This window comes from Indicator indicator, unplaced genomic scaffold (genome assembly GCF_027791375.1).
Source record: "Indicator indicator isolate 239-I01 unplaced genomic scaffold, UM_Iind_1.1 iindUn_scaffold_62, whole genome shotgun sequence".
Classification (NCBI taxonomy): domain Eukaryota; kingdom Metazoa; phylum Chordata; class Aves; order Piciformes; family Indicatoridae; genus Indicator; species Indicator indicator.
Genome location: NW_026539193.1, coordinates 13,289 through 146,080, shown reverse-complemented (window position 1 = coordinate 146,080; position 132,792 = coordinate 13,289). Strand labels below are relative to the sequence as shown.

The following is a 132,792-nucleotide window of genomic DNA, read 5'->3' as shown; positions in this document are numbered from 1 at the left end:
GCCTGCAAGCACAGCCCAGAGCCTGCAGACACAGCCCAGAGCCTGCAAGCACAGCCCAGAGCCTGCAAGCACAGCCCAGAGCCTGCAGACACAGCTCAGAGCCTGCAAGCACAGCCCAGAGCCTGCAGCACAGCCCAGAGCCTGCAGACACAGCCCAGAGCCTGCAAGCACAGCCCAGAGCCTGCAGACACAGCCCAGAGCCTGCAAGCACAGCCCAGAGCCTGCAGACACAGCCCAGAGCCTGCAAGCACAGCCCAGAGCCTGCAAGCACAGCCCAGAGCCTGCAGAGCACAGCCCAGAGCCTGCAAGCACAGCCCAGAGCCTGCAGACACAGCCCAGAGCCTGCAGACACAGCCCAGAGCCTGCAGACACAGCCCAGAGCCTGCAGACACAGCCCAGAGCCTGCAAGCACAGCCCAGAGCCTGCAGACATAGCCCAGAGCCTGCAGACACAGCCCAGAGCCTGCAGACACAGCCCAGAGCCTGCAGACACAGCCCAGAGCCTGCAAGCACAGCCCAGAGCCTGCAGACACAGCCCAGAGCCTGCAGACACAGCCCAGAGCCTGAAGACACAGCCCAGAGCCTGCAGACACAGCCCAGAGCCTGCAGACACAGCCTAGAGACTGTAGGCATCGCTCATAACCTGCAAGGAGAGCTCAGAGCTTGGAGAAACAGCTCAGAGCCTTCAAGCACAACTCAGAGCCTGCAGACACAGCCCAGGACCTGCTGTGCTCCTCTCACACCTGGTGGTATCCATTTAGCCTCTGCCCAGCAGCAGTGAATCTCAGACTCACAGAAGGGTCTGGGCTGGAAGGGAGCTCCAAAGCTCATCCAGTCCAACCCCCTGCACCCAGCAGGGACATCCTCCACCAGCCCAGGTTGCCCACAGCCCTCTCCAGCCTCCCCTTCACTATCTCCAGGGCTGGGAACTCAACCTCCTCCCTGGGCAGTCTGCTCCCCAGCAGCATCTCCATGTTGGGAGCCAGAGCTGAGCCCAGCCTGAGGCTGTCTGCTGCCAGCAGGCACAGCCAAGGGCCTGCACTTGTGTGCCAGGAACCACAGAACCCTGAGCCCTCTGTGCATCACCCCTGGGTGCAACCCAGCAATGGAAACCTGTCAGCTGCTCACCCCCCTCTGGAGGAGCCTGTACCCCTGGAGCCTGCACCCCAGAGCCTGCACCCCAGAGCCTGCACCCCAGAGCCTGCACCCCAGAAGCTGAGCTGCCCACGAGCCCTGTGGCTGGGCAGAGCTGACCCTGAGCAGCAGGCACCATGACCACACCTGGCACCAGGCCCTTCCCCAGCTCTGCACTTGTCCAGCCAGGCTGTCTCCTTGTCCTAGGAAATGAAATGCATCCAGGACTGTTCCCAGTGCTGATGTCAGCTGGCATCACCCAGCCCCCAGCCAAGCTACCAAACCTCCTTCAACCTCCACAAGTCAGCTCAGCACCCAGGCTGCTCCTCAGCAGCATCCCTGCCCAGCCAGGCAGGGACCAAATCCACCAGCAGTGAAAAGCTCCACAGCAGAGCAGGCAGCTGGGGCAGAGTTGAGGGAGGCAGCAGAGCTTTGCCCTGGGCTGGGGCAGAGTTGAGGGAGGCAGCAGAGCTTTGCCCTGGGCTGGGCAGAGCTGCAGGGAGGCAGCAGAGCTTGCCCTGGGCTGGGCAGAGCTGCAGGGAGGCAGCAGAGCTTTGCCCTGGGCTGGGCAGAGCTGCAGGGAGGCAGCAGAGCTTTGCCCTGGGCTGGGGCAGAGCTGCAGGGAGGCAGCAGAGCTTTGCCCTGGGCTGGGGCAGAGCTGCAGGGAGGCAGCAGAGCTTTGCCCTGGGCTGGGCAGAGCTGCAGGGAGGCAGCAGAGCTTTGCCCTGGGCTGGGCAGAGCTGCAGGGAGGCAGCAGAGCTTTGCCCTGGGCTGGGCAGAGCTGCAGGGAGGCAGCAGAGCTTTGCCCTGGGCTGGGCAGAGCTGCAGGGAGGCAGCAGAGCTTTGCCCTGGGCTGGGCAGAGCTGCAGGGAGGCAGCAGAGCTTTGCCCTGGGCTGGGCAGAGCTGCAGGGAGGCAGCAGAGCTTTGCCCTGGGCTGGGCAGAGCTGCAGGGAGGCAGCAGAGCTTTGCCCTGGGCTGGGCAGAGCTGCAGGGAGGCAGCAGAGCTTTGCCCTGGGCTGGGCAGAGCTGCAGGGAGGCAGCAGAGCTTTGCCCTGGGCTGGGCAGAGCTGCAGGGAGGCAGCAGAGCTTTGCCCTGGCTGGGCAGACTGCAGGGAGGCAGCAGAGCTTCCCTGGGCTGGGCAGAGCTGCAGGGAGGCAGCAGAGCTTTGCCCTGGGCTGGGGCAGAGCTGCAGGGAGGCAGCAGAGCTTTGCCCTGGGCTGGGCAGAGCTGCAGGGAGGCAGCAGAGCTTTGCCCTGGGCTGGGCAGAGCTGCAGGAGGCAGCAGAGCTTTGCCCTCGGCTGGGCAGAGCTGCAGGGAGGCAGCAGAGCTTTGCCCTGGACTGGGGCAGAACTGCAGGGAGGCAGCAGAGCTTTGCCCTGGGCTGGGGCAGAGCTGCAGGGAGGCAGCAGAGCTTTGCCCTGGGCTGGGCAGAGCTGCAGGGAGGCAGCAGAGCTTTGCCCTGGGCTGGGCAGAGCTGCAGGGAGGCAGCAGAGCTTTGCCCTGGGCTGGGCAGAGCTGCAGGGAGGCAGCAGAGCTTCCCCCTGGGCTGGGCAGAGCTGCAGGGAGGCAGCAGAGCTTTGCCCTGGGCTGGGCAGTGCTGACCTCACCTCTGTGTCCTGCTGAGCCTCAACAATGCCTCCTGCAGCAGGGCCTGGCATGGGAGGCCAAATGTCAACAGATCTCCAGGGTTGGGAGATGGACTCAGGGTGTCAGGATCTGGATCTCCAGGGACCTGGGAGGGAGACCTCATTGCTCTCTACAGCTCTCTGAGAGAGGCTGGAGCCAGGTGGGGTTGGGCTCTGCTGCCTAGTCTCAGGTGATAGGAGGAGAGGAAATAGCCTGGAATTGCCCCAGGGCAGGTTCAGGTTGGCTCTGAGGAACAATTTGTGTCCTGCAGCAGTGGTCAGGGCCTGGCCCAGGCTGCCCAGGGAGGTGGTGGAGTTCCCATCCCTGGAGGTGCTCCAGAGCCCTGTGGCCATGGCACTGGGGCCAGGGTTTGGTGCCCATGCTGGGGTTGGGTTGGTGCTGGGCTGGATGATCCTTGAGGCCTTTTCCAACTCACACAGTTCTGTGATTCTGTGACTCTCTCTCTGTCTCTGCTTCTGGTGACTGTGCAGGAAGGTTGGGAATGAACTCCTCTGACTTAAGCACCTCAAAGCCTGCAGATCATTCCCAGGCCACAACCCAAACAGCTCAGCTCTGAACAGCATCTCCCATGGTGCTCAGGACCAAAAGGAACTCAGCTTCCTGGGGATTGCCTCAAAGGTTTGGTTTCTTCTCATGAGCCTCTAGGAGCAATTAGTGACCAACACTCAGGCCAAGTTTATCTGGGGGCAGGGAGGGAGCCTTGCTCCAGTGCAGTTTAGCAGATGAGAGGAACAGGCACCTGCTGAGGTGCAGCTGGGGAAGAACAACCCCAGGGGACTGAGTTGTTGGGGAGCCTCTCTGCTGGGGCTCCACACCTGCCTGGTGCCCTCCAGGGAGCAGCTCGGTGCCTGCAGTGCTCCTGCAGCCTGGGGGCCCTTGGTGGCCACAGCTGCAGTGGGGAGGTGGCCATGAAGAGCAAGACACAGCTGGGGAGGTTGAAGGGAAGGAGTCAGAGGGCTGAGGTCAGTGGGACAGAGCCCAGCTGGAGTCCTGTGTCCAGTGAGAGCCCTCAGGGGTCAGTACTGGGACCAGAGCTGTCCAGTATCTGGCTGAGGGCACAGAGGGCACTGCCAGCAGGTTTGCTGCTGACACTGAAGTGGGGGCAGTGGTGACAGCCCTCAGGCTGTGCTGCCATCCAGCCAGACCTGGGTAGGCTGCAGAGCTGGCTGGGGAGAAAGGGAATGAAACCCAACAAGGGCAAAGGTGGAGGCTGGCATCTGGGGAAGAACCACCCCAGGGGCCAGGACAGGTTGGGGACTGAGCTGTTGGGGAGCAGAGCAGAGAAGGGGGACCTGGGGGTCCTGAGGGTCAGAAGGATGCCCTTGAGCCAGCAATGTGCCCTGGTGGCCAAGAAGGCCAAGGGCAGCCTGGGGTGCAGCAGAAGGGCTGTGGTGAGGAGGTGCAGAGAGAGCTTCTGCTCCCCCTCTGCTCTGCCCTGCTGAGGCCACAGCTGGAATCTTGTGTCCAGTTCTGGGCCCCTCAGCTCAAGAAGGACCTCAGGGAACTGCTGGAGAGAGTCCAGCCCAGAGGCACAGAGCTGCTGCAGGCAGTGGAACATCTCCTGGGGGGCCAGGCTGAGGGAGCTGGGAGCTGGGAGCAGAGGAGCCTGAGGGCTGCCCTGAGTGCTGGGGATAAAGATGTGCAGGGCTGGAGCCAGGCTCTACCCAGGGATGGCCAAGGGCAGCACAAGGGGCACTGGGGGCAAGCTGGAGGTGCCAGGGGAACAGAAGGAGAAACTTTGTCCCTGTGAGGATGTCAGAGCCTGGAGCAGGCTGCCCAGAGAGGTTGTGGAATCTCCTGGTGTGAAGAGCTCCCAACCTGCCCTGGCTGTGTTCTGTGTGCCCTGCTCTGGGTGCCCTGCCCTGGCAGGGGGCTTGGCCTGGATGATCTCCAGAGGTCCCTCCCAACCTCTGGCATTCTGGGATTCTGTGAGAGGCTATAAATATGACAGGAAGGTGAAGACCATGGAGGGAAAAGTCCTCTTTAATCCGAAGCACAAATTGGCACAAGAATAAATAAACAGAAAATTTGCCATGAACACGAAGGCTGAAAATTAATAGGATCCTAACCACCAGAGGAGAAATGTTCTGGAACAACCTTTTGAGAAGCAAGGAACCAGGGGCTGGTTTCAGGATGGCTCTTGGACCATCTGCAGTTCATCAGAGGACAAGGACAGGAGTGGACAACAGAATTTAATGTCTTGGAAACCTGTGCATACAAACATTAGAAACAGAACAAACAAGGAGGAGCTCAAAATTCTTCCCAGCAAGCAAAATTCTGCTTTAATTGGCAGAAGAGACTTGTTGGGATCTCTTCTGTCTGGAATATTAATATTCAACTGGATGGCTCAGTTCAGGAAGGGCAACCAAGGAGGAAAAGGAGGCTCTGAGGAGCAGAGAGGCATTGACTGAGCAGGAGGCAGCAGGAGGGAACAGTCACTGGCTAAGGATTTCTCCTAGTTTTGAGCCACAAGCTGCCCAGGGCAAAAGGCCAGAGAAAAGATTTTGCCTCCTCCCAAGGAGTGAAATCAAAATGCTCCACCCTGGATTGGAGGTTTAAATGGAAATTCTGTTTACAAATGTTTAGAAACATCAGGGCTGGAAGGAACCTCAAGGCTCAGCCAGTCCCAAGCCCCCTCCTATGGGCAGGGACACCTCACACCACAGCAGGTTGCTCACAGCCACCTCCAGCCTGGCCTTGAACACCTCCAGGGGTGAGGCTTCCACCACCTCCCTGGGCAACCTCTGCCAGGCTCTCACCACCCTCATGGGGAAGAATTTCTTCCTGACATCCAATCTGAATCTCCCCACTTCCAGTTTTGCTCCATCCCCTCCAGTCCTAAATCTCTCCTCCTCTAGCTTGGATCCATCCCCACCTTGGATCCATTCCCCTCTTGGATCCATCCCCACCTTGGATCCATTCCCCTCTTGGATCCATCCCCACCTTGGACCCATCCCCCTCTTGGATCCATCCCCACCTTGGATCCATTCACCTCTTGCATCCATTCCCCCCTTGCATCCATCTCCCTCTTGGATCCATCCCACCCCAATCCTATCACTTCCCGATGCCCTGAAAAGTCCCTCCCCAGCTTTCCTGGAGCCCCCTTCAGATCCTGCAAGGCCACAAGAAGGTCTCCTGGGAGCCTTCTCCTCTCCACACTGCAAAACCCCAACTCTCTCAGGCTGTCTCCAGAGCAGAGCAGCTCCAGCCCTCTGCTCCTCCTCGTGCTCCTTCTCTGGACACCTTCCAGCACCTCCAGATCCCTCCTGGAACAGAGGCTCCAGAACTGGACACAAACTACAAAAGGTATCCAGGTCAAAGGAACACATTCACGGATTAGGCTCAGTCCCGCACCTGTGCCTACCAGGCCAGAACCTTCCAGAGCATTCCAGTGGGATTGAGGACACCATCAGCAAGGCTGCAGATGGCACCAACCTGAGTGGTGCTGCCCATGTGCCAGAGGGACAGGATGGCACCAGAGGGAGCTGGAGAGGCTGGAGAGGTGGTGCCCAGGGGAAGCTCCTGAGGGCCAAGCAGAGCAAGTGCAGGGTCCTGCAGCTGGGCCAGAACAATCCTCAGTGCCAGGGCAGGCTGGGGGAGGAGGGCAGAGAAAGCAGCCCTGAGGAGAAGGACTTGGGGGTGCTGGGGGGAGGGAGAAGCTGGCCAGGAGCAGGCAGGGTGAGCTTGCAGCACCTCAGGCCAAGGGCAGCCTGGGCTGCAGCCAAAGCAGTGTGGCCAGAGCTGGAGAGAGAGGATCCTGCCCCTCTGCTCTGCTCTGCTCTGCTGTGGGCAGACCTCACCTGCAGCACTGCAGCCAGGGCTGGAGCCCTCAGCACAGCAAGGCCATGGAGCTGCTGCAGAGGGGCCAGAGGAGGCCAGCAAAATGCTGAGGGGCTTGGAGCAGCTCTGCTCTGGCACAGGCTGAGGGAGCTGGGGGGGTTCAGCCTGCAGAGGAGAAGGCTCCAGGGAGAGCTGAGAGCAGCTTGCAGGGCTGCAAGAAGGCTGCAGAGGGACTGTGGCCAAAGGCCTGCAGGGACAGCACCAGGGGCAATGGCTTCAGAGCAGAGCAGAGCAGATTGAGATTGGAGGTGAGGAAGAAGTTGTGCAGCAGGAGGCTGCTGGAGCACTGCCACAGGTTGCCCAGGGAGGAGGTTGAGTTCCCAGCCCTGGAGATAGTGAAGGGGAGGCTGGAGAGGGCTGTGGGCAACCTGGGCTGGTGGAGGATGTCCCTGCTGGGTGCAGGGGGTTGGACTGGATGAGCTTTGGAGCTCCCTTCCAGCCCAGACCATTCTGGGATTCCATGAAAAGCCTTCACCCCCCTCAGCCTCACAGGCACAAGGCCAGGGGAAGCCTCTGCCCCACAGACCACAGAGACAGAGACAGGATCAGAGAATCACAGAAGTGTTTGGGTTGGAAAAGACCTCAAGGGTCATCCAGTCCAGCACCAACCCAGCACCACCATGGGCATCAAAGCCTGGCCCCAGTGCCATGGCCACAGGGCTCTGGAGCACCTCCAGGGATGGGAACTCCCCCACCTCCCTGGGCAGCCTGGGTCAGGCCCTGACCACTCCTGCAGGACACAAAGTGTTCCTCAGGGCCAACCTGAACCTCCCCTGGCACAGTTCCAGGCCATTTCCCCTCATTCCATCACCTGATACCAGGGAGCAGAGCCCAACCCCCCCTGGCTGCAGCCTCCTCTCAGGAGCTGCAGAGAGCAATGAGGTCTCCCTCAGCCTCCTCTTCTGCAGCCTCCCCACCCCCAGCTCCCTCAGCTGCTCCTCCCCAGCCTCTTCTCCAGACCCTTCCCCACCTCTCTTGCCCTTCTCCAGCCCCTCAATCTCTTTCTTTTTTTTTTGGGGGGGTCTCTTTTCCTCTGGCACAAGCAACCTCCCTGTGCCCAAAGCTCTGCCCCTGACTCCCCCTCCTGGTTCTCCTCCCTGTGCTGTGCTGCTCCCAGCTCTGCCTCCCCTGCCTGCTCCTCTCCTCAGCCTGCAGGGCCCTGGGGCTGCTCTCTCCCACCAGGATGACAAACTCTGTTTGTTCCTCTGTAGTTAGAGGCAGGAGGACACCTCCACACTTCACACTTCAGCTCTGCCTCTCTATTTATTGCAGCCTAGGCACCAAGCAGGACCCTCTGCTTCCATCCCTTGGCTCTTTTCTCTCTGCCTCTCTCTCTCAGATTTGTCTCTTTTGCTGTTTTGAAGGCTTAGCTATTTTGGTTGAATTTGATTTTATTTATTTTATTTTTATTTTATTGCATTGTATTTCCTTTTATTTTATTGCAGTGTATTTCTTTTTATTTCATTGTATTCTATTTCTTTTTATTTTATTGTATTTCTTTATATTGTACTGTATTGTATTTCTTTTTCTTTTACTTTATTGTATTTCTTTTTATTTTATTGTATTGTATTTCTTTTTATTTTATTGTGTTGCATTTCTTTTTATTTTATTGTGTTGTATTTCTTTTTATTTTATTGTGTTGTATTTCTTTTTATTTTATTGTGTTGTATTTCTTTTTATTTTATTGTGTTGTATTTCTTTTTATTCTATTGTATTATATTTCTTTTCATTTTATTGTATTGTATTTTTATTCTATTGTATTGTTTTTCTTTTTCTTTTATTTTATTCTATTTCTTTTTATTTTCTTGTATTGTATTTCTTTGTATTTTATTGTAACATATTTCTTTTTATTTTATTCTATTTCTTTGCATTTTGTTGCATTGCATTGTATTTTTATTATTTTTATTTTTTATTTTATTGTATTTTCATTTCATTTCCATTTTATTTTCATCTTATTTTATGGTATTTCCGTTTCATTTAATTTTTTTAATTTAATTTATTTTATTTCTATTTTATTATTATTGTATTTTCATTTTATTTTTATGGTATTTCCGTTTCATTTAATTTTTTTAATTTAATTTATTTTATTTCTATTTTATTATTATTGTATTTTCATTTTATTTTTATGGTATTTCTGTTTCATTTAATTTTTTTAATTTAATTTATTTTATTTCTATTTAATTATTATTGTATTTTCATTTTATTTTTATGGTATTTCCGTTTCATTTCATTTTTTTAATTTAATTTATTTTATTTCTATTTTATTATTATTGTATTTTCATTTTATTTTTATGGTATTTCCGTTTCATTTCATTTTTTTAATTTAATTTATTTTATTTCTATTTTATTATTATTGTATTTTCATTTTATTTTTATGGTATTTCCGTTTCATTTCATTTTTTTAATTTATTTATTTTATTTCTATTTTATTATTATTGTATTTTCATTTTATTTTTATGGTATTTCCGTTTCATTTCATTTTTTTAATTTAATTTATTTTATTTCTATTTTATTATTATTGTATTTTCATTTTATTTTCATTTCATTTTATGGTACTTTCATTTCATTTCATTTTTTATTTATTTCATTTAATTTATTTTATTTTTATTTTATTATTGTTGTATTTTCATGTCATTTTCATTTTATTTTATGGAATTTCAGTTTATTTTATTTAATTTATTTTTATTTTATTTTATTTTTATTGCATTTTCATTTCATTTGCATTTTATTTTATGACATTTCCATTTCGTTTCATTTTTATTTTATTTATTTTACTTTTCTGTATTTTAATTGTATTTTCATTTAATTTTCATTTTATTTATTTATTTTAATTTATTTTTCCTTTTATTTCTTTCATTTTTATTTTATTTATTTCATTTTTATTTTAGGTTATTTATTTTATTTTTACTTTATTTTATTATTTTTCTTTTAATTTTATTTCATTTCATTTTAGTGGAGTCTCAGAGAGGCCTCCTGCACTGCCACCATAACCTGCTGTGCTTGCAGGCTCTGGGCTGTGCCTGCAGGCTCTGGGCTGTGCTTGCAGGCTCTGGGCTGTGCTTGCAGGCTCTGGGCTGTGTCTGCAGGCTCTGGGCTGTGTCTGCAGGCTCTGAGCTGTGCCTGCAGGCTCTGGGCTGTGTCTGCAGGCTCTGAGCTGTGCCTGCAGGCTCTGGGCTGTGCCTGCAGGCTCTGGGCTGTGTCTGCAGGCTCTGGGCTGTGCTTGCAGGCTCTGGGCTGTGTCTGCAGGCTCTGGGCTGTGCTTGCAGGCTCTGGGCTGTGTCTGCAGGCTCTGGGCTGTGTCTGCAGGCTCTGAGCTGTGCCTGCAGGCTCTGGGCTGTGTCTGCAGGCTCTGAGCTGTGCCTGCAGGCTCTGGGCTGTGTCTGCAGGCTCTGAGCTGTGCCTGCAGGCTCTGGGCTGTGCCTGCAGGCTCTGGGCTGTGTCTGCAGGCTCTGGGCTGTGCTTGCAGGCTCTGGGCTGTGCCTGCAGGCTCTGGGCTGTGTCTGCAGGCTCTGGGCTGTGCCTGCAGGCTCTGGGCTGTGCTTGCAGGCTCTGGGCTGTGCCTGCAGGCTCTGGGCTGTGCTTGCAGGCTCTGGGCTGTGTCTGCAGGCTCTGGGCTGTGCCTGCAGGCTCTGGGCTGTGCTTGCAGGCTCTGGGCTGTGCCTGCAGGCTCTGGGCTGTGCTTGCAGGCTCTGGGCTGTGCTTGCAGGCTCTGGGCTGTGCCTGCAGGCTCTGGGCTGTGCTTGCAGACTCTGGGCTGTGCCTGCAGGCTCTGGGCTGTGCTTGCAGGCTCTGAGCTGTGCCTGCAGGCTCTGGGCTGTGCTTGCAGGCTCTGGGCTGTGTCTGCAGTGTCTGGGCTGTGCCTGCAGGCTCTGGGCTGTGCCTGCAGGCTCTGGGCTGTGCTTGCAGGCTCTGGGCTGTGTCTGCAGGCTCTGAGCTGTGCTTGCAGGCTCTGGGCTGTGTCTGCAGGCTCTGGGCTGTGCCTGCAGGCTCTGGGCTGTGCTTGCAGGCTCTGGGCTGTGTCTGCAGTGTCTGGGCTGTGCCTGCAGGCTCTGGGCTGTGTCTGCAGGCTCTGGGCTGTGTCTGCAGGCTCTGGGCTGTGCCTGCAGGCTCTGGGCTGTGCCTGCAGGCTCTGGGCTGTGTCTGCAGGCTCTGGGCTGTGTCTGCAGGCTCTGGGCTGTGCTTGCAGGCTCTGGGCTGTGTCTGCAGGCTCTGGGCTGTGCCTGCAGGCTCTGGGCTGTGCTTGCAGGCTCTGGGCTGTGCTTGCAGACTCTGGGCTGTGCCTGCAGGCTCTGGGCTGTGCTTGCAGACTCTGGGCTGTGTCTGCAGGCTCTGGGCTGTGCCTGCAGGCTCTGGGCTGTGCTTGCAGGCTCTGGGCTGTGCCTGCAGGCTCTGGGCTGTGCTTGCAGGCTCTGAGCTGTGCTTGCAGGCTCTGGGCTGTGCTTGCAGGCTCTGGGCTGTGTCTGCAGTGTCTGGGCTGTGCCTGCAGGCTTTGGGCTGTGCCTGCAGGCTCTGGGCTGTGCTTGCAGGCTCTGGGCTGTGTCTGCAGGCTCTGGGCTGTGCTTGCAGGCTCTGGGCTGTGTCTGCAGACTCTGGGCTGTGTCTGCAGGCTCTGGGCTGTGCTTGCAGGCTCTGGGCTGTGCTTGCAGGCTCTGGGCTGTGTCTGCAGGCTCTGGGCTGTGCCTGCAGGCTCTGGGCTGTGCCTGCAGGCTCTGGGCTGTGCTTGCAGGCTCTGGGCTGTGTCTGCAGGCTCTGGGCTGTGCTTGCAGACTCTGGGCTGTGCCTGCAGGCTCTGGGCTGTGCTTGCAGGCTCTGGGCTGTGCCTGCAGGCTCTGGGCTGTGTCTGCAGGCTCTGGGCTGTGTCTGCAGGCTCTGGGCTGTGCTTGCAGGCTCTGGGCTGTGCTTGCAGACTCTGGGCTGTGTCTGCAGTCTCTGGGCTGTGCTTGCAGACTCTGGGCTGTGCTTGCAGGCTCTGGGCTGTGCTTGCAGGCTCTGAGCTGTGCTTGCAGGCTCTGGGCTGTGCCTGCAGGCTCTGGGCTGTGCCTGCAGGCTCTGGGCTGTGTCTGCAGGCTCTGGGCTGTGTCTGCAGTCTCTGGGCTGTGCTTGCAGACTCTGGGCTGTGTCTGCAGGCTCTGGGCTGTGCTTGCAGACTCTGGGCTGTGTCTGCAGTCTCTGGGCTGTGCTTGCAGACTCTGGGCTGTGCTTGCAGGCTCTGGGATGTGCTTGCAGGCTCTGGGCTGTGCTTGCAGTGTCTGGGCTGTGCCTGCAGGCTCTGGGCTGTGCTTGCAGGCTCTGGGCTGTGCTTGCAGGCTCTGGGCTGTGCCTGCAGGCTCTGGGCTGTGCCTGCAGGCTCTGGGCTGTGTCTGCAGGCTCTGGGCTGTGTCTGCAGGCTCTGGGCTGTGCTTGCAGGCTCTGGGCTGTGTCTGCAGGCTCTGGGCTGTGTCTGCAGGCTCTGGGCTGTGCCTGCAGGCTCTGGGCTGTGCTTGCAGGCTCTGGGCTGTGCTTGCAGGCTCTGGGCTGTGTCTGCAGGCTCTGGGCTGTGCTTGCAGGCTCTGGGCTGTGCTTGCAGGCTCTGGGCTGTGCTTGCAGGCTCTGGGATCACTTTGGTAATTTAGACTTCAAGATCCTCAGCTTTATTCTGTGTCTTTCCACCCTGCCACTCAGCACAGCATTTTCCTCACTGCCTTTCTGCCCACCCCAAACCCTTCCCTGTCAGCCCAGTTCACACCCAGCCCAGACTAGGACTCCACTCAGCTCAGCAGCTGCTTCCATTTTCTTCTCCACTAATCCACTGCATTGCCCCTCCAGGATAGAAGAGGAAAAGGTCCTGCAGCCATCACTCCCCATACCAATGCTGGGAGCACCAAGCCAAAGCAGGAGCAGCTGTGCTGTGTCACACCAGAAGCCTTCTGACTGCCAAGGCTGCCTCCAGCTCTGCTCAGAGGCAAATTATAGAATGGGCTGGAAGGGAGCTCAAAGCTCAGCCAGCTCCAAGCCCCTGCCCTGCCCAGGGACACCTGCACCAGCCCAGGCTGCTCAAGGCCTCATCCAGCCTGGTCCTGAACATCTCCAGGGAGGGGGCAGCCACAGCCTCCCTGGGCAACCTGTGCCAGGCTCTCCCCAGCCTCACTCTCAACAATTTCCACTCTCAATCTCCTCTCTCCCAGCTCCAATCCATCACTCCTTGTCCCATCACTCCCAGCCCTTGTCCCAAGTCCCTCCCCAGCTCTCCTGGAGCCTCTTCAGCTCCTGCAAGGCTGCTCTGGGCTCTCCCTGGAGCCTTCTCCTCTCCAGCCTGAACAGCCCCAACCCTCCCAGCCTGGCCCCACAGGGGAGGTTCTGCAGCCTCTGCTCCTCTTGGTGACCTCCTCCGGACCTGCTCCAACAGTTCTCCTCCTTGTGCTGGGCCCCCAGCATGCACAGGAGCAGTGCCATAAGGCAGGTGAAGATTTCCCAGCACCCTCCCAGCACCTCCAGCCAGATGTTTCCTGTGTCTGCATCCCTCAGCTCCCTGCTCCTGCAGTAACCTCTCCAAGCCACTCCTCCCCACCATGGGCACTGCAGGTCTCCAGCCCTCAGGACTCTTTCTTTACTCCCACCTTTATTTCCAACCTTCCCAACCAATTCTTTGCCCTTTCCAGCACCTTTTTTTTGTTCTTCTCCTTGTGGCTGCTCAGTTCCCTCACGGCCTGTGCTGAAGGCCATGGTCCAAAGCATTTGGGGAATGCCAAGAGACTCTATGAAATAATCTGCTCTTGCCTGCCCTGGCAGAGAACTCTGCTGCCTCTCCCCCCCCAGGCAGCCCTTGGTCTGCAAAAATCCTTCCTGTGGTGTGCTGGGGTGAGAGCAAACCACTGAGAGTCAGCCACAGAATGGTCTGGCCTGGGAGGGACCCCAAAGGTCATCCAGTCCAAACCCCCTGCAGCCAGCAGGGACATCCTCTGCCCCCAAAGGCTGAATAAGTGCAGAGTGAAGAAATGAAGGGAAAAGAGGAATTTTGATTTGTCAGAAAGGACTCCAAAGGAAGAAGGCAGAACTGAGGAAATGGAAAGGCTTTGGCTCAGCAGTTCTGGGCACATCCCAGGAAGGGCTTCAGAAGAAAAGGAGAAGCCAAAGAGCACAAGAGAGGAACTGCAAGAGAAAAGAGAGGAACCAACACTGCAACAGCCAAAAACCTCCAAGACAGCCACTCCAAAAGGGGCACCATGCCAGGGGCACCATGCCAGGGGGGCCTGCAATGCCATGCAGGAAGTGGGCAGCTGCTGGCTGCAGAGCACTGCAAGTGGAACCCTCCAGAGGTAGGAGAGGAAGGGCAGAAGAGTCCCCAGCTGAAGCTCTTCCTTCAGTCCTCACAGCTGAGGAAGTAAAAGAAACCTCCTGAGTGGCAGAAAGCAGAAAGGAATTGAGAGAGAGAATCTGAGCAGAGTCCTGGAGTGGGTTGGGTTGGAAGGGAGCTCCAAAGCTCATCCAGTCCAACCCCCTGCACTCAGCAGGGACATCCTCCACCAGCCCAGGTTGCCCACAGCCCTCTCCAGCCTCCCCTTCACTATCTCCAGGGCTGGGAACTCAACCTCCTCCCTGGGCAACCTGTGGCAGTGCTCCAGCAGCCTCCTGCTGCACAACTTCTTCCTCACCTCCAATCTCAATCTGCTCTGCTCTGCTTTGAAGCCATTGCCCCTGGTGCTGTCCCTGCAGGCCTTTGGCCACAGTCCCTCTGCAGCCTTCTTGCAGCCCTGCAGCTCCTGCAAGCTGCTCTCAGCTCTCCCTGGAGCCTTCTCCTCTGCAGGCTGAACCCCCCCAGCTCCCTCAGCCTGTGCCAGAGCAGAGCTGCTCCAAGCCCCTCAGCATTTTGCTGGCCTCCTCTGGCCCCTCTGCAGCAGCTCCATGGCCTTGCTGTGCTGAGGGCTCCAGCCCTGGCTGCAGTGCTGCAGGTGAGGTCTGCCCAGAGCATTTTGGAGACCTCCTCTCTCCAACCTGGCCAGCAGGATGCTGTGGGGACAGTGTCCAGACAGAGGACACCCAGAGGTCCTCCCCTGTGCACAAGCCCCAGGGGTGGCAGCCAGATGCCTGCTGGAGCACCCCAGCAGCACCCCCAGCTCAGCAGCCTCCTTGCTGGGTTTCTGCTGAGCTCTGAGGCCTGAGAGCCACACTGGAGGCTGTGGCACTGTGTCACCAGCTGGGTCCAGCTCTGCTCCAGGCTCTTCAGTTTCAAACATCTCCTCTGAGTCCCCACAGAGGTTAATTCCCACCTGGGCCCCTTCCTGTTCCCTGCTACCATCAGCAGTCCTGCAGACAATGGCTTCAGCTCCTCAGCTCTGGGCTTCTCCTTCCACACTCTGCTCATGTTCTGGCTCTGTCAGCTCCTTGGCACACTTCTGCTTTCTGATGGATGGGAGGAAAATTGACTCCTCCTTTAGCTGTCCCTCAGGCTCCTTCAGCTGCTGCTTGGGCCAGGAGATCAGGGATGCACACCAGGAGCAGCATCACCAGGGGCCTGCCCAGGTCCAGCTCTGATGTCCACAAGGTTCCTCTGCCTGCTGCTGGGATGGGCTTCCAGGATTCACAGCACCCCGGGAGACATTCCCAGCACCCCAGACTGGGTTGGGTTGGAAGAAACCTCAGAGATCATCCAGCTCCAAGCCCCTGCCATGCCCAGGGACACCTCCACCAGCCCAGGCTGCTCAAGGCCTCATCCAGCCTGGTCCTCAACACCTTCAGGGAGAGGGCAGCCACACTCCCTGGGCAGCCTGTTCAGGGTCTCTCCATCACTTGGCTTATGTTGCCCCAGGGATTGTCCTCCTTGCCCTGGTCTCCAGTGACCCTGCTGTGTCCATGGCTTCATGTAGGACCTGCCAATCCCCTCCCCTCTTCCCAAAGGCTTTGGAGATCCAGGATGTGCCTGAATGTTCCTCCCCTGCAGGACTTTCTCCCAGGCTGTGTGGCTGCAAGCTGTGCAGCAGAGGAGCTCCACTGCCCTGCAGCAGCTCTGGCAGGCAGCATTCATCTCTCACATCCTTTCCCCAGCCAAGTTTCTCATCTGGCCAGCAGGCAGCACTCAGGTTTGCAGGGCAGGACTTGCTTTCCACCCAGCAGAAGTGGCAGGCACCAACCATGGCAGCAATCTCTAATCTGTGCCAATCTGCTGCTAGCAGAGCTCCAGCATCTGCCTTGGGCAGGAGGCAACCTTAGGGCAACAGTTCAGAGCCCAGGGCAGAGCTCTGGGCAGGGCTCAGAGGCTGAGTCTCTGCAGGACCCTCTGGCAAGGCAGCAGCCTGGACACCAGCACCACCAGGACTGGGGCAGCAAGAGAGTCACAGCAGGAAGGGTTGGGAGGGACTTCTGGAGGTCATCCAGGCCAAGCCCCCTGCCAGAGCAGGGCACCCAGAGCAGGGCACCCAGGGCAGGGCACCCAGAGCACATCCAGGGGGGCTGGAAGCTCTCCAGAGAAGGAAACTCCACAACCTCTCTGGGCAGCCTGCTCCAGGACTCTGCCACCCTCACACCAAAGAAGTTTCTCCTGTTCAGGAACCCCTCCTGGGTCCCAGTTTGTCTCCACTGCCCCTTGGGCTGTCCCTGGGCAGCACTGGACAGAGCCTGGCCCCAGCCTCCTGCCCCTCACCCTTCAGTTAATTGCAGACATTGCTCAGATCCCCTCTGGGGCTGCTCCTCTCCAGGGCTCTCAGCCTCTCCTCCTCACAGAGCTGTTCCAGCCCCTCCTGCATCCTTGTGGCCCTCACTGGCCTCTCTCCAGCAGTTCCCTGTCCCTCCTGAACTGGGAAGCTCAGCACTGGGTGCAAGGCTTCAGCTGTGGTCTCCCCAGGGGAGAGCAGGGGGAGAGGAGAACCTCACACAGGGACACATCCAGGTGGGTTGGAAAGTCCCCAGAGGAGACTCCACAACCTCTCTGGGCAGCCTGCTCCAGGGCTCTGCCTCCCTCACAGTCCAGAAGTTCCTCCTCATGGAACTCCTCAGGTTCCACTTGCTGCCCAGCACCTCCTGCCCTGTCACTGGGCACCAGCTGAGCAGATCCTGGCCCCATCCTGCTGCCCCCTCCCCCTGGGCTCTTTGTGAGCTCCTTTAGCCCAATCTAAGTGGAGGAGCCTGAGAGGCTTTGTCCCTGCCCAGCCTTCAGCTCCCCTTCAGATACTGAACTGCAGCTCTGAGGTCTCCCTGGAGCCTTCTTCTCCCCAGGCTGAACCCCCCCAGTTCCCTCAGCCTGTCCCACAGCAGAGGTTCTGCAGCCTCTGCTCATCTTGGTGGCCTCCTCTGGCCCCCCTCCAACAGCTCCAGGTCCTTCTTGTGCTGGGAGTCCCAGAGGAGGGCACAGCACTGCAGGTGAGGTGCCAGCAGAGCCCAGAGAACATGAGACAGGGCTGGGGACCCTGCAGTGTTTGGGGCTGATCAAGGAAGGTACCACTGTGGCCAGCCCTGCCCAGCCCTGTCCTGCCCTGCCTGGTCCTGTCCTGCCCAGCCCTGCCCTGCCCAGCCCTGCCTGGTCCTGCCCTGCCCTGCCCTGCCCTGCCTGGTCCTGCCCAGCCCTGCCCTGCCCTGCCCTGCCCTGCCCTGCCTGGTCCTGCCCAGACCTGCCCTGCCCTGCCCTGTCCTGTCCTGCCCTGCCCTGCCTGGTCCTGCCCAGCCCTGCCCTGCCCTGCCCTGCCCTGTCCTGCCCAGCCCAGCCCTGCCCTGCCTGGTCCTGCCCAGCCCTGCCCTGTCCTGCCCAGCCCTGCCCTGTCCTGTCCTGCCCTGCCCTGTCCTGCCCAGCCCTGCCCTGCCTGGTCCTGCCCAGCCCTGCCCTGTCCTGCCCAGCCCTGCCCTGTCCTGTCCTGCCCTGTCCTGTCCTGCCCAGCCCTGCCCTGCCTGGTCCTGCCCTGCCCCAGTTCCCAACCATTGCCCTCAGCCCTCCCCCCCAGCCCTCCCCAGCCTCCCTGAGGGTCCCCTCCAGTTACTGACCTGCAGCTCTGAGCTCTCCCTGGAGCCTTCTCCTCTCCAGGCTGGACAGCTCCAACTCTCCCAGTCTGGCCCCACAGCAGAGGGGCCCCAGAGGCTCATCTTGGTGGCCCTGCCCTTGACCAGCCCCAGCCCTGCTGCTGGTCCTTCACCCATAGCAGCAAACCCTTCTGGCTGACTCAGCACTGGAAGGGGAGGGAAGTCTCCATCCTGGGCTGTGATTCCTGCTGTGGATTCCTCCAAGCCCTTTGGATCCTTGCTGCCCTCAGCCCTTGGCACCCTGGGGAGGTGGATCCAGAGCAGGATGGGACTGGACCCCAGCCAGCCAGAGAGCCACAGCAGGAGAGGGCAAAACCTCTGCTCTGCCTCCCACAGCCACAGACCACAGGGACACAGAGGGACACACAGGGTCACAGAGGATCACACAGGGTCACACAGGCTCCCAGGATGTCAGGGGCTGGAAGGGACCTCTGGAGATCCTCAAGCCCAAGCCCCCTGGCAGAGCAGGAGCACAGAATCCAGCACAGGTCCCACAGGAACACATCCAGAGGGGGCTGGGAAGGCTCCAGGGCAGGAGACTCCACAACCTCTCTGGGCAGCCTGCTCCAGGGCTCTGGGAGCCTCCCAGGGCAGAAGTTCCTCCTCCTGCTGAGCTGGAACCTCCTGGGCTGCAGTTTCCATCCAGTGCCCCTTGGCCTGTGCCAGGGCACAGCTGAGCAGAGCCTGGCCCTGGCCCCTCCCTGCTGACCCCCAGCCCTCAGCTATTGATTAGGCATTGATCAGATCCCTCTCAGCCTTCTCCTCTCCACACTAAAAAGCCAAAGCTCTCTGCTCCACTCCCTCCAACCCTCCCCAGCCCCAGCTGGGAGCTGCTCTTGAAGCTCTCCTTTGCTGAGGATGCAGCTCTGCCCTCCCTGCCAGGACTCCTGAACCTTCCCTCCCAGCTCCCCTGCCAGCTGCCACTGGCACCCTGGGTACCCTGCACACTCCCCTCTTTCTCTCTGGGCTCTGGATTTGGCTTCTCCCAGATAAGAGCTGAATGCAATCTGCCATTTCATGCAGGAGCATCATGGGACCCTCTTCAGCTTCTTGCATTCAGCCCCAGATTTGGCTCTCCTGAATCATTTCTGTTTGGTGGTTTGTTTTTTTTCCTCCCTTGCAGCTTTGCCAGCTCCCTGTTCAGAGTCTCCTCTGCATCCTCTCTGCTTGGAAAGGGCCTTGGGTCTGCTCTGGGCAGCTCCTCACCCAGGCCCTGACCCTTCACCCCCAGAGAAAGTAATTTCCTTGCAGGCCACCTGTGCAGGAACTCACCCAGATCCCCCCATGTGCAGGAGCTCTCACTGCCCCCACCCTGCCCTCCAGCTCCCTCACACCTGCAGACAGCTCAGACATGACACAGAGTTTTGACTCTCTCCTCCCCAGTATGGAATCATGGAATGGTTTGGGTTGGAAGGGAGCTCAAAGCTCAGCCAGCTCCAAGCCCCTGCCCTGCCCAGGGACACCTCCCTCTGGCCCAGGTTGCTCAAGGCCTCATCCAGCCTGGTCCTGAACCCCTCCAGGGAGGGGGCAGCCACAGCCTCCCTGGGCAACCTGTGCCAGGCTCTCCCCAGCCTCACTCTCAACAATTTCTTCCTCCTCTCCACTCTCAATCTCCTCTCTCCCAGCTCCAATCCATCACTCCTTGTCCCATCACTCCCAGCCCTTGTCCCAAGTCCCTCCCCAGCTCTCCTGGAGCCCTTCAGCTCCTGCAAGGCTGCTCTGAGCTCTCCCTGGAGCCTTCTCCTCTGCAGCCTGAACAGCCCCAACCCTCCCAGCCTGGCCCCACAGGGGAGGTTCTGCAGCCTCTGCTCCTCTTGGTGACCTCCTCTGGCCCCTCTCCAGCAGCTCCAGGTCCTGCTTGTGCTGGGGGCCCCAGGAGTGGCTGCAGTGCTGCAGGTGAGGGCTGAGCAGGGCAGAGCAGAGGATTTTGTTCCAGCACCTGAGAGAATTTTTCTCCATTCTTGCTGCTGCTCACCCAAGGCTGTTTGACCACCAGCCATGGCTGCTGGAGGCCTGGGGCAGGCTGCCCAGAGAGGTTGTGGAGTCCAACAGTCCTCCAGAGAGGCTCTGGAGCCTTTCCAGCCCCACCTGGCTGTGTTCCTGGGTGCCCTGCCCTGGGTGCCCTGCCCTGGCAGGGGGCTTGGCCTGGATGCTCTCCAGAGGTCCCTTCCAACCCCTCCCTGCTGTCACCCTGGGGCAGGCTGTGGCAGCCTCTTCCCCCCCGTTCCTGCTGCTTTCCTTGGAGCAGAGAGTTGCTCCCTGGGTGGCTGTGAGCCTGCTGCATCCCTCCCTGCTGGCTCCCACCCAGTCCCTGCTCCTCCATCCCCTCCACCTCCCCTGCCTGCCTGCAGGCAATCTTCCACCCCACCACTCTGTGATGCTGAGTTTCCTGGGAGCCAGCAGGAGGATCTGCAGCAGAGCTTTGGATTCCTTGTGTGTCCTCCTCCCTGCTCCTGATGTGCCCAGCCCAGAACAGAGCTCCCTGGAGGTCCTACTGGGCACTGCCCTTGTCAAAGGCCTCTCAGGAAATAGCAGGCAGGATGCAAAGGAGTCCAAGCTGTGTCCTGAGACAGGGCAAGCCCAGAGCAGAGTCCCTGCAGGGTCCATTTGTCCTCCAGCCTCAGCTCAAGCAACTTCCAGTGGTTCCTCAGAGCCTCAAAGTCCCTCAGGCAGCTCTGCAAATGCTTTACTGCTTTTAGGGCTGTTTGGTGTGAAAAGGAGGAAGCTAAAGGGAGACCTCATTGCTCAACTGAGGGAGCTGGGGATGGCTGGTTTGGAGAAGAGGAGGCTGAGGGAGACCTCATTGCTGTCTGCAGCTCCCTGAGAGGAGGCTGTGGAGAGCTTGGTGCTGGTCTCTTCTCACAGGTCATTAGTGATGGAAGAAGAGGGAACAGCCTCAAGCTGCAAGGGGAGGCTTGGACTGGGCAGTAGGAAGGATTTTCCGTGGCAGGAGTGGTCAGACTCTGGAATGTGCTGCCCAGGGAGGTGGTGGAGTCCCCAAGGCTGGAGGTGTCTCAAGGTGGTTTGGATGTGGTGCTTGGGGATGTGGTTTAGGGCTGAGCCTTGTAGAGAAGGGTCCTGGGCTGGACTTGGTGACCCTGAGGCTCTGCTCCAGCCTGAGTGTTTCTGTGTCTGTGACTCCCACCCAGCCCCCCAGGCCCTCAGGACCCCCTGGACCCCCAGCATGCAGCTTCCCTCTGCTCCTGCAGCCCCAGCAGCTGCTGCAGGCATCCCCCTCCCCCTGAGCCCCACTCAGAGTCTGCAGCTCCTCTGTGACAGCAGAGGCCAAGGAGCTCCAGACCTGCACAGGGCAGCTGCAGAGCTCCTGCAGGGCAGAGCCAAGGCTCTCCCTCCTGCTGCTGCCCTCTCCTTTTCCTGACACTGAATTCCTCTTTTTAGGGAATTTTTAGCTCATTTAAAGAAGATTTTTGGGGGTGGTTGTTGTTTGTTTTCCAAATTCCTGCTGCTGCAGCCCAGCTTTTGGCTCTTTCCCTCTCCAAGGATGTTGGATTTGAGCTCATTGCAGCCAGTGTGGGAAAAGAGCATCCCTGGGGGGCTGAGCCTGGTTCTGGGCATTCCTGAAGCATGGAATTCCTGAGGCTGGAGGTCGAGCCCTGAGGTCACCCAGCCCAGGGCTCCACATCAGGCAGGCCTTGGCTCTGAGTCCAATCCCAGCAGTCCTGAACACCTCCAGGGATGGAGACTCCCTGGGCAGTGCATCCCAGGCTCTGATTGCCCTTTCCAGGAGGAATTGTTTCCTGACATCCAAACCTGAGGAATTGCTTCCTAACCTCCAAACCTGAGGAATTGCTTCCTGACATCCAACCTATCCCTGAGGAATTGCTTCCTGACATCCAAACCTGAGGAATTGCTTCCTAACCTCCAAACCTGAGGAATTGCTTCCTGACATCCAACCTATCCCTGAGGAATTGTTTCCTGACATCCAAACCTGAGGAATTGCTTTCTAACCTCCAAACCTGAGGAATTGCTTCCTGACATCCAACCTATCCCTGAGGAATTGGTTCCCAACATCCAAACCTGAGGAATTGCTTCCTGACATCCAACCTATCCCTGAGGAATTGCTTCCCAACATCCAAACCTGAGGAATTGCTTCCCAACATCCAACCTAAATCTGAAAAATTGCTTCCCAACATCCAAACCTGAGGAATTGCTTCCTGACATCCAACCCAAACATAAGGAATTGCTTCCTGACATCCAGCCCAGCCCTCCCCTGGCACAATTCCAGGCCTTGCCCTCTCCTCCTGTCCCCAGGTGCCAGGAGGCAGAGCCTGACCCCCACCTGGCTCTGATTCCCTTCAGGTCTGCCCTGGCTCTGTGCCCTCCCAGCTGTGCCCAGCCCCAGCTCTCTCAGCCTCTCCTCCTCAGGCTTCCAAATCCAGAGCAGGATCATCCAGAGCAGGATCACCCAGAGCAGGGCACCCAGAGCAGGATCACTCAGAGCAGGATCACCCAGAGCAGGATCACCCAGAGCAGGATCACCCAGAGCAGGATCACCCAGAGCAGGGCACCCAGAGCAGGATCACCCAGAGCAGGGCATCCAGAGCAGGGCACCCAGAGCAGGATCACCCAGAGCAGGATCATCCAGAGCAGGATCACCCAGAGCAGGATCACCCAGAGCAGGATCACTCAGAGCAGGATCACCCAGAGCAGGATCACCCAGAGCAGGATCACCCAGAGCAGGGCACCCAGAGCAGGATCACCCAGAGCAGGATCACCCAGAGCAGGATCACCCAGAGCAGGATCACTCAGAGCAGGGCACCCAGAGCAGGGCACCCAGAGCAGGATCACCCAGAGCAGGATCACCCAGAGCAGGGCACCCAGAGCAGGATCACCCAGAGCAGGATCACCCAGAGCAGGATCACCCAGAGCAGGATCATCCAGAGCAGGATCACCCAGAGCAGGATCACCCAGAGCAGGGCACCCAGAGCAGGATCACCCAGAGCAGGATCACCCAGAGCAGGATCACCCAGAGCAGGGCACCCAGAGCAGGATCACCCAGAGCAGGCACCAGAGCAGGATCATCCAGAGCAGGATCACCCAGAGCAGGATCACCCAGAGCAGGGCACCCAGAGCAGGATCACCCAGAGCAGGATCACCCAGAGCAGGATCACCCAGAGCAGGATCACTCAGAGCAGGGCACCCAGAGCAGGGCACCCAGAGCAGGATCACCCAGAGCAGGATCACCCAGAGCAGGGCACCCAGAGCAGGGCACCCAGAGCAGGATCACCCAGAGCAGGATCACCCAGAGCAGGGCATCCAGAGCAGGATCACCCAGAGCAGGGCACCCAGAGCAGGATCACCCAGAGCAGGATCACCCAGAGCAGGGCACCCAGAGCAGGATCACCCAGAGCAGGATCACCCAGAGCAGGATCACCCAGAGAAGGATCACCCAGAGCAGGATCACCCAGAGCAGGGCACCCAGAGCAGGATCACCCAGAGCAGGATCACCCAGAGCAGGACACCCAGAGCAGGATCACCCAGAGCAGGATCATCCAGAGCAGGGCACCCAGAGCAGGATCACCCAGAGCAGGGCACCCAGAGCAGGATCACCCAGAGCAGGGCACCCAGAGCAGGGTCACCCAGAGCAGGATCACCCAGAGCAGGATCACCCAGAGCAGGATCACCCAGAGCAGGATCACCCAGAGCAGGGTCACCCAGAGCAGGGTCATTCAGAGCAGGATCACCCAGAGCAGGATCACCCAGAGCAGGGACACCCAGAGCAGGATCACCCAGAGCAGGATCACCCAGAGCAGGATCACCCAGAGCAGGATCACCCAGAGCAGGGCACCCAGAGCAGGATCATCCAGAGCAGGATCACCCAGAGCAGGATCACCCAGAGCAGGATTACCCAGAGCAGGATCACCCAGAGCAGGATCACCCAGAGCAGGATCACCCAGAGCAGGATCATCCAGAGCAGGGCACCCAGAGCAGGATCACCCAGAGCAGGATCACCCAGAGCAGGATCACCCAGAGCAGGATCACCCAGAGCAGGATCATCCAGAGCAGGGCACCCAGAGCAGGATCACCCAGAGCAGGGCACCCAGAGCAGGATCACCCAGAGCAGGGCACCCAGAGCAGGATCACTCAGAGCAGGATCACCCAGAGCAGGATCACCCAGAGCAGGATCACCCAGAGCAGGATCACTCAGAGCAGGGCACCCAGAGCAGGATCACCCAGAGCAGGATCACCCAGAGCAGGATCACCCAGAGCAGGGCACCCAGAGCAGGATCACCCAGAGCAGGATCACCCAGAGCAGGGCACCCAGAGCAGGATCACCCAGAGCAGGATCATCCAGAGCAGGGCACCCAGAGCAGGATCACCCAGAGCAGGAACACCCAGAGCAGGATCACCCAGAGCAGGATCACCCAGAGCAGGATCACCCAGAGCAGGGCACCCAGAGCAGGGCACCCAGAGCAGGATCACCCAGAGCAGGATCACCCAGAGCAGGGCACCCAGAGCAGGATCACCCAGAGCAGGATCACCCAGAGCAGGATCACCCAGAGCAGGGCACCCAGAGCAGGATCACCCAGAGCAGGATCACCCAGAGCAGGATCATCCAGAGCAGGATCACCCAGAGCAGGGCACCCAGAGCAGGGCACCCAGAGCAGGATCACCCAGAGCAGGATCACCCAGAGCAGGATCACCCAGAGCAGGGCATCCAGAGCATGGCACCCAGAGCAGGATCATCCAGAGCAGGATCACCCAGAGCAGGATCACTCAGAGCAGGGCACCCAGAGCAGGGCACCCAGAGCAGGTCACACAGGAACACATCCAGGAGGGTCTTGAATATCTTCAGAGAAGGAGACTCCACAGCCCCCCTGGGCAGCCTGCTCCAGGGCTCTGTCACCCTCACAGTGACAAAATTCTTCCTCCAGTTTCCATGGCACTTCCTCAGCTTCCACCCCTGCCCCTTGAGCTGGCATTGGGCATCCCCCAGCAGAGCCTGGCTCCAGCCTCTGGCACTCCCCCTGCACATCTTGATCCCCAGCAATGAGGTCACACTGAGGCTCCTCCTCTCCAAGCTGCAGACCCTCAGCTCCCTCAGGCTCTCCTCGTGAGGAAGATGTTCCAAAGCCTCATGGATGAAACCATCTTAGCCAAGGAACTGATTCCCATGGCTCCATGCTCAGGGCACTATTTGGTGTTGGGTTCCCTGGCAGCATCCATGGGGAAGGGAAGAGCAGCTGATGGCATCTCCCTGGGCATGTGCCAAGCCTTTGACACCATCCCAGAGGGCATCCTGGTGACCAAACAGGGAAAGCAAGGACTAGAGGGGTGGCCACTGGGTGGGTAAGGAACTGGCAGGGTGGGCAAGGAACTGGCAGGGTGGGTAAGGAATTGGCAGGGTGGGCAAGGAACTGGCAGGGTGGGTAAGGAACTGGCAGGGTGGGCAAGGAACTGGCAGGGTGGGTAAGGAACTGGCAGGGTGGGTAAGGAACTGGCAGGGTGGGTAAGGAACTGGCAGGGTGGGCAAGGAACTGGCTGGGTGGGCAAGGAACTGGCAGGGTGGGCAAGGAACTGGCAGGGTGGGTAAGGAATTGGCAGGGTCGGTAAGGAACTGGCAGGGTGGGCAAGGAACTGGCAGGGTGGGTAAGGAACTGGCAGGGTGGGCAAGGAACTGGCAGGGTGGGCAAGGAATTGGCAGGGTGGGCAAGGAACTGGCAGGGTGGGCAAGGAACTGGCAGGGTGGGTAAGGAACTGGCAGGGTGGGTAAGGAACTGGCAGGGTGGGTAAGGAACTGGCAGGGTGGGCAAGGAACTGGCTGGGTGGGCAAGGAACTGGCAGGGTGGGTAAGGAACTGGCAGGGTGGGCAAGGAACTGGCAGGGTGGGTAAGGAACTGGCAGGGTGGGCAAGGAACTGGCAGGGTGGGCAAGGAACTGGCTGGGTGGGTAAGGAACTGGCAGGGTGGGCAAGGAACTGGCAGGGTGGGTAAGGAACTGGCAGGGTGGGTAAGGAACTGGCAGGGTGGGCAAGGAACTGGCAGGGTGGGTAAGGAACTGGCAGGGTGGGCAAGGAACTGGCAGGGTGGGCAAGGAACTGGCTGGGTGGGTAAGGAACTGGCAGGGTGGGCAAGGAACTGGCAGGGTGGGTAAGGAACTGGCAGGGTGGGTAAGGAACTGGCAGGGTGGGTAAGGAACTGGCAGGGTGGGCAAGGAACTGGCAGGGTGGGCAAGGAACTGGCATTGTGGGTAAGGAACTGGCAGGGTGGGCAAGGAACTGGCAGGGTGGGTAAGGAACTGGCTGGGTGGGTAAGGAATTGGCAGGGTGGGTAAGGAACTGGCTGGGTGGGCAAGGAACTGGCAGGGTGGGTAAGGAACTGGCAGGGTGGGTAAGGAACTGGCAGGGTGGGCAAGGAACTGGCAGGGTGGGTAAGGAACTGGCAGGGTGGGCAAGGAACTGGCAGGGTGGGTAAGGAACTGGCAGGGTGGGTAAGGAACTGGCAGGGTGGGCAAGGAACTGGCAGGGTGGGTAAGGAACTGGCAGGGTGGGCAAGGAACTGGCAGGGTGGGTAAGGAACTGGCTGGGTGGCTGCACTCAGGGAGCTGTGGTCAGGAGCTCAGGGCCCAAATGCAGACCAGGGTCAATGGCAGCCCCTGGGGAATGAGGGTACTTGGACCAGAGCTGTTTGGCATCTGTGGCAGTGCCTGGACAGTGGCGTCCAGGCACCCTCAGCAGGTCTGGGGTGACACCAAGCTGTGTGCAGTGGTTGGCAGTGCTTGAGGTCAGGGATCCACCCAGAGGGGCTTGGACAGCTGCAGAGGTTTTGCCCCAAGCCAACCTCCTGAGGTTCAAACAAGGCCAAGTGCAAGGTCCTGCAGCTGGGGCAGGGCAATCCCCAGCACAGAGCCAGGCTGGAGATGGATGGAGAGCAGCCTGGAGGAGAAGGGTTTGGGAGTGGTGGTTGGTGACAAACTCTCCATGGGGCAGCACCAGGAGCCAGCAGTCCAGAGCCAGCCCTGAGCTGGGCTGCAGCCAGAGCAGGGAGAGCAGGGAGGGGATTCTGCCCTCTGCTCTGCCCTGCTCAGCCCTCACCTGCAGCACTGCAGCCACTCCTGGGGCCCCCAGCACAAGCAGGACCTGGAGCTGCTGGAGAGGGCCAGAGGAGGTCACCAAGAGGAGCAGAGGATGGAGAACCTCCCCTGTGGGGCCAGGCTGGGAGGGTTGGGGCTGTTCAGGCTGGAGAGGAGAAGGCTGCAGGGAGAGCTCAGAGCTGCATTTCAATGTCTGCAGGAGAGCTGGGGAGGGACTGCTCAGCAGGGCTGGGGGTGATGGCTGAGGGGCAGTGGTTTGGAGCTGGAGCAGAGTTAGGTTGGACATCAGCAGAAGTTCTGCACCATGAGGATGAGGAGACACTGGAACAGGCTGCCCAGGGAGGTGGTAGAGGCTCCATCCCTGGAGACATCCAGGATCAGCCCTGGGCAGGCTGCAGAAGAGAAGCTCCAGGGAGAGCTCAGAGCAGCCTTGCAGCAGCTGAAGGGCTCCAGGAGAGCTGGGGAGGGACTTGGGACAAGGGCTGGAGTGATGGGACAAGGAGTGATGGATTGGAGCTGGGAGAGAGGAGATTGAGAGTGGAGAGGAGGAAGAAATTGTTGAGAGTGAGGCTGGGGAGAGCCTGGCACAGGTTGCCCAGGGAGGCTGTGGCTGCTCCCTCCCTGGAGGGGTTCAGGACCAGGCTGGATGAGGCCTTGAGCAGGCTGGGCTGGGGGAGGTGTCCCTGGGCATGGCAGGGGCTTGGAGCTGGCTGAGCTTTGAGCTCCCTTCCAGCCCAACCGCTTTTGGGATTCTCTGATTTTGACTTCTGCTCTTGAAGTTTGAGAGTTTCCAAGGGGAAGGTTCTGCTGCATTTGTCTTGGGTTTTTTCTGTTATTTTTTCTGGAGGATCCTCCTCCTGCCTGGCAGTTTGTGTTGGTTTGTTGGCAGCTCTGTAGCTGCAATGCTCTGACCTCAGCTGCATTGTTGCTCAATACTTCATCAACTTTGGGACAAGTTTCATTGCTTTGCAAACAGAAATTCCTCCAGAATAAATAAATTCCTGCCCCTATCTGCAAAATTTTTCTAGCCCAAAAGCCACTCAGAGGCACTCTTCAAACCCGCAGGGAGACCACAGCAGGGGGCTGGGTGAGGACCCCCAGCCCTGCTCTATCTGCTTGGATAAGCACAGCCCAGAGAGCAAATTGGCAGCAGTTGGAGGCAGCTCAGAGTTGTGCTGCAAGCCAGCAGCTAACAAATGTCACTGAGCCTGCACAGAGTAGGTCAGGAAGGGCTCTCTGGCTGCAGGCCATCAGCCACCACCTCTGCTTCCTGCTGTGTGGGCACCCAGTGTGGGAAAAGCCCCTCTGGAATTTTACCATTGCCCCCCGTGGGTTAATCTGCCTCAGGAGGTCACTCCAGCACTCAAATCCCAGAAACCCTCTGATACCTTCCAGCTCCTGGATCCATGCTCTGGTGACTGCTGTCATGAATCCCAGAATGGTCTGGGCTGGAAGGCAGCTCCAAAGCTCATCCAGTCCAACCCCCTGCACCCAGCAGGGACATCCTCCACCAGCCCAGGTTGCCCACAGCCCTCTCCAGCCTCCCCTTCACTATCTCCAGGGCTGGGAACTCAACCTCCTCCCTGGGCAACCTGTGGCAGTGCTCCAGCAGCCTCCTGCTGCACAACTTCTTCCTCACCTCCAATCTCAATCTGCTCTGCTCTGCTCTGAAGCCATTGCCCCTGGTGCTGTCCCTGCAGGCCTTTGGCCACAGTCCCTCTGCAGCCTTCTTGCAGCCCTGCAGCTCCTGCAAGCTGCTCTCAGCTCTCCCTGGAGCCTTCTCCTCTGCAGGCTGAACCCCCCCAGCTCCCTCAGCCTGTGCCAGAGCAGAGCTGCTCCAAGCCCCTCAGCATTTTGCTGGCCTCCTCTGGCCCCTCTGCAGCAGCTCCATGGCCTTGCTGTGCTGAGGGCTCCAGCCCTGGCTGCAGTGCTGCAGGTGAGGTCTGCCCACAGCAGAGCAGAGCAGAGCAGAGGGGCAGGATCCTCTCTCTCCAGCTCTGGCCACACTGCTTTGGCTGCAGCCCAGGCTGCCCTTGGCCTGAGGTGCTGCAAGCTCACCCTGCCTGCTCCTGGCCAGCTTCTCCCTCCCCCCAGCACCCCCAAGTCCTTCTCCTCAGGGCTGCTTTCTCTGCCCTCCTCCCCCAGCCTGCCCTGGCACTGAGGATTGTTCTGGCCCAGCTGCAGGACCCTGCACTGTGCCCCAGGCTGCAGCCCTGTGAGCAGGGCAGGACTCCTTGCTGAGACAATTAGGTGCCATGGCTAAGCCAGCCCTTAATGCTCTTAGGAACTCAACAGTTAAAGCAGATAAAGGTTATCTGATACTTCAGTGACCTCCAAGTCTTCTCTGGTCACTGTGTCTCAGAGCAGCACCATTCATCACTTGCTCCTCAGCAGCTCCTGCTCCTTTCAAGCCTCCTTAAAGCATCTCTTTAGCTTCAGCTTAGAAAGCCCCCAGCCCTGCCCTCCCCTGCTCCATCACCCCCACAGCACAGCAGAGACCTTGCTGCTCTTCTCTGCTGGCTTAGGGGCAATTTACAAAGGATGCTGAGATGCTCAGATGTGTCCAGAGAAGGGCAGCAAGGCTGGGGAGGGTCTGGAGCACAGGGCTGGGGAGGAGCACAGGGCTGGGGAGGGGTCTGGAGCACAGGGCTGGGGAGGGGTCTGGAGCACAAGGCTGGGGAGGGGTCTGGAGCACAAGGCTGGGGAGGGTCTGGAGCACAAGGCTGGAGAGGGGTCTGGAGCACAGGGCTCGGGGGGGTCTGGAGTACAAGGCTGGGGGGGGGGCCTGGAGCACAAGGCTGGGGAGGGGTCTGGAGTACAAGGCTGGGGAGGGGTCTGGAGCACAAGGCTGGGGAGGGGTCTGGAGCACAAACCCTGTGAGGAGAGGCTGAGGGAGCTGGGGGTGTTCAGCCTGGAGAAGAGGAGGCTCAGAGGAGACCTCATTGCTGTCTACAACTACCTGAAGGGAGGCTGTAGCCAGGTGGGGGTTGGTTTCTGCTCCCAGCACCCAGTGACAGACCAAGGGGACAGAGTCTCAAGCTGTGCCAGGGGAGGTTTGGGCTGGATGTGAGGAATCGTAGAAATATAGAATGGTCTGGGCTGGAAGGGAGCTCCAAAGCTCATCCAGTCCAACCCCCTGCACCCAGCAGGGACATCCTCCACCAGCCCAGGTTGCCCACAGCCCTCTCCAGCCTCCCCTTCACTATCTCCAGGGCTGGGAACTCAACCTCCTCCCTGGGCAACCTGTGGCAGTGCTCCAGCAGCCTCCTGCTGCACAACTTCTTCCTCACCTCCAATCTCAATCTGCTCTGCTCTGCTCTGAAGCCATTGCCCCTGGTGCTGTCCCTGCAGGCCTTTGGCCACAGTCCCTCTGCAGCCTTCTTGCAGCCCTGCAGCTCCTGCAAGCTGCTCTCAGCTCTCCCTGGAGCCTTCTCCTCTGCAGGCTGAACCCCCCCAGCTCCCTCAGCCTGTGCCTCTTGATCATTCTCATGGCCTGCTCTGGACCCTCTCCATCAGGAGAGTGATTTGCCATGGGAATGAGCTACCCAGGGAGGTGGTGGAGTCACCATCCCTGGAATTGTTTAAAAACAGACTGAATGAGGCTCCTGGTGCCTTGGATTAGTTGATTAGAAGGTGTTGGGTGCTAGGTTGGACTTGATGATCTCAAAGGTCTTTTCCAACCTGATTGATTCTGCAGCCAGACCACCACTCACTTGCTCCAAGCCCTCACCAAAGCCCCCCAGAGGAACTGCCCTGCTGCCAATTTTGTCATCCCAAGGTCAAGAGTATTTACCACATCCTGGCAGCCTCCTGCAGAACCTTGCAGGTGCCCAACCCAAAGGATTAACTCAGAGAACCACAGAATTGCTTCAGCTGGCAAAGATCTGCAAGGTCATCGAGGCCAAGAGTGGAATTCCTGAGGCTCTGCACAGGCTGAGAGGTGCAGAAGCTGAGACAAAAGTCAGTACTGGAAAAGCTGAGAGCTGGACAAAGGAGGTCCCAGAGCGCCAGGCTGGAAGGGCCCCCAGGGATCATCTGCTCCAACCTTTCTAGGTGCAGCTGGACTGAGCTGGCTCAGCAGCCTGGCAAGCTGCCTCCTCCAGCTGCCCAGTGCAGGGCACTCCACCACTTCCCTTGGGAGGATTCCAGTGCCCAGCTGTGCTCATGCGGGAACATTTCCTTCTGCAGCCCAGCAGGAACTTGTCCCCCATCACCTCTGCTCTTCTCTAGGGTTTTCCATATCCAAAGGGAATCTCCATCCTCCTGGTAGCCACCCCTGGTGTCCTGGTCCGTGGTGATGAGGTCTGCCCTAAGTCTTCTCTGCTCCAGGCTGTGCAACCCCAGCTCTCAGCCTCTCCTCATCTGGCATCTTGAGGCCTTGCTGCAAGACCACATGAGCTGCTGAGGGCTTGCTGCAGCAGAATACTCTGCAGCTGGTGGAAGTCAGGGTGAAGTCACCATGCAAGCCTGCCCCATGTGGGGTTTGGATTCACTGCCCCCCCTCTGTCTCTGCTGCTCTGGGCTCACTGCAGTCAGCAGGGAATAAATCCCACCCAGATGGAGAGGGCTCAAGAGGGAGAGCTCTGGACATCAGGAGAGGTTCTGCACTGGAACAGGTTTGCTCAGGGATGTGGCTGAGGCTCCATCCCTGGAGACACTCAAGGTCAGCCTTGCTGTGGCCCTGGGCAGCCTGCCCTGGTTGGAGGTGCAGGGGGAGGGGGGTTGGACAAGATGAGCCTGGAGGGTCCATGCCAACCCTCTGCAATCTGTGAGCAATCTGTAAATGGACAACACTGCAGCTCTGGGAGGAAACACCAAGCAAGGCCATGAGGTTCTGCTTCCTGACTCACAGAAATGTGACTCAAGAGCCACTGCCAAAGCCTTACCATAAGCAAATCAAGGACAAGATCTTTCCTGCACTCAATTATTTCTGTGAAAGCAGCTGGGCTGCAGCTCCATCAGCTCAAGAGAAGCCTGCAGTGCTCTGGAGCAAGCATCACAAACCCCCTGGCCCCATGCAGATGTGGCTGAGCTGCCCACACCTTGATCTGGGTATGGAAGGAGCTGAGGAAGCCAAAGAGACACCAAAAAAAATCTGTCTGCAAGCTCTGCAGGACAGCTCCAGCGAGCTGCACAGGGGAGCCCAGGTGCAACCAGAGCCCCAACAGCCTCTCCCTGCCCCCCCCAGGCGCTGCGGAGATGTGGCAGCCTCAGAGCTTTGATGAGGGAGATCAAAAGGGCAAGAGAGGCTCCAGCAAGGCTCGGCGGCGACAGACGGCAGGGAGGGACCTGAGCCACCCACGGGCAGACACAGAAGGGGGTGGGAGCCGGTGGAGAGGCAGAGCACCACCACAACCACACAGGCTCTGTGCCAGAGCTCACCTGGAGCCCCCAGAGGAGCAGGCAGCAGTGGGGAGGCCACTCTGGGCTGAGTTTTGCAGCCTGGAAGGCAACCACCTCCTGAGCTGCATCAAAGGCAGGGAGAGCAGCAGGACAGGAGGGGATTCTGTCCCTCTGCTCTGTGAGACCCCCACCTGCAGCACTGCAGCCACTTCTGGTGACCCCAGCACAAGAAGGACCTGGAGCTGCCGGAGAGGGGCCAGAGGAGGCCACAGAGATGATCAGAGGGATGGAGAACCTCTCCTGTGGAGCCAGGCTGGGAGGGTTGGGGCTGTTCAGCCTGGAGAGGAGAAGGCTCCAGGGAGAGCTCAGAGCAGCCTTGCAGGAACTGAAGAGGCTCCAGGAGAGCTGGGGAGGGACTTGGGACAAGGGCTGGGAGTGATGGGACAAGGAGTGATGGATTGGAGCTGGGAGAGAGGAGATTGAGAGTGGAGAGGAGGAAGAAATTGTTGAGAGTGAGGCTGAGGAGAGCCTGGCACAGGTTGCCTGGAGGTGTTGAGGACCAGGCTGGATGAGGCCTTGAGCAGCCTGGGCTGGTGGAGGTGTCCCTGGGCATGGCAGGGGCTTGGAGCTGGCTGAGCTTTGAGCTCCCTTCCAACCCAACCCATTCTGGGATGCTGTGATTCAAGTCAGACACGGAGTGAACTCATCAGGCAGTGGTGGCTGAGTCCCTGTGCAGCCTCAGAGCTCCTGGGTTGGACATTGCACAGGGCAGCCAGGACCAAAGGGGCCTGAGTAGTACAAAACTGGGAGCCAGAAGTAGAAAACAGCATGAGGCAAATGGAGCAAAGCCTAAAGGGGGCTTGGAAAGCAAATCAGTGAAGGGATAAAAACAAACCACAGGGCTGAGCATGTCAGAAACCCCCCAGGAAGATGTGGGGCTGGCAGACTGTCAGAGGGCAAAGGAAAATGGCAATGAGTGGGTGCCAGATGCTGAGTGACTTCTCCTTCCCTCCTCCACACCTTCCCTGGAGACTCCTCTGCCTCTGTAGAGCCTCCAGGGAGGTCCTCTCCATGGCTGGGGCAGCAGCAAACCCAGGCTGGGAATCATGGCTGCTGAAAGGGGAGCATAGAGGCTGCTTGGTGCTTTAGAGGCTTCATTCTCACCCCCTCCTCCAACCCCACTCCCAGAGAGAATATCCCCTGGTGGGACTCCAGATGGAAGGCAAAAGCTTCTGGTCCAGGAAAAGGCCAAATTCAGGTAACCAGAGGAGAAAATTCTTTCCAGAGGTGTGATAAGGGAGTAGGCAAAGAGCTTGGATGCTCCACATCTGGAGAGAGGAGAGAAATTGCAGCAGGCATTGCTAAGGTGTTTTGGAGAGCAATCTTAGCTCCGCATTCCAGCTGGGCCAGGCTGAAAAAATCCCAGGGTGGATTTTTTTCTTCTTCATAGGAGTTGCAGGCAGGACATGGGGCTGGAAGGTTTTCACAGATGAGCAGGGCAGGTGGTTCTTAAACTGATGTCAGAGGGAGGTGAGTGAGGTCTGGTTGCTTCTTCTGCTCAAGGGTGGCCCTGCCTAAGTGAAGTAGCTGAAGAAAAGTCCTGCACCCACAGCCCCTGTGCCTGTTCCAAGCACAGCTCTTCACACCTGGCTGAAGGATGCTGCCAGACCAATGCTGCAGGTGGGGATCAGGGAGCTGGCTGCAGGCAAACCTCTGAGGTTCAATCAGGACAAGGTCAGGGTCCTGCAGCTGGGGAGGAGTCACAGCAGGCACCAGGACAGGCCGGGAGCTGCCCTGCTGGAGAGCAGCTCCACACAGCAAGACCTTGGAGTGCTGGTGGGCAGCAAGTTCTGCAGGGACAGCAAAGTGCCCCTGGGGCCAAGAGAGCCAATGGGGTCCTGGGGGGCAGCAAGGGAAGTGTGGCCAGCAGGGCTGGGGAGGTTCTGCTCCCCCTCTGCTCTGCTCTGCCCTGCTGAGACCACAGCTGCAATGCTGTGTCCAGCTCTGGGCTCCCCAGTTCCAGAGAGACAGAGACCTGCTGGAGAGAGTCCAAGGGAGAGCCAGGAGGAGGATTTGGGGCCTTGAGCATCTCCCCTGTGAAGAGAGGCTGAGAGCCCTGGGGGTGGTTAGTGTGGAGAGGAGAAGGCTGAGAGGGATCTGATCAATGTCTGTCAATAGCTGAGGGCTGGGGGGCAGGGGGCCAGGCTCTTTTTGGGGGTGCTCAGTAATGATACAAACTTGAACATAGAAGGTTTCACCTCAGCATGAGGAGAAACTTCTTCACTGTAAGGGTGCTGGAGGCCTGGAGCAGGCTACCCAGAGAGGTTGTGGAGTCTCCTGCTCTGGAGACTTTCCAACCCCACCTGGATGCATTCCTGTGGGGACTACCCTGGGGGATCCTGCTCTGGCAGGGGGGTTGGCCTGGATGATCTCTGGAGCTCCCTTCCAGCCTCTAATGTTCTGTGATTCTGTGATTGGAGGACTTGCACATCCCAGTCCAGGGGAGGCACACACTCCACATGCTCCCAGAGGGCAAGATGACCCCGAAGACAACACTGCTGTGAACCAGCTCCGTGGTGGTGGCATCAGCAAGAAAGGATCAGAAGATTTAGGCTGGCAGGGGCTACTGGGGGTCCCGCAGGCAAAGCAGAGCTGAGGAGCACAGCAGAGCTGAGGAGCACAGCAGGGTGGATCCGTGCAGGGGACGCCTCGGCACAGGCAGCTGTGTGACACCAACCCCTCCGCCGCTCGTCGCCCGTTCGTTAACTTCGGGTCCCCGACGGCGGCAGCTGCTCCGGGGCTGAATCACAGCGATCTGTTGTGGCGAGCATCGCCTCGGCACCTGCTGCGCACTGAACAGCTCCTGAACTCCTGAACAGCTCCCGAGCAGCTCCTGAACAGCCCCGGAGCAGTTCCTCCTCCTCTGCCTCCGGCCGCCCGGTACCGCCCCGGCCAGCACCGATCTGGAGCCGCCCGCGGCGTGGGGGCTGCAGCCACGGAGGCAGGGGACAGCTGGCAGCCGGCCAGCAGCTTCCTGCAGCGCAGCGACCTTGCCGGGGACATGGAAAGGGTTAAATCACCGCCTGGAGCCCGGAATCCCCCAGCCTGCCAGGGGGAGAGGCGAGAGGCTGGAGGGAGCAGGCTGCGGAGGGGGTGAAGGGCTCAGCCAGCGCTGCGACAGGCAGGGCCCTCCCCACCTCCCAGGGACCTGGCACAGCCCCGGGGGACACCACGTTCCACCACATCCTCCTCCAGCAATGCCATCTGAGGAGAGGCTTGGGGCATCAGGAAAGGCCCTAAGAGGCTCAGTGCCACCCAAGAAACCTCCTCTGGAGGGGAAACTGCTCCCCTCAACCACTGTGAGCAGTGCCAGGAGCCACCCACACCCTGCCAGGGACCGACCCTGCACGGTTCCCTGCCACCAACCATCCCACACGACCCTCTCCAGCTCCCCTGCCCCATCTCACCTCCCACCAGAGCCTCCCTCATGCACGAAGCCACACTCATGGCTCAGAGCCGTGCTGGCATTCACTCTGCTCCCGGAGGAAGACCTCATGTGAGCTGCTCTCACATCCCCCAGCTTGCCAGAGCTGCTTTCCAAAGGCTGCCTCTCCTTACAGCTAAAGAACTGGGGGAGAGCTGGGGAGGGGCTTTGGGCAAGGGCTGGGAGTGCCAGGATGAGGGAAAATGGCTTTGAGCTGGAAGAGAGGAGATTGAGACGGGAGATGAGGAAAAAATTGTAGAGAGTGAGGCTGGGGAGAGCCTGGCACAGGTTGCCCAGGGAGGCTGTGGCTGCCCCTTCCCTGGAGGTGTTCAAGGCCAGGCTGGATGAGGCCTTGAGCAGGCTGGGCTGGTGGGAGGTGTCCCTACCCATGGCAGGGGGTTGGAACTGGATGATCTTGGGGGTCCCTTCCAACCCAAACCATCCTCTGCCTCTGTGACTCTATGAAAGCCTCCTGTGGCCTCACTCGGCTCCTGCTGCCCCACAGGCCACGGCTCTGCATCCCAAGCTCTGAAGCCCCAGCTGGGGCCACCTGCAGCTCCTCTAAGGTCAGCTGGATGAGGCCCTAACACCAGCAGCATCCCCTTTAGGGGCACATCCAGACACAGGGTGGAAATAGAGGCAGAGCAGCGATCTGGTCTGGCCAGCAGAAAGCTGTTCCTCCCACAGCCCCTTCCCACGGAGTTGATGACTAACGGAGACATCTCTCTGGCACAGCATTTGTGCAGGAGAGCATCGGGGTGCAGAGCAGCTCAGCACACCAGCACGTGAGGAGGAGCTTGAGCTGATGCCTGGAATGCAGACAGACACTTGGCCAGCCTTGCTGGAGGGGTTAACTTCTCCTCTGGGGCTGCAGGAGGGAGCCTGAGCTGAAGGGAGCACTGTGGGTGCTCTCATCTGACCCTTAAACCATAGGTGGGTGAAGATGGACTGAGAAGGAGTCTGGGAGGTGCCCACAGGATGGCAAAGGCTGGATAGGGACTTCTAGGGACTGGTTACCAAGGGAAAAAGTGCAGCGTGGGGCACCCCAACATTTCAGCCATAGTCCTTCTGTCCCCACAGAGCACTGAGGATGCTGCCTGGCATCGACCGAGCTGCTCACTCTTGGCTTGCCCACCCCCAGTGTGCTGGGCACAGAGAGCAAAGCCAAACCCAGGCCCTCTGCCTGACAGCCACGGGAGCTGCTTCGCCAACAGCCATGTGCCAAGACCGATGCCAGGCCGAGGGGGCCAACTGCCCAAACATGGCAGCTGGCACCAGCCCCCATCCCACCAGCTTCATCCCGTAGCACCCCACTCAGCCTGGGGCTCTGCCATGCTCTGCCCAGCCCCCAGACTCCCCTGGGCAGTCCCCAGGCCTGGCAGGTGCCCCATAGAAACGGCAGCCCCAGGGGACACTGTGCCCTCCCATGTCCAGGGCAGAGCCATGACGGCTGTGTCCCGCCCGCCCCGACGCCTCTCCGGGCTCTGACAGGGACGGCGCGGCGCCCCGAGGAAGCTCCCGGGCCCGCTGAACGGGACCCTCCCAAACCGGCACCTTCTCAGGGCTGGGTCAAGGGGCGACACCCCGGTGAATCGCGACCGGGCTCGGGCGGGCGGCATCACCCCAGGGGCGGGACGGACACCATTGGAACTGGCGGGGACCACCGGGACCATGGGGCCAGCAGGACCGCGGCGGCCACCGGGAGCATGGGAATCAACGCCACAACCGGGACCGCGGGCACCAGCAGGACCACGGCGGGCACCAGCAGGACCAGCGGGAGCCCGCGGCCGCCGCCGCCCCGCGCCCACCTGTGCCTCCCGCGGGGCCCGCGCATGCGGAGCGCACCACGGCGGCCGGGGGCACGGGGGGGAAGCGGCGGCCGGAGCGCGGCTGTTTACACGGGGGCCGAGGGGGGCGGCACCGGCACGGCCCCCCCGCCCCCCCCCGCCGCCGCCGCACGAATGGTCTCTCCCTCGCGCTCTATTTAATCCCCGCCGCTGCCGCACCGCCGGCTCCAGACCGAGAGCAGCGCCCGGTGCTGCCGCCTCCGCGCTGCGGCTCGGCTTGCCCCGGCGGCACCGCTGTTCCCTGCCGCCGCCACCATCACCACGACCATCGCCATGCTGCCCCTCGGCCTCCTGCTGCTCCTCGCCTGCTTCGGTGCCGCCCGGGGAAACCTCTCCCGCGACGGTGAGTGACGGTACCGGGGCCGGGCGAGCCACTCCCGCCGCCATCGCTCAACCCATCGCGGCGGGGACCGACGGGGCGAGCCCGCGGGAAAGGGGAGCACCGGGAGGGACCGGCCCCGCGGAGAAGGGGAGCACCGGGCGGGACCGGCTGCGTTCCGTTATATGGGTCAGACGCAGCGGGGCCCGGCAGGCGCCGCCCGCCCCGCCCCGGCCCTGCCCTCGGGGCCCGCCCGTTCCGCCGATCCCGGGGCGGGTGCGACTGATGCGGCCCCAGGTGGCTGGTGGGGCTCAAGGTCACGGCGGCGGCTCCGGTGCTGCCCGCCGTGTCCCCCAGCCATCGCCGCGTACCGCCTGGGGCGGGGCTGGGGCGGCGGAAGGTTCCAGACAGGCCCCGGCGGGCGGCGGCGGCGGCGCCCGGCCCCTCCCGGCGCTGCCCGCGGGGGGGGCCCGGCGGATGGAGAATCCCCGGCGGGGTAGACCCTTCCCCCACCGAGAGGATGCTGACCTCCGGGAGGGAAGGCAAACACCCCTGGGGGAACGGAGGTGACCTCCCCGCGATGGGGAAGACCCTCCCCCGGGATGAGGCGGGTCCCCGGGTTCCTCCGGCAGAGGGGGAACCCTCGCGGGGAGCCGCCCGGTAGGAGCCCCCCCGCCCTATCCCTGAGGCGATGGGGAGGGGCGGCCGCTCCTATCCCGCTGATCGCCGCTGCTCCGAGGAGTCTGATGGCATCCCGGGGTCTGCTCGCTCCTCGGTAGCACGGTGCCGGTGGCATGGGGCTCGGCTGGCGCCTCAGACAAAGGCTGCTCGCCCGGTGCAGCATCGCGGCGCGGACGGCGGGGACGCAGGGCCACGTCCCCTGTGTCATTCCGGCACGTCCGTGGCAGTCCCTCGTTTCCCGTGACCGTTCTCGGTGCCAGACCTCAGCCGTGGGTCTCGGGCACTGGCCGCGCAGGGCCCGGTGTGCCCGCCGGCAGCGGCCGTGGCCGTGTCGGCAGCTCCTGGGCGCCATCGGGGCGCTGCTGCGGGGGTTGGGGGGCAGGTTGTGGGGTGATGCCTGTGCCCCCCCCATCGGCGATGCCCTTGGGCTGGGGGTGTTGTGGAGGATGGCAGAGGCAGAGGGTCCGGTCTCCATCCGAGTCCCTACCCAAGGCTTGTCGGAAGCAGGGAGGTGATGCTGGTGTGAGCGAGGGTCCCAAGGGCTGCTGTGAGGGTACAGGGGGGGAGAGGGCTGAGCCCAGCAGCCTCCTGCCTGCGGCAGGGCAAGGAGCCTCCGGCCGCCCCCCTTGGCTCACGCCGCTGCCGGACGGAGGAGGTCGCTGTCAGCGGCAGAGCCGCTCTGGGGGCTGGTGTGGGCTGGTGGCTGCGTTCCCATCCACGAATCCCGAGGTTTATTTTGGTTGTGGCCGCGGCCCTCCCACAGGAGCCCAAAAGAGTCACTTGGGCGTGGGAGATGCTGAGTCCCACGGCGCAGGGATGTCCTGGTGATGCTCGGAGCGTGGGTCGCAGCCGAGCGGCAGGGGGTGGCTGAGCAGCCCAGCAGCTGCTCACGGGAGGAGGGGTGGCCCTGACCCCAAGTTGTGTGAGGCCCTGGGGGAGGGATGCAGGTCTGGATGATGACACTGCAGGATTTTCTTCTGGGACTGGCCTGCTGCTGGGGCCCAGCCCTGGTGTGGTGCAGTGAGACAAATGGACCCCCCCAAAAAAAGCTTTGGGGATCAATGACTGGAAGAAGGTTGAGGAGAAGCTGCTGACCTGTGCCCCTCAGCCATCAGCTCCTGCTGTGGTTCTCTGTCTCCACAGCACCTTCCTGGGGCAGGGATGGAGCTTCTCTCTCCTCTCCTTGGCAGGAATACTCCTCCAGGGCTGTGGATTCTACAGCTCCAGCCGCGGGGGGGTGCCAGCAGAGCCCTGTGAGGCTGCCTAGGAGAAGGCAGCTCTGATGCTTCCCACCCAGGGCCATGCCCAGCTTGGCTGGCACTGTGCTGGGCTCGGCAGATTCCTGCATGCCAGGGCTGGGTGCAGGACTGTCCCTGCTGTGAGGATTGTTCCCCCCACGGGGTTATTCCACTCCAGGCTTGTGTAACCCTTTTGTTTGAACAGTGCCCTGCTGTTGGCCCATGGGAAGCGCTCAGCATGCCAAAAGTGGACTTCTTGGGGCTGTTTTTCTCAGCTGTGGCACGTGAATAGGCAGGCACTGGGCAGCCCTTGGGGTGCAGCACAGGGAGCACCTCTGTCCTGCACGGGGAGAAGGCCACAGCAGGGAGCTGAGCTCAGGTCTCATGTCCAGTTACCTGCCACGGTCCCAGACCTGCTTCACTCGTGCTTGTCTTGCTGGGAGGAGCCTCAGTGTTAGGGTCTTGGAACTGGGTCTGCCTGACCAGGTAGAGATGCTCCAGCAGGGCTGATCTGTCCTGCCTGGTAGATGCTGGGGCTGGCAGGGTGCCCTGGGTGGCTTGGTGCCCCCTGGCTGGGTGGCAGGGGTGTTTGTGCCCTGGTTGGGTGCCTTGTGCCCAAGGCCTCCCTGTTGGCTGTGGGGAGAGCTTGGAGACCATCTTGAGCTGTCCAAAGCCTGGCGAAGAGCAGCTTCCTGCCTGCTGTCTGCAGGCTCAGGAAACTCTTCCCTTGCTGGCATCATCCCTCTGAAGCTCCTGGAGCTGTCTGTTGAGCCAGAGCAGGCAGGAGGAGCTCTGTGCCCTGTGCCTCAGCTGGTGTCCTCCAGCTGGTGTCCCTTCGGTGTGAAGTCATCCACCCTGCCCGGGGGCTGTCTGGTGGTAGGCACCTGGGGCTGGGACTGAGGTTTGAATTCCCACAGGGGTTTTATTTCTAGCCCTGGAGCAGCTGCTGGCTGCAGGTGCTGCAGCCCTGCTCCCTGGGGAGCAGCTGTGGGGAGATGTCAGCACTCTGCCCAGGTCCTGTGCCCGGGTCCTGCCTGCAACCCCCAGCCTGTAGCAGAGGCCTTGAGCCCTCCCTGGGGAGGGAGCCGTGGTGCCCCACAGAGGTGTGGTGGTGGCAGCCCAGGAGCTGTCTGGAGTGGTGCTTTGAGTGCTGCCTGCAGCAGCGCTGGCACCCAAGGGGCATCTGCAAGTGCCCTGTTGCCACCTGGCTGGGGCTTTCTGTATGCTCAAATCTCTTCCCATGCCAGCAGCAGCCCTTGGCAGGGGAGCAGGAGTTGCTGTGACATCCCTGATGGGCACAAGGGGAGGCTGTGTGACCGCTCTGTGTCGCCGCCTGGGCTGGCACCGGCTGCCTCTGCTGGGCTGCCCGGGGGCTGAGCTGGCCGTGGGGAAGCCTCTGCTCAGCTCCCTGGCACCGCTGGATTTGCAGACAATGCCCAGGATCAAGCGGTGCAGAGCTGCCCTGCCGCATGCCCAGACGGTGAGGGGATGGCGCTGGCACTGCTGCCGTGGGACAGGGAATCTGCTGCCGGCCCCGTGGTGCCCCAGGCGCTGGCATGGGCGGCAGTGCCAAGGCTGAGCTGTTTGCTGGGCTGCTGGAGGAGAAGCCTCCCCCAGGCTGGGGTCAGTCACAGAGTCACAATGTATGAGAGGTTGGAAGGGAGCTCCAGAGATCCTCAGCTCCAAGCCCCCTGCCAGAGCAGGACCCCCCAGGGCAGTCCCCACAGGAATGCATCCAGGTGGAGTTGGAAAGTCCCCAGAGGAGACTCCACAACCTCCTTGGGCAGCTGCTCCTCACACGAAAGAAGTTTCTCCTCATGTTGAGATGAAATCTTCTATGCTCAAGCCTGTCCCTGTTGTTCCTTGGCTTATTGCTCTGCACCACCGAAAGGATCTTGGCCCCCTCCCCTTGCCCCCAGCCCTCAGCTATTGGCAGACATTGATCAGATCCCTCTCAGCCTTCTCCTCTCCACACTAACCACCCCCAGGGCTCTCAGCCTCTCTTCACAGGGGAGATGCTCAAGGCCCCAAATCCTCCTCCTGGCTCTCCCTTGGACTCTCTCCAGCAGGTCTCTGTCTCTCTGGAACTGGGGAGCCCAGAGCTGGACACAGCATTGCAGCTGTGGTCTCAGCAGGGCAGAGCAGAACAGAGGGGGAGCAGAACCTCCCCAGCCCTGCTGGCCACACTTCCCTTGCTGCCCCCCAGGACCTCATTGGCTCTCTTGGCCCCAGGGGCACTTTGCTGTCCCTGCAGAACTTGCTGCCCACCAGCACTCCAAGGTCTTGCTGTGTGGAGCTGCTCTCCAGCAGGGCAGCTCCCGGCCTGTCCTGGTGCCTGCTGTGACTCCTCCCCAGCTGCAGGACCCTGACCTTGTCCTGATTGAACCTCAGAGGTTTGCCTGCAGCCAGCTCTCCCCTGCCCAGGTCAGGTCCTGGTGATTGTATCACCAACAGCCCCAAAGCTCTTCTGAGGGCAGAGGATGTAGCACAGCTCAGGGCACCCAAGTGGTTGGCAGATCCCTGGGGAGGTTCTGCTGCCCACACAACCATCTGTAATGGTGCCAGTCTTGGAGGGGGCATCGCAGGGGGCAGCTGGCTTGGGGGAGAAGCAGGGAGAGCAGCCAGGCTGCTGAGCACCTCCCAGGTGTGGGCACCTCTCCTGCTCTGGAAGGAGGTGGAGGGAAGCACCCAAGTGGCTGAGGGTTCCCTGCTCCTGACCTCTCCTGCCTGCTAGGCACTGCCTCTCCTTCCTCTGCCCAACCTTCTCACCTTGCCAGGGGGCTTGGAGCTGCCAGAGGAGTTGGGGGGAGGGTTTATATCTGGGTAGCCACCCTGGTGCTGGCATGGCCAGTGGACCTAGCTGGAGGAAGCTGCAGCACAGCCAAGGTTTGGGTTTGCCTTCCCTGGGTAGGGTTTAACCCAGCCCTGCTCCAGTCCTGGTCAGGTCCTCACAGGACAGGAGCCATCTGAGGGGGGAGGCAGTGCAGGCTGTGGGCACATGGCCAAGGTGCCCTTGGGTTAGTGGCAGTGCCAGTGTGGTGGTCTCAGAGCTTGGTGGGCTCCACGTGGGCTTGTGTGCTGCTGGACTTGTTCTCCTGGGTTCCAGAGCAGTTCTCATGAGTTAAATGTTCAAGGAGGTAGCAGGAGGTTGGTGGCAGCTTGAGGAGGGTCTCTGGGGGAGGGGAACCCTGCAGCAGCCTTCTAGAGTTTGAAGGCCTAGGGGAGAGCTGGAGAGGGAGTTGTGTGAAAGGGCCTGGAGGTGCTGGCTTCCAACTGGATGTGGGCTCCAGCAACCTGGCCTAGGAGGAGGTGCTGGGACTTGGGTGATCCTGAAGGTCCCTTCCAACTCAAACCATCTGTGGCTCTCTGCTGGCTGTGCTGGAGCTGAGCTGCTGCAGTGTAGGCTCCTGTGCTCCTGAGGAGGGCTCTGCTCCCTGTGCCTCCTGTGCCCTGCCAAGGCAGGAGGTCTCCACCTGCCCTGCCCTCTGGGCTCCTTTTACAGCCCAGGCAGCAGCTTGGCCACCCACGTTATCACCTGGTGGAGCTGTCCCCTCCCTGCTTGGCTCTCAGGAGACTCCATGGGACCTTGAAGGTGGTGCCAGTGCCATAGCAGTGCCACAGTCAGATGTAGCTGATGCTCCTCCTCTGAATGACTGAGCTCAGCTTGAACCATCTGCTCCAGTCCTCTCCCCTCTGCTCTGGGCCAGGCACCTGCAGCCATGAGGCAGTGCAGCAGCAGAGCCTTCATCAGGCAGTGAGGGTGAGGAGGGGGCAGTGAGGATGGCAGTGACCTTCCTGCTGTCCTAGCTCCTCCAGCAGCCTGTGAGGCCAGGTGGGGGCTGAGGGTCTCAATCCTCTGCAGGAGCTTCTGCTTCCTGCCAGCACTGGAATGGGAAGTCAGAAACAGAGTGAGGGCTGTGGGGGCTGGGGACAGGAAGGGAGCCTAAGCTGTGCTGGTTGGGGACAGGAGGGGAGTCAGAGCTGTGCTGGTTGGGGACAGGAGAGGAGTCAGAGCTGTGCTGGTTGGGGACAGGAGAGGGGGTCAGAGCTGTGCTGGTTGGGGACAGGAGGGGAGCCTGAGCTGTGCTGGTTGGGGACAGGAGGGGAGCCAGAGCTGTGCTGGTTGGGGACAGGAGAGGAGCCTGAGCTGTGCTGGTTGGGGACAGGAGGGGAGCCTGAGCTGTGCTGGTTGGGGACAGGAGAGGAGTCAGAGCTGTGCTGGTTGGGGACAGGAGAGGAGTCAGAGCTGTGCTGGTTGGGGACAGGAGAGGAGCCTGAGCTGTGCTGGTTGGGGACAGGAGAGGGGGTCAGAGCTGTGCTGGTTGGGGACAGGAGGGGAGCCTGAGCTGTGCTGGTTGGGGACAGGAGGGGAGCCTGAGCTGTGCTGGTTGGGGACAGGAGAGGAGCCTGAGCTGTGCTGGTTGGGGACAGGAGAGGAGTCAGAGCTGTGCTGGTTGGGGACAGGAGGGGAGCCTGAGCTGTGCTGGTTGGGGACAGGAGAGGAGTCAGAGCTGTGCTGGTTGGGGACAGGAGAGGAGCCTGAGCTGTGCTGGTTGGGGACAGGAGAGGAGTCAGAGCTGTGCTGGTTGGGGACAGGAGAGGAGTCAGAGCTGTGCTGGTTGGGGACAGGAGGGGAGCCTGAGCTGTGCTGGTTGGGGACAGGAGAGGAGCCTGAGCTGTGCTGGTTGGGGACAGGAGAGGAGTCAGAGCTGTGCTGGTTGGGGACAGGAGGGGAGCCTGAGCTGTGCTGGTTGGGGACAGGAGGGGAGCCTGAGCTGTGCTGGTTGGGGACAGGAGGGGAGTCAGAGCTGTGCTGGTTGGGGACAGGAGAGGAGTCAGAGCTGTGCTGGTTGGGGACAGGAGGGGAGCCTGAGCTGTGCTGGTTGGGGACAGGAGAGGAGTCAGAGCTGTGCTGGTTGGGGACAGGAGGGGAGCCTGAGCTGTGCTGGTTGGGGACAGGAGAGGAGTCAGAGCTGTGCTGGTTGGGGACAGGAGAGGAGTCAGAGCTGTGCTGGTTGGGGACAGGAGAGGAGCCTGAGCTGTGCTGGTTGGGGACAGGAGAGGAGCCTGAGCTGTGCTGGTTGGGGACAGGAGGGGAGCCTGAGCTGTGCTGGTTGGGGACAGGAGAGGAGTCAGAGCTGTGCTGGTTGGGGACAGGAGAGGAGTCAGAGCTGTGCTGGTTGGGGACAGGAGAGGAGCCTGAGCTGTGCTGGTAGGGGACAGGAGGGGAGCCTGAGCTGTGCTGGTTGGGGACAGGAGGGGAGCCTGAGCTGTGCTGGTTGGGGACAGGAGAGGAGCCTGAGCTGTGCTGGTTGGGGACAGGAGGGGAGCCTGAGCTGTGCTGGTTGGGGACAGGAGAGGAGTCAGAGCTGTGCTGGTTGGGGACAGGAGAGGAGCCTGAGCTGTGCTGGTTGGGGACAGGAGAGGAGCCTGAGCTGTGCTGGTTGGGGACAGGAGAGGAGCCTGAGCTGTGCTGGTTGGGGACAGGAGAGGAGTCAGAGCTGTGCTGGCTGGGGACAGGAGAGGAGCCAGAGCTGTGCTGGTTGGGGACAGGAGAGGAGCCTGAGCTGTGCTGGTTGGGGACAGGAGAGGAGTCAGAGCTGTGCTGGTTGGGGACAGGAGGGGAGTCAGAGCTGTGCTGGTTGGGGACAGGAGAGGAGCCTGAGCTGTGCTGGTTGGGGACAGGAGAGGAGTCAGAGCTGTGCTGGTTGGGGACAGGAGGGGAGCCTGAGCTGTGCTGGTTGGGGACAGGAGAGGAGCCTGAGCTGTGCTGGTTGGGGACAGGAGAGGAGTCAGAGCTGTGCTGGTTGGGGACAGGAGGGGAGTCAGAGCTGTGCTGGTTGGGGACAGGAGGGGAGCCTGAGCTGTGCTGGTTGGGGACAGGAGGGGAGCCTGAGCTGTGCTGGTTGGGGACAGGAGAGGAGCCAGAGCTGTGCTGGTTGGGGACAGGAGAGGAGCCAGAGCTGTGCTGGTTGGGGACAGGAGAGGAGTCAGAGCTGTGCTGGTTGGGGACAGGAGAGGAGTCAGAGCTGTGCTGGTTGGGGACAGGAGAGGAGCCTGAGCTGTGCTGGTTGGGGACAGGAGAGGGGGTCAGAGCTGTGCTGGTTGGGGACAGGAGAGGGGGTCAGAGCTGTGCTGGTTGGGGACAGGAGAGGAGCCTGAGCTGTGCTGGTTGGGGACAGGAGAGGAGCCAGGCAGGGGTGGGACTTGGTGATGCTCTGGGTCCTGGGGCAGCCCTGGTGCCAGTGGCACTGCCCCAGCCCAGGCTGCCCTCCAGCAGGTCTCTGTCAGCAGGGGGAGGTGCAGCAGAGGTGTGAGGTGAGGGCTGGGCAGGAGGGAGCTCGACTGTCCCAGTGCCATGCCTAGTGCCATGCTGTGCCCCCTTGGGCTCAGTGCACAGGGCTGGTGTGGGCACAGGGCTGGCATGGGCACAGGCAGTGCTGGACACTGCAGCTCCCTGGTGGCCCTGGGAGGTGCTGGAGGGCTGCAGCACTTTGCAGGTGGCCCTGGGGCTTGGCCGTGGCTGTGGAGCTGCAGGGTCCTGCGGGCAGGGTCCTGTCCCACCCGCGGTGGTGCTGCAGGCACTGCTCCCTCTGCAGATCTTCCTCCTTGCTCTGCAGCCCCTCAGAGCCAACATTTGCTGCCAGGGCTGCTCTGGAGCCTTGGCTTCTGCAGCCTGCTGCTGCTCTGGGGCCCTTGGCACCAGGGAGGGCCCAGCCCTGGCACTTCTGCTCCTCAGTGGTGTGCAGCAGCCTGGGGCCAGCCAGCTGCAGGGTTTGCTGTTCCTGGGCTGCTCATGCCAGAAGGCAGAGCTGGTTGGAGCCCTCTTGCCCCATGCAGCCTGGGCACCTGTTGGCCAGGGCTGGGCTGTGCTTGGTGGTGTCTGTGCTGGTGCTGTGCTCAGGGCAGCAGCTCCTCAGAGCTCCTTTCTGCTGCCAGCAGGGCTGTGCCCTGCTCTCCTGCCAGCCTGACCCAAGCCCTGTGGTGCCAGCAGTGCTCCTGCCTCAGCTGCCAGCTGCAGGGCTCTGCTCTGAGCTTCTCCCCCAGCAGATGAGCACAGGACCAGCTCAGCACCTTCCTGAGGAGCTCTTTTCTGCTTCTCCACCTGTCAGCACCTTTGGGTTCCTGGCTTTGTCTCCCTGTGATGCTGAGGACTTCAAAGGGGACAGACCACACAAGCCCAGAGGTTACCAAAGCTGGCACCTTTGCATTTGCCCTGGGCATCTGGTGGGTGCTTGGGTGGCTCTGGGGGAGCTCCCTGCCCCTTACCAAGGGGGTGAGGGTCCCAGGGGAGCTTTGCTGCTGGGCAGGGTGCTTGGGGAGCTCACTGCCCCTTGCCAAGGGGTTAGTGCCCTTTTGGGGGTCCCAGGGGAGCTTTGCTGCTGGGCAGGGGGCTTGGGGAGCTCTGGGGGAGCTCACTGCCCCTTGCCAAGGGGTCAGTGCCCTTTGGGGGTCCCAGGGAGCTTTGCTGCTGGCCAGGGGCCTTGGGTGGTTCATGGAGGGGTCACAAAGGAGCCTCTGTCCTGCCCTGAGGGATGTGGGCACCAGAGAGCATCCACCACAGCCACCTGCAAGCCCAGCAGGGCTGAAGCCAGGCTTTGGAATTTTAATCCTTTGGAACTCTTCCCCTTCCTGCATTTCTGTGGAGTCAGGAGGAGCTGGTGGTGTGTGGTGCCCAGCAGCAGGCAGGGGCAGGGGGAGCAGAGCTGCCACAGGCTTCCCTCCCCCCATTTCCCATCTGCTCCTCCCCAACCTTGTGTGTTCAACCCTGGCACAGAGTTTGGTGGTGCCAGCTTGGGCAGAGCTCTGCTGGGGGTGTTTGGGTGCCTGCAGAAGTGGGCAGCAGGGCAGCTGAAGCAACCATTCCTGAGCCCCCTCGCTGGGCAGGAGGGAGATCCTTAAAACAGAGCTGTCAAAGCCAGGAGCTCCTTCCCTTGGTTCCCTTGGCAACAGCAGTGCTGGAGATTGGCCTCAGGGTGGGAGCTGAAAACCATCCTCAAAGAGGAAAGAAACAAAAAAAAAAAAAAAAAAAAAGGAGGTGCCAGCTGTCTGCTGCCAGGCTGAGGGAGGGCCCTGCCAGGGGTCACCCTCCCTGCCCCTGCTCACTGCTGGTCTGGGGCAAGAAGGTCTGGGGGAGCCTCAGTGATCCTTGGCAAGGGGGTGAGTCCCCTTTTGGGGGTCCCAGGAGTGCTGTGCTGCTGGGCAGGTGGCTTGGATGGCTCTGGAGGACCTCACTGGCCCTTGGCAAGGGGTTAGTGCCCTTTAGGGAGTACCAGGGGAGCTTTGCTGGGCAGGGGGCTTGGGTTAGCTCTGTGGGAGCTCACTGCCCCTTGGCAAGGGGGTGAGTCCCCTTCTGGGGGTCCCAGGAGTGCTTTGCTGGGCAGGGGGCTTGGATGGCTCTGGGGGACCTCACTGGCCCTTTGCAAGAGGGTGAGTCCCCTTTTGGGGGTCCTAGGGGTGCTTTGCTGTGCAGGGGGCTTGGGTGGCCCTGGCAGGAGCTTTTCCCTTTGTCCTGCCCCCTGTAGGGTCCTGTGTGCTGGGCAGGCTGGCATGTGCCTGAGCTGGGCTCTGGGCTGTCCCTGGGCAGGAACAGTGCTGGGCTTTGGGCACCCTGCAGGTCAGACTGGCACCAGGGTGGCACCAGCTCCCCTCAGGCTGCCGGTGCCCTCGGAAGGAGGCACTGGCACTGCCCACTACTGCCACTGCCTCTGCTGAGCTAATTGGCCCCCAGGCTGGTGTGGATGTGCAAACAGGAGAGCAGGGCTGCCAGCAGCAGCTGCCTTTGTGTGGCTGCCAAGGCTGCAGGCAGGAGCTGCTGCTGCCATCTGAGGGGTTCCCCAGTGCCCCCCCCACCCCCAGCAGCTTGCTGCCAGCCCTGCCCTCTGCTGAGCCCTGGGCAGCAGTTGGTGTCTGGGGTGACCCAGGCTGGGTGCTGCTGGTGGGGCAGGAAGAGTCCTGCTGGTCCTGGAGGAGAGGCTGCTCCTAGCTCAGCTCTGCTGCCTGGTGAGGATGGACCTGAAGGGATGCAGGAGGGAGCTGTTGGCTGGTTCTGAAGCAGCCAGCCAGGGCTGGAGGAGGAGGAGGAGGGCAGCCTGGCAGCCCAGAGCTTCAGCAGCACTGGCAAGCAGCCCCTCCAGCTGCTTCCTGAGTGCCAGTTGCTGCCTGTGTTTCAGTTGCTTAACCCTGCTCAGGTGTCAGCAGCAGCTGGCAGCTCTTGGGTGCCCTGGGGCAGGGTCTGCCAGGGAGGTGACCCCAGCCCCACGCCCTGGGAGAAGGAAGGCAGCTCTGCAGTTTGCTGGTGGTGCTTGGGGCTGGGTCTTGTTGCCCCTTGGACCTGCTGCTTTCATTTGTGGGGGGCTTGAGGCTGCTGGAGAGCATCAGAGGGGTTCAGCAACGGTCTTGGGAGCATCAGCAAGGACCTAGGGTTCAGAGCAGGCTGTGCTGAGCAGCTGAGGGCTCCTGCTCTGCCCTTCCCTGACAGCCCTCCTGCAGATCTCTGCTTCCAGAGAACTCACAGCAGGCACCAGGACAGGTCGGGAGCTGCCCTGCTGGAGAGCAGCTCCACACAGCAAGACCTTGGAGTGCTGGTGGGCAGCAAGTTCTGCAGGGACAGCAAAGTGCCCCTGGGGCCAAGAGAGCCAATGGGGTCCTGGGGGGCAGCAAGGGAAGTGTGGCCAGCAGGGCTGGGGAGGTTCTGCTCCCCCTCTGCTCTGCCCTGCTGAGACCACAGCTGCAATGCTGTGTCCAGCTCTGGGCTCCCCAGTTCCAGAGAGACAGAGACCTGCTGGAGAGAGTCCAAGGGAGAGCCAGGAGGAGGATTTGGGGCCTTGAGCATCTCCCCTGTGAAGAGAGGCTGAGAGCCCTGGGGGTGGTTAGTGTGGAGAGGAGAAGGCTGAGAGGGATCTGATCAATGTCTGCCAATAGCTGAGGGCTGGGGGCAAGGGGAGGGGGCCAGGCTCTTTTTGGGGGTGCTCAGTAACAGGACAAGGAGCAAGGGATACAAACCTGAGCATAGAAGAGTTCATCTCAGCATGAGGAGAAGCTTCTTTGGTGTGAGGGTCACAGGAGCAGCTGCCCAAGGAGGTTGTGGAGTCTCCTCTGGAGCCTTTCCAACCCCACCTGGATGCATTCCTGTGGGGCCTGCCCTGGGGGGTCCTGCTCTGGCAGGGGGCTTGGAGCTGAGGATCTCTGGAGCTCCCTTCCAGCCTCTGATGTTCTGTGGTTCTGTGACCCCAGCAGGTTGTGCTTTGGGTGGGGGTTGAGGTTTCTCCTGCAGACCACAGCTGGAGGTCTGACACCCCTGCATCCCCTGAGCACTTCCCTTGCAGGGGCAGAGCTGCTGCTGTGTTGGCAGCTTGGGCAGCAGCTCCTCTGCTCTCTACCCCTGCCCATCACCCTCTGGAGCTCACACCCAGGCCTCAACCCTTGCAGCAGAGGCTGTGCAGAGCTGTCTGTGGCCTGGCACAGCAGCTCCTGTCCAGAGGAGCTCTGCTGGAGTTCAGAGAGGGCTCCCCAGGGGCTGTGTTCTCCACTTCCACTCAGTGTTTGTGTTGCTGTGCCAGTCCTGTGCCACCTTCAGATCCCTGCCCTTGTGCTGTGGGAGGGATGGGCCAGAGAGGCTGCAGAGGTGCAGGGGTAGGAGCTGGCAGGGGGGGCAGAGGGAAGGTTTCAGCACCAGAGGCTGCAGACAGGGATCCTGGATGGATCCTGGAGAGGAAAACCCCAGGATCCATCTAGGAGCACCTGGATGCTGCAGCCCCTGAGGCCTCCCTGTGCTGGGGAGAATCCAAGCTGAGAGAGCAGCACTTTGGGGATGTCTCCAAGCCCTCTCCTAGCCCAGCCTGGCTCTTTGCATCCCTCCCACCACCACCTTCCCATCTCAGCCTGCAGCCATCTGCTGCCTTCCCCTCCTGCTGCCTGTGTCCTCCTCTGCCCTGCTCTTGCTGGGCTGGCACAGACCTGTCCCATCTTGGCCAAGCCTTGAGAGGTGTCCCAGGTGCTGCAGGGCTGGAGAAGGAGCCAGCCCTGGAGCTGCTGCAGCTCCCAGAGGTCTCCCCTCCAGGGGCCGGAGCGTGCCAGCCAGTCTGGTGCCACAGGCAGGCACAGGGTGGCAGGGAGCAGATGCAGGGAGCAGGTTTCCTCCCCTCACAAAACCTGGAGCCATGTCAGCTGCTGGCAAGGAGGAGCCTGGAAGTTGTGCTCTGAGTGTCCCAGAGTGTGGCTTCACAGCCAGCTCAGATCAGCTCTGCTCAGCAGATGGCTGAGCCCAGCCCTGAGCTGCTGCCCCGGGAGGACGCTGCCAGCAGCTGGCAGTGGAGCTGAGCAGCCTGGGGGGGGCTTGAGGTGGGGAGCCCTGAAAGGGCAGAGCAGCCTGGGGGGGGCTGCAGGGGGAGCCCAGGGAGGGCAGAGCAGCCTGGGGAGGGCTGCAGGGAGGAGCCCGAGGGGGGGGTGGGCTGCAGGGGGGAGCCCTAGTGGGGGGAGGGCTGCAGGGGGGAGCCCTAGGGGGGAAGGGCTGCAGGGGGGAGCTCGGGGGGGGGGGGGGGTGGGCTGCAGGGGGGCGCTCTGGGAGCTCCTCCAAGGGCTGTGGCTCTCCGTGCTGGGAGCAGAGCCCCGGGGCCGTGGCTGTGGACCGAAGGTGTCTGAGCCCTGGGGGTTGTCCCCTGGGGCTGCTCCTGCCCCAGCAGAGCCTCCCTCAGCACATCCCTGTGCCAGGGGGAGGGAAGGAGAGGAAATAGCCCCAGGGGAGGTTCAGGTTGGCCCTGAGGAACAATTCGTGTCCTGCAGGAGTGGTCAAGGCTGGCACAGGCTGCCCAGGAGGGTGGTGGAGTTCCCATCCCTGGAGGTGTTAACCTGTGGCCATGGCACTTGGGGCCAGAGTTTGGTGCCTGTGGTGGGGTTGGGTTGGCACTGGCCTGGGTGATCCTGGAGGTCTCTTCCCACTGAAGCAGCTCTCTGGTTCTGTCCCTGGCTGGGCACTCTCCTCCTCTGCCCACGGGCAGGAGCCTTTGCCCAGCTGGCACATGGGGACTGTGCAGCCTCCCTCAGCCCCAGAGGCTGCTTTGCCCATGGCACCATGTGGCAGAGGGCAGGTGAGGGGACAGTGCTAGCCCAGGCTGGCAGGGAGCAGCAGCTCTGTGCTGGCAGCAGGCACTGGCATGGCCTGGGCGGATGCTTCCCTGAGTTCCCAGCACCTGTGCCCAGGCTGGCAGGAGCTGTGCTGAGGCCTGTGCCAGGCAGTCCTGCAAGCTTCTGCTGCAGCCACCCACCTTGCTCTGCTCCCTATCCTGCCTCTGAGCCCTGGGGTGCTGAGTGCCTGCCCCAGGATGCTGCTGAGGGCTGCTGCAGTGTGGGCAGCGTGCCCCAAGGTGCCCCTCTGAGAACCACCCTGGCACAGAACTGCTCTGCTTGGAGGAGACCTTTGGCATCAACAGGTCCTGCCCTCACCCCAGCACTGCCCCAGCACAACCTCCCCATGGCCCTCAGCACCACAGCTTGGAAAGCCCTCCAGGGATGGAGACTCCACCTCTGCCCTGGGCAGCCTGGGCCAGGCCTGGGCAACCTTCAAGGGGCAGAAATTGTTCCTCATGGCCTGAACCTGTCCTGGGGCATCCTGAGGCCACCTCCCCCTGTGCCACCTCCCCCTGTGCCACCTCCCCCTGTGCCACCTCCCCCTGTGCCACCTCCCCCTGTGCCACCTCCCCCTGTGCCACCTCCCCCTGTGCCACCTCCTGTTCCTTGGCTCCAGCCTCCTCTCAGGGGGTTGCAGGAGGTCTCCCCTTGGCTCCTGCTCTCCAGGGTGAGCCACCCTCAGCTGCTCCTCAGACTCCTGCTCTAGACCCTTCCTCAGGATCTGAGCAGGATGAGGCCATGCCAGGCTGGAGCAGTCAGAGTGTAGCTTCTCCCTGGGCCACTGTCCCCAGCCATGCCATGGCAGCTTTGCCCCTCCTGCCCCTCTGCCTGCCCTGCCAGTGAGGATGAGGCTGTGGAGGGACTTGTGGCACAGAGTGAAGCTGCCCCTGGTGGGCAGCACTGCTCTTGCCCCCTCCCCATGGTGGCTGTGCCCTTCTTCTGTCAATTAATTAAGGGGTTAATTAAACCAAGGCCCAGGGGCAGGGTGCCCTGGCTGTGCCCATCTACTGCTGCCAGCTGGCAGGCACATGGCAGAGGTGATCTGGGTCGTGCTGGAGGAGCTGTGCCCCCTGCACACACCCAAGGCAGCCACCTGTGGCTCTGGGTCTCCTGGCAGCTTGGGGGTCTCCAGAGCCTTGGATACCCAGCGTGGGGGTCTCCAGGCCCTTGCTTATCCAGCTTGGGGGTTTCCAGGGGCTTGGGCACTTGGCTTGGGGGTCTCCAGGGGCTTGGGCACTTGGCTTGGGGGTCTCCAGGGGCTTGGACGCTTGGCTGCATTTGGGGTCTCCAGGGGCTTGGCCACCTGGCCTGGGGGTCTCCAGGGGCTTGGGCACCAGGCTTGGGGGTCCCAGCTGTGAGCTGTGGAGGAAGAAGGTTCCTGGGGCTGCTTTGGGTCTCTTCACCTCCTCCCCACAGAGTGCTGGAATGAGGCCAGCACTGTGGCTGCTGCTCCTGCTGCTAATTTGCTAATTGTGTTAATTAATTAAGAGCTCAGGTCCGTTGGGGGAGGGTTTCAGACCCTGTCCTCACCTGCATCCACCTCGGAGTGGTTTGAGTTTGGCCAGCAGCAGCTTCCAGAACCCTGTGGCCATGGGGGGGCTGGGCTGAAGTGGGACTGGATGATCCTAGAGGCCTTTTCCAGCTGAAACAATTCCATGGTTCTGTGTCCTGCATCCCTGGAAAAGGTCCTGCATGTGACATGGCAGAGGGGGTCCTGCTTGCCTGGTGCCCATCCTCACCACTGGGGGTCCTGGTGCCATCCTCACCAGAGCTGCTGCTGAGCTGCAGACACATCAGGGAAGGGCCTGGGCTGGGTTGTGATCAGCAGCTGGGAGCAGGCTGAGGCTCCAGGCTGAGCAGCTCCTGCTGCCTGGGCAATGCTGCAGCAGCACCTGGAGGGCTCTGCAGGACCTCCCCTGGGCTCCCCCACCTCGGGCTCCCCTCTCTGGCTTCCCCTCCCCAGCTCCTGCCTCTTGGCCCTGCGGAGCCAGCTGGGGGAGGAGGGGGTGCAGCCCACAGATGGCTGTGCCAGCCTTGTCCCTGCCCAGGCAGCTCTGCTCCCTGGCACCCCCAGAGCTGTCCTGGGGCAGGCAGGGGCTGAGCTGATCCTGGTGCTGCTCTCCTGAGCCCTTGGGAGGAGGAGGATGGCTCAGGCTGGCAGCCTGGCATGGGACCTGCACAGCTCAGTGAGCAGGAGAAATATCCTCCTGAAGATGGGCAACCAACTGCACTCCTCGGGCCAGGGTGCCATGGAGATGGTCAGCAGAGCAGCCCATTGCGTGGCACACCTGGGATGGAAGCACTATAGGTGCCAGCTGCAGCTGACTGGCACTGCCAGGGTGATGGAGCAGAGCTTGCTGCCTCCCCAGGTGCCTTCAGCTCTCCAGCTGCCTCCCAGCCCAGCCCTGCTCCTGCCCACACCACTCATGGCTGGCAGGCACCAGCTGCTTGCAGCCAGGCCTGGCATGGGTGGCTCTGTGCAGGTTGGCACAGAAACCCCCTGGAGCCACCACCCAGGGGCTGCTGCAGGGTGGGTCCTGCCCACTGCTCCTTGCTCCTGCAGCTGCAGAGAAGCTGTTCCCTGCAGGGGGGGGATGGCAGCAGGAGACCCCCAGGCTGGCACATGGCTGGAGGCAAGTCCCTCGGGTCTCTGGGGCACACCAGCAGGTGCTGAGCAAGGGAAACCTCATCCCTGCAGAGGGCACAGCTCAGGGACCCCTCCAGAGCTCAGCTGCTCTGCTCAGCTCTGCTGAGACCTCCCCTGCAGCTCTGGGGCAGCTCTGGAGTGCTCAGCACAGGCAGGGACCTGGTGGAACAGGTTCCAAGGGGCACAGCACTGCTGCCATGCTAGGCTGAGAGAGCTGGGGGAGCTCAGCCTGCAGGAGAGAAGGCTCCAGGGAGACCTTCCTGAGACCTTCCCAGACCCAGAGGAAAGCTGGGAAGAGACTTTTGAGCAGGGCCTGTGGTGCCAGGACAAGGAGGGGGTTGGTTTTGAACTGCAAGAAGGAGACTCAGACTGGGGAGAAGAAGGAAATTTTCCTAATGCTGAGAGTGGGGAAAGCCTGGCCCAGGCTGCCCAGAGAGGTGGCAGCTGCCCTGTGGCTGGCACCATCCCAGCTCAGGTTGTTTGGAGCTCTGAGCCTCCTGCTGCCTGCAGGGCCTTGGGCTGGATGAGTTCTGAAGGTGCCCAAAGCTCTCCAGGGTTCTGTGCACTCCCCCAGGCTGCCCTTACCCTGTGCACAGCCACAGGCTCCCCAGACCCAGCCAGAGCCCTGGTAGTGCCTCCTCTGCCCCTCTGTGCTGGCACCCAGAGCCGCTGGGCAGGGCTGACCCAGTGCCTCCACCCCATGCCAGCCAGGGCTGGGCTCAGAGAGCGAATCTCCTGTGCCATGCCAGCTGTGCTCCCCCAGCAGTGCCTCCCAGCCTGTCCTGGGGGTGTTGCTATGTGTCCCCCTCCTGTCTCCCCTTGTGTGGTGGGTTGAAAAATTGCCCCCAGCATTAACTGCCCAGCCCAGCTGGAAGCAAATGAAGCTGCGTTTGGAAACAAAACTCCAATCCCGAGGGGAATCCCGAGGGGAATGTGGACAGCACACACCACGGTTACACATTTGCAGGCATTTACAATTGATAAACAGCACGAGGACTCCCCCCCCCACCCCGGGCAAAAAGGAGGGGAGCTGCTGATAGCTTCCCACTCCCTGCCCCCTTCCTGACCCCCCCTGGGCACGAAGGGACAAGAGACAAAGAGCAGAGAGTTGTTCTTCAGTGCTCAGCCAAAAGAAAGCAAAGCCACCAGGAGCAAGTCAGTGACTCCCAGAGCAAGGAGGCTGAAAAAAAGAGGACAAAGGTTTCACATCTTTAAGTTTTCTGCCCCCCTGGGATGGTGTAGAACTCATCCTTGTTTTCCTTTTTATGCCCAGGGGTAATTTATTTCCATCCTGCCAATTCCTCTTGGAGATCTGTGTGAAAAAATTTTTCAAGGTGCAGCCTGCAAGCCCCAGACTTTGGTCACTCAGCAATGCTGCTGCAGCCCAAGGCAGAGGCTGTGGGCAGGGCCCCTGCTGATGAGGAGGAGCAGAGGGCTGGAGCTGCTCTGAGCACAGCCTGAGAGAGTTGGGGTTGTGCAGTGTGGAGAGGAGAAGGCTCCCAGGAGACCTTCTTGTGGCCTTGCAGGATCTGACAGGGGCTACAGGAAAGCTGGGGAGGGACTTCTGAGGATGTGAGGGAGGGATAGGACTGGGGGGCATGGAGCAAAACTGGAAGTGGGGAGATTCAGATTGGATGTCAGGAAGAAATTCTTCCCCATGATGGTGGTGAGAGCCTGGCAGAGGTTGCCCAGAGAGGTGGTGGGGAGGGACTTTTTAGGGTGCCAGGGAAGAATAGGACTGGGGAGGGATGGATCCAAGGTAGAGGAGGGGAGATTGAGATCAGACATTAGGAAGAAGTTGTTTCCCATGAAGGTGGTGAGAGCCTTGCAGAGGTTGCCCAGGGAGGTGGTGGAAGCCTCATCCCTGGAGGTGTTTTAAGGCCAGGCTGGAGGTGGCTGTGAGCAACCTGCTGTGGTGTGAGGTGTCCCTGACCACGGCAGGGGGGTTGGCACTGCCTGAGCCTTGAGGTCCCTTCCAGCCCTGACCATTCCCTGATTCTGTGACCCCTCCCTGTGTGTGTGCAGAGAGCCAGCCCACGACGTCGGACGAGACAGTGGTGGCCGGGGGCACCGTGGTGCTGAAGTGCCAGGTGGAGGATCCTGATGACTCCTCTCTGCAGTGGTCCAACCCTGCCCAGCAGACTCTCTACTTCGGGGAGAAACGAGGTGTGTGCTGGGGGGGGAGGGGAGCCAGCTCCAGGAGCAGAGCAGCACTGGGGAGGAGGGAAACTGAACCTAGGCTGGTGGTGCCCAGGGAGTGATGTCCCTCATGCTGCTCACCCAGAGTGAACCCAGCAGGTAAAAGATGAGCAACGTGGTGGCACTGAGCCTGGCACTCACTCTCTTGTTGTAGTGCCAGGACAAAGGGCAATGGCTTGAAACTAGAGCAGAGCAGCTGCACCCTGGTTTGTGTGGGTCCCAACCTCAGCCCTCAGGAGCCCAAGCAGCTGCACCTCAGGCCAAGGGCAGCCTGGGCTGCAGCCAAAGCAGTGTGGCCAGAGCTGGAGAGAGAGGATCCTGCCCCTCTGCTCTGCTCTGCTCTGCTGTGGGCAGACCTCACCTGCAGCACTGCAGCCAGGGCTGGAGCCCTCAGCACAGCAAGGCCATGGAGCTGCTGCAGAGGGGCCAGAGGAGGCCAGCAAAATGCTGAGGGGCTTGGAGCAGCTCTGCTCTGGCACAGGCTGAGGCAGCTGGGGGGGTTCAGCCTGCAGAGGAGAAGGCTCCAGGGAGAGCTGAGAGCAGCTTGCAGGAGCTGCAGGGCTGCAAGAAGGCTGCAGAGGGACTGTGGCCAAAGGCCTGCAGGGACAGCACCAGGGGCAATGGCTTCAAAGCAGAGCAGAGCAGATTGAGATTGGAGGTGAGGAAGAAGTTGTGCAGCAGGAGGCTGCTGGAGCACTGCCACAGGTTGCCCAGGGAGGAGGTTGAGTTCCCAGCCCTGGAGATAGTGAAGGGGAGGCTGGAGAGGGCTGTGGGCAACCTGGGCTGGTGGAGGATGTCCCTGCTGGGTGCAGGGGGTTGGACTGGATGAGCTTTGGAGCTCCCTTCCAGCCCAGACCATTCTGGGATTCATGACAGCAGTCACCAGAGCATGGATCCAGGAGCTGGAAGCTGTCAGAGGGTTTCTGGGATTTGAGTGCTGGAGTGACCTCCTGAGGCAGATTAACCCACGGGGGGCAATGGTAGAATCCCAGAGGGACTCTTCCCACACCACTCAGGGGGCAATGGTAGAATCTTTTGGAGCTCCCTTCCAACCCAGACCGTTCTGTGCTCCCCCAGCCCTGCGGGACAACAGGATCCAGCTGGAGAGGTCCACCCCCAACGAGCTGACCATCAGCATCAGGGACGTGGTGCTGGCAGACGAGGGCGAGTACACCTGCTCCATCTTCACCATGCCAGTGCGCACTGCCAAGGCCCTGGTCACCGTGCTGGGTACGGCCCCGTGCCAGCCCCACCCTGCAGCCCTGCTGCTCCTCACCTCCTGCCTGCAGCCCTGCAGCCCTGCTGCTCCTCACCTCCTGCCTGCAGCCCTGCAACCCTGCTGCTCCTCATCTCCTGCCTGCAGCCCTGCAGCCCTGTTGCTCCTTACCTCCTGCCTACAGTACAGTGTCCATGCAGCCCTGAAGCCCTGCTGCTCCTCCTCACCTCCTGCTTGCAGCCCTGCTGCTCCTTACCTGCTGCATACAGCATAGTGTCCATGCAGCCCTGTTGCTCCTCACCTCCTGCCTGCAGCCCTACAGCCCTGCTGCTCCTTACCTCTTGCCTACAACATAGTGTCTATGGAGCCCTGCAGCCCTGCTGCTCCTCCTCACCTCCTGCCTGCAGCCTGCTGGCCTTGCAGCCCTGCTGCTCCTCCTCACCTCCTGCCTGCAGCATGTTGGCCTTGCAGCCCTGCTGCTGCTCCTCACCTCCTGCCTGCAGCCTGCTGGCCTTGCAGCCCTGCTGCTCCTCCTCACCTCCTGCCTGCAGCATGTTGGCCTTGCAGCCCTGCTGCTCCTCCTCACCTCCAGCCTGCAGCCTGCTGGCCTTGCAGCTCTGCTGCTCCTCCTCACCTCCTGCCTGCAGCGTGGTGTCCATGCAACCCTGCTGCTCCTCCTCACCTCCTGCCTGCAGCGTGGTGTCCATGCAACCCTGCTTCTGCTCCTCACCTCCTGCCTGCAGCGTGGTGTCCATGCAGCCCTGTTGCCCTGCTGCTCACCTCCTGCCTGCAGCCTGCTGGCCCTGCAGCCCTGCAGCCGCTGGCTCTGTGCCCGTGGCCTGTCCCGGCCGGGCTCACTGTTGTGTCTCTGCTCCTACGTCCGTCCCTGAGCTGTCGTTGTGCTTCTCCTCTTCCCCACCAGGAGTCCCCCAGAAGCCTCAAATCTTCGGCCACGAGCAGCCCATCGACGAGGAGAAGATGGCCAGGCTGACCTGCAGGTCCTCTGGCAGCAAGCCTGCAGCACAGCTCCGCTGGAGGAAGGGCAACAAGGAGCTGAAGGGTGGGTGGCCGAGCAGGGGGCTCTGCCCTGAGGGGCTGGGGGTGGCACCAGGGGTTGCAGAGGTGCTTGGCACTGGGTCAAGCTGGCATCCTGTGGTCCTGACACAGCATCCCCTGCTCAGCACACCTCATCTGTTGGATGTTGGGAAGAAGTTTTACACCATGAGGGTGGTGAGAGACTGGCAGAGGTTGCCCAGGGAGGTGGTGGAAGCCTCACCCCTGGAGGTGTTCAAGGCCAGGCTGGAGGTGGCTGTGAGCAACCTGCTGTGGTGTGAGGTGTCCCTGCCCATGGCAGGGGGGTTGGCACTGGCTGAGCCTTGAGGTCCCTTCCAGCCCTGACTGATTCCATGATCTCTGCACCCCCATCTCAGAGACCTTCCCAGACAGGGTTGGAGTAGCTGTGACCACTGCAGTCCCTCTGCCTCTCACAGGATCCTTGGGGGGAGGTCACAAAATCCCCAAATCCCAGCATGGAGGGTGAACAGCAAGACCTGGCTCCCAGTTCTCCTGTACTTGGAACTGGCTGAGCCTTGAGCTCCCTTCCAGCCCTGACAATGATTCTATGATTGCCTGCTGGGGGCCTGTGTCCAGCAGCTCTCCTGGTGCCTTGTCCCCACAGATGAGGGCACTCAGGTGGAGGAGGATGCCAACGGGAAGACCTTCACGGTGAGCAGCAGGGTGGAGTTCCGAGTGACCAAGGAGGACAACGAGGCTGAGGTCACCTGCACCGTGGACCACGAGTCCCTGCAGAACGCAGAGAGGTCGACCACACAGAGGCTGCAGGTCCACTGTAGGTGGCACAAGAGGGGGCAGGACGCAGGGGGAGAGGCACAGGACCGGGGAGGGGTGGGGGAGAGGGAGGAGGAGGCCTCAGCACCAGCGCAGCTCAGCACAGCTGGCACACAGATGGCCCAGGGGCACGCAGCCACTGCAGCTGCAGAGACCTCAGCACTGCAGGGCCCCTGCACAGTGCCAGCTGCTCAGCTCCTGCACGGCCTCGGGGTGCCCAGCCTGTGCCCTGTGTCCAGCCTGTCCCCTTCTCCCATGCGCTGCCTGTGCCCAGCCTGTCCACTGTGTGTCCCCAGCATGTGCCCAACCTGTCCCCTCTGCCCTGCCTGTCACCTGTGCCCTGCCTGTCCCCTTCTCCCGTGCCGAGCCTGTCCCCTGTGCCCTGCCTGGCCCCTTTTCCCATACCCAGCCTGTCCCCTGTGCCCTCCCTGTCCCCTCTGCCCAGCCTGTCCCCTGTGCCCTCCCTGTCCCCTTCTCCCATGCTCAGCCTGTCCCCTGTGCCCTGCCTGTCCCCTTCTCCCATGCCCAGCCTGTCCCCTCTGCCCTGCCTGTCCCCTCTGCCCTGCCTGTCCCCTCTGCCCTGCCTGTCCCCTTCTCCCGTGCCCAGCCCGTCCCCTGTGCCCTGCCTGGCCCCTTCTCCCAGGCCCTGCCTGTCCCCTTCTCCCATACCCAGCCTGTCCCCTCTGCCCAGCCTGTCCCCTGTGCCCTGCCTGTCCCCTTCTCCCATGCTCAGCCTGTCCACTCTGCCCAGCCTTTCCCCTTCTCCCATTGCCTGCCTGTGCCCAGCCTGTGCCCTTCTCCCATGCCCTGCTCTCCCCACCCCTCTTGTCTCACACCTCCCAGGTGATGCCAGCGTTGAGGGTCGCTGGAGCTGCCCTGGGAGCTCAGAGTGCTGCCCCCCACTGCCCCCCGGGGGCCCTCACCCTGCCCAGGCAGAGCGGGGGGGGAGGGGCAGGGCTTTGGGTGCCCCCTGCAGGGTGGGGGCAGGGCAGGGGCAGGGTGGGGGCAGGGCAGGGCGGGGGCAGGGCAGGGCAGGGCGGGGGGCACTCAGCTCTCCCTCTGCTGTTTCAGACAAGCCGACGGCGAAGATCGAACCTCACCCCCAGTACCCGCGGGAGGGAGAGAAGCTGCAGCTGCAGTGCGATGGGCAGGGGAACCCCATGTAAGGCTGCCCAGCACCATCCTTCCCCTGCCCAGCACCATCCTTCCCGTGCTCATCACCAAATTTCTCCCCCTGCTCAACACCATCCTTCCCCTGCTCAGCACCAACCTTCCTTCCACTGCTCAGCACCATCCTTCCCCCCCTGCTCAGCATCTTCTTTTTCCCCCTGCTCAGCATCTTCCTTCCCCCCCTGCTCAGCACCAGCCTTCTCCCCCTGCTCAGCACCATTCTTCCTCCCCCTGCTCAGCACCTTCCTTTCCCCCCCTTGCTCAGCACCTTCCTTTCCCCCCGTTCAGCACCTTCCTTTCCCCCTCTGCTCAGCACCATCCTTCTCCCCCCTACTCAGCACCATCCTTCCCCTCCTTGCTCAGCACCATTCTTTCTCCCCTGCTCAGCACCATCCTTCCTCCCTCTGCTCAGCACCATCCTTCCTCCCCTGCTCAGCACCATCCTTCCTCCCTCTGCTCAGCACCATCCTTCCTCCCCTGCTCAGCACCATCCTTCCTCCCCCTGCTCAGCACCATCCTTCCTCCCCCTGCTCAGCACCATCCTTCCTCCCCCTGCTCAGCACCATCCTTCCTCCCCCTGCTCAGCACCTTCCTTCACCCCTTGCTCAGCACCTTCCTTCACTCCTTGCTCAGCACCTTCCTTCCCCTGCTCAGCACCATCCTTCCTTCATGGCCAACCTGAAGCTCCCCTGGGGCAGTCTGAGGTCATCTCCTCTGGTCCTGTCCCTCCCCAACCCCCCCTGGCTGCAGCCTCCTCTCAGGAGCTGCAGAGAGCAATGAGGTCTCCCTCAGCCTCCTCTTCTGCAGCCTCCCCACCCCCAGCTCCCTCAGCTGCTCCTCCCCAGCCTCTTCTCCAGACCCTTCCCCACCTCTCTTGCCCTTCTCTGGCCCTGCTCCAGCCCTCAATGTCCTGGCAGTGAGGAGCCCAACCCTGAATGCCAGTGGCCCAAACTTCCCTGCCAGCCTCCATGGGCAACAGCAAAGCCTCTCTGCTCTCCCTGGAGCAGCAGCTCCACCCTGCCCCCCTAAAGAAGCTTTTTCCCTCCCACACCCTCCTTGTGCCCTATGCTGCCCAGCTGGGCACTGTCTGTGCCCCGGGGTGCCAGGGGGGCAGCGGTGCCTGACCTCTACCCCTCCCCCAGCCCCCAGGAGTTCCTGTGGGAGAAGGAGGGCAGCGATGCCCCCCTGCAGCTCAGCTCGGAGAGTGTCCTCATCTTCCCCTTCCTCAACAAGAGTGACAGTGGCACCTACGTCTGCACTGCCACCAGCTCCATGGGCAGCGTCGTGGCCAAGTACAACCTGGATGTCAGCGGTAAGCAGAGCGCCCGGCGGGCACCTGGCTGCCAGCAGAGGGCACCCAGCCCCTGCCAGAGGGCACCCAGCCCCTGCCAGTGGGCACCCAGCTGCTGGTGGACACCCAGCACCTGCCAGTAGGCAGCCAGCTGCTGGTGGGCACCCAGCCCCTGCCAGCAGGCACCCAGATGCTGGTGGGCACCCAGCCCCTGCCAGCAGGCACCACTTGGCACAGCCACCTCCACCGTGGCTGCATCTCTCCCTGCAGGGAGCTGTGCTGTGGGGAGGGCTGGGGGGAGGCTTTGTGGTGCTGGCTGGAGGGGGCTGGGGGGCTGGGGGGGGCTGGGTGCTTGTAGCAGGGTCTTGGCACACTGGCTGCAGCCCCACCCATGCCCACATGCTGCAGGGCTGCTGCCAGGGGCCCAGAAGGGCAAAGAGCACTTGGCGGGGGCAGGGCAGGGACACAGCCACAGCCCAGGCTGGGCTCAGCCCCTGGAGCCCCTGGTGAGGAGCAGCAGAAGCTGCAGTGGGGAAGCTGCCAGGGCTGCCAGCAGGGCTCTGGGGCAGGGGCTGCCTGTGCTCCTGACCCTGCCACAGGCAAGAGGCCTCTGTGCCACAGAGGATTTCCAGAGGGTGCCAACCTCTCCAGGTGCTCTGGCAGCCCATGTCCCTGGAGTGTGCCACCACCCATCCTGGTGTGGGACAGGGCAGCACCCACTGCTGTCCCCTTGCCAGATGGTTGTGCCATGCCCCAGTGTTTGCTGTCACTGTACCAAGTGTCACCACGTGTGCCAGGCAGGGCTGGCAGTGCTGCTGCCCTGGCACCCTGCTCAGCAGCTGTTCCAAGTCTGTTTCACTCCACTCCTGGCTTTGGCATTTTCATCCTCTCCCGCCCAACCTTTTGCCATCTCTCTTCTCTCTGCCAGCCTTGGACTTTCCATCTCCCAGTACTGGTCCATGCTCCAGCTCTTCCTTTTCCCATCCCCATTCCCTCTCTTCCTGTTCTGGGCTCTCTTGGCATCCTTCCCCTGCAGCATGGCTGTGGGTAGAGGGAGCACATGGCAGCAGTGGCACCTTGGGCACTCTGTCCTTCTGAATCCTCCTCATCTGTCTGCCCAGGATGAGCCCCAAAGTGCCCAGCCCTGTGCCAGTGATGCCTTCACCACCCCTTGTGTCCTCTCATGCCCCTTGGTGCAGGGTCTGCCCAGGGAGCTGCTTCCTGAGCCTGGCTGGGAGTGGGCAGCAGCACCCAGAGCCCTCCACACCCATCCAGGTGAGCAGCAGCCTGCAGGGTGCTCAGCACCACCCATGGGCAGATGGCACCCAGAATGCCAGTGTCCCTCACCCCCTGCTGCCATAGCCCCTTCAGAGGAACTCCACATCTGAGGTTTGCTTCTCCTTGTCAAATCTCATATCTCTTCCTCACAGCCACTCGGTCCTTGGGCACCATCTCTGGCATGGGTGCCCTGCCCAGCAGCCACCTTGCTCATCAGGGAGGGCAGGCAGGGATGGAGCAGCTCCTGAGGCTGGGTGCAGCAGAGTGCAGCTGGCACCTCACGGTGGGTGATGCCCTCCAGCCACCACAACCCCAGGGCTCACAGGCAGGAGAGTCCCAGTGGGGTCCCTCTTGAGGGGAAGGGCTGGCAGAAGGGTGCTGAGGGAAGCTGTGCACAGCAGCACAGCCCAGAGGGCAGAGACAGGAGAGGAGGAGCCCTCAGCACAGCAAGGCCATGGAGCTGCTGCAGAGGGGCCAGAGGAGGCCAGCAAAATGCTGAGGGGCTTGGAGCAGCTCTGCTCTGGCACAGGCTGAGGCAGCTGGGGGGGTTCAGCCTGCAGAGGAGAAGGCTCCAGGGAGAGCTGAGAGCAGCTTGCAGGAGCTGCAGGGCTGCAAGAAGGCTGCAGAGGGACTGTGGCCAAAGGCCTGCAGGGACAGCACCAGGGGCAATGGCTTCAAAGCAGAGCAGAGCAGATTGAGATTGGAGGTGAGGAAGAAGTTGTGCAGCAGGAGGCTGCTGGAGCACTGCCACAGGTTGCCCAGGGAGGAGGTTGAGTTCCCAGCCCTGGAGATAGTGAAGGGGAGGCTGGAGAGGGCTGTGGGCAACCTGGGCTGGTGGAGGATGTCCCTGCTGGGTGCAGGGGGTTGGACTGGATGAGCTTTGGAGCTCCCTTCCAGCCCAGACCATTCTGTGAGCGGGACGCAGGGCTGAGAAATGATCCCGAGAGGAGCTGAGGAGGTCAGGTCCCACCAGGCTCGGGAGGAGCTGGGGTCCCCTCCCATGGGTGTCTCACTGGCACCTCCCAGGCTTGATTTGTGTCCCTGTGTTTTGTCCTCCCCAGATCTTTCCCAGCTCCCCACCCCACACCTTCACTCCACTCCAGCCCCTCCGCCAGGCCCTTCCCAGCTCACCTCCCATGCATCCATGGCCTCTGCTCCATCCTTCACTCCAGCTCCCAGCCCAGGTACTGTAAGCTCCTTTGCTCTGTCCTTATGGCTGCTCCCCAGCCCAGCAGGAGAAGCTCCACATGAGGATGGTTACCCAGCCCTGCACCAGGGACATCCTTGCCACCTTCCCCAGTGCCCAGCCAGGCTCCAGCTGCTGCCCTGTGGGCACAGGTGGCCTCAGCAGCGCTCCAGAGTTGTGCTGCAGGACCGAGAGCTGAGGTGGCAGAGCCTGGGCTGCAGGAGGCTCCTTCCCCCTCTGCCTGGCAGCTGCAGCCTGTGCCTTGTGTCCGTGTGAGATGTTGTCCCTCTGTCCTGTCACCTCCCTCCCTGCTGTGTCAATGCCACCTCTGCACCCCTGGGAGGCCCTGTGCCCACCCAGCTAAGGGGGCACCAGAGGAGCAGGAGGATGCCAGCACAGGCTGCCCTACAAGATGTGGTTGGCTTGGGACTGAGCCTTGGGGGTCTCACCTTGGGGTGCTGTCACCTTCTGGGGTGCTGTCACCTCCTGGGGTGCAGTGTGGCTGTGCCAATCACCTTCCTGCTGGCACAGCACTGCCCTGCCATGCACTCAGCCTCCTGTTTGGGGACAGAAGTCCCCCCAGGAAGGATGAGGCAGTGAGGTCCTGGCTGTGCCTGCAGGCAGAGGCAGCCCAGGCTGCACAGACCATGTTGGCACTGCTGCTCCCTGGGCACATGCAGGGCAGCAGGGCACAGGGATGGCTTTGCCCATTGCAGCTCTTCCCAGCTGCCTCTTGCCCAGGCAGGGCTCCCAGGGCAGCTGCTGGGGCTCAGCTCAGCTCACTCCCTGCAGGACCCAGCAGCAGTGGCTGTGGCTTTTCCTTCCTCCCTTCCCCTGCTGCCTTCCTTTCCCTTGCTCCCCACCTGGACAGCTCTCACCTGCAGCAGGATCCAGCTGGTGGCACCAAGCCTCGCAGGATTGGGCTCTGCCAAGGTGCCCACTTGCAGCTGTGGGCAGCCTGTGCTGCAGAGCAAGGCCTGCAGCCTCTCCCTGTCTCTGTTTTCTCTTCCCTTTGCCACCTGGGCAGATGCCAGCCCGGTGCCCTCCACGTCCAGCACCTACCACGCGGTGATCGGCGGCGTGGTGGCCGTCATCGTCTTCCTCCTGCTCAGCCTCCTCATCGTCCTGGGGCACTACCTGATCAGGCACAAAGGTAGGGGGCAGGGGACAGCCCGGGGAGGGCACCAAGCCTGGCCCCCGGTGCCGTGTGGGAGCAGGCGGCGCAGGGCTCCTCCCTGCTCGGAGGGGCTGGAGGAGCAGAGTCCCTGGAGCCAAGGGGTGAAGGGAGGCAGCTCCATGTCCTGCAGGCCTGCCCCGTGCCTGGATTTGCCCAGCACAGCCCTCCTGGCTTCAGGGGCTGCTGCCCATGCCCATGCTGGCGCTGGCCCCAGGGTGGAGGTGTCCTGGTGAGCCCTTGGAGCTTGGCAGGACCAGGTGGAGGCAGCTCCTTTCCCATTTCTCCATCTCTCCTTCACGACTTGGTACCCTCTGCCCCTGGCCTGCCCACGTTGCTGTCCCTGCCTGTGCCTGGCCTCACCTCCTCCCTCTCCCTTTCCTCCTCGAGCCCTTTGCCTTCCTCCTTCCCCTCCTCCATTTCCACCTCCCCATCCCTGGCCTTTTCATCCGCCCAGCAGGTTTGTGCATAAGCCACGGGCAGACGATCACCTCCAGACACCGGCAGCCCCCCGCAGAGGTGATGTGTGAGTAGAGCCCCCCCCCGACCCCTGCCCTCCACCCCTGCCCTGCCAGCCCCACGGAGCTGCCGCCCCTGCCCCGCACCGAGCTGGCTCCGGGGCGGCTTCGAGCCGGAGCCTCCTTGCAGACGGCAGCTGTGCAGAGGAACCTTCCAGCGTCCTGAGTGGGGACAGGGATGCAGGGAGGGGCAGGTGGGGGAGGGCAGGAGGCCTGCCTGAAAGGGAGGTGCAGGCAAGAGCTGCTGCCTGCCAGCGGGGAGAGCCCCGGGCAGGGCTGGGCGCAGGCTCTGCGGCGACTTTTCCATTGCAGGCTGGACCCAGAGGACTTTCCTCTCAGCTCCGCTTGCCAGGCAGCCCAAGCACCCCTGCCTGCGTGGAAGGGGGATGCCTGCAGGGCCCCCCCCGCGGTGCTAACCTCCCCCTCCCCCCCCCCCAGGTACCTACCTGACCCACGAGGCCAAGGGCTCTGACGACGCGCCGGATGCCGACACAGCCATCATCAACGCGGAGGGAGGCCAGGCCGGCGGCGACGACAAGAAGGAATATTTCATCTAGGGGGGTGGGGGGCAGGGGAGAGAGCCAGAAACGGAGCCACCGCCCCCCGACGGAAACGGCACCGAGACCACCGAGACCACACCCCCACGCACCCCTACGGATTTTCTCTCGCGCCCGGCACAGGCGGACGGACGGACAGAGGACAGAGGGATGGCAGGAGGGAGAGCAGAGGGCAACCAGCCTGAGAGGTGAGGAAGCTGCTGGAAAACTTTGTACAGAGCCACAGCCCCGGCCCCGGTCGCTTGCTTGCTCCTCACCCCTGCTCGCACGACGCAGACCAAGCAGGGAGTGAGCAACTCTGCTGCCCCCTGCAGCGGAGGAGAAACCTTCCTGCAGTGGGTGAGCAACTTTCCTGCAGTGGAGGAGTAACCTTCCTGCTTCTAGCAGTGGAGGAGCAACTTTCCTGCCCCTTGCAGTGGAGGAGCAACCTTCCTGCCCCTTGCAGTGGAGGAGCAACCTTCCTGCAGTGGGAGAGCAACATTCCTGCCGCTTGCAGTAAGTGAGCAACTCTCCTGCCTCCTGCAATGGGTGAGCAGCATTCCTGCCCCTTGCAGGGGGTGAGCAACATTCCTGCAATGAGTGAGCAACTTCCCTGCCCCCTGCAGTGGGTGAGCAACTTTCCTGCAGTGGGTGAGCAACCCTCTTGCTTTGGGAGAGCAACTTTTCTGCCCCTTGCAGTGGGTGAGCAACCCTCCTGTCTCCTGCAGTGGGAGAGCAACTTTCCTGCCCCCTGCAGTGGGTGAGCAACTTCCTCCCCTCCTCCCTCAGACCCCCGCTTGGGTTTCGTGGCTGCTCTTTGCTTTGGGCCCTGTGCTGCTGCGCTGGGGTTGGTGTAGCTCTTTCCTTTGTTTCTCTCTGTTTTGGTTTCTTTGATATCCAAGGATAAAATCGGCTCCAGGCCCTGGTGCAAGCTCGGGGCAGCTGTAGGGGGGGACCCTTTGTCACAAAATGCTTGCCCCATGCCTCCCCCTGCCAGCCCGGAGCCACCTTCCCGTGGCTGCCCCCAGCCTCGGGTGCTGCGTGCCAGCCCCAGCCCCAGCTGGCACAGGGAGGGTGGTAGGAGCCAGGGTGCCAGTGGGCAGAGTCTCTGCCTCCAAGGCCTTGGCACTCAGCTGGGCTTGAGCCGGGAGGGAGCCCGGGCCCCTGGTCTGATTTTGTCCTTGGTGGTTGGTGTGGAGCAGTGTCGGTGTGGCAGGGGGGAGCTGTCCTCCCGCGGTAGATGTGTGAGGGGGGAGGGGGATGAGCTTCCAGGGTGGGAACCGCTGAGGCCCCCAAAGCGGCTGGGAGCTGTCCAGCGCTGCAGCTCCCCGGTCCCACCCCGGCGGGAGGGGGGAGGGCAGAGGTTTGGGGGCGAATCCAGAGACAAAGCCCCAGCTTGGCAGATTCTTGTGTCAGAAGCATCGACTGAAGCCTTCTATTGAGACGTTCAGTGCAGGGGGCAGCTGTGCTGGGAGCTCACCCCGGGGGGCATCACCACATCCCTCTTCCCCAGGCTGGCTCTGGACTTGAGCCTCTGGAAAGGTGGTTGAGAGCTGAGGGTGCTTCAGCCAGAGGTGGCACAGCTGGTGGTACTTCGGGAGCTGAGCTGGAGGTGACCCCCAGGGCAGGCAGCCCAGAGCGCTGCGAGGCTTGGGGCTGCTGCTCCTGAGGAGCTCCTGCCCCTGAGGAGCTCCCCCAGGGCTGCTGCCTGGGGCTGCCTGGACCCTGCCCAGGGCTGCAGTCAAGATGCCCAGGTTGATGTCTTGCTACCCTGGGGGTCTCCAAGGAGGCTGGGGGCTTGCCCTGCCTTCTGCCTGCTTCGCTGTCTCCTCCAAGACAAACCCAAGAAGCTTTCCCAACCTTTCCAGCACATCCCCAGGGATCTCTTGGCCCACCCCAGCCACACCCCCATAGGATGGGGCTGCCAAGGGCCTGCTGGGTGCCCCTCACCCCCAGCCAGGCCTCACCGCTCACCTTGCAGTGAGGCTTTTCCACCTTGCCAGCAGCTATCGCTGTGGGCACAAGGAGTTCGCTGGAACCACCCTTTGGCTGGGCAGCCCTTTGGGTTCGCTGCAGGAGAGCCCTGTGGGAAGGAGCAAAAGCCCTGGGTGGGGTAACCTCACTTTGGAGGCAGAGCTCATGTCCTCTGCTGGGGGGCACCAGGTGCCCACGGGGCAGGTTGGTGCCGCTCCCATCCAGACCCCCTGAGCACATGGCACAAGGAGGAGGCTGTGGGGAGGCCATGCCAGGGCAGGTGGGGCTGAGAGGTGGCTGGGGCCAACCCCATGAGGAAGAAGAGGCAGAGCAGAGTGGCAGGCCTGGAGTGTGGATGAGCCTGTGGCAGGGGCAGAGACAGGAGTGGGTTCCCTGTGGGTCAGAAGCCTGCAGGCAGCAAGGTACCAGTGCCACGAACAGAGCCACAGCATGTGGGGAAGAAACCTGCTCCATGTGCTTCCTCCCTGCCCATCTCTGGAGGAAGAGGAGAAGGAGAAAGGAGGAGGAGGAGGAGGAGGCTGGCCCCAGGTCCCAGCTTGGAGCTGGTTTGCAGGGCTGCAGCCGTTGCTGGTGGAGATAAGGCTGCAGCTGGCAGTGCTGTTAACCAGCCAGCGCCCACACAGTGCCCACAGGCCCAGGCCTGGCACCCTGCTGAGGATCTGCAACAGCTGCTGCTGAGGGGATGCCAGCTTCTGATGCCACCCCGTAGGGACCTGCTGGGCAGCACAGCTCAGTCCCCTTGTAAAGTCTGCAGCAGCCCCAGCCTGGGGGCTGGGGAGGGAAGGAGTTAGGTGGCATCTGGCAGCTGGGGCTGCACAGGAGGGGGTTGTTCCCCTCAGAGGCAGCGTGGGCATAGCTGGTTTAGCTCCAGTGCTGCTGCTCCAAGGGCTGGCACCAGCACTCACTGCTTTGCCCTGCTGAGAGGAGTCAGGATTTGGTCTTTCTGAGATGCCAGCGCAGTACAGGACGTGGCAGGGTGCAGCACAGGAAGGACTGGGCACAGGCAGGGCACCAGGGCATGACCTGCAGCAGAGGATGGGCCAGGGGGCACCTCGGGTGGGTTCTGTGTCCTACAGCCACAGCCAGGGGCTGAACGATGGCTGCAGGCATGGGTAGGGCATGGGCATGAGGCTGCATTGGTGCCAGGGCAGGAGCCAAGGGGCTTTGGTAGAGGCAAGGCAGCAACAGACCCACGGGCACAGGGGTGAGAAGTGGCAGACAGAGCAGGTGCCATGTGTGGAGAGGGAGCTGATGCTGGGGTGTGAGGGGCGATGGGCACGGCACGGTGTGGGGAGGGGGCAGCCATGGGGCACCCAGGGTGCTGCTGGTGGAAGGTGGGAGGGGGCACACCACGTCATGAGGGTGATGCAGCTTTGAGGCTCTGACTGTGCCATGGAGGTGAGGTTTGGGGTGCCCAGGGGCACAGTGGGGTGCAGTACACGGAGGGATGGACACACCTGGCACAGGAGCAGCTGCACAGCATTCAGTGGGTGCCAGCTGCACCATGCCATGAGAGAGTCAGGGTGACACGAGGAGGTGACCTCATGCTGGGTCCTGCTGCAGGTGGCACTGTGGAATGTGGCATCAGGGCTGCCACAGGGGGTTGGGTACAGGCTGAGTGCCAGAGGTGGTGTGGGCAATGCGAAGAGGCAAGAAGCTGCACCATGGTGCCAGGGGGTGGCACGACACAGGGTCAGCAGCACATGGAAGTGGCACTGCTGTGGCTGCTGGCAATAGGCAGCACTGCAGAGGGAAGAAGTGCCAAGGCAGGCAGTGCTGCTGGGGTGGTGGCACAAGGGACATGCTAAGGGCAGAGAAGACACCGGGCACCTGTCCTTGCCTGCTGGCACCCAGCAAAGCCAGGGGGGTGCCACCGCATGCCTGGGACAGCCCAGGGCACAGCCACCTCCTGTGGGGAGGAGAGGGAGGGGTCCTCATTGGCCACACAGGCAGGAGCCCCCCAGCCTCATGCCCACCCTGTGCCAGCAGCGCTGGGGCCGGGCCATCCAAACCAGCAGGCAGCTGAGGGGGGGAGGGAGGAGGAGCTGGGACCCCGCAGGCCTTGCTCTCAGCCGGGCTGGGTCCCTCCAGCTCAGCGGCCCCCTGCCGGGCACTGAACTCTCAATAGACAACGAAAGCCATAGGTGCAGGGAGCTCTGGAGGGGGCAGGGCAGAGGAGGGGCTGTGTTGTTGTGCTGTGTTCTTGTTTGTACATAAAAGGGAGACAACGACCGTGGATGTGACTTTATAACCTTTCTAATATCCTGTGCTAATCTCGGAAAAAAAAATAATCCTGCAAATATATCTGGATTACACAAACCCCTCCTGCCTCTGCCTCCCTTGTGCCTCCCCCTAGCCCCCCCTGCGCCGCCCCCGCCGGCCGCCCGCGCTGCTTGCGACCCCTGGAGTGAGGGACGGGCAGGGGAGGGGGCAGACCTCAGCCTGGGGTGGGGGACAGGCCGGGGAGGGGGCAGAGCTCAGCCCGGGGTGGGGGAGAGGCAGGGGAGGGGGCAGAGCTCTGCCCGGGGTGGGGGAGAGGCAGGGGAGGGGGCAGAGTTCAGCCTGGGGTGGGGGATGGGCGGGGGGGTGAGGGGCAGCAGAGCTCAGCCCGGGGTGAGGGACAGGCGGGGGCGTGGGGGATGGGCGGAGGGGTGGGGGACAGGACACCAAGGCTCACCCCAGGGATGTGGCTGAGCTCAGAACAGAGCCACGGCACTGTGCCCAGGCCCCCAGCACTTCCACCCTCACCTTGCCCCCCAGATTCTCTCAGCTCCCCCCGAATCATGGAACAGAATCAGAGTCACAGAACTGTTTGGGTTGGAGACCTCTGAGGTGATCAAGTCCAACCCAACCCCACCCTCGCCACCAACCCCACCATGGCCACAGGTTTCTCTGACACCTTCCAAGATGAGGACTCCACCACCTCCCCGGGCAGCCTGGGCCAGGCCCTGACCACTCTTGCAGGACACAAATTGTTCCTCATGGCCAACCTGAACCTTCCCTGGGGCAATTCCAGGCCATTTCCCCTCCTTCTATCTCCTGAGACTAGGGTGCAGAGCCCAACCCCCACCTGGCTCTAGCCTCTCTCAGGGAGCTGTAGAGAGCAATGAGGTCTCTCTCAGCCTCCTCCAGCCTCTTCTTCTTCAGCCTCACCGTCCCCAATCTCCACAGGAACCCTCAGTCCCTACCCCCTGAGGCCTCCCCGGTTCCACCACCCTCTGGGAACGATCTCAGCAGGCACCATGAGGGCCACCCAATGCCACCAGCCCCTAGCAGGCTGCAGCCGAAGGAGGCTGTGACTCAGCCCCGGCGCTGCAGGGTGACCTGGCAGGACCCGGGGGCCTCCCTGAGCATCCTGAGGAAGGGCTGCAGATTTCCTCCCCCTGCGGGAGCCGTGCCCAGGCTGTGCTGCCGCGGGGTCCCCCTGCCTGCTGCCCCCCATCCTGCACCCACCCCACGCCCCACAGCCTGCTCCGTGCGCGGCTGGCACCCCTGGAGTGGCACCCAGCTGAGCCGGTGCCAGCCGCAGGAACGTCCCTGGTGCCGCTAAAGGAGGCTGGTGATGAGCTCAAGGTGTTCTGCCAAGAGCTGACCGCTTCCTGCCCGAGCAGCCCCCGACTTGTGCCGGCCACTCGCAGGCTTTCCCGGCAGCCCTGGGCCCCCTGCCCCCCCGTGCTTCCTCCACGCCCTGGCACAGGACCTTGCCAGGCAGGGGGGGGCTGCGGTGAGCTCTTATCTGCCGAGCACAGCCCCTGGCCTGTCTGCACGGCGGGAGGAGCAGGGAGAGCAGAGGCTCTGAGAGGCACCGGGGCTCTCAGAGAGTGAGCACCCCTGAGCCTGCCACAGGGCACAGCACTCTGCCACACACAGCACCCACCGGAGACCCCCCCAAGCCCAGAGGAGTGAGTGGGTGCCAGCCTGGGACACACATCATGGGCAACTGCATCCCGGTGGTGAGTCCCTCCCCTGCCTCTTCTGCCCAGCGATTTCCCATCCTGCTGGGCACGAGGGCTGCAGCCACCAGGTGTGTGCCCACCAGGTGTGTGCCCACCAGGTGTGTGCCCAGAGTTGAGCAGGGCCACACCTCATAGAGGGTACTGCCAGCAGACTGTGGCAGATGTCTTGGTGGGGTTGGTGCCCATCTACCACAAGGTCTGCACCCACCCATTGAGGGGTCAGCACCCACTTACTGCAGGGCTGGCACCCACCTGCTGTGGGGTTGGCACCCACCCACTGCAGAGTCTGTACCCACCTGCTGTGGGGTTGGCACCCACCCACTGTAGGGTCTGCACCCACCTGCTGTGGGGTTGGCACCCACCCACTGTAGGGTCTGCACCCACCTGCTGTGGGGTTGACACCCACCCACCATGGTTCTCAGCCCTCCTTTGAGGCTGGAAGAAGATTTGTGCTTCCCTGTGCCACGAGACCAGCCTGGTGCCACGCTGCAGCCCCAAGGCACCAGCTGTGGGTGGCCTCCCCCCTGCCCGCCATGTGTCACTCCTTGATAAGTCACCCAGCACAGCCTGTGCCAGGGCTCTGTCTGAATGCCCGGGCACTGGCAGGGCTCTGTCTGAATGCCTGGGCACTGGCAGGGCAGCAGCTCCGTGGTGGGGAGGCAGTGCCTCAAGGGATGCCATGGGGCATGAGCACCTGCAGTCCTGGCTTGATGCCCACTGGTCTCACCTGCAGAGTGCCAGCATCGTGGAGAACCAAACCTCCCTGGACCTGTCAGAGCTCCTGGGCTTGGACACCGACATGGCCATGGCCATGAACAACTTCTCCTACGAGGACGTCTATGAGTCCTTCTCAGACTATGATGCTGTGCCCTGCCACAACCACTACTGTGCCTACTTCCAGCGCCTGGCCCCTACCTTCCTGGCCATCACCTGTGCCGCAGCTGCCCTGGGCACTGGGGCACTGCTCCTTGCGCTGGCCAAGCGGCCCCACGCCTGGGGCTGGCCCCAGAGCCGAGGGCTGGTGGCCCAGCTGGCAGTAGGCACAGGACTCTTCGCCACCCTGCTGCCACTGTTGGCGGTGAGCATTGGGCAGGGCTGGCGGCTGGGCACCGTGCCCTGCAAGCTCACCCACCTGCTCTGGCACTGGAGCCTCTTCGCGCAGGGGCTGCTGGTGGGCACCAGCTCCTTCTGCACCGCTTGGGCTCGCTGGGACTCCCAGAGCCAGCGGCTGGCTGCGGCTGTGTGGGGCTGGGCACTGCTGCTGGCAGTGCCAGCGGCGCTCAGCAGCGGCACGGTGGCAGCCTCGGGGGTGAGCTGCATCCAGCGGAGCGTGGACGTCCTGTCCCCAGCCTACCTGCTGCACCTCGCCCTCTGCCTCTGCCTCTTCCTGCTGCTGCCAGCAGCGCTGGTGGTGGCCACGGTGGCCGTGCCACAGCTGCGGGCAGGCTGGGAGCCTGGCATCGTCGTCAGCTGGCTCTTCCTTCTGCTCTGGGCGCCCTATGGCATGGGGCTGGCCGTGGATTTCCTGCTGCAGGCTCGGCTGCTGCAGCCCTCCTGCGGCACCTTCCAGCACTTCGACTTCGTGCTGGGGCTGAGCCAGGGGCTGGGGGTCCTGCACTGCTGCCTGGTGCCCGCCGCGCTGCTGGCCCTGCGGCTCTGCCAGCCACGGGCAGCTGCCGGCGGCAGCGGCTGAGCTCCGGAAGCTGCAGCCGAGGGGCTCACGCCGGCCCCCGGCGCTGTCCCTTGTCCCCGCAGGAGCCAGGGGAGGGCAGTGTGGGCCCCGTGATGGAACCAGGGGATCGTGGTGGTTGAAAGGAGATTGGAGATCGTCCGGTTCGAACCTTAGCTGGCGACTAGGCAGGAGCTAGGCTCCCAGCACCACATCTCCATGGCAATTAAACACCCCAAGGAATGGGGAATCCACCACCTACCTGGGCAGCCTGGGCCAGTCTTTGAGAACCCTTTCAGTGAAGAAGTTTCTTCTAATGTTCAACATGAACCTCCCTTGGGGCAGCCTGAGGGCATCTCCTCTGGTCCTGTCCCTGCCCTACCCCCCTGGCTCCAGCCTCCTCTCAGGAGCTGCAGAGAGCAATGAGGTCTCCCTCAGCCTCCTCTTCTCCAACCTCCCCACCACCAGCTCCCTCAGCTGCTCCTCCCCAGCCTCTTCTCCAGACCCTTCCCCACCTCTCTTGCCTTTCTCTGGCCCTGCTCCAGCCCTCAAAGTCCTTCTGGCAGTGGGGAGCCCAACCCTGCCCCCAGGATTGCAGCTGTGGCCTCCCCAGGGTCCAGCACAGGGCTGTGATCTCTTCCCTACTCCTGTTCCTCACCAGACCTGTCCTCCAAGCATGGTTCCTCTCCTTCCTCCATCCCCTTCCTTGGGGGTCTCAGCCCCACTCTTTTGGGCCAGATTTGCTCACTTGCCTCAAGCAGCTCCCAGGGGGTGTCACCCCCAAGGCTCAGGCCCCCCAGCTCCATGAGGACCTTTGGGCTGGCAGGGAGGGCAGTGGTGATGTGAGCCAAGGGAGGGCTCTTCACTGCCTCCTGCCCAGCCCAGGTCAGCTTCTGGTCCGAGATCAGCCCCTGAGGGTCACACACCACGGCCCCAGCTGCCAGAGCCTCTGCCAGCTCCCTTAATGGCAGGGGCTGGGAGGTGCCTAGGGGGGTGGGGGGTGACATCCATCACCTCCAGCCAGGCTGCCATGGGCTGAGGGTTGGGAAGCTGGAGGTGTGTCCTCCTTGAGCCTCTGCATTGGCAGCAGAAGCTGCTCCTGAAGGTCTGCAGCCCATCAACAGGCAGCTGGTGAGTTCCACCCAGCGCTGGAGGCAGCTGAGCCCAAGGGACAGCCACGTGTGGTCACAAGGCACTTGGGTGTGGATGGGGAGCTGGGGGTGATCATGGAGTGGTTGGGGTTGGAAGGGAATTCTGGAGATCATCCAGTCCAAGCCCCTGCCAGAGCAAGGGCACCCCAGGCAGGGCACACAGGAACACAGCCAGGTGGGTTTGGAAAGTCCTCAGAAAGGAGACTCCACAACCTCTCTGAGCAGCCTGTTCCAGGCCTCCAGCACCGTCATACCAAGGAAGCTTCTCCTCATGCTCAGATGGAACCTCCTGAGTTCCAGTTTGTGTCCACTGCCCCTTGTCCTATCCCAGGGGCACCACTGAACAGAGCCTGGACCCTGCTTTCTGCCCCCAACCCTTCAGATGTGTACAAACATCAATGAGGTCTCTTCTTGGTCATCTGATGGAGGAGCACAAGCCCATGGCCCAGACTGCCCACCCGTGGGGTCCATGGCTCAGTGTGGTGGCACAGGAGGAGCTGCCCCAGCTGAGACAAATCCTGCAGGACCTGGGGGCTCATCCCTGGCAAATTGAGACTGACCTGGAGGGGACTGAGTCCGCATCATCCCCTAAAAGGCAGTCAAGGGCACCCTGCTGCTGCCCACCAGTCACCCCCAGCCTACCCTTGCCCCACAGCCCCAGCCTCGATCCTCCCCTCCCCCCCAACCTGGTAGCTAACTCCCAGCACCATCCTGATGCAGCCTGGAGCAGACAAAATCCTGCCCCTTACCAAGCCAGGCAGGGGGCACAGCCTGCTGCCTACCAGCCCCATTGGCTTGCAGGACACACAGACACTCTGGGAGGATGCTGGACGCTTGGCCACTTGGCCTTGCTGTGGTTTTTTCTGCCACCTGGTGTCCACAGCTCTGGCTTCAGGCTCCAGCCCTGTGGCCAGGACGAGTGGAGCAGATCCTGAGGAGGTGCCCAGGAGCTGCAGGGCAAGACGAGGCGGCCTGGGGCAGCTTCCCCTGTGCCTCTCGGAGGAGCCAGGATCAAACTGGGTCACTCCCGGGGGTGGTCTGCAGGGAGGGGCACAGAGATGAAGCCACATGGCCAGGTGCCCCCCACCAGCTGGATGGGCACGCTCCAGGGGCACAGTGCCAAGGGGAGTCTCATGCAGGCAGGCAGATGACACAGGGTCTTGTGGCACAGCCCCATGACAGCGTGAAATTGCTCCTCCCGGCCCTGCCAAGATGCCAGGGATGGGATTGGGGAGACGAAGCTGCCCGCCCACCCTCCAGCCCATAAACCCTGCAGACGGCTGCCCTGCACCCAGGGGGCTCCTTGCCCAGCACCATGGCAGTGCCCAGGACCGTGGTCCATCTACAGCTCTGCCTCACCATCCTGGCCGGGCTCTCGGGGATCATGGCCCAGGAAGGTAGGGGCGATGCCAGGGGACAGGAGGTGGCACGGGGCAGGGCCGGGGGGAACGTGGCAGCAGCTGCCAGATCTTTGTGCCGGACCCTGGGCAGTGGCGCTGGAGGATGCTGGAGCAAGGCTGGGGTCAGCAGAGAGGATGCCAGGGATGTGGAGTCACCCGAGGTGGACAGAGGAAGGCTAGGAGGCAGTCAGAGTCGGGGGTGTAAGGACACCCCCAGCCTCCCTCCACATCCCCTCTGTCATCCCCCAGACCTCTACCGGAAGGTCTTTGTCTTCCGGAAGGACCCCAGCGACGCTTTCGTGCAGCTGAGGGCCAGCCTGGAGCAGCCCCTGCAGAACTTCACTCTCTGCCTGCGCTCCTACACCGACCTCACCCGGCCCCACAGCCTCTTCTCCTATGCCACCAAGGCACAGGACAATGAGATCCTCCTCTTCAAGCCCAAGCCCACCGAGTACAGGCTCTACATCGGGGGCAAGTTTGTCACTTTCCGCGTCCCCGAGGGCGGCGGGGGCTGGGAGCACGTCTGTGCCGGCTGGGAGTCGGCCACCGGCATCGCCCAGTTCTGGCTCAACGGGAAGCCCTGGCCCCGCAAGGGGCTGCAGAGGGGCTACGCGGTGGGGGCGGAGGCAGCCATCCTGCTGGGGCAGGAGCAGGACACCTTCGGGGGCGGCTTCGACTTCTACAACTCCTTCTCGGGCGAGCTGGCCGACGTCTACCTGTGGGACACGGAGCTGTCCCCGGACAAGATGCGAGCTGCCTACCTGTCCCTGCGCCTGCCGCCAGCCCTGCTGGCCTGGAAGAGCCTCAACTACCAAGTGAAGGGCGACGTGGTGGTGAAAACTCGGCTCCGGGAGGCGCTGGCACCATGAGAAGCAGCCGGCGCCAAGGCTGAGGTGGCCTCGGCCCCCGCTCTCTCCTCCCTGCCCCCAGCCCTCCTTCCCCTGCATAACCTGCCGAGAAGATGCCACCGCCACGACCCAGAGGAGCTCCTGCTGAGAGGGGGCTCGGACGGAGCTGGGGAGGGCTGTGGGCACCACTCAGCCTGGCAGGGTCCCCTCGAGCACCAGCACCCAGAGCTGAACTCTCACTCACCCCTGGGACACCTTCACCACAGCCCTGCAGCCAGCTCCAGCACTGCCCTGCATGTCCCCAACAGCTCTGCACTGCCCTGCATGTCCCCAACAGCTCTACCACTGCCCTGCATGTCCCCAACAGCTCCACCACTGCCTTGTATGTCCCCAACAGCTCTGCACTACCCTGTATGTCCCCAACAGCTCTGCACTGCCCTGCATGTCCCCAACAGCTCCAGCACTGCCCTGCATGTCCCCAACTGCTGTACCACTGCCCTGCATGTCCCCAACAGCTCTGCACTACCCTGTATGTCCCCAACAGCTCCAGCACTGCCCTGCATGTCCCCAACAGCTCCAGCACTGCCTTGTATGTCCCCAACAGCTCTGCACTACCCTGCATGTCCCCGACAGCTCTACCACTGCCCTGCATGTCCCCAACAGCTCCAGCACTGCCTTGTATGTCCCCAACAGCTCTGCACTACCCTGCATGTCCCCAACAGCTCTACCACTGCCCTGCATGTCCCCAACAGCTCCAGCACTGCCTTGTATGTCCCCAACAGCTCTGCACTACCCTGCATGTCCCCAACAGCTCCAGCACTGCCCTGCATGTCCCCAACAGCTCTACCACTGCCCTGCATGTCCCCAACAGCTCCACCACTGCCCTGTATGTCCCCAACAGCTCCGCCACTGCCCTGCATGTCCAACATCTGCCACCCACACAGCAGGCAGCAGAAGTGATGAGGGATGGGCAGGCAGGGCACAGAACAACAACTGGCCCCAGTGCCCAGCCCCAGCACCCACCCCCAGTGCCTGTCCCCAGTGCTCAGCCCCCATGCCCAGCCCCCATGCCCAGCCCCAGTGCCTGGCCTCAGCACCCAGCCCCAGTGCCTGGCCCCATGCACCCCTGCTGTCCTGGGCTCCCTGCCAGCCTGCTGGCCCTGCAGGCTCCTGGGCAGGCAAACCAGCCCTGGGCCTCTCCCAGATTGCCAAACCACCCCTGGGTCAGTGTCCCTGGGCACCTGGGAATGAAGGCCACAGGCAAACATCACCACCTGCAGCCACACTCACCCCAGCCACAGCCTCAGCACTCTGCCTCTGCTGCTCTACATCACCACAGAGGTGCCAGCTGCTGGGCTCCAGGGTGCCATGGGGCAGCTGTGGCTCAGCCTGCTCACCCTCATGGCACTTTTCAGCCTTGCTGCCCCTCGAGGTAGGGTCAAAGGGGCTGCACTGGGACCCACTCCAGGGCCCATGGGGGAAATGGAAAGAGCTATGGGGACAGGGGGACACCCAGCAGTGGTGACAGTGGGGCACCCTGAGCACTGCAGAAGGGTGCAGTGAGGGTGCAGGGGGTGCAGTGTGGTGGACTGGGGGTGCAGGAAGGTGCAACAGGAGCTGAGATGGCAGTGGGGGGTGGCAGGGACACAGCACTGGGCACCAGGAATGGTTCTGCAGGGCTGCAGCATGGGCAGCAGTGGGGACAGAGGGCTGGCTCTCACAGACTGGCACAGCTGGGACCCACGGGTTGGGAGAGGGGGGTGGGCAGAACCCCCTACCTTATCTGACCCTTCCCTCTGGGTGCTGCAGAAAAACTGACTGTCCAGATCCAGGCTCACCCACCAGCACCCACCCTGTACCACCAGCTGCTGCTCTCCTGCAAGGTCTCAGGGGACCCTGGGTAAGGCACTCCCCACCCTCTGGCAGCCTCTGGCACAGCACTGGTGCGAGGCAGGCAGCCCTGGCAGCTGCAGCCCCACGGGCAGCAGGAGGAAAAGCAGCTGGGGAGGGAACAGCACAGCCCCGGCGCATCCCTCCGGCCCACGGCAGAGCCACCCTGTGGTGCCCACCTGCCCGAGTAACTCCTGGCCCGGCTCAGCCCCCAGGAGTTCCTGTGGGACAAGGAAGGAAGCCACAAACCCTTGCAGAGAGGCCCCAGCAGCGTCCTGCATTTCCACTCCTTCAACGAGAGCCACCTGGGCACCTACACCTGCACCGTCACCGGCTCCCGTGGCACCGCCGTGGCCACCTACAACCTGTGGATAGATGGTAGGGAGGGCACCAAGGGGGTGCCCGGGGGGGACAAGGAAGGGATCTCTCTTCTCCTCCTTCCCACTGCTTGTCCTCACCACCCTGTGCCCATGGCACAGCCCACACAGGGCTGCTCTTGCTGATGGAAGCCATCCCTCGGCCTGATGCTGGAGGCTGCCTCCAGCATGGCAGCAGCTCCCTTGCAGCCACACCGTGACGCTGCCACCCCAGGGGAGCTGTGCCAGGGATGCCTTCCTAGAATTGTCAGGCCTGGAAGGGACCTCAAGGCTCAGCCAGTTCCAAGCCCCCTGCCATGGGCAGGGACACCTCACACTACAGCAGGTTGCTCAGAGCCACATCCAGCCTGGCCTTAAAAACCTCCAGGGATGAGGCTTCCACCACCTCCCTGGGCAACCTGTGCCAGTGTCTCACCACCCTCATAGGGAACAACTTCTTCCTAATGTCTGATCTCAATCTCCCCTCCTCTAGCTTGGATCCATCCCTCCCCAGTCCTATTCCTCCCTGACACCCTCAAAAGTCCCTCCCCAGCTTTTCTGTAGCTATGTCCAGCCTGGCCTTGAACACCTCCAGGGGTGAGGCTTCCACCACCTCCCTGGGCAACCTCTGCCAGGCTCTCACCACCCTCATGGGGATCAACTTCTTCCTGACATCCAATCTGAATCTCCCCACTTCCAGTTTTGCTCCATCCCCCCCAGTCCTATCCCTCCCTCACACCCTCAGAAGTCCCTCCCCAGCTTTCCTGGAGCCCCCTTCAGATCCTGCAAGGCCACAAGAAGGTCTCCTGGGAGCCTTCTCCTCTCCACCCTGCACAACCCCAACTCTCTCAGGCTGTCTCCAGAGCAGAGCAGCTCCAGCCCTCTGCTCCTCCTCGTGCTCCTTCTCTGGACACCTTCCAGGGAGTCTCAGGTCCTGCTCCAGGGCAGCCTGGCTGAGGCCCAGCCCTCATAAAGCCATTCAGGGAAGAAGCAAAGGAAGGAGGAGGTGAGAAGCCTTCTGGTGCATTTTCCTGCTAACAGCAAACCTCTTTCTCCCCTGCCCCAGACCTGGTGCAGAAGGTGTTTGTGTTCCCACAAGAGACCAAAACCTCCCACGTGCTGGTGCGAGCACAGCCTGGGCAGCCCCTGCAGAACCTCACCCTCTGCCTGCGCTCCTACACCGACCTCACCCGGCCCCACAGCCTCTTCTCCTACGCCACCAAGGCACAGGCCAACGAGGTCCTCCTCTTCAAGCCCAAGCCCAGTGCCTATCAGTTCCACATCGGGGGCAAGTCAGTGACCTTCACCATCCCCCCGGGCAGGGCGGAGAGCGAGCACGTCTGTGCCAGCTGGGAGTCGGCCACCGGCATCGTGCGGTTCTGGCTCGACGGCAGGGCCTGGCCCCGCAAGGGGCTGCAGAAGGGCTACAGGGTGGGGGCAGAGGCAGCCATCGTGCTGGGGCAGGAGCAGGACTCCTTCGGGGGCGGCTTCGATGCCCAGCAGTCCTTCGTGGGGGAGATCTCCTCCGTGTACATGTGGGACCTGGAGCTCTCCGGCTCGGGGGTGAAGGCAGCCATGGAGGACACCCCCTACGAAACTCCCATTTTCGGCTGGAGGAACTTCCCCTACCAGGCAGTGGGAGAGGTCTACCTGAAGCCCTGAGGCTTGGCACAGGGTGCAGGGCTGTGCCAGCTAGGTGAGCCCTGGCTGCTGGCAGGCTTGCATCCCATCCCCCCCTTCCCTGCTATGTGACCCCCCCCAGAAACAGCCACCCAGCCTCAAATAAATGCAGAAATGTGTTTGGGGTGCAGCCGCAGGCACTGAGGGCACACAGAAGGGGCTGAGGGCACACAGAAGGGGCTGAGGGCACATGAAATCTAGAGGGCACACAGAAGGCAAAGGGCACACAGAAGGGGCTGTGGGCACACAGAAGGCAGAGGGCACACGAAATGGGCTGGGGGCACAGAGAAGGGGCTGGGAGCACACAGAATGGGCTGGGGGCACAGAGAAGGGGCTGGGCGCAGAGATGGGGCTGGGGGCACACAGAATGGGTTGAGGGCACACGGAAAGGGCTGGGGGCACACGGAAGGGGCTGGGGGCACACGGAAGCCTCTCGAAGCTCAGCCTGGTTCAGGGAACGAACCCGGAGAGGGGACAAAGCCACTTGCCCAGGGACCGGCTCCCATTCTGGGGACACTGGGATCGAGCGGAGGGGTCAGAGACCAGACAGCCCCTGCCAGAGCTGGCGGATGGGCACCCCCGGGCACGGAGGGAGCCTGGGGCAGGGGCGAAACTCGGTCGGGAGCCGGGAGGGGGTGCGAGAGTAGCAGCCCCATGCCCAGGGGGACGCAGTTCCGCTGCTGCCGGCAGGTGCAGCCCCATGCCCCGGAGCCCCCGCAGGGCAGTTCCGGTGTTCCCGCGGTACTGTTCGGCCCCGCGGCGCCGCCGCTGTTCGCAGACGCTCCCCGGGCGGCGCTCCGCCGCCGTGCGGCCTCTCCGGTACGGCGGAGCGAGAGCGGCCCGGGATTGCGGGGAGCGGCCCGGGACTGCGGGGAACGGCCCGGGACTGCGGGGAACGGCCCGGGATTGCGGGGAACGGCCCGGGACTGCGGGGAACGGCCCGGGACTGCGGGGGGCGGCCGAGCCGAGCTGTGCCGGGGCCACTGCCGGGCCTGCGGGGCCGGGCCTGGGAGGTGCGGCCTACGGGGAGGGCCGGGCGTGCGCTGGGGGACGGTCCCGGGGATGTCGGGGAGACGGTCCAGGGGGGGCGGTCCCGGGTATCTCGGGGGTCTGAACTGGGAGTGCTGGGGGCCAGGCCAGGGTGTCCCAGGAGGCCTTAACCGGGACCGTCAAGGACCCGACCGGGGATCAAGGCCCTGGGCGGGGGTGGTGTGAGGCCTGCGCCGGGGATCCTGGCCAAGGGGTCCTGGGCACTGTGGCCACGGCCTGCGGAGGGCCCTGGCAGGGGCATCTCGGGGTTGCCAGGGGTGCTGGCAGCCCTGTCTCCAGGGAAGGTGTCGTTCGAGGCCCGCGGTGCTGTCCCCGCAGGCGATGGGTTCGTGCGAGCCCCCCAACTTCTCGTGGGTGTCGGCGGGGCGGCTGGCGGCGCTGGGCATGCCGCGGGAGCCGGGACACTACCGGTTCCTGCTGGCGCAGGGCGTGCGGCACTTGGTGTCGCTGACCGAGCGGCCGCCGCCGCACCACGGCTGCTGCCCTGCCCTGCAGCTGCACCGCTTCCGAGTGCCTGACTTCACCCCCCCGACCCCCGAGCAGATCCGCAGCTTCCTGCAGCTGCTGGAGGAGGCCAACGCCCGCGGCGAGGTACGGCGGAGAGCACCTCGCGGAGCGGGGGGGGGACACAGCACCGCGGGTCTGCGAGGTGGCATCCAGGTGGGGCCCACACCGAGGGGGTGATGCCAAGGGAGGCAGCGCCTGTCGCACCCAAGGGTGATGCCAGGAGCACAGGGGGACCACAGAAGGGACACCCACAGCAGGGATGTCCCTGGCAGGGACACCCCCAGCAAGGACACCCACGGAAGGGACCCCTCCAGCAGGGACCCCTCCAGGAGGGACACCCCTGGCAGGGATACCTCTGGCAAAGACCTTCACATCAGGGACACCCCCAGCAGGGACACCCTCAGGAGGGACACCCCCAGCAGGGACACCCCCAGGAGGGACCCCCCAGCAGAGATCTGCCCCAACAGGGACACCCCCATCAGGGACAGCTGAGTCCCTCCATAGCGATGCCAGCTGACAGCGTGGTGCTGCCCAGGCTGTGGCAGTGCACTGCATGCTGGGCCATGGCCGGACGGGCACCCTGCTGGCCTGCTACCTGGCACAGGCACAGAGGATGAGTGGCAGTGATGCCATCCGCGAGATCCGGCGGCTGCGGCCTGGCTCCATTGAGACGCAGGAGCAGGAGCAGGCAGTGATCCACTTTTGCCAGCAGGCTGGGTAGGTGCAGCACTCCCCTCCCCAAAGGCTCTCCTGGTGCCAAGCTGGGGGCACGGCTGGTGGCATCCCTGGCACAGGGAGTGGCAGGGGAGAGGCAGCTCCCAAAGCCACCCTGGCCCCTGGGGTCTGCCCTGTGACAGCACTGGACAGGACAGCAAGGAGCTGTGAGCAGGACCTGTGAGCAAGGAGCTGTGAGCAGGAGCTGTGAGCAGGAGCTGTGACCGCAGAGCAATGAGCAAGGAGCTGTGAGCACGACTGTGCCCCCCGGGCAGTGAGTGCTGCATGGGCACCAAATGCTGGGGGGCCCTTCCCAGCCCTGCAGTGCTGCTGTCCGTCCCCTCCTGCATTAAAGGACTCTTGTGTGGCTTCTCTCCAGGTCAGTCTGTGAAGAACTCTGTGGGCAGCACAGACACTCATGGCTCTGCCAAGGTCTCTGACACCAGACTGTGCTGCCCAGCTCGGTGGGCAGCGGTACCCTGGCCTGTGGGGGTCCTGGCTCTCTGGTCTGTGCCCAACCTCAGCCTTTGGGCACCTAAGCAGGCAGCTCAGGCCAGTGGCAGCCTGGGCTGCATCCAAAGCAGTGTGGCCAGAGCTGGAGAGAGAGGATCCTGCCCCTCTGCTCTGCTCTGCTCTGCTGTGGGCAGACCTCACCTGCAGCACTGCAGCCAGGGCTGGAGCCCTCAGCACAGCAAGGCCATGGAGCTGCTGCAGAGGGGCCAGAGGAGGCCAGCAAAATGCTGAGGGGCTTGGAGCAGCTCTGCTCTGGCACAGGCTGAGGGAGCTGGGGGGGTTCAGCCTGCAGAGGAGAAGGCTCCAGGGAGAGCTGAGAGCAGCTTGCAGGAGCTGCAGGGCTGCAAGAAGGCTGCAGAGGGACTGTGGCCAAAGGCCTGCAGGGACAGCACCAGGGGCAATGGCTTCAAAGCAGAGCAGAGCAGATTGAGATTGGAGGTGAGGAAGAAGTTGTGCAGCAGGAGGCTGCTGGAGCACTGCCACAGGTTGCCCAGGGAGGAGGTTGAGTTCCCAGCCCTGGAGATAGTGAAGGGGAGGCTGGAGAGGGCTGTGGGCAACCTGGGCTGGTGGAGGATGTCCCTGCTGGGTGCAGGGGGTTGGACTGGATGAGCTTTGGAGCTCCCTTCCAGCCCAGACCATTCTGTGTGACTGTGGTCCAGAGCTGGTCGCCTGCCAGAGCAGTGATGCCAGAGGGAAGTTGGCAGCCGTGGCAGCAGGCGAGGGCAGTCCTGGGGCGTTGGTGCTTACAGTGTAGCTTAGATGGAATTGAGACATCTCCATCCCAAAGTCCAATCCCCAAAATCTCTTCTCAGCTGCTCCTAACCTTGGTGGCATTTAAATCCTAAGTGCAAGGAGTGTCACTGTGCCTGGCCCCAGGCGTGGGCACATGGCTGGCACCGCCTGGCGCTCGCTGCACACGAGCACTGTGTCCACGCCCCAGGCTGCCAGGGACATTGCCTCTGCCAGGGACATTGCCTCTGCCAAGCAGCTCCACAGCCCCCCACACCTTGCTGAAACCCCAAAATGTTGTCACCTTCCCTTGGGAGCGAAGCAGCAGCACCTGGCACCGCTGGCAGAACTGCTGTGCCCTGCTCAGAGCCATGGCTGGGGGGGGAACTGAGAGCCTTAGACTGGCTCCAGCCCCTCCGCTCTGCCCAGTACCCCACAGCCTTTCCCTGGTGGGCACTGAGGAGGTGCCCATGTGCCACAGGCGGTGCCCCTGGTGGGCTGTGATAGCACAAGGGGAGGTGGAGCTGTCCAGGGGTCCTTGGCTTGCCCTGACCCCAATGCCTGGGGCACAGGTGGCTGTGGGGCACCCAGCATTGGGCAGGGATGGGGGCCCGGGGCGATGGGGATGGGCAGCAGTGCCCAGCTGCAGTGCCTAAGCCTGCAGGAGCTGCAGGGCTGCCATGGGCCCAGGAAAGCTGCTTACCCTCAAGCATTACTGCCCTTAGCTCCTCTTACTTTAGCTCTGTCCTTAATAGTCTCCAGGCTCAGCAGGCCGGGCCAGGCCGGGCTGCCGGGGGGCACCTGGGGACCCCCTGACCCAGGGCAGGGTGCCAGGACAAGGGGGCAGTGCCCAACCCCAGCCCGGTGCCCGACGCTGGTCCCACCACTCAGCAGTGACACAGAGCAGGGCCTAGCCTGGCACCCGCGCCCTGGCACAGCCATGCGCCAGCCTCGATGCCAGGCTGCACCGGGGCGGCAGGGCGCGGGGGATGTGCCCTCCCCGGCCAGGCCCTGTCCCAGGAGGCCTCCCAGAGCCCCTGGCCTGGCGGGCAGCCCAGCTCCGGCTCAGCCTGCAGGGTGGGGACATGGTGCCAGGGACACATTTAGGATGGGATTAGAGAGGAGGCATCTGGGGTGGGGAAGGGCAGGAGGGGAGCCCTGGCATGAGGGCAGTCACGGGGGTGCCCACATGCATGCTGGCTCCCTGCTGCAGGGCTCTGCACGGGGTGGCGTGGCCTGGCTTGGCATGGGGTGGTATGGCAGGAGAGAGGTTGGCATGGCTTGGCTTAAATTGGTGTGGTATGGTGTGGCAGGAGAGAGCTTGGTGTGGCATGGCTTGGCTTGGCTTGGCATGGCTTGGCTTGACTTGGCATGGCCTGGCTTGGCATAGCATGGCATGATATGGCAGGAGAGAGCTTGGCATGGCATGGCATAGCTTGGCATGGCTTGCCATAGCATGGCATAGCTTGGCTTGGCATGTTGGCTTGGCATGGCATGGGGTGATATGACAGGAGAGAGCTTGTCATGGCATGGCTTGTCTTGGTGTGGTGTGGTATTGCAGGAGAGAGCTTGGCATGGTGCAGGATATTATGGTATGGTGTGGCATAGCTTGGCTTGGTGTGATGTGGTGTGTGGCAGGAAAGGGCTCAGCATGGCATGGCTTGGTGTGGCATGGCATGGCTTGGTGTGGTTTGGCATGGCTTGGTGTGGCATGGCTTGGTTTGGCATGGCTTGGTTTGGCATGGCTTGGTGTGGCATGGCTTGGTGTGGCATGCCATGGCTTGGTGTGCCATGGCTTGGTGTGCCATGGCTTCGTGTGGCATGGCTTGGTGTGGCATGGCTTGGTGTGGCATGGCATGGCTTGGTGTGGCATGGCTTGGTATGGCATGGCTTGGCATGGCATGGCTTGGCGTGGCATGGCTTGGTTTGGCATGGCTTGGTGTGGCATGGCTTGGTGTGGCATGGCATGGCTTGGTGTGGCATGGCTTGGTGTGGCATGGCTTGGTGTGGCATGGCACACTGTCTCCCAGAGCACCCTCCAGGCAAGGGGATGGAGGCAGGAGAGGAACTGTGCTTGGAGAACAGCTCTGGTGAGGAGCAGGAGTAGGGAGGAGATCACAGCCCTGGGCTGGGCTCAGCTGCCTCCAGCGCTGGGTGGAACTCACCAGCTGCCTGTTGATGGGCTGCAGACCTTCAGGAGCAGCTTCTGCTGCCAATGCAGAGGCTCAAGGAGGACACACCTCCAGCTTCCCATCCCTCAGCCCATGGCAGCCTGGCTGGAGGTGATGGATGTCACCCCCCACCCCCCTAGGCACCTCCCAGCCCCTGCCATTAAGGGAGCTGGCAGAGGCTCTGGCAGCTGGGGCCGTGGTGTGTGACCCTCAGGGGCTGATCTCGGACCAGAAGCTGACCTGGGCTGGGCAGGAGGCAGTGAAGAGCCCTCCCTGCCAGCCCAAAGGTCCTCATGGAGCTGGGGGGCCTGAGCCTTGGGGGTGACACCCCCTGGGAGCTGCTTGAGGCAAGTGAGCAAATCTGGCCCCAAAGAGTGGGGCTGAGACCCCCAAGGAAGGGGATGGAGGAAGGAGAGGAACCATGCTTGGAGGACAGGTCTGGTGAGGAACAGGAGTAGGGAAGAGATCACAGCCCTGTGCTGGACCCTGGGGAGGCCACAGCTGCAATCCTGGGGGCAGGGTTGTGCTCCCCACTGCCAGAAGGACTTTGAGGGCTGGAGCAGGGCCAGAGAAGGGCAAGAGAGGTGGGGAAGGGTCTGGAGAAGAGGCTGGGGAGGAGCAGCTGAGGGAGCTGGTGGTGGGGAGGTTGGAGAAGAGGAGGCTGAGGGAGACCTCATTGCTCTCTGCAGCTCCTGAGAGGAGGCTGGAGCCAGGGGGGAGGTTGGGCTCTGCTCCCAAGGATCAAGTGATAGAAGAGGAAATGACTGAAATTCACAGATCACAGAATGCCAGGGGCTGGAAGGGACCTCTGGAGTTCCTCCAGTCCAAGCCCACTCCCAGAGCAGGGCACCCAGAGCAGGGCACCCAGAGCAGGTCACACAGGAACACATCCAGGAGGGTCTTGAATATCTTCAGAGAAGGAGACTCCACAGCCCCCTGGGCAGCCTGCTCCAGGGCTCTGTCACCCTCACAGTGACAAAATTCTTTCTCCTGTTTCCATGGCACTTCCTCAGCTTCCACCCCTGCCCCTTGAGCTGGCATTGGGCATCACCCAGCAGAGCCTGGCTCCAGCCTCTGGCACTCCCCCTGCACATCTTGATCCCCAGCAATGAGGTCACACTGAGGCTCCTCCTCTCCAAGCTGCAGACCCTCAGCTCCCTCAGGCTCTCCTCGTGAGGAAGATGTTCCACTGCCTGCAGCATCTTTGTGCCTCTGGGTTGGACTCTCTCCAGCAGTTCACTGAGGTCCTTCTTAACCTGAGGGGCCCAGAACTGGACACAAGATTCCAGATGTGGCCTCACCAGGGCAAAGTAAAGTGAGAGAAGAACCTCTCTTGACCTACTCACCACAGCCTTTCTAATCCACCCCAGACTGCCCTTGGCCTTCTTGGCCACAAGAGCACTTTGCTGGATCAGGGTCAACCTCCCACCTGCCAGGACCCCCAGGTCCTTTTCCCCTTCACTGCTCTCCAGCAGCTCTGTCTCCAACCGACACTGCTCCCTGGGGCTGTTCTTTTCCCAGGTATAAGACTCTCCCCTTGCCCTTGTTGAGCTTTATTCAGCTTCTCCCTGCCCAGCTCTCAGCCTGTCTCAGTCTCACTGAATGGCAGCACAACCCTCCTGTGCCAGCCACTCCACCCAGCCTTGTGTCAGCAAACTTCTGACAGTGCCCTCTGTGCCCCCATCCAGGTTGCTGATGAATTGCCCCAGAGGAGGTTCAGGTTCGTCACGAGGAGCAATTTGTGTCCTGCAGGAGTGGTCAGGGACTGGCCCAGGCTGCCCAGGGAGGTGGTGGAGTCTCCATCCCTGGAGCTGTTCTAGAAACCTATGGCCATGGTGCCTGGGGCCAGGGTTTGGTGGCCATGGTGGTGTTGGACTGGATGATTTTGGAGGAGCCTTTGCAGCCAAGACAATTCCGTGACGCCATGGCATGATGTGGTGTGGCAGGAGAGGGCTTGGCATGGCATGGCCTGGTTCCTTGGGGGTGCCATGGTCTGACATGGCAGGGAAGGGCTCTGAGCAGCAGAGCACAGCTTGGCACAGCTCAGCACGGCAGGGCCTGGCCATGTATTGCCAACACTCCCGGCCGGGCAGGCTTTGCCATGCCGCAGTCGCTGCCCGGTGTGCGCCGCCGTGTCCCGGGGGTGCCTGGCTCCGCCCTGGTTCCGCCCCGGTCCCGCCCGAACTACAGCTCCCGGCAGCCCTCGTGGGCCGTGCCCCGCGCCGCCATTGGATGCCTGGAGCGGCCCTCCCCATTGGCTGTCGCCGTGGCAACGAGAGTGGGCGGGGCCTCGGGTTTGTTTGTGGCCGCCCGGCGGCGGCGGCCGGAGCCGAGCGGGAGGCTATGAGGAGCGGCGGGACGCGGAGCCGCCAGCGCCCCCCGCCCGGGGCTGCTGCGCCGTGGGCAGCCCGGCCGAGCCCGCCGGTCCTCGGGCCCTGAGCCACCGGCACCGCGCAGGCCCCCGGCGACCCGCCGCCGCCACTCGGTTCCCCCGCCGTGGGCTATGCGGTGGTGGCTGCGCGCCGCCGTCCTCAGCCTGCTCGCCGGCGCCGGCGCTGAGGGTAAGGGGCCGCCGCTGGTTCAACCGGGGCGTAAGTCTGGGGCGGGGGCGGGCGCGCTGCTGGCGGGGCCGGTCTGGCCGGTGCCGGGCCCCTAGGAGGCGAGTGGCGGCGGGGACAGCGCGCACGTGGTGCTGTTCCTGGGGCCGGGGGGCAGCCGGGACAGCCGGCTGGGGAAGGGGCTGGAGCAGGGTCCCGTCCCGGTGTCGGGACTCAGCTTTCTCCCGCCTCGGTCCCGGCAGGCAGCGGGCAGAGCGAGTCCCGGGCCGTGGTGGGGCGAGTAGGGGAGAGTACGGTGCTGGGCTGCGACCTCCTGGACGCCCACGAGGCTCGTCCCCCGCTCTACGTGATCGAGTGGGTTCGCTTCGGCTTCGTTCTCCCCATCTTCATCAAGTTCGGGCTCTACTCGCCGCGGGTGGACCCGGAGTACGCCGGTAAGCCCCGGCGCTGGGGCGGGCACGGGGTCCTGGGGGTCCCGACCGGGGCAGGATGCGAGGCTGGCCGGGCTGCCCCCCAGCTCTGCTCTCCTTGGCTGGGCCTCAGCCGAGGGCTGCCCCTGTCAGACCTCATTAATCATGCTCCCGGGGCGGTGGGGACGCGAGGGGCTGTCCCCCAGCCCCGGGCAGCTCAAGGGGACAGGGTGAGGTCCCCAGGGCAGGGCACGTCCCCTCTTCGTGCGGCAGCTCCAGGGGTGGCACAGGGGAGACCCAGCTCACAGCCCCCGACCCGGCTCGGGACCCCTGCCACGATGGCAACAGGAGAAGCTCCCCTGGCACCACTCACTCTGGAACAAGGCAGCCAAGTGCCCCCCAGACTGTGGCATCGTGATGCTGCCTACTGGGCTGTCCTGGCTCCCCCATCCTGCCTGATGTGCTGAGCTAGGGCTGTGGGTGCCCAAGTGCTGCCAGGCCACTGTCCTGACCCATGCTGGTGGCTCAAAGGCTGAGCCTGGGGAGGGGGTTTTGGTGAAGCTGCTGATTGCCAGCGCTGGGCTGGCTGGGATTTGGAGCAAAGCTGTGCTGGGGAAGGGCTGCTGCGTGGGAGGGGAATCTTGGCCTCTTTGCTGGGTATTTAAAGGGAGGCAGTGGCAGACCTTGAGGGATCCCTGCCAGGGGCATCCCTGCGAGCACAGAGCTGAAGGCAACAGAGCATCCCTCGAGGAGAGGGCAGCTGGGGAGGAGGGGAGGGGCTGCAGGTTGGCAGCATCTTGGGCTGAGCCTGGCTGGAGCTCTGGATGGTGCCAAGATCAGGAACCCGCCCTGCTGCCAAAACCAACCCTCTCCTGAACATGCTCCAGAAATGCCCAGCAGGCTGAAGGCTGAGCCTGGCTTGGCCACGGGCACATCTGCTCCCTCATCCCGGGCTGTGCAGGAGGAGACTGATTTTGGGGCACACTTGGGGGTCTCTCCTTGCTGCTGGGCACACCTTCACTCCACAGCCAGCCCCAGGCAGTGACAATAAACCCTGCAGAGCTGCCAAGGCCTCTCCTGTCCTGGGAGAGCTGGGCTGGGCTCCTGTTACCTGAGCCCAGCGCTGGGGCCCCTCAGCTGCAGGAGCTCCTCCGGTTACCCAGAAAGGGCCTGGCAGCTCCTGCCTGCGCTGCCCGCAGCCCTCCCCCTGTCCCGGGGGGCTGTGGAGCAGGTTGGGATCAGTGCTGGGAGCGGGGAGAGGATGTGATGGGGGAAGGGGGCTGGTGGCTGTAATGAGGGCGAAGTGGGTGGGCAGAGGGGGCTGGTGGCTGTCACCATGGCAGCGGGGGTGGCTTGCTCTCAATCCTCTGAGAGGCTGGGAAGGGGCAGAGGGAAGGAAAGGGGCTGTGGGTACAGGGGAAGGGTGAGTACAGCCCTCCCCATCCAGCCCTTCCCAGGCAGAGCAGCTCAGGTGTCACCCAGGGGGACCAGGAAGGCCTTGCTGTCACCCATGTCAGGCAATTTGGGGTGTCCTGGGGACAGGCTGGGCTGCAGCCACCTCCAGAGAGCCCTTGGGGTTGCTTGGGGGATCAAGGTCAGCTTCCTCCCAGGTGCCACCATCCCCCAGTGTCATGGACCCCTGTGTGCCCTGCAGCAGGGCTGGTGGTCCCTGTCCCAGCTGCCTGCCTGGGCACCCCGGCCCTGGCGCTGAGCACGGCGCTGGGCTGTGGCCCCCTTTGTGTCCCTCTGAATGGCGGTTGCCAGGCACTGGGGGATGCTGGTCTGGAGGGCAGCAGCCGTTTTGTTATCGGCAGGGTGGTGGAAGAGGAGGAGGGGGCTGGGGCCTGCAGAGGGGATTAGGGGGAGGCTGGGGGGGGCGTCCCCAGGGCATGCTGATCCCTTCCAAAGGGACCTTTGTTCGGGAGCCTGCTGCTGCCACCGGCTCCTGAGGCTTGCAAGCTGGCAGCTGCGGGCAGGGATGAGGCTTCCCAGGGCTCCGTGTGGGAGCTGGTGAGGGGTGGGAGGACCTTTGTCCTGCAGGTCTCCTGCCATTGCTTCCCCTCCCTTGCTTTTGAGGTGTGCCTGGGGCACTGCTTCGTGCCAGAGGCACCCAGACACACATCAATCCCTCTGCCCCCACACCTCCAGCCACCCTGGGTCTGGGCTGGCATTGGCCATGGGGAGCAGCAGGAAGGATTGGGGACTGTAGTGGCTGGAAGCAGCTCTGGGTGCTGTTGGGAAGAGGTGGCAGAGGTTTGTGTGCTGGGTTTGCATGGCCCCAGAACTTGGCACAGGATCCTGCCCCACCACCCACCCAGCATCCATACCCCAACCAGTCTGCCTAAGTCTCACTACCCATCCTCCTCCTCCTCACAAGGCTCTTCCAGCAGGATGCAGCCTTCCTCTGCTGGTAGCACCCACATGGTGCCCAACCTGGGCTCTGGTGGCTTGGGCAGTGCATGAGGACTGCCCATGGCACCGAGCTCCTGGAGAGAGCTGATAGTGGGGCTCAGGGCAGATTTGCTTTGTTGGAAACACCTCTGGAAGCTGCTGGTCCCTGGGCAGCTCTGGAGTGTTGACAAGAGCATCTTGGGCAGCTCCGATGCCAAGAGCTCCAGGCGGTGCCACCCTGCGACCCTGCCCAGCTGTGCTGGGAGTGAGGCCACCCCTGCTGTGCCATGCCCTGGGCTGAGCCCAGCCCGGAGTGGCTCTCGGGGTCACGGATGCTGGCAGGGGACAGGGGGCACAGACCTCCTGGGGTGCCAGGGCAGTGGGTGCCGTTCTGCTGTGCACCCCAGGCAGGGCTGAGCCAATTGCCCGCTGCAGGCCTGAGCCGATTATGGCTCTGATAATAGCCCGGGGGATTAAGGAGCCGCTCGCTGCCGCTTTGCGCCCTTATCCTCCTCCTCATCAAAGAGGCCGTGGGGCGCAGGGCTGCTGCCTGCTCGGGACGAGGGCTCTGTGGCCCGGAGAGACCCCCCAGGGCCGTGCCCCTCGAGGTGTCAGCGCCACTTGTCGCTGAGAGGTGGGCGAGGAGTTCGGCCTGAGCCCCTGTGTCCTGTTCCGCAGGGAGAGGGACGGTGCGGGGGTGCCCAGGGCTTAGCAGGGCTCCTAAGGGTGAGGCTGCCGGGGGGGTGCTCCCGGGCAAAAGGGCGGACGAGGCTGCGGGGGAAGGGTCCCTGGAAGGCAGGGGGGAGGGTGCGGGGAGGGACTCGCAGCTCGAGGAGGGGGCGGCGGGACCGGTTCTGCTGCCCGGCTGCTAGGAGCGATGCTGGAGGCACAGGAACTCACTTCGCCGGGGGTCCCTGCCCAGGGCACTCTCTATGGCAGGAGCAGGGCCAGGTGTCGGTGCCCGACCTGCACCGCGCTGCGGCCGCCCCCGCGCCTGTTCCGCAGCCGTTCCCAGCCACCTGCGGCGCCGGCTGAGGCCAAAGCCACCCAAGCACGGCACGGCCACACCACTGCCAAGTGGGGCAGTCGGTCCCGCGCCCCGGGGAAGCCACCGAGCCCGCAACGGGGGCCGGTGGTGCGTGGGCAGGCACTCCGGGAAGGCGGGTGGCCCGGGGACGCGGCTGGCCCTGGCAAGCAGGTGGCCCGGGCAGGCGAATGGCCCTGGCAGACGGGTGGCTCGGGCAGGAGGGTGGCCCCTGGCGGCAGGTGTCCCTGGTGGGCTGGTAGCCCCCGGAGGCAGGTGGCCTTGGCAGGTGGGTGGCCCGGGGACGCGGGTGGCCCTAGCGAGCTGGTGGTCCTAGCAGGCGAGTGGCCCCGGGACGCGGGTGGCCCCGGGACGCGGGTGGCCCGGGCAGGAAGGTGGTCCCCGGAGGCTGGTGGCTCCGGGTCGCGGCTGCCACGGCTGCTGCTGTGCCTCCCGCAGGCCGGGTGCGGATCGAGCGCGGTGCCTCGCTGCGCATCGCCGCCCTGCGCGCCGCCGACCAGGGCTGGTACGAGTGCAGAGTGCTCTTCCTCGACCGCCACAGCACCGACGCCGACTTCCGGAACGGTTCCTGGATCCACCTCACCGTCAACGGTACCCCCGGATCACCCCCACCCGCCGCCCTGCCTGGCACTGGCCAAGAGCTCTCCAGGCTGGGGCCGTCCCTTCCAGAATGGGTTAAGCCGGGCCAGGGGGTGAGGGTCTGGACTTGCCTTTGCAGCACCCCCAGCCTTCCTGGAGACCCCCCCTGCCCTCGTGGAGGTGCGGGACCAGGACGCCCTGAGCCTTACCTGCACAGCTGTCGGCAACCCCCCGCCCGTTGTCACCTGGCAGAGGAGTGAGGTGGCAGTGCAGAGCGGGGGCACGGTGCAGGTGAGGGCACAGGTCCCTGGTCACCCCCCACCTCCACCGGGGCCTCCCGGGGCTGCCAGGCTTGCCGAGCACCACAGCTCTGCCTTGCTGCACAGCGGGCACCTGGGCCCCACCGTGGTGGCATCCACCTCCTGCCACCAGCCCTGCCCACGGTAGCGTGTGCCCCAGGGTGTCCTGTCCCTTGGTGGCTGTGCCATGCACCTGGTGCCGTTGCAGGTGAGGAACGGGACGCTGAGCATCACTGCAGTGGACCGTGCCAGCGCGGGCACCTACACCTGCCATGCTTCCAGCCAGGAGGGCACCGTCACCCACAGCACCCGCGTGCTCGTGCAGGGTGAGAGCAGTGCCACAGACCACAGTGGGGAGGCCACTCCACAGGGCTCGGTTTGGGGACTTCAGATGGGACCATTCCCTGTCCCCATGCCCTCTCCTCCTCACTGCAGGGCCACCCCTCATCGTGGTGCCACCCCAGAACCTCACTGTCAATGTCTCCCAAGATGCCTTTCTGGCATGCCAGGCTGAGGCGTACCCAGGCAACCTCACCTACACCTGGTTCCAGGGCAGCACAAATGTCTTCCACCTCAGGTACAGGGGGGACAGGGATGGCACCGAGGTGGCCACAGGCTCCTGCCAGCGGTGCTGGGGCTGCTGTGGCCCCCTGGATCGGAGCAGGATGAGCTCACTGGGTGCATGGCAGGGGGGTTCCACTCATCCCAGGGCAGTGGGGTCGGTCCCAGCCATGCCTCCCCTTGCCCTGCAGCCACCTCCAGGCTCGGGTCCGGGTGCTGGTGGATGGGAGCCTCCTGCTGCAGCAGACGGCCCCAGAGGACGCTGGCAGATACACCTGCACCCCCAGCAACGGGCTGTGGCAGCCTCCCTCAGCCTCAGCCTTCCTCACCGTGCTCTGTAAGAGCCCCTCCTGGGCCCAGCCCACACTGTCAAAAAGCAGCAAAAAGACCCCCAGTGGGCCAGCTGGGGGGGATCCCCACAGGCTGCAGTGGGGCAGCAATGCCCCTTCCGCTGCCACAGCGACCCCAGCAGCCTGTTTGTCCTTGCAGATCCTGCCCAGGTGACCACCATGCTCCCTGAGACTCCCCTGCCCAAGGGCATGCAGGGTGTGATCCGCTGCCCCACCAGGGCCAACCCTCCCCTGCTCTCTGTCAGCTGGACGAGGGATGGGCACCCGCTGGAGCTGGGCAAGGTACTGCTGCTCGTTCCCCGTGCCCTGCCCTTCCCACCGTGCTGAGCCTCTCACCCTGACCCCTTGCCCCCCTCTGCCAGCTCCCTGGCTGGTCCATGAGAGCTGATGGCTCTCTTGTCATCGCCACGGGGAACGACGATGCGCTGGGGGTGTACACCTGCACCCCCTACAACAGCTACGGCACCGCCGGCGAGTCCCAGCCCACCAGGGTCCTGCTGAAGGTGAGGCTGGCGCTGGGGACCCTGCCTGAGCCCAGGCTGCTTCCACCCTGCCATGTCCAGCATCCTGAGTGCACTGTGTGGCTGTCAGGCTGCCCTGCTGTGGGGCTGTGCCACCAAGCCTCACCCCCTGCCTGCCTGCCTGTCCCCCAGGACCCTCCTGCCTTCACTGTGCGCCCCAAGGAGGAATATTTCCAGGAGGTGGGCAGGGAGCTGGTGATCCCCTGCACTGCCCATGGGGATCCCCCACCCACCATCACCTGGCTGAAGGTAGGAGCCATGGTTCTGGGGAGCCAGCTGTGAGCCCTCCTGAGAGGGAGGCCTCTGTGGTCTCGCTTTAGGGCACTTGCCATGTCCACATACCCCTACAGATGGTGCAGGGACACATCTCTCCAGGTTCCTGCAGAAGGGGCTCAGAGCACTTTGCTTTGGTTGCCCTCTAAGAGAGGACCCTGGCACAGGTTGCCCAGGGAGGCTGTGGCTGCCCCTTCCCTGGAGGTGTTCCAAGCCAGGCTGGATGTGGTCCTGAGCAAGCTGGGCTGGTGGGAGGTGTCCCTACCCATGGCAGGGGGTTGGAGCTGGATGAGCTTTGAGCTCCCTTCCAACCCAACCCATTCTGTGAATCTCTGAATCTGAACCAGGGCAAAATCCTGCCCCTCGCTGCCTAAAGCAGCCCCAGGGCAGGGGGAGGGTTCATGTGGGTTGCCCCAGCCCTGGGGGTGGGAGATTGTGGTTGCCCACCCTCAGCATGCCCATGGCTTGCTGTGCAGGTGGGCAGTGTGGGGAAGAGCAGTGCCCAGGTGGATGTGAACAGCAGCCTGGTCCTGCGCCCCCTCACCAAGGAGCAGCATGGGCTCTGGGAGTGCAGGGCCAGCAGCCAGGTGGCCACCATCAGTGCCACTACCTTGGTCCACGTGCTGGGTGAGTCACTGGTGCCTGGCAGGCAGAGGCCGTGGGTGGACACCACCAACCTCCCTGTGCCCCTCCACAGCTGTCTCAGTTGTCTGCTCTCCTGGTGAGTTCTCTCTGCTTCCCCCACCAGGGACCAGTCCCCACGCTGTCACCAACGTCTCTGTGCTCCCACTCCTGCTGGCAGCCAACATCTCCTGGGAGCCAGGCTTTGATGGGGGCTACTTCCAGAGGTTCAGCGTCTGGTACACCCCACTGTGAGTCCCACCCACCCTCCTACACCCCACCTGGGGCTCTCAGCTCTGGGCTTATGTGTCTCACCTCTGCTGCTCAGGGTGAAGCAGCCTCCCCGGGCTCATCACGACTGGGTGTCGCTCTCGGTGCCGGTGGGGGCTCAGCACCTCGTGGTGGAGAATCTGCAGCCAGACTTGAGCTACCAGTTCAGTGTCCTGGCCCAGAACAAGCTGGGCAGTGGCCCCTTCAGCCAGATCGTCACCTCCGTGCCCAGGGGTAAGACGGGGCCTGTGCACCCCCCCAAAGCAGCCCCCCAGGACCCTCAAGAACACAGGAGGCTGCCCTGCATCAACTCCCACACCAGCATCCTGAGGAGGAGCTTGGAGTGAGGCTGGTGTTGGCCTCTACTCCCAAGTAACTAATGACAGGATGAGAGGAAATGGCCTCAAACTGCACCAGGGGAGGTTTAGGTTGGAGATCAGAAAGAATTTCCTTGCTGCAGGAGTGGCCAGGCTCTGGAACAGGCTGCCCAGGGAGGTGGTGGTGGAGTCTCCATCTCTGGAGGGCTTCCAGAAATGGGACAGGGTCTTAGTGGAGGTGCTGGGGCAAAGGTTGGACTCAGTGCTCTTAGGTCTTTGCCAACCTTCCTGCTCCTGTGCTCCCCTCTGTCCCCAGTGCTTTTAGAGAGGTCTCTGCCAACCTTCCTGCTCCTCTGCTCCCCTCTGTCCCCAGGCGTCCCAGTGACCACAGTGCCTGCCGAGCCTCCAGCCATCACGCTGGGAGTCTTCCTGTCCCCACCGCAGGCTCTGACGGCCAACGAGACCCTGCGGGGGGTCCTGCTGCGCTGGCAGCCCCCAGCCCAGCTCTCAGTGGCACTGAGCGGCTACGCCCTGGAGCTGCGGCAGGACAGGGGCGGCTGGGAGGTGCTGGACCGCTCCATCCCCAGCACCAAGACACAGGTCCTGGTGCCAGGACTCATCAAGGTGGGAATGGTTGGTGGAGGCTCCCTGGCTGTGGGATGGCTCCAGGGGGGATGTGGCAAAGGGAGGGGGAAGGCCTGAAGGGGCTCCAGGAGAGCTGGGAAGGGACTTCGGAAAAGGGCTTGGGGTGACAGGATGAGTGGCAATGGATTTGAGCTGCGAGAGAGGAGATTGAGAGTGGAGATGAGGGAGAAATTCTTTAGAGTGAGGGAAGGGAGACCCTGGAACAAGTTGCCCAGGGAGGCTGTGGCTGCCCCCTCCCTGGAGGTGTTCCAGGCCAGGCTGGATGAGGCCTTGAGCAAGCTGGGCTGGTGGGAGGTGTCCCTGCCCACAGCAGGGGCTTGGAACTGGTTGATCTTGGGGGTCCCTTCCAACCCAACCCATTCCACAAGTCTCTGAATCTCCTGCATGGCTGCTGCCCAGAACTGGGGCATGTGGTGATGCCACATCACCGCCTGGCTCTGCAGCAAAGTGGGCTGGGGCCTGGCTGGCACCTGGCTGGCTGCTGTGCCAACAGGGCCCATGGCCCTCTGCCCCCCAGGACGCCTTCTATGAGTTCCGACTGGTGGCCTTTGCTGGCAGCTACATCAGCGACCCCAGCAACACAGTGAACGTCTCCACAGCAGGTGAGGCCTGGGCTGCCACCCAGGGCTGCCTCCTGCCCTGGGAACAGAAACCAGGGGTGTAAAATGCCCAGTGTGGTTCAGGGGTGTAAAATGCCCAGTGTGGTTCAGGGGTATAAAATGCCCAGTGTGGTTCAGGGGTGTAAAATGCCCAGCGTGGTTCAGGGGTATAAAATGCCCAGTGTGATTCAGGGGTATAAAATGCCCAGCGTGGTTCAGGGGTATAAAATGCCCAGTGTGATTCAGGGGTATAAAATGCCCAGTGTGGTTCAGCACCCCAAGCTGCTAGGCCCAGGGGATGCAGAGTTCAGAGCAGGAGCCCAAAGCTCACACCTGGGAGCAGCGCTCTCCATGTGCACATCTCTGGTGTGACTTTGGTCTCAGGGCCCACATAGAGCTCTGCGTGGAGCATCCCTGCCCTTGGAGCTTGGCATGGCAGAGGGCACAGACCCACCCCAAGGCAGAGCAGCCCTGAGGGGTGAGAGAGCAAGGGCTCTGCTGCTTCCTGCTGGCACTGGCAAGGCCAGGGAGGCTGTGCCCACTGTGTTGGCTGCCCTGTGGGTGCCCCAGCCTCTGTCTTCTGTCTGTCCCAGGCATGGAGGTGTATCCATCCCGCACCCAGCTGCCAGAGCTCCTGCCACAGCCGGTGCTGGCAGGAGTGGTTGGGGGGATCTGCTTCCTCAGCGTGGCTGTCATCCTCAGCACCATGGCCGCCTGCATCATGAGCCGCCGGCGCGCCGCCCGCAGCCAGAAGAGGAGGCAAGGTAGGAGCTGGCTGCCTGGGGGCAGGCCCCTGGGTCCCAAGGCTCCCAGGGAGCTCAAAGCACCACATGCAGGGAGGGTGGCAGGAGTCGGTGCCCAGGGCTGGGGGCAGAGCAGGCAGCCCAGGGTGAGCAGCAGGGTTGAGTGGTTGCCGCTGTCTCCTGGTCATCACTTTTTTGAGTTGCTGCCTGTGTGATCCCCTTTGTGTTCTCATGACCTTCCAGATCCACCACTCGTCTTCTCCCCCAGCAAGAAGCTTCCACCTCCACAGTAAGTCATTCCATGCCGTGCCATGCCATGCTGTGCCATGCTGTGCTATGCCATGCCACGCTCCCCGCCCCGTGCTCCCACTCCCTCCCTGTGCTCCCCATTGTTCGCTCACCTCTGGCTGAGGGCAGAGGGTCAGACTGGGGGGGCAGCTGCAGAGGTGGCTTTAGGAGAGGGGTGCTGGGGGTCAGGGCATGCCATGGGGTAGGGCTGAAGCAGCAGCAGGGGTGTAGAGCCTGCAGCAGCAGTGCAGGGTCATGGTGCCTGCTGGCAGATGCATGGCACAGGCTCTCCTGGAATGGGGGGCAGCCAGAGGAGCACAGCAGGACAAGCCAAGTGGTTCTCCCCTTCCACTCTGCTCTTGTGAGACCCCAGCTGCAGCACTGTGCCCAAGTCTGGGGTGCCCAAGACAAGAAGGACATGCAACTGTTGGAACGGGTCCAGAGGAGGCCACTGAGAGGATCAGAGGCTGGAGAACCTCCCCTATGGGGTACAGACTTGCAGAGTTGGGGCTGCCCAGCCTGGAGAAGAGAAGGCTCCAGGGAGACCTCCAGTAGCTGAAGGGGCTCCAGGGGAGCTGGGGAAGGGACTTCTGATGAGGGCTTGGGGTGACAGCATGAGGAACAGTGGCTTTGAGATGGGAGAGTGGAGATTGAGACTGGAGATAAAGAAGAAATTGTTGAGAATGAGGCTGGGGAGAGCCTGGCACAGGCTGCCCAGGGAGTGTGGCTTCCTCCTCCCTGGAGGTGTTCCAGGACTGGCTGGATGAGATCTTGAGCAACCTGGGCTGGTGGGAGGTGTCCCTGCCCATGGCAGGGGGGTTGGAACTGGATGAGCTTTGAGGGCTCTTCCGACCCAACCCATTCCTCGAATCAGGGTGTTCAGCATCTTTCCCCCTTCCCTGCAGCGATTCTCGTGGCTCTGGTAGCCCAGACAGCACCATGAAGCTGAAGCTGCAGGCATCTCCCTACCGCAGCCTGCGCCGGACGCTGCTGTGGGGCGAGAAGGCTGGCACTAGCCTGGGCCTCAGCATTGCCGGGGCCGGGTCGCGGTACGCCGTGTACGAGAGCCACGTCGGGGAGCAGATGCCCCTGGAGCGCATCTGCCGCGGCCCCGACGGCCGTTTCGTGGTGGAGAGCGAACAGCAGGCTCAGGAGAGCGGCTCCGAGGCGCTGCCCTACTCCCAGCCGGAGCCGCGTCCTCAGCAGGGCCCCCCCGGGCCACAGCCCGAGCCCTACCTCCAGCTGCCTGAGGAGGAGGAGGAGCCCATCTGGCGCAAGGGGGTCTCGCTGCGCCCCCGGCCCGCCGGCCAAGCCCGACGTGGAGCCCAGGCCGCCAGCTACCGCCACGGCCGCTACTTCGGCTACGGCAGCAGCAGCCCCGTGGACGAGGCTGCAGCTTTGTGCATCATCAACATCAGCCCCGTGGCCTCAGCCGCCACGCTGCCTTACGGCGCCGCGGAGGAGCCGCACGCCAGCCTCGAGCCCTGCCCAAGCACCGCCAGCGCCCTCTGGGACTCGCTGCCCCTCGAGGGCTCCCCGCGGCCGCCCCGCAGCCCCCCGGCGCCCCCCAGCCCCGAGCGCAGCCGGCAGGCGGCCGGCCCCGCGGTGCCGAGCAGCATCCTGCAGTACCTGAGCCTGCCCTTCTTCAAGGAGATGTGCGTGGACGGGGACTGGCCGCCCTCGGAGGAGCCGGCAGAGCCCAGCCGCGCCGCTCTCCGGCCGGAGCCTGCCCACAGCCCCCCACACACCCCGCTGGGGGCTGGGGGCTCCCCACAGCACGCAGGGCGGACGCTGTGCCCGGACTGCATTGACACATGTGCCAACGTCACCTCCCCCCCTTCCACCGCTTTCCTCAAGCCCCCCAGGCTGCCGGTGGGTCCTGCCAAGGCCTCGCTGCCTGGCACAGCTGCCTGGCACAGCTCCCCCAGTCCCAGAGCTGGCCTGCGACCCCAAACCCCGCCAGCTCACCACCTCCCTACCACCAACAGCAGGACTGAGGCTGTGCCCTCAGCTGGCACCACGGAACCTGGCTGGGCACCAGGCAGGCCACTGGATCCTGCCCCTCAGGAGAAACTGCTGCGGGGCAGTCTGACCAGCCAGAGCAGTGGCCGGGGCAGTGCCTCCTTCTTGCGGCCCCCATCCCTGGCTCCCTCCCTAGGGGGCAACTGCCTCAGCACAGCCCTCGGGGACGGGGGCAGCTGGCACAGCGGAGGCTCAGCAGCAGAGGAGGGCAGAACGAGGATGGATCCAGTCCTTGGCGGTACCGGAAAGAGGTGAGCCGCAGGCAGGACGCCGACGACGAGCCGGCTCATGCCAGGGCAGCTCTCAGCCTGTCCCACAGGGTTTGGCCAGGGCTGGCCCAGCACGGAGCTGCCCCACTGCTTCCCAGCCCTTGCAGCATCCCGACCACGGCTCCCTGGGAGGACAGCCCTCGATGGGGTCCCCACCACCCCTGCCCCTGGGGAATTGCCCCATCCGTCCCTGCAGCATCCCTGCCCACCCTTGCTACCCTCAGTGTCCCTCTGTCCCTCGGGCCGGCTGTGGGGCCCGTCCTGACGCCCAGCCCCACAGGAGGAACACATCGGTGGATGAGAACTACGAGTGGGACGCGGAGTTCGCGCTGGAGTCGGACATCCTGGAGGCTCTGCAGCTGTACCGCAGCGGGGCCCCGGCCCGGCCGGTCTCCACGATCGCCCTGCGCGACCTCGAGCGGCAGAGTGAGTGTGGCACCCCCGGACCCCCCGCCTGCCGCGGCCCCCCCGGGCTGCCCCCCACCCTGCCCAGGGCCAGGCGTTTGCAGAAAGGGGGTGGCAGGGCCCTTTGGCACCCACGCCCCTGGGGGTGGCTGGGTGGTCAGGCGATGCAGCGGGGCCGGACCCTGCCTGTCTCCTCACAGAGCCCGGCAGCAGTTCCTCGCCGGTGAGCTCGGTGTCGGCGGAGGTGTTGGCGGCGGTAGCGGGCGGCCCCCCGGACCGCAGCACAGCCCTGCACCGGGAGCTGGTGGCCTCCCGGCGGCGCAGGGAGGTGACCCAGCAGCGGCGGCAGCAGAGGCTGGGCCAGCGCGGGGGCTGTGGTGAGCGCTTCGAGCTGGCCACACTGCTCTAGGGACCCCCTGGGACTCCCCCTGGAACCGCCTGGGGGCCCTGCACCAGTGAGTGGTGGGGTGGAATAAAGAGGCGTGAGAGCAGCACCAGCTTACGTGTGGCAGGGGGACAGGTGCCCGTTACCCTGGGGCACCCCTTGGCCCCAGCATCCTTGGCCCCTTCAGGGTCCTGTCACCCACCCATCCCAGAACTCCCCATCCCGGTGCTTCTTGCACATCTGCGGGGCACAGCCCCCCATCTTCTCTCCATCCCATCACCCCAGTCCCATCCCATCATCCCGGCACCATCCCATCACCCCAGCCCCATCCCATCACCCCAGCCCCATTCAATCCCCCCTCTTCCAATCCTCTCCTGCCCTCCCATCACCTCCCCCGTCTCCATCATTCCCCCCATCCGCTCACCCCCTCCCCGTTCCATCATCCCCCTTCTCGCCGTGTCCCATCATCTCCTCATGCCTGTGTCACCCCTCCCAGTCTCTTCTTCCAGAAGCATCTCCCTCCGCCCCCTCCGTTCCCGGTTCCCCCCTTCCGTTCTGCTATGTCTCTCACACCGCCTTCCCGGTGTGTTCCCCCCCGCCCAGCTCTGGCTCCCGGGCCGCGGGCGGGGCCAGCGCCGCTCGTTCCCTTCTATGGTCACAGCGCGGGCGCGCGTCACGGGGGCGGGAGCGCGCCGCGTGACGTCACCGGACCCGCCCTGCGCCGGGGGTCGCGGCTGGGCTGTGCCCCAGGTCGCCTCGCGTAACCCCCGACCTGGCTCTGGAACCCCCATTCCCCCGACGGCTCTGCCACGTCCCCCCGCGTCACTCTGCCTGTTCCCGGTGCCACCCCCGGGCCTGCCCCCATCTCATCCCTCTCCCCCCAGTGTCCCCCCTCACCCTGCCCTGTATCCCCTGAGGGTCCTGCCCCTGTCACTCCTGCACCGTCTGCAGCTACATCCCCTGACCACCCTGCCCTGTGCACCCTCTCACTTCTGTACCGGCCCCAGCCCTGGCCCCCTGAGTCCTGCCATGTGCCACCCCTATCCTGTCACCCCTATCCTGTCACCCCTACCCTCCGTCCTGCACCTTCAGGTCACCTTCTGTCCTTGTCCTCCCCATGTCCACCCTGGTCCTACCGAGGCTCCCACATTCCCCATTTCGCCCCCAGCAGTGGTGCCCTCGACTCCTTGTTCCCCAGCCATGCCTCCATGGCCATGGGAACCCCCACTGGAAACCCCTACAGGACACACACAGCCCAGAGGGACAAGCATGACAACACCCAACCTGCCACATGTCACCCAAGGGTGCAGGAAGGGCACTCCAAGGCCATTGCCCTCATAAGCATGCTCTGGAAGACGGTGGCACCTCAGGCTGGCTCAGGGGGGTGGGTGCTGAGCCCAGGGCAGATTTTGGGTGCTGAGGGCTGGGTGGGGTGGCAGGGATGCCGTGGCTGTGGCTGTGTCACCTCCTCTGGAGGCGGCTGGTGGCTCGGGGCCGAGGTTTTGTTTGTTGTTTTGGTTGCACTTTCCCATGGAGACAGGACTTGTGCAAGAGCCATGGTTCCTCCTGGCGCCGCTGGGGACACCATGGCTGCCGGGGCAGAACTTCCCTGGGGCAGCCCTCAAGCTGTCCTCCACCCCCCTGCACCCATGGCCCGACCTTGGTGGTCCTCACCACCACAGCAGGGCCCTGCCACCTGCCACAATCTCCTCCCGCTGTGGTGATTGTCCCTTGCTGAGCCCTGTCCCCGTCACAGCCTTGACCCCCACTGCCATCATGCTGGGCTCTATCACCACCACCCTGATGTCCCTCAAACACTGTGGTCAACCTGTGCCTAACACAGCTGTCCTGTCCTCACCACTGCCACTCTGTCACCATCACTGCCACCCTGTCTTCATCTCAACCACCACTGCTGCCCTGTCCCCAGCACAGCCACCCTGTTGCCACCAATGCCACCCTATCCTCACCACAGCCACCCTGTCCTCACCACAGCCATCTTGTCCCCACCATCAGCCCTCTGGTCTCTCTGCCACCACGGTCCCTTTGTCCCCCATTGCCACCACGACCTCCTGCTCCGCCTGCCCATTCCGGAGCCTTCTCCCCGGGGCCGCCGGGCGGGGCTGCCCGGGGCGGGACTGCCCGGGCGCGGTGGCAACGCGGCCTCGGCTCCGGCCCGGCGGACCCGCCCCGGGAGCGGGCGGTACCGGGCCGCCCCCGGCCGTGCTGACATCAGCCGTGAAAAGGGCGCGGGCGGCAGCATCCGGCAGTGCCGGCACCGGGACCGCGGGATCGGCGCCGCAGGTAGGGAGGGGCACGGGCAGCGCCCGCGGGCACCGGGCGGCAGGTGGGCACGGGGGACCCGGGGTGGCGACCGGGACAGAGGTGGGGACTGGGATGGTACGGGCCACTCTGCTCTAAAATGGCCGGTGCCGCGCTGCCCCGGGGGCCCGAAGCGGGACCGGCTGACGGCCGTCCCCCAGCCCTGCCCTCGTAACGGCTGCGGACAGCGCCGGGCGCCGCGCCCCTGGAGCCGCCGGGACTCGCGGCCGCGCCCGGGAAGCGGGACCCGGGTGCGGCTTCCGGCCGCGCCGAGCGCCCCGAGGTGCGTCTATCCCGGGGCTGCGCTCCCTCGCAGCCGGCACGGCCGCCTCCCGAGTCCCGGTCGCCGCCCCACTGCCCTCGTAACGGCTCCGTCCCGGATGGGCTGGCTGCGGTTCCCGCCTCGGTGCCTGCGGGGTCCCCGGGGTGGTCCTGTCCGCGTCACCTCCTCAGGGCCCCCGGGCGGCTGTGTCCCAGCCAGGGGTGCCCTCCCCGCTGGCCGTACCGTGGATGCAGCCCCCTCCCCGCTGCCCCTGGGGCGCTTCGGGGACCCCCAGGATGACTCTGTGCTGGCCGTGGTCCCCTCCCTGTTGAACCAGGGAGAGGGTGGGGAGCGGGGGGCGAGTCTAGCGTCCCCCGTGTGCCTCTGGGGACACTGGAGTGGCTGCATCCCAGCTGGGGCCCCTGGGGTGCTGGAGGGTGGCCGTGTCCTACTTGGTCCGGGCATGGCCCCCTCCCCGCTGCCCCCTTAGCTGCCCATGACGGCCGCGCTGAGTGCAGGGCCCGCGGGGTCCGCAGCGCGGCAGTGGCCTGGGCTTGGACCAAGCCCCCCCGCCCTGGGCTGGGCAAGCCCCGGCGGTGCCGGGAGCCCAGCCCCGGCCGCACCAGTTCCAGCTCCTCTTTGTTTCCCAACCCGCTTTGGCCCCCGGCCGGGCGCTCCCGGCTCCCTCCCCGCGGGACCTGCCCACGCTCCAGCCCACGCCCCGGGGAGCCCCGCGACCGCCCCTGCCTCAGGGAGCGGGGGGGCCCCGGTGTCGGCTGTGGTGCCGCAAGGGCACAGCTACCCCGCTGCTACCACGGGCTTCCCCAGGGGCTGATTTTCTTCCTGTCCCTATGAGCCAGGGTGGCTCAGCCTTGGCTGGTCCTGGGGACAGGAGCCCTCAGCCCAAAGTCAGGAATGGGATGGGGTCGAGCTCTGGCCCAAGCTCAGCCTGATTTCCCCCCACACCAGGGCTGGGCTGCCCCAGGCCAGCAGCTGCCACATATCCCCCTCTGGGGTGTGGGCAGCGGGGCTGGAAGGAGCACCACGCCCGTGGGAGGGACAGCACATGCTCCTGCGTGCCAGGGTGCCCTCAGTGCCAGGGCTGGGTGCAGGAGGTGGTGCATGGCCTGGGCAGGGAGCTGCAGACCCCCCTCAAGCTTGGAGCCCAGGCCGTATGGGCAGGACAGCGCTGGTTCACTCATGTCCCCACGTGGGCATCTCGCTCAAGCTCCATCCCCACACGGGTGGCACTGGCTCTGGAGACACCTTGGCAAAGGCAGTGCCTAGCCATGGGGCCTGCCAGGTCCGGCTCCCTTCCGTGGGGTGGGGGCACCCCTGCTGGCCCCACGCTCCTGAGCAGTCCCGGATCTGGCACTGGGCCCGAGCAAACGGGCGAGCTCCGCAAACAAGCTGCAACCAGCACCGGGTGCCTGCTGGGGCTGCACGCGCTTGGCACGGCTGAGCCACGGGCACCAGGATGCTCGTGGCGAGGACTCCAGCCCTGTCACTAAGGGGCCATGGTGCTTCCCGCCCTGCCCAGGGCTAAACTGTGTGGGCACACACCCAGCGCCCACTCTTGGCTGGCTGGGCAGGAAGCGGGCAGGGCAGGGCAGAGCCCGAGCAGTGCCTGGCATGGGTGATAAGGCTCTGCACCGGACGTCCAAGCTGCCTGGCCAGTAGGGCTCTGCCACACTGCTGGGGACCGTGCCTGCTGTCACCTGATGGCCCTAAGGGGCTCCACCATGCCCCGGGAACAGGGTCATGCCCGACGTGTGCTAGAGGCCCCAGTGCCACCAGGAGTACTGATGGGGCTCTGACGATCTCTGCAGATCCCCCCTCCGCCGTCACCATGGCAAACCGGGGACCGTCGTACGGGCTGAGCCGGGAGGTGCAGCAGAAGATCGACCGGCAGTACGATCCCGAGCTGGAGCAGATCCTGGTGCGCTGGATCCTCGGGCAGTGCGGAGGGGACGTGGCCCAGCCAGCGCCCGGCAGGGACGGCTTCCAGCAGTGGCTGAAGGACGGCACAGTGAGTACCCCCGGCCGGAGCCAGCCGCGGTCGGGCGGCCGCCGCACCGCGGCGCTGACCCTCACCTCTCCCCATGGCTAGGTCCTGTGCCGGCTCATCAACAGCTTGCACCCGCGGGGCCAGGCGCCCGTGGCCAAGATCCAGGCGTCGGCCATGGCCTTCAAGCAGATGGAGCAAATCTCGCAGTTCCTGCAGGCGGCCGAGCGCTACGGCATCGCCGCCACCGACATCTTCCAGACCGTCGACCTCTGGGAGGGTGAGGGCTGGGTGGGCAGCGGGGATGGGGAGGGGGCGGAGGCGGGGACAGGGCGAGCATAGGGACGGGGCCAGGACCAGGGCCAGTGCTGAGTCTGGGTCTGGCTACGGCTTCGCAGGGAAGAACATGGCCTGTGTGCAGAGGACCCTGATGAACCTGGGCAGTCTGGCTGTGGCCAAGGGCGATGGGCTCTTCGTGGGAGACCCCAACTGGTTCCCCAAGTAGGTGGCTGCTGCCGGGGAGGACACGGGGGGGCTGGGGGGTCCCAGGGGGGATGCTGACGCACGCCATGCCTGCAGGAAGTCACAGGAGAACCGTCGAGTCTTCTCCGAGGACAAGCTGAAGGAGGGCCAGAGCGTCATCGGGCTGCAGATGGGCACCAACCGGGGCGCCTCCCAGGCTGGCATGACTGGCTACGGCATGCCCCGCCAGATCCTCTGAGCGCCTGCCCCGCTGGCACGGCCCCCCCATGCCCCGCCTGTGAGGGGCCTGGTGGAGCCGGCCTCCAAACTGCCTTAGTCCCCCCCCTGCCATGGGCCAGGCCCCTGGCCTGGGTGCCCCCCTCCCCCCTGCCAGTATTTCTGGGACCAAAATCATTTTTTTATTATTATTATTATTGTACTGGGGGGGCGAGGTGTGGGGGGGGCTGCCGTGCTGCCCTCCTCCCACTCCTGTGCCTGCATCCCCAAAGTGCCTTGGGGGCCATGGTGCCCCCCCAGCCCTGCCACTGTGCTGGGGTGGTGGGGAGCAGCCCCTCTGCACCCCAATAAACAGCTCCTATTCTTTACAGGACTGAGTGGAGTGATGGGGGGGCCAGGCAGGAGATCCCTGGGTGAGGGGGTCCAGCCCCAGGAGTGGGGCTAGGGGCGGAGCCAGTGCTGGGAGGGGCGGGGCAAGAGGTTTATCATAGAAACAAAGTTGTTTGGGTTGGAGAAGCCCTTTAAGGTCAACCCAACGCCACCATGAGCACTAAACCACGGCCTCAAGTGCCATGGCCACAGGTTTCTTGAACACCTCCAGGGATGGGAACTCCACCACATCCCTGGGCAACCTGGGCCAGGTCCTGACCACTCCTGCAGGACGCATATTGTTCCGCAGGGCCAACCTGAACCTCCCCTGGGACAGCTTGAGGTCATGTCCTCCTCTTGTGTCCCTTGTCCCTAGGCAGAAGAGCCCAGCCCCCACCTCACTTCACAGGGAGCTGTGCAGCGCAATGAGGTCTCCCTCAGCCTCCTCTTTTCCAGCCTCCCCACCCCCAGCTCCCTCAGCCGCTCTTCCCCAGCCCTCTTCTCCAGACTCCAGCTTCGTTGTCCTTCTCTGGTCCTGCTCCAACCCTCAAAGTCCTTCAATCCTGACCCCAGGATTGCAGCTGTGGCCTCCCCAGTGCCCAGCCCAGGGACACAATTCCTGCCCTGCTCCTGCTGCCCACACCATTGCTCCTCCTGGCCAGGCTGCTGGTGCCCTTCTTGGCCACCTGGGCACCCCCTGGCTCCTCTCCAGGCGCTGTCAGATCCTTTTTCCCCGGGCGGCTTCCAGCCTCCGCCCCTAGCTCAGAGCCCCTGCGGGGTCTGTGGGTGGGGCTCGCCTGTGGCCACGCCTCCTCCCGCGCGGCTATTGCCGCGGGAGCGCGCGGGGCCGTTGCCATGGTGACGGCGCGCGGCGGGATGGGGCGCTCGTCCCGTCCCGGGGCACCGGAGACCTCCCTTCGCCACAGCCTGCAAATGGCCCCTTCCCACCCGCACCCCCCCACGCGCTACCGGAGGCGGGCTCGGACGGCCGAGGTGGACGAGACGCTGTTCGGGGAGAGCCGGGTAAGGGGGCCGGGATTATCGGGGGTACCGCCGGCTGCCCGACCCCCTGCTCCGGGCAGAGCCACGGGGGTGGCCGGGAGCTCGTCAGGCCGGAGCCGGCCCCACCCCTGACCGGGGCCCGGGGTTCCGAGCTTCCGGGGTGCTTCTCCCATCCCCGGGCATCAGCCCGCCCCGCTCGCTCACCGGAGGCTCTTCTGCGCCTCCACGGGCCCTGGCTTCCACCCCCCCGCCCGGTGCGGAACGGTGTCACACCCCCTGCCAGCCCTGCACGGGCCTGGCCCCGGGCAGTGTTCTTCGTTCCCAGGACTCCGATTCCTTCTGGGCAGGGCACCAACCCCCCTACCCCGGAAGCGGGGCCAAGGCCACCGGCCCAGGGGCTGCTGTGCCCCTGCCCTTGGCACCTCCAGCTTCCACTTTTCACAGGGTAATTAGTTAATTAGTGGGCCGCAGGACCTCAGGAAGTGGCCCCCTGGTAAAGGCAAGGAGCTGGCATGCCGGGGGTCTGCAGTTATTCCATGTGCGATGGAGAGAAGAGTCCTGGGAGCAGGGGCTGGAAGCTTCCAGAGCAGCTGTCCGCTAGCATTCACAGGGAGCTACGGAATCAGTCCCCTTGGAGCCGAAGCAGAGCCCCAGCAGGTCTCTGACCCCCTGGCCGGGTGCCCTGGCCGCCCAGAGAGGAGATAAACAGGGAGCGAGAGCTGCTTCCGCCGGGCGCTGCCGAGGAAACTGTTCAGCTTCCTCCGTGCCTGGCCCCGGGCTGGCCCTGGCTCCGCGGGAGAGCCACAGCCGCTGCCACCCGGGTGGGCAAAGGCACTTGCCAGGCGAGGGTGAAATGTGGGCATCCTACCCTCGCTGTTGCTTCTCCCCCACCTCCTGTCCCCACCCTCCCCTGGGCTCTCTGGGGGCAGGTTTATGGCTGCCGCTGTTGGCTTTTCCCCACCCTTCGTTTGGGCTCTGGCACAGCTCGCGGTACAAGGGCCAGGCTGGGTGCCAGGCTGGCTGCCAGGCTGGGTGCTGCTGGAGTTTGTCCCATCGTCTCATCTCACACTGGGTGATAAAACAAGGGGTGGAGGACGCTGGCAGCCCCAAGTGGCCCACGCTGTGCTCAAGGCACTCATCCCTCCCCGGGGATGGCAGGCGGGGGGGAGGTGTTTGCAGCTGTAATTTCCTCTCCTGGGTCTTATCACTTGAAACAAATCTGGCCAGAGAGCCTTGCCAAAGCCTTTGGCTCTGGCAGGCGAGGAAGGAAGCCTGGTGGAGATCTCTCCGGCTCCCATCTGAGGGCTTGCCGGAGGCTGGGGAGCTCCCGGCGAGGGACCTGCCCCCGGGGCTGCCGGGACCGTGTGCCTCCGCGAGCCGGGGAGCCCCGGGCAGGTTTGTGAAGCTATCTCTGAGGCTTTCCAGGCAGTCAGATAAAAATGTCCTTGAGGCTCATAGGGATGCAAATTGAATTCCCTGGGATTTATCCAAGTCGAGTCCAAGACGTTCTCCTGGCTGCAGGGCTGCCCTCAGTGCCTCGCAGCCTTATCTTTGTTTGCAGAGGTGCTTCAGTGCCAAACCCTCTAATTCAACAGCTCACCTTTGGGGCCCGTGGTGGCTGGGACACTGCTCATGTCTCTGGGCTGCAGGAAAACCTCTGGTTTGGGTCATCAGTCCCCTTCAGAGGAAAATATTCCAGCCTCATCCAAGGGAACCAGGGTCCTGGAGACCTGCACAGCACCCAGCTGGCTGGAGGGTTTGTTCCAGCAGTGCCCTGGGGGTTTAAAGCTGAGCTCTTAAATAAACAGAATCGTAGAATCCCAGAATGGGTTGGGCTGGAGGGGACCTTGAAGATTATCCAGCTCCAAGCCCCTGCCATGGGCAGGGACACCTCCCACCAGCCCAGCTATCTCAAGGCCTCATCCAGCCTGGCCCTGAACAGCTCCAGGGAAGGGACAGCCACAACCTCCCTGGGCAACCTGTTCCAGGCTCTCCCCACCCTCACTTCCTCATCTCCAGCCTCAATCTGCCCTCCTCAAGCTTAAATTAAAGAAATTAAAGGAAGCCCAAGGGAAAGCACAACATCTGTCAGCCTTCTGCTGGCTCTCCTGGCTCCCTGCCCTGCCCCAGGATTTGGCTGTGAATGCTGTGCCGTGACTGGCCTCAGAGTAGTCACCCTGGGCACCTGAAACTGCCGTGCCAGGCTCGGGATTCCCAGCAGGGATCTGTTCCAGAAGGTGCTGGAGAGCTCCAGCATTCCCCTGGGATGGTCGCTGGTCCCTGCTGGGCTCCCCCCCAGACTGGGTCTTACCCCTCACGGTCCCTGTGGCTCGGCTGGAGGCTCCTGTGGGGCTGCCCTACACGTGTCTGGGACATCCCTCAGCTGCTCCCAACCCCCCTGGGGGCGCTCAGCACCCACGGTGCCCAGGGGTGTGGAGTGCCCCACCCCGCAGCACCCCACAACTGGTGACGCTTCACTAGGTGGCAGCCTTGGCTCAGGCAATGGGACTGGCACCAGCCCAAGCCGTACTGGGAGGACTGGTTTCTGCCCACTGCTGTCTGCCTCTTGTTGCCCTTCACGGCCAGACCTGGAGCTGTGCCAGCTGCCTGTCCCCAGAGCCCTCCTGCCAGCTCCCGGCAAGTTTGGGTCATTCTGGGTTAGTTTCCACCCAGCTTTGCCTGAGTGCCTGCCAGGGGCCATGGTGAGGAGCAGGGCAGGGGCAGCTACCATCAGCTCAGGGTGCCTGTGGTGATGCTTGAGCCTTTGTGAGGTCTTGCCCTGAGCTCCTCCCGTGCTTCAGACCTGGCTGAGAGGCTGGTACCCAGATTGCTAGGGCAAGCCCAGCACTGTCAGGGTACCTTTGGTTCTCTCCATGCCCTCCTCAGGACTGCAGAGCTGAGGCTACCATGGCAAAAAGCCCTTCCCATGCCCAGAGGTCACTGGTCTGGGTGCTGCAAGAGGGCAGAGTCCAGGGGAACCTGCATCTGCTCTGTGCCCAGGGCAGAGAGCTGGGCATGGGCTGGAGACAGGGAAGCTGGGCTGACTGGGATCTGGGGGCAGGGAAGCTGGGGTTTGGAGACAGGGAAGCTGGGATAACTGGGATTTGGGGACAGGGTGGCTGGGTAACTGGGATTTGGGGGTAGGGAAGCTGGGTAACTGGGATTTGGGGGTAGGGAAGCTGGGTAACTGGGATTTGGAGGTAGGGAAGCTTGGTAACAGATTTGGTATCAGGGAAGCTGGGATTTGGAGGCAGGGAAGCTGGGATAACTGGGATTTGGGGCAGGGAAGCTGGGGTAACTGGGATTTGGTATCAGGGCAGCTGGGGTAACTGGGATTTGGGGGCAGGTCAGCTGGGATAACTGGGATTTGGGGGCAGGGCAGCTGGGGTAACTGGGATTTGGTATCAGGGCAGCTGGGGTAACTGGGATTTGGGGGCAGGGCAGCTGGGGTAACTGGGATTTGGTATCAGGGCAGCTGGGGTAACTGGGATTTGGGGGCAGGGCAGCTGGGGTAACTGGGATTTGGTATCAGGGCAGCTGGGGTAACTGGGATTTGGGGGCAGGGCAGCTGGGGTAACTGGGATTTGGGGGCAGGGCAGCTGGGTAACTTGTGTTTCCTCTCCTGCAGAGCCCCCAGCAGCCATGCTCTGACAGCCCCATTGTGACCCTCCAGGATGTGCAAACTGCCCAGAAGGCTTCGCCAGCTGTTGGGCACAAGCCTGAGACCACTCTGCTCATCACCAAGGACTTTATCCGTGACCTTGTGTGAGTCTGTGCCCAAGTGGCAGCTCCCAGAAGGCTTTGGGTCCCTGGGTGTCTGGCCCAGCAGCATCTTGGTGCACAGGGCTTGTGCCACTGTCTGCTGGCACCTCTCAGGGCAGCAGCCCCTGGTACCACAGGCCTGGGTGGCAGCAGAGCCAGCAAGTGCTGGGCATTGAACTGGATCACAGAATGCACTGAGCTGGAAGGGACCCTCCAAGGGCATCTTGTCCAACCCTCCTGCACTCAGCAGGGACACCTCCTACCAGAGCAGGTTGCCCAGGGCCACATCAGCTTTGCCTTTGAATGTCTCCAGGGATGGAGTCTCCACCACAGCCCTGGGCAGCCTGTTCCAGTGTCTCACCACCCTCATGATGCAGAACTTCTGCTGATGTCCAAACTGACTCTGCCCTGCTCCAGTTCCAAACCACTGCCCCTCAGTCATCACCCCAAGCCCTTCTGAGCAGTCCCTCCCCAGCCTTCCTGCAGCTCCCCTTCAGATATTGAAATGCAGCTCTGAGGTCTCCCTGGAGCCTTCTCCTCTCCAGGCTGAACAGCCCCAAGCTCTCCCAGCCTGTCCTCTGGACCCTGTCCAGCAGCTCTGTGTCCTTGAGGGCTCCATGTCTGGACCCAGCACTGCAGGTGAGGTCTCCCCAGAGCAGAGCAGAGCAGAGCAGAGGGGCAGGATCTTCTCTCTCCATCTCTGGCCCTTGGCCTTCTGTGCTGCCAGTGCCCATTGCTGGCTCCTGTCCTGCTTCTCCTCCACCAGCACCCCCAAGTCCTTCTCTGCAGGGCTCCCAGCCTGGACTGATACCAAGGACTGCCCCAACCTCATCATGAGAGTCTGCATCTCAGGAGGCATCTCAGGCCCACCTGGACCTGTTCCTGTGTGATCTCCTTTAGGTGAACCTGCTCTGGCCAGGGGCTTGGACTCAGTGATCTTCAGAGGTCCTATGATTCTGCACTAAGAACCAGTAAAAAGCAGCAGCAAACCATTTCAGCAGCCAGAAAAGCTCCTTCTGGGCTGAGCAGCACCCCCAGGGTGACACCTGACCCCCCCCAAACCCTCACCCTGTGTCAAAGGCTACCCCCAGCACCAGGAAGCCCCAGGTGGGAAAGGCTGTGGAGCATCACCCCAGCCCCCACGGTGCAGGAGCTCTCTGCTTCTGCTCAGGGAGGTTTTATGAGCAAGGCTGAACTGCAGGAACCCTGGCCCTAATTACTACACCTCGTTAAGAGCCTGCAGCACACAGAGCAGAACAGAGCCATTATCCTGCCCAGCTCCCATTTAGCCTCATTTTGACCTCCCTGCATTTTCCTGGTGGTTGTCCCTCGGCACAAGGCTCAGCTCTGCTTCCTGTTTTGAACCTCAGGCACCTGCCCCTGCATGGCCTTGGCTTGGGGCTTGTAGAGGGGGACAGGGCACAGAGCTGCTGGGTCAGGCTCCAAGGTTGCTCAGGATCCAAGGTTGGTACCTGGATTTGGACCTTCATGTCCCCAGCTGAAGCTGGGGGTTGCAGATGTGACATGGCCACAGCTCCAGCCCCAGCTGAGCTTGAGAGTAGCCTTGAAAGAAGGACTTGGGGGTGACAAACTCAGCATGAGGCAGCAACAGGAACAGGAACCAGCACCCCAGAGCCAGCCCTGTGCTGGGCTGCAGCCAGAGCAGGGAGAGCAGGGAGGGGATTCTGCCCTCTGCTCTGCTCTGCTCAGACCTCACCTGCAGCACTGCAGCCACTCCTGGGGCCCCCAGCACAAGGAGGACCTGGAGCTGCTGGAGAAGGGCCAGAGGAGGTCACCAAGAGGAGCAGAGGCTGCAGAACCTCCCCTGTGGGGCCAGGCTGGCAGAGTTGGGGCTGTACAGGCTGGAGAGGAGAAGGCTCCAGGGAGAGCTCAGAGCAGCCTTGCAGGAGCTAAAGAGGCTCCAGAAGAGCTGGGGAGGGACCTGGGACAAGGGCTGGGAGTGATGGGACAAGGAGTGATGGATTGGAGCTGGGAGAGAGGAGATTGAGAGTGGAGAGGAGGAAGAAATTGTTGAGAGTGAGGCTGGGGAGAGCCTGGCACAGGCTAGAGAGGAGAAGGCTCCAGGGAGAGCTCAGAGCAGCTCTGCAGGAGCTGAAGAGGCTCCAGGAGAGCTGGGGAGGGACTTGGGACGAGGACTTGGGGTGTCAAGATGAGGGACAACGGCTTTGAGGTGGGAGAGAGGAGACTGAGAGTGGAGAGGAGGAAGAAATTGTTGAGAGTGAGACTGGGGAGAGCCTGGCACAGGTTGCCCAGGGAGGCTGTGGCTGCCCCCTCCCTGGAGGTGTTGAGGACCAGGCTGGATGAGGCCTTCAGCAGCCTGGGCTGGTGGGAGGTGAGGCAGGCTGGAACTGAACATTCTTGAAGGTCCCTTCCAACCCAACCCATTCTATGAATCTGTGCTGGAAAACTGTTTGTGCTGGTTCTAATTCCTGAAAATCAGGCCCTAGACATCCCAGCTGGGCAGGCAGGCACAGGGCCAGCAGCAGCAGCAGCAGCAGGGCAGCAGCCCCAGCACTGTGTCATTACCTTTATTAGGGTCGTTGTGGCCATTCTTTAGCGTCCTGGAATCCGATGCTGTGATGCAGCTCTGGGCTGATCATTATGCAGGTATCTGTTCATATTCAGCAGGGTGGATGAAAGGTGACACACAATAACAATGAGTAAATTCTTAGTCCCTGGACAGCTTCAAAGTGCTCTCTGCATTTGGTTAATGCAGGCTCCTCCACCACACGCCTCCCTCCCTTCCCTCCCCATGGCACCTGAGTAATGCCAGGAGTAATTAACTCCCTACAGCTCCCCTGCCCAACAGCCTTGTGTCATTAGCCACATTTTTAGCAGTGGGGAAATGGGGGCACCAGGAGCTGCAGTGATTTCCTCTGAACCCACAGCCTGAGTCACAGGCAGGGCTGGTGGCTCTGCAGAGGGCCAGCAGAGACCTCACCTGGAATATTGCATCCAGTTCTGGGCTCCCCAATTCCAGAGGGACGGGGATCTGCTGGAGAGAGTCCAAGGGAGGGCTGCAAGGATGCTGAAGGGACTGGAGCACTGCCTGGGGAGGAGAGGCTGAGGGCCCTGGGGGTGGTTAGTCTGGAGAGGAGAAGGTTGAGAGGGGATTTAATAAATGTTTATAAATTCTATTAAATATCTGAGGGCTGGGGGCCAAGAGGGAGGGGTCAGGGTCAGGCTCTGCTCACTTACACCCTGGGATAAGCCAAGGGGCAATGGATGGAAACTGCAGCACAGGACGTTCCACCTCAGCAGGAGGAGGAACTTCTGCCCTGGGAGGGTGAGCCCTGGAGCAGGCTGCCCAGAGAGGTTATGGAGTCTCCTGCTCTGGAGCCTTTCCAGTCCTGTCTGGATGTGTTCCTGTGGATCTGTGCTGGGTTCTGTGGTGCTGCTCTGGCAGGGGGGTGGACTCGATGATCTCTGGGGGTCCCTTCCAACCCCTAACATCCTGTGAGCCTCTGTGATCCTCTGTGATCCTGTGAGGGATGCTCAGGAATGGGGCAGTGCCACCTTTCCTCCTCCCATGCCAGTTAGCTGCCAGCAGCAGCGGAGCCCAGGCTGAGCTGTGCTGTGTGGATCTGGAGCCTGAGCAGGCTGAGTGTCGTTGGACAGAGCACAAAGGCAGCTCCTGTGCCCCCTCCCCAAGTCTGTCCACGTGGGACAGAGGCTTTCAGCTGGCACACAATGGGCAGTGGCAGTTGGTCTGGGGACAGGGCTGAGCACTGTGGCTGCCTGCAAAAGGGCTGAGGGCAGTGGTGAGAATCATCCCAGGGGAGAGCTGGGAAGCTCAGGCTGGACTGAAACAGCTCCAGTGTTTTGTTATGGGGGCTGACTAGACCTGTGCTGAATGCTCTGGGGTTTTCCCTGGGGTGCCCCAGACACCCCAAGATCATCCCAGCCTGCTGCATCACAGCCTGGAGAGGCTTTCACTGCACTTTCTTCCTCCCCCTGACCAGTTGGGTCCCCACAGCCTTGGTGCTTCCTGCATTGCTCCTGGGTGACTCCTGGTCCTGGAGCTGCCGCTGGTGTGGGCAACCCCAGGCAGGACCCAGGGCCAGGTAGAGGGACCAGAGGCAGCTGTGGGGGGCTGTGGTGTCACTGACTGTGACCTGTGCCACCAGTGTCCCTACAGAGAAGCCAGCAGCAGCCCTGATCATGGGGCAGGAGGATTTCCAGCGCATCAAGGCGGCAGCGAAGGTGCTGAGCAAGGAGGAGCGCAGGGCCAGGCTGGCAGCCCTCGAGGCAGAGAAGGAAGCAGCTCTAGTAGGCCTCTCCCCTCTGCCCCTTCTCTCCCCTCTTGCCAGCAGGTCTGGGGGATGCGGGTGGAGGGGAATGTGCCCAGGCAGGGCCAACCTTGTGGGGCAGAGACACAGAACCACCAGGCTGGAAGGGACCCCAGGCATTGCCTCGTCCAACCTTGCAACCCAGAGCTCCGCTCGGATGCCACCACCCTCACTCCTCTTTCACCCACACTTTGCTGTGCCCACTACTGCCAGAGCAGCGCAGCCCTGGGTCTCAGGTCTCCTCTGATCCTCAGCTCAGGGGCCCTGGGTCTGCCCGTGGGTGGGGGAAGGAATCCTTTGCTGGTTCTCCCAGCCCGTGGCAACGCCGGGGGCTGTGCTGCAGCCTCTGTGCTGCGTTTCTGCCACCCCACAGCGTGGGGGGAACGTGGGAATGAGCTCCAGGGCTGGGGTAGCTGTGCCCCTCTGCTCCGGGGCTGCCCCAGGAGGGTGCCCAGCGTTCCGCAGCCCTGCCCGTGCCCGCAGGAGGCAGTGAGGGAGCGCCGGAGCGCGGCGCGGCAGGCGGCCGCCCGGCAGCAACAGACGGGGCCGCGGAGCGAGCTGGAGGAGGAGGCTCGGGAGCGCGCCCAGCACCTGCTGCAGAGGGCCAACAGGATGCGCATGGAGCAGGAGGATGAGATCAAGGAGTTCAGCGAGGTAGGACCAGGGGCTCCCTGGCATCACCAGCACCGCAGAGCCTTCTGCCAGGCCCTCTGCCTGCTGGGCCAGGCTGCTGAGCCCCACCAGGGCCACCAAGCTGCTCCAGACCTAAACCTTGCTCTCCTTGCTGCTGTCCAGGGTCTCCTTCCCTTTCCCACCTCCCCGTCTGTGTGTCTGTCTGTGCTGGCCCAGAGCCCAGGGAGTCCTCTTGCCCCCACAGATGATCCTGGGTGCCAAGTGCCACATGATCCGTGATGCACAGGTCCTGGAGAAGCAGCTGATCAGCAGAGAGCTGGAGGAGGAGGAGAAGCGTCTGGACAGGATGATGGAGGTGGAGAGGAAAAGGGCTGAGGAGCTGCAGGAGGATCTGGAGCGCAGGAGGAAGCAGGAGCTGATTAGGTTTGCAGAAGCCTCCCTGCAGAGGCTTGTCCTGGTCCCAGGCCATGTGCTGGGCCTGGGGACACCCCTGCTTGCCAGCTTCACACCACAGCTGCCAGCTGCTGCAGCTGGGCTGGCACCACAATGCCCCTCTGCTCTGCCCTGCTGTGACCGCACCTGCAACACTGTGCCCAGTGCTGGGGTCCCCACTTCAGGAGGGACAGGGATCTGCTGGAGAGTCCAATGGAGGCTCTGAGGATGATGAAGGGGCTAAAACATCTGTCTGATGAAGAGAGACTGAGAGTCCTGGGGCTGTTTAGTCTGGAGAGGAGAAGGCTGAGAGGGGATCTGAGCAATGTCTATAAACATCTGAGGGGTGGGGGGCAGGGTGAAGGTGCCAGGCTCTGTTTGGTGGTAGTCAGTGATAGGACAAGGACCAGTGGGTACAACCTGGAGCCCAGGAGGTTCCACCTCAACATGAGGAGAAACTTCTGTGCTGTGAGGGTGGCAGATCCCTGGAGCAGGCTGCCCAGGGAGGCTGTGGAGTCTCCTCTGGAGACTTTCCAACATCACCTGGATGTGTTCCTGTGTGAGCTGCCCTGGGTGCTCCTGCTCTGGCAGGAGTTGGACTGGATGATCTCCAGAGGTCCCTTCCAACCCCTGCCTGAGGTCTGTGCTGGTGTTTCTGGGAGCAAGATGGAGCCAGAGGGAACCTTTGGCTCTCTGCTTCCCAGAGGCAGACAGGGGATTGTGAGGCAGATGGAGCAGAATGCAGAGGAGCAGGCCCTGAGAGATGCACAGAGGGAGCAGGAGGCACAGGAGCTGCTGGAGCACCTGGAGAGGCTGAAGATGGAGGACCTGAAGGTGTGACCTGCTGGGGAGCAGGGAGGGGGCTGGGCAACAGATTTTAAGCTTGCTGGCAGGGTGGCCCTTTGCTGGGCAAGTCAGACCTCGGGGGCAGAGACAGCAGGCAGCAGAATCACAGCTCAGACCTCTTGGGGAAGTTGGGGCCAAGCTGCTGGGCCCTTCCCCACCCCGGGGGAGCTGCTGACCCTTGGAAGGGTCCCCAAGGAGGAGTGGAGGCAGTGCTGAGTGCCACAGCTTGTGCCCTGCCACTCTCCGACCCTCTGCACCCTCCTCAGGAGCTGGAGCGGAAGCAGGAGCAGCAGAAGCAGATCCAGGCTGAGATCAGACGAATCAACAACGAGAACCAGAAGCTGAAGGAGAAGCAGAGGGAGCAGGAGAGGCTGGAGGATGAGAAGGTGCTGGAGTACCAGAGGCAAAAGATGGTAATGGCACCCAGCATGGGAGGCACTGGCACAGGGGCAGCAGGCAGCAGGGCAGCTGCAGGGAGCTGCCACAAGGCTCTGTCCCCATGCAGGAGCTTGAGGCCAAGTTGGAGGCTGAGCAGGAGAGGCTTCGTGTGGAGAAGGAGAAGGAGCTGGCACGCCTGAGGGCCATGCAGGAGCGGGCACAGGACCAGCAGGCAGAGCAGGTCTGTGGCTGTGGCTCAGGATGGGCTCCGCTGCCCCCTCCCCACCCCTGAGAAGTGGAAGCTCCCTTGGGTATGGGTCTGCTGGGGAATGGCTGGTCCATGGACCAGCACTTGGAATCACAAAATCACAGAATCATGGAATTGTTTGGGTTGGAAGAGACCTTCAAGGTCATCCAGTCCAACACCAACCCAACACCACCATGGCCCCAAGTGCCATGGCCACAGGTTTCTTGAACACCTTCAGAGAAGGGAACTCTACCACCTCCCTGCGCAGCCTGGGCCAGGCCCTGACCACTCTTGCAGGACACAAATTGTCCTTCATGGTCAAACTGAACCTTCCCTGGGGAAACTTAAGGCCATTTCCTCTTGTCCTGTCCCTTATTTCTTGGCAGAAGAGCCCAAGCCCCTCCTGGCTCCAGCCTCCTCTCAGGAGCTGGAGAGAGCAATGAGGTCTCCCTCAGCCTCCTCTTCTGCAGCCTCCCCACCCCCAGCTCCCTCAGCTGCTCCTCCCCAGCCCTGTTCTTCAGACCCTTTCCCAGCTCCATTGTCCTTCTCTGGCCCTGCTCCAGCCCTCGATGTCATTCTTGGAGTGAGGGACCCAAACCTGACCCCAGGATTCCAGTTGCAGCCTCAGCAGTGCCCATTCCAGGGGCACAATCCCTGCCCTGCTCCTGCTGCTTTGGGCCCAGCTGCTGGTGGCCTCCTTGGGCAGACTGCTGGAGCCAGGTGCTGGGAGAGAGGCAAAGCCATGTTGAAGGCCATCCAGACCCACCCAAGAGGGAAGCTCTCTGTGACCTCCCGCAGTGTCCCCTTTGCAGGACGCGCTGCGAGCCAAGCGCAGCCAGGAGGCTGCGGAGCGCCAGTGGCGCCGCAAGGAGCGGGAGGCGGCGCGGCGGAAGGCAGAGGAGGAGGAGGCTCTGAAGCAGAGCCGCCTGCAGCAGGTCGCCCACCGCCAGCACAGCCTGGCCGTGCAGATGCAGCAGGACCAGCTCGAGTTCCAGAGGATCCTCAGGTGACAGCCACCACGGCCCTGCCCCGGGTGGAGCGGCGGCAGCGGAGCGGCTGCGAGGGCTCCTCCCGGCCGGCGGCTCTGGCCTGTGCCCCGCGGGGTGCAGGGGCCGGAGCGGGGACCCCTCATCTGCCCTGGGCTGTCCCACAGGGCCCAGCAGGAGCACCTGGAGAAGGTGAAGGCGGAGGAGGAGCGGAGGGCAGGCCTGCGGCTCGCCCATGCCAGCGACATCCGGCGCCAGATCCAGGAGCGGCAGCAGCAGCTGGCACGGGAGCGGGCAGCTGCCTTCGAGGAGTGCCAGCGGCTGCAGGAGGAGGCCCAGAGGCGTAGCCAGTGCATCGCCCAGCTCAAGCAGCAGAAGATGCAGGAGCTCAGGTGATGTGCTGCCAGCAGCCACCTGCCTCCCTGCAGGTCCCTAAGTCCTTCCTGGCTTCCCTCACCCCTTGAGGCCACCTCACAGGTTCATTTGCACCCTCATCAAAGAAGAGCCACTCTGTGCCACCTGGTGCAGCACAGGGTGCCTGATGATTTCTTTCCCCTGCAGAGCTTCTGGCATCCCTGAGAAGTACTGTGCCCAGCTGGAGCAGAGAGCTGGAGTACAAGCAGCCCCCGACCAGGCTCAGCCCCACCAGGAGTAGAGCTTCATCTCCCCCACCCTTTGGGGGTTCCATTGGCTGAGGCCAAGATGTTTCTGAACAGAAATCTTTATAGAGCAGATGCTGCCTTTCATCCTTCTCCTGTTCTGGGTTGGCAGGCCAGGACCTGCCTTCATGATTGGAGTGGCCCAAAGCTCATTGTCCAACCAACCCCCCACTGCCCACCTGCCCACATCCCCCCTGGGCCCTTGGCACAGCTCACTGTCACCACCAAAGCCATGGGAATGTCCCAGCCCCCGTGGGGTGGCTCCAGGAGGATCCCCACAAACCAGGCAGGGTCCTCTCCATGAACATAGCCCTGGACCTGGCTGCCCACAGCTGCAGCAGAATTGGCAGTGCCACCAAGACACTGAAGTGTCACCACCAAGCTGCTGAAGTGTCACCATCAGGCCCTGCAGCAGTGGCAGGGGCAAAGCAAGGAGAGCAGAGCATGATGCAAACATTTCGCATCCACTGGGACAGGGCCCGGCAGCTTCAGAGGGCCAGGATCCCGCAGGAGTGGCTCTGATTAATTGTCAGAGCAGCTGGAAAATAAGGAGAGCCGAGGCAGGTGAGACTGCCCTGGGCAGGGGGACAGCTCAGAGGACTCTGCCCAGAGCCCTGAGCCTCCTCCAGGCTGGGTCAGGAGGGAGAACGAGAGGCCACAGCCCCTTGTGATCCGTGTGCCCATGCCAGGATCTGCAGGGCTGCATGTGGCACAGGCTGAACCGTGGCACAAGCTGAGCAGGCAGCTGCCACCCCAGAGCCCACCCTGGGCATGGCCACCAAACTCCTGACCCCCCCGGTGCCAGGCTCAGCTGCCCAGCACCAGTCCCCACAGCCACGCACCAGCGATGCCACCTTCGGTCACTGCCCAGCCAGGCAGCCACCGCCAGGCTCAGCCCGGGAGGTCCCAAAGCCTCCACAGCGAGGGGGCTGCGACCGGTACCGGTCCCCGCGGCGGTGGCGTGGGATCCCCACGCTGCCTGCGTGAGGGAAAGCAGAAGGCGGCGGCCGGGGAGCCCCAGGTCCGAGCCCGGCACCGTGACCGGGCGGCCGTGGCGGCGCAGCTCTCACCATGGCGGTGCCGCCCCGGGGCCCGGCCGCGTGCGAGGGCCCCGGAATCACCGACGCGGCGCAGCACGTGCCGGGCGCACCCCGGTTCCCAGCACGGGGCCGAGAAGGGTTAACCGGCAGCGGTGAGCTCAGCTTGGGGCCAGTAAATGGAGCAGCTCTTGGCCCCGGGGACTGTTTGGCACGGGGCGGTGCTGCCGAGCCGGCCGGGGCAGTCCCCGTGTGGAAAGTACCGGCACGGCCGAGCTGTGCCGCGGGCAGTGCCCGGGCGAGCCGGACGTGGGGCCTGGCCCTGGCACGCAGCAGCATAGGAGAATGCCCCTGGCCAGGGCTTCTTGCTGGGCTGAGCATCCCCAGTGTTACCTCAGCACCTGCTGCTCACTGTCCCTGTCCCAGCTCCTCTCCATCCACTGCTGCCCACCCCTGTCCCAGCATCCTCCAGGCTCTGCCAAGCATCCCTGTTCCAACTCCTGCATTCAGGGCAGTGTGTTCTGTACCCAGCTCCTGGACTCAAGTCTCAGGAGGACTCTTCCTCCCCTCCAGCCCTCCCAGCCTCCTCCAGCCACACTGTTTGTCCCCTCCACTGTGCTGAGCATAGCCTGGGGTGTGCTGTCCCCATTGCTGCCACCACAACCCTGTGCAGTGAGCCATGTCCTGGAGCACCAGACAGGTCTATGCTCTAGTTGGCACCAGCGTGGCCTTGGTGGGTGTCCATGGTCCTCACAGGGCTGCAGCATCCTTGTGCCTGCTTACTGAGGGGGCAGGACTGGAGGAGGGATCACCGGGAGCTTAAGCCCAAGGTCAAACCACACCTTTAAGCTCTTCCAGTTGTCCTGAGTCCTGCCCAAGACCAAAATCTCTTCAGGACCAGCATGAGGACAACCTGGCACTTCCATGGAGCCACAGTTCTTGGCTGCACTTGGGCTGCTCTCACTGCAGGGTCCCAGAAGCCTTTCCCCACCAGCCACCTTCATCCCACCGGTGACCACACCAGGGTCCAGCCACCAGGCTCCGTGGGGTGCAGAGACCCCCAGATTCCTTCTCTGGGAGCCTCAGGGTGCGCTGGGCCCCCTGCTCTCAGTGACCCCCAGCCCGGGTCTGGCTGGATGGGAGCCCATAGCATGGTGATGCTTAATTAGGGGGTAGGGAGTGGAGCAGGGCGGCATCGCTCACGCACAGCTTGGAGCCACTCAGTCATCCCATAGGCATCCGCCCCAGAGGGAGGAGCGCCCTGGCCCAGCATGTAAAAGCAGCCCCAGACAGCCCCTGCCCTGTCACCTCGGAGCCTCCGCTGCTCCCGCTCCTCCTCACCACCCAGCACGGCTGCAGCGTCATGGCAGGGCACGGCGCCAGCCTGCTCCTGCTCCTGGGTCTCATGCCAGGTAGGCGCTGATGGATCTTCCCACTTGGACCTGCTCCTGAAGCGATGCCACCAAGGATGGAGGGGTCTCTGCCCAGTGCCGGGGCACCCCAGGGTGCCGGATGCACCCCGCGGTCAGAGGAGCACCTGCGGTTGGGCCACAGCACCCATCTGTGTTGGCCAGAGACAGGCAGGTGGCAATGAGCCCACCGTGCCCCTTTGTCCCTGACGCTGCTTCACAGGACCCAGGTGGTGGCAGTCCTGATAGGTGCTCAATCCCACCGGGACCCCCAGCCTGACCCTGGCAGAATGATCCCTGCCCCGGTCCTGCTCCCGTGGGTTAGGTGCTGCAGGATGCGGGGTCGGGATGCTGCAGGCTGTAGGACGCAGGGTCAGGGTTTTGCAGGACATGCAGTTGGGGTGTTGCAGGACGTGGGGTCAGGGCGCCCTGGGGCACAAGTCTGGGGTGCCCCCCGGCAGGTACGATGGGTGCCCTTCTCTCCCCAGCTCTCCTCCTGGCCGTCAGGATCAACAGCAAGGGCCGGGAGGTTCTGTACCTGGCCAAGGGTGACTCGGTGAAGCTGGGCTGCCCCTATGTGCTGGAGCCCGAAGACAACGGTCCCCAGGGCGTGGGCATCGAGTGGATCCAGATCACGCCCGAGCGGACCGGCCCGGAGAATGTGGTGAGTGTCACCCAGCAGCCACCATCCACCCTGCAGGAAGGGCAGGCAGGGCTGGGATGGAGCAGGCAGGGTCTGACAGGGTAGGGAAGGAGGCAGGACAGGCAGGAATGGCAGGCAGGGAAGCAGCAGGAAGGACAGGCTGGGTCTGACAGGACAGGGATGGAGCAGGAAGGGCAGGCAGGGTCTGGCAGGGCAGGGAAGGAGCAGGAAGGAGCAGGCAGGGTCTGACAGGGCAGGGAAGAAGCAGGCACGATAGGCAGGGTCTGACAGGGTAGAGAAGAAGCAGGCAGGATAGGCAGGGTCTGGCGGGGCCAGGAAGGAGCAGGCAGGGTAGGGAAAGAGCAGGCAGGACAGGCAGGGTCTGGCAGGGCAAGGGTGGAGTAGGCAGAACAGATAGGGTCTGGCAGGGTCGAGCAGGGTAGGCAAGGAGCAGAGACGACAGCTAGGGTCTGGCAGGGTAGGGAAGGAGCAAGCAGGGCAGGGTCTGGCAGGGCAGGAGCAGGCAGGGCAGGCAGGCACTGGGCAGTCCCTGCCCAGCTGGCGTCCTCAGGTTCCCCCAAACCCCAAAGCAGCCGTGCCCAGACTCCCCTCCTTGCTCTCCCGCAGTTCCTGTCCTACTACGACCACCACGTCAACTACGGCAGCGGCTCCGGGCTGCAAGACCGAGTCGCCTTCGTGCAGAACGACCCCAGCCAGTACGATGCCTCCATCCGCCTGGCCGACCTGCAGGTGTCCGACACCGGCACCTACCAGTGCCGCGTCAAGAAGAACACTGTAGCCGTGCACGAAGTCATTGTCACAGTGGAAGGTGAGCCCCACGGCCCCACACCTCCCCGCCCCTCAGCCCCACAGCCCACTCTGCCCCGCAGCCCCCCCACAGCCCTCCACAGATCCCCCACGGCCCCGCAGCCCCGCGCCCCACAGTCCCCCCCGCCTCCCCCGCCCCCTTGCTTCACAGCCCCATAGCCCTCTCCCGCCCCGCCCCACGGCCCCGCAGCCCCGCTCCCGGCTGGCACCGCTAGCTCACAGCCTCCCTCTCTCCGCAGAGAAACCGGCGACCCCCCAGTGCTGGGTGGAGGGGGACGTCGTGAGGGGAACCAGCATCGTCCTGAGGTGCTTCAGCCGCGGGGGGGCCGCGCCACTCGCCTACCAGTGGGGCAAGCTGGCCAGCGGCTACGGCGGAGGGCAGCTGCCCTCTGGCACTGTCCAAGGTGGGTGTCGGCAGGGGAGCTCTAAGGGGGGAGGCGATGCTCATGGGGAGGTGGTCCTGGTGCACCTGGTGGTGGGTGCCCATGGGTGCCCAGGGCTGCTGGCACCAAGATGTCTATGTGCACCTGGCTTCATGGATGTCCTTGTCCCTGTGCCCTGATGTCCCTGTGTGCCCATGTTCCTGTGCCCGTGCCTGTGTGTGCCCACGTCCCTATGCCCCCATGTTCCTGTGCCCATGTCCCTGTGTTCCCACGTCTGTATGTGCCCATATTCCTGTGTCCATGTCTGTGTTCCCATGTTCCTGTGCCAATGTCCCTATGTGCCCATGTCTGTCTGTACCCACGCCCCTGTACACCCCCCATTCCTGTGTACCCCACATCCCGTGTCCCTGTGCCCTGATGCCCCTGCACACCCCTGTTTGAGGCCGTGGGTGCCAGCTGCCCGTCTGTGCCCGTTGCAGGCCGTGCTCCAGGTGACCTGGTGATCCGCAGCCTGTCGGAGGCACACGCTGGCATCTACCAGTGCCGCGTCACCAACCGCGTGGGGTACTCCGTGTGCCAGGTCACCCTCAACCCTGGGCCAAGTAAGTGTCACCATGGCGGGGAGGGGGGCCCAGCACAGTGCCGCTGGGGGCTGGCTCTATGAGCCAGGGTGGCACCGGGGAGAATGGTCACAGTGGACAGCCGGGGAGGCCGGCAGTGACAGGTTGTGGTCGTCCGGGGGTAGGAGGAGGCGGAGGAGGAAATCAAGCGAGCGTCCTGGCAGGCTCCATCCTGGGCTCCCTCCTGCTGCTCATCCTGCTCGGTGCCCTCATCGCAGCAGTGATCTGCCGCTTCCGCAAGAAGGAGTGCCAGCCGTCCTGCAGCGACTGCAGGTGAGGGGCACGGGGCGGCCAAAGGCCCAACGGGTGCTGGTAGGCACCTCTGTGCACTGGAGGACATCATTGGGCACTGGTACTGGGGTCTGATGGGCACCCACAGGCACTGCTAGGTACTGCTGCAGACTGATGGGCACTGCTGGATGCCACCAGGCACTGATGGCCACCATAGGTCATCTGTGGGTACCAGCAGACAGTGTCAGGGACCAACAAGTACCAATGGGCACCAGTGAGTGGCACTGGGCCATTGATGGACCCCAGTGAGCACTGATGAGTGCCAGGGGGCAACAACGGGAACCAGCAGGTGCTGGTGAATGCCACCAGGCACAGGCACTGACAGAAACCAGATGTCAGTAGGCACTGTTGTGCATCCATGGGCACCGCGGGATGCCACCCAGGACCGATGCATGCTGCTGGGTGCCAATGGGGCTCCTCTGTGCCCGCAGGAGCAGCCCCGGCGGCACCATGACCCGAGCCTGCAACGTCTGCAGCCACCACTACTCCCCGCATGGCATCAGCTACATGCAGTGCCAGCACGGCGACAGCGACGAGCGGGCAGCCGCCCTCATCTGCAACGAGGGCATGCGGCACCAGGTCGCCTGCCAGGGGATGTAACCCACCCCTAGCCCCGCGCCCACCCCTAATTTGGCTCCACGGGGCAATCGACGGCGAGCCCAGAGCCGGTGGCACGGCCGGGATCCGGCGCCTGGCGGCCCCGGGCGGCGCTGCCCGGGCTGGCCGCGCAAATTGAAGTCAGGAACTCCTCTCCCTCCTCCGCCCACCCAGCCCCGGCCCCCAGCCAGGGCCGCTCGGGTTCCTCACTCTCTTTTGGTGATTTTTCTCTTTTTTTTGGCCCCAATTTTTGTATGCGTCCACCCCCCCGCTCCCGCCCGGCTCCTGGCCCCGCTCCCGGCCCCGCCGGCGTCCCTCGCCAGCAGCTGTATTTATTTGTCCCCGTCCCGTCCTCTCGGTGTCGAGCAGGGACCCGGCAGCCCCGAATGGCCCAGTCTGGCTGCCGGGCAGCTTCGTGCCCCCCGGAGCCCCCACATTGGCTTTCCCAATTGGGTGACATTCGAGCCGAGACGTCATTGGCACCAGGATTCGAGTTTGGAACAAGAAACCATGGAAAAGAAATAAACCAAAGTGAATCCCAGGGCTGTCCTGTCCCATCCTGTCCAACGCCGGCACCGTGTTGGGGCAGGTCCGGGGCAGCGGCGGCACCGATTCACCGGCGCGGGGACGGACGCGAATCCCGGGGTGGGTCCCATAACGCCACGGAGGTGGCAGGGCAGCGGCAGGGCAGCGCCCGTCTCGGCGTCCCCATGCAGACGCCGCTGACACAACCCCCTGGCACCCATGGGTGCCCTCCGGGACGGCTGCCAGGGCATAGAGCCGACGCGGCTGCGGATGCCCCACGCCGGCCGGGACGCTGGGCGAGCTGTGACATGCTGGGGAGAAGGTGGCAGGGGACAGGGCGGGCGCGGGGAGAGGGTCGGGACTGAGGTCGGGCGTGGGGTCAGGACTGCGGCTGGCAGGGGTGTGGTGTCTGTGGGGTGGGGAGGGCGGGGGGTGGACATGAGCAAAGGGCCCAGAACCAGGACAACCGAACCCTAAACCACTGCCACCTGTGAGCCTCACCTCAGCTCCCAGCCTGACCTTGATGCCCCAAACCCTGATGCTGAACCTGACCTCATTACTACCCCGGTATTAACCAACATAACCCCAGGACTAACAAAACCCTAACCCAATGCTAATCAAACATTAACCCACATGCTAACCTAACCTTAACCCCAGTACTAACTTAACCCTAACCCCAGCACTAACCAAACCCTAACCTCAGTACGAACCTAACCCTAACCCCAGGACTAACCAAACCCTAACCCCAGTACGAACCTAACCCTAACCCCAGGACTAACCAAACTCTAACCCCAGTACGAACCTAACCCTAACCCCAGCACTAACCAAATCCTAACCCCAGTACGAACCTAACCCTAACCCCAGGACTAACCTAACCCTAACCCCAGGACTAACCTGATCCTTCTCCGGTACTAACCAGTCCCCCTGCAGCCGCCGCCCGTCAGTCCAGCACTGCCCTCCCCACCCCGAGCGGGGCACTGCGCTGACGTCACTCTGATCGCCCCGCCCCCAGGCCCGCCCTCTCCTGCAGCGCCCGCGGCGGCCGCCAGGGGGAGCGCGCGGCGCTGGGTCTCGCGGGGCGGTTGCCAGGAGACGGCGCGCGCGGGCCATGGCTGCTCGAGACGGCGCGGGACAGGTCGGGGGGGAGCGGAGATGGGAATGGGGATAGGGAATGGGATTGGGGATGGGATTGGGATGGGGTCGGAGATGGGAACGGGACAGGGAACGGGAATAGGGAATGGGATTCGGAAATGGGGATGGGATTGGGATGGGGCCAGGGATGGGAACGGGACAGGGAATGGGAATAGGGAATGGGATTGGGAATGGGATTGGGGATGGGAACAGGACAGGGAATGGGGATAGGGAATGGAATTGGGATTGGGATGGGGTTGGGAATGGGGATAGGGAATGGGATTGGGAATGGGAACAGGGTCAGGAATGGGGATGGGAATGGGGTAGGGAATGAGATTGGACTGGAGTTGGGATAGCATTGGGAATGAGAGTAGGAATGGGCTTGGGGATGGAAATGGAATGGGATGGAATTGGGATGGGAATGGGCCTGGGGATGAGATTGGCGATGGGATGGGACCGGCCTCGGTGCCGCTCTCACCGGCGCCCCTCCCCCTGCAGTACGAGGATGCCTTCCGCCCCCAGCGCCTGCAGAACTGGGGCGTGCCCCGGCACGGCCACCAGGTACCCCTGCAGGGAGCACACCCCCCACCCCCAGAGCAGACCCCTGGGACCACCACTCAGCTCTGACCCACACCCACCCCAGGACCCCTCTCAGCCCCATCTTGGACACCCAGGAAGTCCCCTTTGCCCCCCCCCCCAAGCTTGAACTCCCACCAGGATCCCCTGGAATCCCTCAACCACAGCCCAGACTCTCAGAAGCCCCTGAGACCCACCCCGGGCCTAGCCTGGACCCTCAGGGCCTCCCCCTTAGCCCCAGCTGAGACCCCTGTACCTCCTCCTCAGCTCTGGCCCAACCACCCCAGGCCCCCTTTGATCCCATCAAGACCCACCAGTCCTGGTCTAGACCCCCATGGCCCCCTGGGACCCCCCCTCAGCCCTAGCATGGACCCTTGAGACCCCTGTGGACCCACCTCAGCTGTGGCCCAAACCCTCAGAACCCCTCCAGCCCCAGCCTAAACCTACCAAGAACTCCCAGCCCCAGCCCGGACCCCTGGGAGACCCCCAGGACCCCGGCCACACATTCCACCCTCTCCCCCCTCCCATCCCCAGCGCCCCTCGCCGCGGGAAGGTCCTACGCAGATCGTCGCCAATGACCGAGGCCACCTGCTGCCCGCCGTGCCCCGGTGCCAGGTGAGCCCCGACCCACCGGCATCCGCGGGGGACCCGGCGGTGGCAGCTCCTGCCCCTCCTCTCGAGGGGACTTCTTGGGGCCCCCCCAGCACTTTCCCAGACCCTGCTCCACTCCTGTTCTTCCCCCCAGGCCTCCCCGTGGGGCACATTCGTGGGGACGTGGGACATGCCCCCGCGGATCCCCCCAGCCAGGCTGGACCTCACCTCCCGCTCGGCCGCCGCCGCCGCCCGGCTGCTGCAGCGGAGCCGCCAGCCCTCGGCCCTGACCCGCGCCTGCAACGGCCTCCGCACGCAAGTCACCGGCAAGGTCCGCGACCCTCGCTGGGCTCCGGGGCGGCACTCTGGGTCCTGCTGGCAGGGTCCACCTCCCAGAGTGGCCTCATGGTCGCCACCCTGCAGTGGTGGGAGAGGGTTTCCAGGGCCCGGGGTGCTCCATGAGTGGATTTTGGGGTTGCTTTGGTTGACCAGCAGGCAGCACCCAGCCCTTGGGCCACCATCTCCTCTTGCTCTGGGGGGCGGGCTCCCTCCACCTCACTCATCCTCTGGCAGGGTGCCCAGGCAGATGTTGTGCCGGCAGGAGGAGCTCACAGAGCACCACATGCCGGAGGAGCAGCTGCCCTGGCTAGGTGTGTGGGGGGGGGGTTCCCACAGGCTCCAGCACCCCTTTTCCACTCCCTGCTTTTCCCTGCACCCAGCACGAGGTCGGGAAAGATCTTACGGTCGAATCCAGCCACAGCCTCACCCCTCTGTGTGCACAGCTGTGGGACCATGGCCCTGGGCTCCCCAGTTCAAGAGGAACTGCTGGAGAGTCCAGTGGGGGCTGTGAAGATGAAGGAAGGAGAGGCTGAGAGCATGGCCATGAGGGTACATCACTGGCTCATGGTCACCCTGCTGCCCACCAGATCCTTTTCCCACTGAGGCACAGAATGGTTGGGGTTAGGAGGGACCTCTGGAAAGCATCAACTCCAAGCCCCCTGCCAGAGCAGGGGCATCCAGGGCAGGGCACACAGGAACACATCCAGGTGAGGATGGAAAGTCTCCAGAGGAGACTCCACAGCCTCTCTGGGCAGCCTGCTCCAGGCCTCCAGCACCCTCACACCAAAGAAGTTTCTCCTCATGTTGAGGTGGAACCTCCTGGGCTCCAAGTTGTATCCCCTGCCCCTTGTCCCTGGGCACCACTGAACAGAGCCTGGCCCCTGCCTCTTGCCCCCCACCCTTCAGATATTTGCAAACAGGGCTCAGATCCCCTCTCAGGCTGCTCCTCTCCACGCTGAACAGCCCCAGGGCTCTCACCCTCTCCTCCCTTCATCTTCATAGCCCCCACCAGACTCTCTCCAGCAGTTCCCTCTTCCTCTTGAACTGGGGAGCCCAAAACCAGACACAATACTCCAGCTGCAGTCTCACCAGGGCAGGACAGCCTCCCTTGCCCTGCTGGCCACCCTTGGTCTTCTTGGCCATCACTGGCTCATGGTCACCCTGCTGCCCACCAGGTCCTTCTCCTTGGAGCAGCTTTCCAGCAGGTCCCTCCTCACCTGACCTGCTGCAGGAGGTTGTTCCTCCCCGGGGCAGGACCCTGCACTTACCCTGGTTGAACCTCATGAGGTTCCCCTTTGCCCAGCTATCCAACCTGGCCAGGTCTCACAGCCCTCTGCTCTAGCAACCAATCCTCCCAGTTTCCCAGACCCACGCCGACAGCAGGGCTGGCCCAGAGCCACCTTTCTGTCTGCTCCATCTGCTCCTCCTCGTCCCTGCAGCTTCAGCAGCCTGGGCTGGACACACAAACCTCCAAGGAGCCTTCCCAGGGGAGCAAACAGGCACCCGGAGAGGACTCTGCAATCCCAGCCTCTAACCCAGCCCCCATGACCCCTGCTCCTCGGGAGGCCTCTCCTCGGGAAGCCACCGAGCTGCAGGGCTCTGCTCCCATCCCGGGGGGCTCCGCAGTGGGGAGCAAGGAGAACAGAAACCCCCAGCTCCAGGCATCACCTGGGGCAGCACAGGGAGAGGCCCCTGCAGAGCCATGAGAGCAGCACAGCCACTGCTGCTGGGCTCTCAGCTGCTCTCCTGCCTTCCCCTCTCAGCTGCTTCCCTCTCCTCCATTCCCCTCTCCTCCCTTCCCCTCTCAGCTTCTTCCCTCTCCTCCATTCCCCTCTCCTCCCTTCCCCTCTCAGCTGCTTCCCTCTCCTCCCTTCCCCTCTCAGCTGCTTCCCTCTCCTCCATTCCCCTCACAGCTGCTCCCATCTCTTCCCTTCCCCTCTCCTCCCTTCCCCTCTCCTCCCTTCCACTTT

General features: G+C 62.8%; 10 protein-coding genes across 10 annotated transcripts; all 10 read left to right on the top strand.

The window, feature by feature from the left end:
* The first annotated feature begins 57,623 nt into the window (after positions 1-57,623).
* On the top strand, positions 57,624-66,784 carry CADM3 (cell adhesion molecule 3). The gene is made up of 9 exons (XM_054398511.1): positions 57,624-57,776; positions 58,685-58,822; positions 59,441-59,611; positions 60,682-60,772; positions 61,923-62,092; positions 64,411-64,533; positions 65,563-65,688; positions 66,170-66,235; positions 66,666-66,784. Exons 1-9 carry the CDS (start codon positions 57,737-57,739, stop codon positions 66,782-66,784), a joined length of 1,044 nt encoding a protein of 347 aa, XP_054254486.1. The 5' UTR covers positions 57,624-57,736.
* A 5,898-nt stretch (positions 66,785-72,682) lies between these two features.
* ACKR1 (atypical chemokine receptor 1 (Duffy blood group)) lies at positions 72,683-74,407 on the top strand. The gene is made up of 2 exons (XM_054398516.1): positions 72,683-72,711; positions 73,448-74,407. The coding sequence occupies exons 1-2, from the start codon at positions 72,691-72,693 to the stop codon at positions 74,405-74,407; spliced, it is 981 nt and encodes a 326-aa protein (XP_054254491.1). The 5' UTR covers positions 72,683-72,690.
* Positions 74,408-76,849: 2,442 nt separating this feature from the next.
* Positions 76,850-77,803, top strand: LOC128980075 (serum amyloid P-component-like). The gene is made up of 2 exons (XM_054398515.1): positions 76,850-76,931; positions 77,184-77,803. Exons 1-2 carry the CDS (start codon positions 76,850-76,852, stop codon positions 77,801-77,803), a joined length of 702 nt encoding a protein of 233 aa, XP_054254490.1.
* Positions 77,804-79,587: 1,784 nt separating this feature from the next.
* On the top strand, positions 79,588-81,690 carry LOC128980081 (C-reactive protein-like; the record flags this gene model as incomplete). The annotated part of the gene is made up of 3 exons (XM_054398521.1): positions 79,588-79,682; positions 79,881-80,050; positions 81,095-81,690. Coding segments are annotated over 3 exons (861 nt in total), but the record flags the coding sequence as incomplete, so codon positions are not given.
* Positions 81,691-83,070: 1,380 nt separating this feature from the next.
* DUSP23 (dual specificity phosphatase 23) lies at positions 83,071-84,342 on the top strand. Its single transcript, XM_054398520.1, has 3 exons — positions 83,071-83,349; positions 83,801-83,982; positions 84,123-84,342. The coding sequence occupies exons 1-3, from the start codon at positions 83,080-83,082 to the stop codon at positions 84,148-84,150; spliced, it is 480 nt and encodes a 159-aa protein (XP_054254495.1). The 5' UTR covers positions 83,071-83,079; the 3' UTR covers positions 84,151-84,342.
* A 5,553-nt stretch (positions 84,343-89,895) lies between these two features.
* On the top strand, positions 89,896-102,967 carry IGSF9 (immunoglobulin superfamily member 9). The gene is made up of 20 exons (XM_054398514.1): positions 89,896-89,953; positions 90,193-90,384; positions 94,235-94,387; positions 94,515-94,666; positions 94,883-95,000; positions 95,110-95,251; positions 95,427-95,572; positions 95,725-95,867; positions 95,948-96,088; positions 96,239-96,355; positions 96,856-97,006; positions 97,128-97,251; positions 97,329-97,504; positions 97,961-98,211; positions 98,750-98,834; positions 99,425-99,595; positions 99,818-99,863; positions 100,768-102,135; positions 102,434-102,579; positions 102,759-102,967. Exons 1-20 carry the CDS (start codon positions 89,896-89,898, stop codon positions 102,965-102,967), a joined length of 4,089 nt encoding a protein of 1,362 aa, XP_054254489.1.
* A 2,257-nt stretch (positions 102,968-105,224) lies between these two features.
* Positions 105,225-108,529, top strand: TAGLN2 (transgelin 2). The gene is made up of 5 exons (XM_054398512.1): positions 105,225-105,244; positions 107,354-107,553; positions 107,635-107,809; positions 107,928-108,030; positions 108,109-108,529. Exons 2-5 carry the CDS (start codon positions 107,374-107,376, stop codon positions 108,248-108,250), a joined length of 600 nt encoding a protein of 199 aa, XP_054254487.1. The 5' UTR covers positions 105,225-105,244; positions 107,354-107,373; the 3' UTR covers positions 108,251-108,529.
* A 1,049-nt stretch (positions 108,530-109,578) lies between these two features.
* On the top strand, positions 109,579-121,848 carry CFAP45 (cilia and flagella associated protein 45). The gene is made up of 11 exons (XM_054398513.1): positions 109,579-109,620; positions 113,228-113,364; positions 117,510-117,651; positions 118,155-118,325; positions 118,549-118,727; positions 119,441-119,570; positions 119,849-119,995; positions 120,088-120,201; positions 121,020-121,213; positions 121,361-121,585; positions 121,755-121,848. Exons 3-11 carry the CDS (start codon positions 117,544-117,546, stop codon positions 121,846-121,848), a joined length of 1,362 nt encoding a protein of 453 aa, XP_054254488.1. The 5' UTR covers positions 109,579-109,620; positions 113,228-113,364; positions 117,510-117,543.
* Positions 121,849-124,252: 2,404 nt separating this feature from the next.
* Positions 124,253-127,663, top strand: VSIG8 (V-set and immunoglobulin domain containing 8). The gene is made up of 7 exons (XM_054398522.1): positions 124,253-124,301; positions 124,787-124,962; positions 125,569-125,770; positions 126,009-126,173; positions 126,632-126,754; positions 126,901-127,045; positions 127,495-127,663. The coding sequence occupies exons 1-7, from the start codon at positions 124,253-124,255 to the stop codon at positions 127,661-127,663; spliced, it is 1,029 nt and encodes a 342-aa protein (XP_054254497.1).
* A 1,630-nt stretch (positions 127,664-129,293) lies between these two features.
* On the top strand, positions 129,294-132,528 carry CFAP126 (cilia and flagella associated protein 126). The gene is made up of 5 exons (XM_054398523.1): positions 129,294-129,320; positions 129,815-129,877; positions 130,427-130,507; positions 130,638-130,814; positions 132,262-132,528. The coding sequence occupies exons 1-5, from the start codon at positions 129,294-129,296 to the stop codon at positions 132,526-132,528; spliced, it is 615 nt and encodes a 204-aa protein (XP_054254498.1).
* Positions 132,529-132,792: the final 264 nt, after the last annotated feature.

Bases quoted from the DNA above. Each gene is read 5' to 3' on its own strand.
- CADM3 (XM_054398511.1), top strand. From the start codon at position 57,737: ATGCCAGTGCGCACTGCCAAGGCCCTGGTCACCGTGCTGG. The intron at 64,534-65,562 runs GTACTGTAAGCT...CCACCTGGGCAG, and splicing joins CACTCCAGCTCCCAGCCCAG to ATGCCAGCCCGGTGCCCTCC. The intron at 65,689-66,169 runs GTAGGGGGCAGG...TCCGCCCAGCAG, and splicing joins CTACCTGATCAGGCACAAAG to GTTTGTGCATAAGCCACGGG.
- ACKR1 (XM_054398516.1), top strand. From the start codon at position 72,691: ATGGGCAACTGCATCCCGGTG. The intron at 72,712-73,447 runs GTGAGTCCCTCC...TCTCACCTGCAG, and splicing joins TGGGCAACTGCATCCCGGTG to AGTGCCAGCATCGTGGAGAA.
- LOC128980075 (XM_054398515.1), top strand. From the start codon at position 76,850: ATGGCAGTGCCCAGGACCGTGGTCCATCTACAGCTCTGCCTCACCATC. The intron at 76,932-77,183 runs GTAGGGGCGATG...GTCATCCCCCAG, and splicing joins GGGGATCATGGCCCAGGAAG to ACCTCTACCGGAAGGTCTTT.
- DUSP23 (XM_054398520.1), top strand. From the start codon at position 83,080: ATGGGTTCGTGCGAGCCCCCCAACTTCTCGTGGGTGTCGGCGGGGCGG. The intron at 83,350-83,800 runs GTACGGCGGAGA...GGTGCTGCCCAG, and splicing joins AGGCCAACGCCCGCGGCGAG to GCTGTGGCAGTGCACTGCAT. The intron at 83,983-84,122 runs GTAGGTGCAGCA...GCCCTGTGACAG, and splicing joins CACTTTTGCCAGCAGGCTGG to CACTGGACAGGACAGCAAGG.
- IGSF9 (XM_054398514.1), top strand. From the start codon at position 89,896: ATGCGGTGGTGGCTGCGCGCCGCCGTCCTCAGCCTGCTCGCCGGCGCC. The intron at 96,089-96,238 runs GTGAGGCTGGCG...CCTGTCCCCCAG, and splicing joins CCACCAGGGTCCTGCTGAAG to GACCCTCCTGCCTTCACTGT. The intron at 97,252-97,328 runs GTGAGTCCCACC...TCTGCTGCTCAG, and splicing joins AGCGTCTGGTACACCCCACT to GGTGAAGCAGCCTCCCCGGG.
- TAGLN2 (XM_054398512.1), top strand. From the start codon at position 107,374: ATGGCAAACCGGGGACCGTCGTACGGGCTGAGCCGGGAGGTGCAGCAG. The intron at 107,810-107,927 runs GTGAGGGCTGGG...ACGGCTTCGCAG, and splicing joins GACCGTCGACCTCTGGGAGG to GGAAGAACATGGCCTGTGTG. The intron at 108,031-108,108 runs GTAGGTGGCTGC...CCATGCCTGCAG, and splicing joins GACCCCAACTGGTTCCCCAA to GAAGTCACAGGAGAACCGTC.
- CFAP45 (XM_054398513.1), top strand. From the start codon at position 117,544: ATGGGGCAGGAGGATTTCCAGCGCATCAAGGCGGCAGCGAAGGTGCTG. The intron at 119,996-120,087 runs GTAATGGCACCC...GTCCCCATGCAG, and splicing joins AGTACCAGAGGCAAAAGATG to GAGCTTGAGGCCAAGTTGGA. The intron at 120,202-121,019 runs GTCTGTGGCTGT...TCCCCTTTGCAG, and splicing joins AGGACCAGCAGGCAGAGCAG to GACGCGCTGCGAGCCAAGCG.
- VSIG8 (XM_054398522.1), top strand. From the start codon at position 124,253: ATGGCAGGGCACGGCGCCAGCCTGCTCCTGCTCCTGGGTCTCATGCCA. The intron at 124,302-124,786 runs GTAGGCGCTGAT...TTCTCTCCCCAG, and splicing joins GCTCCTGGGTCTCATGCCAG to CTCTCCTCCTGGCCGTCAGG. The intron at 126,755-126,900 runs GTAAGTGTCACC...CGGGGGTAGGAG, and splicing joins CACCCTCAACCCTGGGCCAA to GAGGCGGAGGAGGAAATCAA.
- CFAP126 (XM_054398523.1), top strand. From the start codon at position 129,294: ATGGCTGCTCGAGACGGCGCGGGACAG. The intron at 129,321-129,814 runs GTCGGGGGGGAG...CTCCCCCTGCAG, and splicing joins CTCGAGACGGCGCGGGACAG to TACGAGGATGCCTTCCGCCC. The intron at 130,508-130,637 runs GTGAGCCCCGAC...TCTTCCCCCCAG, and splicing joins CCGCCGTGCCCCGGTGCCAG to GCCTCCCCGTGGGGCACATT.